At 37.9% G+C, this 108,472-nt stretch overlaps 1 protein-coding gene across 1 annotated transcript; it reads right to left on the reverse strand.

Moving 5' to 3' along the window:
* Nucleotides 1–21,784: 21,784 nt before the first annotated feature.
* On the reverse strand, nt 21,785–101,612 carry LOC138330427 (uncharacterized). Its single transcript, XM_069278036.1, has 16 exons — nt 101,539–101,612; nt 99,262–99,470; nt 95,305–95,686; nt 94,867–94,952; nt 81,396–83,041; nt 81,062–81,156; nt 66,522–66,594; nt 60,888–61,004; nt 44,019–44,282; nt 39,406–41,728; nt 38,775–38,887; nt 36,522–36,664; nt 33,905–34,043; nt 30,561–30,689; nt 29,717–29,830; nt 21,785–22,583 (listed from the first exon to the last, which is right to left on the reverse strand). Exons 2-16 carry the CDS (start codon nt 99,425–99,427, stop codon nt 22,488–22,490), a joined length of 5,886 nt encoding a protein of 1,961 aa, XP_069134137.1. The 5' UTR covers nt 99,428–99,470; nt 101,539–101,612; the 3' UTR covers nt 21,785–22,487.
* Nucleotides 101,613–108,472: the final 6,860 nt, after the last annotated feature.

The raw sequence follows: 108,472 nt of genomic DNA on the forward strand, positions 1-108,472 counted from the left end.
ATGTAGGTGTTTCATTAAGGCCTGTACCCTGTTACATACATGTAGGTTGTTTTCATTAAAGGCCTGTACCCTGTTACATACATGTAGGTGTTTCATTAAGGCCTGTACCCTGTTACATACATGTAGGTGTTTCATTAAGGCCTGTACCCTGTTACATACATGTAGGTGTTTCATTAAGGCCTGTACCCTGTTACATACATGTAGGTGTTTCATTGTTTCATTAAGGCCTGTACCCTGTTACATACATGTAGGTGTTTCATTAAGGCCTGTACCCTGTTACATACATGTAGGTGTTTCATTAAGGCCTGTACCCTGTTACATACATGTAGGTGTTTCATTAAGGCCTGTACCCTGTTACATACATGTAGGTGTTTCATTAAGGCCTGTACCCTGTTACATACATGTAGGTGTTTCATTAAGGCCTGTACCCTGTTACATACATGTAGGTGTTTCATTAAGGCCTGTACCCTGTTACATACATGTAGGTGTTTCATTAAGGCCTGTACCCTGTTACATACATGTAGGTGTTTCATTAAGGCCTGTACCCTGTTACATACATGTAGGTGTTTCATTAAGGCCTGTACCCTGTTACATACATGTAGGTGTTTCATTAAGGCCTGTACCCTGTTACATACATGTAGGTGTTTCATTAAGGCCTGTACCCTGTTACATACATGTAGGTGTTTCATTAAGGCCTGTACCCTGTTACATACATGTAGGTGTTTCATTAAGGCCTGTACCCTGTTACATACATGTAGGTGTTTCATTAAGGCCTGTACCCTGTTACATACATGTAGGTGTTTCATTAAGGCCTGTACCCTGTTACATACATGTAGGTGTTTCATTAAGGCCTGTACCCTGTTACATACATGTAGGTGTTTCATTAAGGCCTGTACCCTGTTACATACATGTAGGTGTTTCATTAAAGCCTGTACCCTGTTACATACATGTAGGTGTTTCATTAAGGCCTGTACCCTGTTACATACATGTAGGTGTTTCATTAAAGCCTGTACCCTGTTACATACATGTAGGTGTTTCATTAAGGCCTGTACCCTGTTACATACATGTAGGTGTTTCATTAAGGCCTGTACCCTGTTACATACATGTAGGTGTTTCATTAAGGCCTGTACCCTGTTACATACATGTAGGTGTTTCATTAAGGCCTGTACCCTGTTACATACATGTAGGTGTTTCATTAAGGCCTGTACCCTGTTACATACATGTAGGTGTTTCATTAAGGCCTGTACCCTGTTACATACATGTAGGTGTTTCATTAAGGCCTGTACCCTGTTACATACATGTAGGTGTTTCATTAAGGCCTGTACCCTGTTACATACATGTAGGTGTTTCATTAAGGCCTGTACCCTGTTACATACATGTAGGTGTTTCATTAAGGCCTGTACCCTGTTACATACATGTAGGTGTTTCATTAAGGCCTGTACCCTGTTACATACATGTAGGTGTTTCATTAAGGCCTGTACCCTGTTACATACATGTAGGTGTTTCATTAAGGCCTGTACCCTGTTACATACATGTAGGTGTTTCATTATGGCCTGTTTCATTAAGGCCTGTACCCTGTTACATACATGTAGGTGTTTCATTAAGGCCTGTACCCTGTTACATACATGTAGGTGTTTCATTAAGGCCTGTACCCTGTTACATACATGTAGGTGTTTCATTAAGGCCTGTACCCTGTTACATACATGTAGGTGTTTCATTAAGGCCTGTACCCTGTTACATACATGTAGGTGTTTCATTGTTTCATTAAGGCCTGTACCCTGTTACATACATGTAGGTGTTTCATTATCTAAGGCCTGTACCCTGTTACATACATGTAGGTGTTTCATTAAGGCCTGTACCCTGTTACATACATGTAGGTGTTTCATTAAGGCCTGTACCCTGTTACATACATGTAGGTGTTTCATTAAGGCCTGTACCCTGTTACATACATGTAGGTGTTTCATTAAGGCCTGTACCCTGTTACATACATGTAGGTGTTTCATTAAGGCCTGTACCCTGTTACATACATGTAGGTGTTTCATTAAGGCCTGTACCCTGTTACATACATGTAGGTGTTTCATTAAGGCCTGTACCCTGTTACATACATGTAGGTGTTTCATTAAAGCCTGTACCCTGTTACATACATGTAGGTGTTTCATTAAGGCCTGTACCCTGTTACATACATGTAGGTGTTTCATTGTTTCATTAAGGCCAGTACCCTGTTACATACATGTAGGTGTTTCATTAAGGCCTGTACCCTGTTACATACATGTAGGTGTTTCATTGTTTCATTAAGGCCTGTACCCTGTTACATACATGTAGGTGTTTCATTAAGGCCTGTACCCTGTTACATACATGTAGGTGTTTCATTAAGGCCTGTACCCTGTTACATACATGTAGGTGTTTCATTAAGGCCTGTACCCTGTTACATACATGTAGGTGTTTCATTGTTTCATTAAGGCCTGTACCCTGTTACATACATGTAGGTGTTTCATTGTTTCATTAAGGCCTGTACCCCGTTACATACATGTAGGTGTTTCATTAAAGCCTGTACCCCTGTTACATACATGTAGGTGTTTCATTAAGGCCTGTACCCTGTTACATACATGTAGGTGTTTCATTAAGGCCTGTACCCTGTTACATACATGTAGGTGTTTCATTAAGGCCTGTACCCTGTTACATACATGTAGGTGTTTCATTAAGGCCTGTACCCTGTTACATACATGTAGGTGTTTCATTAAGGCCTGTACCCTGTTACATACATGTAGGTGTTTCATTAAGGCCTGTACCCTGTTACATACATGTAGGTGTTTCATTAAGGCCTGTACCCTGTTACATACATGTAGGTGTTTCATTAAAGCCTGTACCCTGTTACATACATGTAGGTGTTTCATTAAAGCCTGTACCCTGTTACATACATGTAGGTGTTTCATTAAGGCCTGTACCCTGTTACATACATGTAGGTGTTTCATTAAAGCCTGTACCCTGTTACATACATGTAGGTGTTTCATTAAGGCCTGTACCCTGTTACATACATGTAGGTGTTTCATTAAAGCCTGTACCCTGTTACATACATGTAGGTGTTTCATTAAGGCCTGTACCCTGTTACATACATGTAGGTGTTTCATTAAGGCCTGTACCCTGTTACATACATGTAGGTGTTTCATTAAGGCCTGTACCCTGTTACATACATGTACATGTAGGTGTTTCATTAAGGCCTGTACCCTGTTACATACATGTAGGTGTTTCATTAAGGCCTGTACCCTGTTACATACATGTAGGTGTTTCATTAAAGGCCTGTACCCTGTTACATACATGTAGGTGTTTCATTAAGGCCTGTACCCTGTTACATACATGTAGGTGTTTCATTAAGGCCTGTACCCTGTTATATACATGTAGGTGTTTCATTATTTCATTAAGGCCAGTACCCTGTTACATACATGTAGGTGTTTCATTAAGGCCTGTACCCTGTTACATACATGTAGGTGTTTCATTAAGGCCTGTACCCTGTTACATACATGTAGGTGTTTCATTAAGGCCTGTACCCTGTTACATACATGTAGGTGTTTCATTAAGGCCTGTACCCTGTTACATACATGTAGGTGTTTCATTAAGGCCTGTACCCTGTTACATACATGTAGGTGTTTCATTAAGGCCTGTACCCTGTTACATACATGTAGGTGTTTCATTAAGGCCTGTACCCCGTTACATACATGTAGGTGTTTCATTAAGGCCTGTACCCTGTTACATACATGTAGGTGTTTCATTAAGGCCTGTACCCTGTTACATACATGTAGGTGTTTCATTAAGGCCTGTACCCTGTTACATACATGTAGGTGTTTCATTAAGGCCTGTACCCTGTTACATACATGTAGGTGTTTCATTAAGGCCTGTACCCTGTTACATACATGTAGGTGTTTCATTGTTTCATTAAGGCCTGTACCCTGTTACATACATGTAGGTGTTTCATTGTTTCATTAAGGCCTGTACCCTGTTACATACATGTAGGTGTTTCATTAAAGCCTGTACCCTGTTACATACATGTAGGTGTTTCATTAAGGCCTGTACCCTGTTACATACATGTAGGTGTTTCATTAAGGCCTGTACCCTGTTACATACATGTAGGTGTTTCATTAAGGCCTGTACCCTGTTACATACATGTAGGTGTTTCATTAAGGCCTGTACCCTGTTACATACATGTAGGTGTTTCATTAAGGCCTGTACCCTGTTACATACATGTAGGTGTTTCATTAAGGCCTGTACCCTGTTACATACATGTAGGTGTTTCATTAAGGCCTGTACCCTGTTACATACATGTAGGTGTTTCATTAAGGCCTGTACCCTGTTACATACATGTAGGTGTTTCATTAAGGCCTGTACCCTGTTACATACATGTAGGTGTTTCATTAAGGCCTGTACCCTGTTACATACATGTAGGTGTTTCATTAAGGCCTGTACCCTGTTACATACATGTAGGTGTTTCATTAAGGCCTGTACCCTGTTACATACATGTAGGTGTTTCATTAAAGCCTGTACCCTGTTACATACATGTAGGTGTTTCATTAAAGCCTGTACCCTGTTACATACATGTAGGTGTTTCATTAAGGCCTGTACCCTGTTACATACATGTAGGTGTTTCATTAAGGCCTGTACCCTGTTACATACATGTAGGTGTTTCATTAAGGCCTGTACCCTGTTACATACATGTAGGTGTTTCATTAAGGCCTGTACCCTGTTACATACATGTAGGTGTTTCATTAAGGCCTGTACCCTGTTACATACATGTAGGTGTTTCATTAAGGCCTGTACCCTGTTACATACATGTAGGTGTTTCATTAAGGCCTGTACCCTGTTACATACATGTAGGTGTTTCATTAAGGCCTGTACCCTGTTACATACATGTAGGTGTTTCATTAAGGCCTGTACCCTGTTACATACATGTAGGGTTGTTTCATTAAGGCCTGTACCCTGTTACATACATGTAGGTGTTTCATTAAGGCCTGTACCCTGTTACATACATGTAGGTGTTTCATTAAGGCCTGTACCCTGTTACATACATGTAGGTGTTTCATTAAAGCCTGTACCCTGTTACATACATGTAGGTGTTTCATTAAGGCCTGTACCCTGTTACATACATGTAGGTGTTTCATTAAGCCTGTACCCTGTTACATACATGTAGGTGTTTCATTAAAGGCCTGTACCCTGTTACATACATGTAGGTGTTTCATTAAAGCCTGTACCCTGTTACATACATGTAGGTGTTTCATTAAGGCCTGTACCCTGTTACATACATGTAGGTGTTTCATTAAGGCCTGTACCCTGTTACATACATGTAGGTGTTTCATTAAGGCCTGTACCCTGTTACATACATGTAGGTGTTTCATTAAGGCCTGTACCCTGTTACATACATGTAGGTGTTTCATTAAGGCCTGTACCCTGTTACATACATGTAGGTGTTTCATTAAGGCCTGTACCCTGTTACATACATGTAGGTGTTTTCATTAAGGCCTGTACCCTGTTACATACATGTAGGTGTTTCATTAAGGCCTGTACCCTGTTACATACATGTAGGTGTTTCATTAAGGCCTGTACCCTGTTACATACATGTAGGTGTTTCATTAAGGCCTGTACCCTGTTACATACATGTAGGTGTTTCATTAAGGCCTGTACCCTGTTACATACATGTAGGTGTTTCATTAAGGCCTGTACCCTGTTACATACATGTAGTGTTTCATTAAGGCCTGTACCCTGTTACATACATGTAGGTGTTTCATTAAGGCCTGTACCCTGTTACATACATGTAGGTGTTTCATTAAGGCCTGTACCCTGTTACATACATGTAGGTGTTTCATTAAGGCCTGTACCCTGTTACATACATGTAGGTGTTTCATTAAGGCCTGTACCCTGTTACATACATGTAGGTGTTTCATTAAGGCCTGTACCCTGTTACATACATGTAGGTGTTTCATTAAGGCCTGTACCCTGTTACATACATGTAGGTGTTTCATTAAGGCCTGTACCCTGTTACATACATGTAGGTGTTTCATTAAGGCCTGTACCCTGTTACATACATGTAGGGTGTTTCATTAAGGCCTGTACCCTGTTACATACATGTAGGTGTTTCATTAAGGCCTGTACCCTGTTACATACATGTAGGTGTTTCATTAAAGCCTGTACCCTGTTACATACATGTAGGTGTTTCATTAAGGCCTGTACCCTGTTACATACATGTAGGTGTTTCATTAAGGCCTGTACCCTGTTACATACATGTAGGTGTTTCATTAAGGCCTGTACCCTGTTACATACATGTAGGTGTTTCATTAAGGCCTGTACCCTGTTACATACATGTAGGTGTTTCATTAAGGCCTGTACCCTGTTACATACATGTAGGTGTTTCATTAAGGCCTGTACCCTGTTACATACATGTAGGTGTTTCATTGTTTCATTAAGGCCTGTACCCTGTTACATACATGTAGGTGTTTCATTAAGCCTGTACCCTGTTACATACATGTAGGTGTTTCATTAAGGCCTGTACCCTGTTACATACATGTAGGTGTTTCATTAAGGCCTGTACCCTGTTACATACATGTAGGTGTTTCATTAAAGCCTGTACCCTGTTACATACATGTAGGTGTTTCATTAAGGCCTGTACCCTGTTACATACATGTAGGTGTTTCATTAAAGCCTGTACCCTGTTACATACATGTAGGTGTTTCATTAAGGCCTGTACCCTGTTACATACATGTAGGTGTTTCATTAAGGCCTGTACCCTGTTACATACATGTAGGTGTTTCATTAAAGCCTGTACCCTGTTACATACATGTAGGTGTTTCATTAAAGGCCATGTACCCTGTTACATACATGTAGGTGTGTTTCATTAAGGCCTGTACCCTGTTACATACATGTAGGTGTTTCATTAAGGCCTGTACCCTGTTACATACATGTAGGTGTTTCATTAAGGCCTGTACCCTGTTACATACATGTAGGTGTTTCATTAAGGCCTGTACCCTGTTACATACATGTAGGTGTTTCATTAAGGCCTGTACCCTGTTACATACATGTAGGTGTTTCATTGTTTCATTAAGGCCTGTACCCTGTTACATACATGTAGGTGTTTCATTGTTTCATTAAGGCCTGTACCCTGTTACATACATGTAGGTGTTTCATTAAGGCCTGTACCCTGTTACATACATGTAGGTGTTTCATTAAGGCCTGTACCCTGTTACATACATGTAGGTGTTTCATTAAGGCCTGTACCCTGTTACATACATGTAGGTGTTTCATTAAGGCCTGTACCCTGTTACATACATGTAGGTGTTTCATTAAGGCCTGTACCCTGTACATACATGTAGTGTTTCATTAAGGCCTGTACCCTGTTACATACATGTAGGTGTTTCATTAAGGCCTGTACCCTGTTACATACATGTAGGTGTTTCATTAAGGCCTGTACCCTGTTACATACATGTAGGTGTTTCATTAAGGCCTGTACCCTGTTACATACATGTAGGTGTTTCATTAAGGCCTGTACCCTGTTACATACATGTAGGTGTTTTCATTAAGGCCTGTACCCTGTTACATATACATGTAGGTGTTTCATTAAGGCCTGTACCCTGTTACATACATGTAGGTGTTTCATTAAGGCCTGTACCCTGTTACATACATGTAGGTGTTTCATTAAGGCCTGTACCCTGTTACATACATGTAGGTGTTTCATTAAGGCCTGTACCCTGTTACATACATGTAGGTGTTTCATTAAGGCCTGTACCCTGTTACATACATGTAGGTGTTTCATTAAGGCCTGTACCCTGTTACATACATGTAGGTGTTTCATTGTTTCATTAAGGCCTGTACCCTGTTACATACATGTAGGTGTTTCATTAAGGCCTGTACCCTGTTACATACATGTAGGTGTTTCATTAAGGCCTGTACCCTGTTACATACATGTAGGTGTTTCATTAAGGCCTGTACCCTGTTACATACATGTAGGTGTTTCATTAAGGCCTGTACCCTGTTACATACATGTAGGTGTTTCATTAAGGCCTGTACCCTGTTACATACATGTAGGTGTTTCATTAAGGCCTGTACCCTGTTACATACATGTAGGTGTTTCATTAAGGCCTGTACCCTGTTACATACATGTAGGTGTTTCATTAAGGCCTGTACCCTGTTACATACATGTAGGTGTTTCATTAAGGCCTGTACCCTGTTACATACATGTAGGTGTTTCATTAAGGCCTGTACCCTGTTACATACATGTAGTGTGTTTCATTAAGGCCTGTACCCTGTTACATACATGTAGGTGTTTCATTAAGGCCTGTACCCTGTTACATACATGTAGGTGTTTCATTAAGGCCTGTACCCTGTTACATACATGTAGGTGTTTCATTAAGGCCTGTACCCTGTTACATACATGTAGGTGTTTCATTAAGGCCTGTACCCTGTTACATACATGTAGGTGTTTCATTAAGGCCTGTACCCTGTTACATACATGTAGGTGTTTCATTAAGGCCTGTACCCTGTTACATACATGTAGGTGTTTCATTAAGGCCTGTACCCTGTTACATACATGTAGGTGTTTCATTAAGGCCTGTACCCTGTTACATACATGTAGGTGTTTCATTAAGGCCTGTACCCTGTTACATACATGTAGGTGTTTCATTAAGGCCTGTACCCTGTTACATACATGTAGGTGTTTCATTAAGGCCTGTACCCTGTTACATACATGTAGGTGTTTCATTAAGCCTGTACCCTGTTACATACATGTAGGTGTTTCATTAAGGCCTGTACCCTGTTACATACATGTAGGTGTTTCATTAAGGCCTGTACCCTGTTACATACATGTAGGTGTTTCATTAAGGCCTGTACCCTGTTACATACATGTAGGTGTTTCATTAAGGCCTGTACCCTGTTACATACATGTAGGTGTTTCATTAAGGCCTGTACCCTGTTACATACATGTAGGTGTTTCATTAAGGCCTGTACCCTGTTACATACATGTAGGTGTTTCATTAAGGCCTGTACCCTGTTACATACATGTAGGTGTTTCATTAAGGCCTGTACCCTGTTACATACATGTAGGTGTTTCATTAAGGCCTGTACCCTGTTACATACATGTAGGTGTTTCATTAAGGCCTGTACCCTGTTACATACATGTAGGTGTTTCATTAAGGCCTGTACCCTGTTACATACATGTAGGTGTTTCATTAAGGCCTGTACCCTGTTACATACATGTAGGTGTTTCATTAAGGCCTGTACCCTGTTACATACATGTAGGTGTTTCATTAAGCCTGTACCCTGTTACATACATGTAGGTGTTTCATTAAGGCCTGTACCCTGTTACATACATGTAGGTGTTTCATTAAGGCCTGTACCCTGTTACATACATGTAGGTGTTTTCATTAAGGCCTGTACCCTGTTACATACATGTAGGTGTTTCATTAAGGCCTGTACCCTGTTACATACATGTAGGTGTTTCATTAAGGCCTGTACCCTGTTACATACATGTAGGTGTTTCATTAAGGCCTGTACCCTGTTACATACATGTAGGTGTTTCATTAAGGCCTGTACCCTGTTACATACATGTAGGTGTTTCATTAAGGCCTGTACCCTGTTACATACATGTAGGTGTTTCATTAAGGCCTGTACCCTGTTACATACATGTAGGTGTTTCATTAAGGCCTGTACCCTGTTACATACATGTAGGTGTTTCATTAAGGCCTGTACCCTGTTACATACATGTAGGTGTTTCATTAAGGCCTGTACCCTGTTACATACATGTAGGTGTTTCATTAAGGCCTGTACCCTGTTACATACATGTAGGTGTTTCATTAAGGCCTGTACCCTGTTACATACATGTAGGTGTTTCATTAAGGCCTGTACCCTGTTACATACATGTAGGTGTTTCATTAAGGCCTGTACCCTGTTACATACATGTAGGTGTTTTCATTAAGGCCTGTACCCTGTTACATACATGTAGGTGTTTCATTGTTTCATTAAGGCCTGTACCCTGTTACATACATGTAGGTGTTTCATTAAGGCCTGTACCCTGTTACATACATGTAGGTGTTTCATTAAAGCCTGTACCCTGTTACATACATGTAGGTGTTTCATTAAGGCCTGTACCCTGTTACATACATGTAGGTTGTTTCATTAAGGCCTGTACCCTGTTACATACATGTAGGTGTTTCATTAAGGCCTGTACCCTGTTACATACATGTAGGTGTTTCATTAAGGCCAGTACCCTGTTACATACATGTAGGTGTTTCATTAAGGCCTGTACCCTGTTACATACATGTAGGTGTTTCATTAAGGCCTGTACCCTGTTACATACATGTAGGTGTTTCATTAAGGCCTGTACCCTGTTACATACATGTAGGTGTTTCATTAAGGCCTGTACCCTGTTACATACATGTAGGTGTTTCATTGTTTCATTAAGGCCAGTACCCTGTTACATACATGTAGGTGTTTCATTAAGGCCTGTACCCTGTTACATACATGTAGGTGTTTCATTAAGGCCTGTACCCTGTTACATACATGTAGGTGTTTCATTAAGGCCTGTACCCTGTTACATACATGTAGGTGTTTCATTAAGGCCTGTACCCTGTTACATACATGTAGGTGTTTCATTAAGGCCTGTACCCTGTTACATACATGTAGGTGTTTCATTAAGGCCTGTACCCTGTTACATACATGTAGGTGTTTCATTAAGGCCTGTACCCTGTTACATACATGTAGGTGTTTCATTGTTTCATTAAGGCCTGTACCCTGTTTACATACATGTAGGTGTGTTTCATTAAGGCCTGTACCCTGTTACATACATGTAGGTGTTTCATTAAGGCCTGTACCCTGTTACATACATGTAGGTGTTTCATTAAGGCCTGTACCCTGTTACATACATGTAGGTGTTTCATTAAGGCCTGTACCCTGTTACATACATGTAGGTGTTTCATTAAGGCCTGTACCCTGTTACATACATGTAGGTGTTTCATTAAGGCCTGTACCCTGTTACATACATGTAGGTGTTTCATTAAGGCCTGTACCCTGTTACATACATGTAGGTGTTTCATTAAGGCCTGTACCCTGTTACATACATGTAGGTGTTTCATTAAGGCCTGTACCCTGTTACATACATGTAGGTGTTTCATTAAGGCCTGTACCCTGTTACATACATGTAGGTGTTTCATTAAGGCCTGTACCCTGTTACATACATGTAGGTGTTTCATTAAGGCCTGTACCCTGTTACATACATGTAGGTGTTTCATTAAGGCCTGTACCCTGTTACATACATGTAGGTGTTTTCATTAAGGCCTGTACCCTGTTACATACATGTAGGTGTTTCATTAAGGCCTGTACCCTGTTACATACATGTAGGTGTTTCATTAAGGCCTGTACCCTGTTACATACATGTAGGTGTTTCATTAAGGCCTGTACCCTGTTGTTACATACATGTAGGTGTTTCATTAAGGCCTGTACCCTGTTACATACATGTAGGTGTTTCATTAAGGCCTGTACCCTGTTACATTACATGTAGGTGTTTCATTAAGGCCTGTACCCTGTTACATACATGTAGGTGTTTCATTAAGGCCTGTACCCTGTTACATACATGTAGGTGTTTCATTAAAGCCTGTACCCTGTTACATACATGTAGGTGTTTCATTAAGGCCTGTACCCTGTTACATACATGTAGGTGTTTCATTAAGGCCTGTACCCTGTTACATACATGTAGGTGTTTCATTAAGGCCTGTACCCTGTTACATACATGTAGGTGTTTCATTAAGGCCTGTACCCTGTTACATACATGTAGGTGTTTCATTAAGGCCTGTACCCTGTTACATACATGTAGGTGTTTCATTAAGGCCTGTACCCTGTTACATACATGTAGGTGTTTCATTAAGGCCTGTACCCTGTTACATACATGTAGGTGTTTCATTAAAGGCCTGTACCCTGTTACATACATGTAGGTGTTTCATTAAGGCCTGTACCCTGTTACATACATGTAGGTGTTTCATTAAGGCCTGTACCCTGTTACATACATGTAGGTGTTTCATTAAGGCCTGTACCCTGTTACATACATGTAGGTGTTTCATTAAGGCCTGTACCCTGTTACATACATGTAGGTGTTTCATTAAGGCCTGTACCCTGTTACATACATGTAGGTGTTTCATTAAGGCCTGTACCCTGTTACATACATGTAGGTGTTTCATTAAGGCCTGTACCCTGTTACATACATGTAGGTGTTTCATTAAAGCCTGTACCCTGTTACATACATGTAGGTGTTTCATTAAGGCCTGTACCCTGTTACATACATGTAGGTGTTTCATTAAGGCCTGTACCCTGTTACATACATGTAGGTGTTTCATTAAGGCCTGTACCCTGTTACATACATGTAGGTGTTTCATTAAGGCCTGTACCCTGTTACATACATGTAGGTGTTTCATTAAGGCCTGTACCCTGTTACATACATGTAGGTGTTTCATTAAGGCCTGTACCCTGTTACATACATGTAGGTGTTTCATTAAGGCCTGTACCCTGTTACATACATGTAGGTGTTTCATTAAGGCCTGTACCCTGTTACATACATGTAGGTGTTTCATTAAGGCCTGTACCCTGTTACATACATGTAGGTGTTTCATTAAGGCCTGTACCCTGTTACATACATGTAGGTGTTTCATTAAGGCCTGTACCCTGTTACATACATGTAGGTGTTTCATTAAGGCCTGTACCCTGTTACATACATGTAGGTGTTTCATTGTTTCATTAAGGCCTGTACCCTGTTACATACATGTAGGTGTTTCATTAAGGCCTGTACCCTGTTACATACATGTAGGTGTTTCATTAAGGCCTGTACCCTGTTACATACATGTAGGTGTTTCATTAAGGCCTGTACCCTGTTACATACATGTAGGTGTTTCATTAAGGCCTGTACCCTGTTACATACATGTAGGTGTTTCATTAAGGCCTGTACCCTGTTACATACATGTAGGTGTTTCATTAAAGCCTGTACCCTGTTACATACATGTAGGTGTTTCATTAAAGCCTGTACCCTGTTACATACATGTAGGTGTTTCATTAAGGCCTGTACCCTGTTACATACATGTAGGTGTTTCATTAAGGCCTGTACCCTGTTACATACATGTAGGTGTTTCATTAAGGCCTGTACCCTGTTACATACATGTAGGTGTTTCATTAAGGCCTGTACCCTGTTACATACATGTAGGTGTTTCATTAAGGCCTGTACCTGTTACATACATGTAGGTGTTTCATTAAGGCCTGTACCCTGTTACATACATGTAGGTGTTTCATTAAGGCCTGTACCCTGTTACATACATGTAGGTGTTTCATTAAGGCCTGTACCCTGTTACATACATGTAGGTGTTTCATTAAGGCCTGTACCCTGTTACATACATGTAGGTGTTTCATTAAGGCCTGTACCCTGTTACATACATGTAGGGTGTTTCATTAAGGCCTGTACCCTGTTACATACATGTAGGTGTTTCATTAAGGCCTGTACCCTGTTACATACATGTAGGTGTTTCATTAAGGCCTATTATACATGTACCCTGTTATACATATATAGGCCATTTATACATATAGTGGTACCCTGTATACATATATAGGCCATTATACATATAGTGTACCCTGTATACATATATAGGCCCATTATACATATAGTGTACCCTGTAATACATATATAGGCCATTATACATATAGTGTACCCTGTACACATATATAGGCCATTATACATATAGTGTACCCTGTATACATATATAGGCCATTATACATATAGTGTACCCTCCTGTATATAATATATAGGGCCATTTATACCCTGTATACATAGGTCATACATATAGTGTACACACCCTGTATAAATATATAGGCCATTATACATATAGTGTACCTGTATACATATATAGGCCCATTATACATATAGTGTACCCTGTATACATATATAGGCCATTATACATATAGTGTACCCTGTACACATATATAGGCCATTATACATATAGTGTACCCTGTATACATATATAGGCCATTATACATATAGTGTACCCTGTATACATTATACATATATAGGCCCTTATACATATAGGGTGTACCCTGTATACATATATAGGCCATTCTACATATAGGTGTACCCTGTATACATATATAGGCCATTATACATATAGTGTACCTGTATACATATATAGGCCATTATACATATTAGTGTACCCCCTGTATACATATATAGGCCATTTCTACATATGGTGTACCCTGTATACATATATAGGCCATTATACAAATAGTGTACCCTGTATACATATATAGGCCATTATACATATAGTGTACCCTGTATACATATATAGGCCATTATACATATAGTGTACCCTGTATACATATATAGGCCATTATACATATAGTGTACCCTGTATACATATATAGGCCATTCTACATATAGTGTACCCTGTATACATATATAGGCCATTATACATATAGTGTACCCTGTATACATATATATAGGCCATTCTACATATAGTGTACCCTGTATACATATATAGGCCATTATACATATAGTGTACCCTGTATACATATATAGGCCATTATACATATAGTGAAACCCTCCTGTATACATATATATAGGCCATTATACATATAGTGTACCCTGTATACATATATAGGCCATTATACATATAGTGTACCCTGTATACATATATAGGCCATTATACATATAGTGTACCCTCCTGTATACATATATATAGGCCATTATAACATATAGTGTACCCTGTATACATATATAGGCCATTATACATATAGTGTACCCTGTATACATATATAGGCCATTATACATATAGTGTACCCTGTATACATATATAGGCCATTATACATATAGTGTACCCCTGTATACATATATAGGCCATTATACATATAGTGTACCCTGTATACATATATAGGCCATTATACATATAGTGTACCCTGTATACATAATATAGGCCATTATACATATAGTGTACCCTGTATACATATATAGGCCATTATACATATAGTGTACCCTGTATACATATATAGGCCATTATACATATAGTGTACCCTGTATACATATATAGGCCATTATACATATAGTGTACCCTGTATACATATATAGGCCATTATACATATAGTGTACCCTGTATACATATATAGGCCATTATACATATAGTGTACCCTGTATACATATATAGGCCATTATACATATAGTGTACCCTGTATACATATATAGGCCATTATACATATAGTGTACCCTGTATACATATATAGGCCATTATACATATAGTGTACCCTGTATACATATATAGGCCATTATACATATGGTGTACCCTGTATACATATATAGGCCATTATACATATAGTGTACCCCCTGTATACATATATATAGGCATTATACATATAGTGTACCCTGTATACATATATAGGGGCACCATTATACATATAGTGTACCCTGTATACATTATAGGCCATTATACTATATTAGTGAGTACCCTGTATACATATATAGGCCATTATACATAAAATGTGTACCCTGTATACATATATAGGCCATTATACATATAGTGTACCCTGTATACATATATAGGCCATTATACATATAGTGTACCCTGTATACATATATATAGGCCATTATACATATAGTGTACCCTGTATACATATATAGGCCATTATACATATAGTGTACCCTGTATACATATATAGGCCATTATACATATAGTGTACCCTGTATACATATATAGGCCATTATACATATAGTGTACCCTGTATACATATATAGGCCATTATACATATAGTGTACCCTGTATACATATATAGGCCATTATACATATAGTGTACCCTGTATACATATATAGGCCATTATACATATAGTGTACCCTGTATACATATATAGGCCATTATACATATAGTGTACCCTGTATACATATATATAGGCCATTCTACATATAGTGTACCCTGTATACATATATAGGCCATTATACATATAGTGTACCCTGTATACATATATATAGGCCATTATACATATAGTGTACCCTGTATACATATATAGGCCATTATACATATAGTGTACCCCTGTATACATATATATAGGCCATTATACATATAGTGTACCCTGTATACATATATAGGCCATTATACATATAGTGTACCCTGTATACATATATATATAGGCCATTATACATATAGTGTACCCTGTATACATATATATAGGCCATTATACATATAGTGTACCCTGTATACATATATAGGCCATTATACATATAGTGTACCCTGTATACATATATATAGGCCATTATACATATAGTGTACCCTGTATACATATATATAGGCCATTCTACATATAGTGTACCCTCCTGTACACATATATATAGGCCATTAATACATATAGTGTACCCTGTATACATATATAGGCCATTATACATATAGTGTACCCCTGTATACATATATAGGCCATTATACATATAGTGTACCCTGTATACATATATATAGGCCATTTTACATATAGTGTACCCCCTGTATACATTATAGGCCATTATACATATAGTGTACCCTGTATACATATATAGGCCATTATACATATAGTGTACCCTGTATACATATATAGGCCATTATACATATAGTGTACCCTGTATACATATATAGGCCATTATTACATATAGTGTACCCTGTATACATATATAGGCCATTATACATATAGTGTACCCTCCTGTATACATATATAGGCCATTATACATATAGTGTACCCTGTATACATATATAGGCCATATATTCTACATATAGTGTACCCTGTATACATATATAGGCCATTATACATATAGTGTACCCTGTATACATATATAGGCCATTATACATATAGTGTACCCTGTATACATATATAGGCCATTATACATATAGTGTACCCTGTATACATATATAGGCCATTATACATATAGTGTACCCTGTATACATATATAGGCCATTATACATATAGTGTACCCTGTATACATATATAGGCCATTATACATATATAGTGTACCCTGTATACATATATAGGCCATTATACATATAGTGTACCCTGTTATACATATATAGGCCATTATACATATAGTGTACCCTGTATACATATATAGGCCATTATACATATAGTGTACCCTGTATACATATATAGGCCATTCTATACATATAGTGTACCCTGTATACATATATAGGCCATTATACATATAGTGTACCCTGTATACATATATAGGCCATTATACATATAGTGTACCCTGTATACATATATAGGCCATTATACATATAGTGTACCCTGTATACATATATAGGCCATTATACATATAGTGTACCCTGTATACATATATATGGCCATTATACATATAGTGTACCCTGTATACATATAATAGGCCATTATACATTATAGTGTACCCTGTATACATATATAGGCCATTATACATATAGTGTACCCTGTATACATATATAGGCCATTATACATATAGTGTACCCTGTATACATATATAGGCCATTATACATATAGTGTACCCTGTATACATATATAGGCCATTATACATATAGTGTACCCTGTATACATATATAGGCCATTATACATATAGTGTACCCTGTATACATATATAGGCCATTATACATATAGTGTACCCTGTATACATATATATAGGCCATTATACATATAGTGTACCCTGTATACATATATAGGCCATTATACATATAGTGTACCCTGTATACATATATAGGCCATTATACATATAGTGTACCCTGTATACATATATAGGCCATTATACATATAGTGTACCCTGTATACATATATATAGGCCATTATACATATAGTGTACCCTGTATACATATATATAGGCCATTCTACATATAGTGTACCCTGTATACATATATAGGCCATTATACATATAGTGTACCCTGTACACATATATAGGCCATTATACATATAGTGTACCCTGTATACATATATAGGCCATTATACATATAGTGTACCCTGTATACATATATATAGGCCATTCTACATATAGTGTACCCCTGTATACATATATATAGGCCATTATACATATAGTGTACCCTGTATACATATATAGGCCATTATACATATAGTGTACCCCCTGTACACATATATAGGCCATTATACATATAGTGTACCCTGTATACATATATAGGCCATTATACATATAGTGTACCCTGTATACATATATATAGGCCATTATACATATAGTGTACCCTGTATACATTATATAGGCCATTATACATATAGTGTACCCTCCTGTACACATATATAGGCCATTATACATATAGTGTACCCTGTACACATATATAGGCCATTATACATATAGTGTACCCTGTATACATATATAGGCCATTATACATATAGTGTACCCTGTAATACATATATATAGGCCATTATACATATAGTGTACCCTGTATATACATATATATAGGCCATTCTACATATAGTGTACCCTGTATTACATATATAGGCCATTATACATATAGTGTACCCTGTATACATATATAGGCCATTATACATATAGTGTACCCTGTATACATATATAGGCCATTCTACATATAGTGTACCCTGTATACATATATAGGCCATTATACATATAGTGTACCCTGTATACATATATAGGCCATTATACATATAGTGTACCCTGTATACATATATAGGCCATTATACATATAGTGTACCCTGTATACATATATAGGCCATTATACATATAGTGTACCCTGTATACATATATAGGCCATTCTACATATAGTGTACCCTGTATACATATATATAGGCCATTATACATATAGTGTACCCTGTATACATATATATAGGCCATTCTACATATAGTGTACCCTGTATACATATATAGGCCATTCTACATATAGTGTACCCTGTATACATATATAGGCCATTATACATATAGCGTACCCTGTATACATATATAGGCCATTATACATATAGCGTACCCTGTACACATATATAGGCCATTATACATATCGTGTACCCTCCTGTACACATATATAGGCCATTATACATATAGTGTACCCTGTACACATATATAGGCCATTATACATATAGTGTACCCTGTATACATATATAGGCCATTTATACATATAGTGTACCCTGTACACATATATAGGCCATTATACATATAGTGTACCCTGTACACATATATAGGCCATTATACATATAGTGTACCCTGTATACATATATAGGCCATTATACATATAGTGTACCCTGTATACATATATAGGCCATTATACATATAGTGTACCCTGTATACATATATAGGCCATTATACATATAGTGTACCCTGTATACATATATATAGGCCATTATACATATAGTGTACCCTGTATACATATATATAGGCCATTATACATATAGTGTACCCTGTATACATATATATAGGCCATTATACATATAGTGTACCCTGTATACATATATAGGCCATCTTGATGCAGTGCCCTAATTAAGCAACATCTTACTTTACCATTACTCAAAATTTGGATTATAAAACAATACTGACTGGAAACAACATTTATGATATAACTCCTTTGTGGAAGTACAGTTCTGACTGAACACAACATTTGTTATAAATCTGAAGTTTGTGGAAGTACAGTTTTTGTGGAAGTACAGTTCTAACTAAACACAACATTTGGTATAAATTTTAAGTTTGTGGAAGTACAGTTCTGACTGAACACAACATTTGGTATAAATCTCAAGTTTGTGGAAGTACAGTTCTGACTGAACACAACATTTGGTATAAATCTCAAGTTTGTGGAAGTACAGTTCTGACTGAACACAACATTTGGTATTATTCTCAAATTTGTGGAATTACAGTTCTGACTGAACACAACATTCGGTATAAATCTCAAGTTTGTGGAATTACAGTTCTGACTGAACACAACATTCGGTATAAATCTCAAGTTTGTGGAATTACAGTTCTGACTGAACACAACATTTGGTATAAATCTCAAGTTTGTGGAAGTACAACTTCGCTAGCTAAGGGTATTAGACTGATTCTCTTTCTACTACACTTGGCATATCTCACTTCAGAACGGGTGGTCCCGCACCGCACCACCTGCTGGATCACCGCAGTTGCGCCTCTTCCATTTACGTAATAAGCAACCAATCAAAAAGCTTGTATCATTGTTGCATGGTTGAAAAAATTGCAGTGCCCTATGAAACACGTGTGTTGTTTGCGACAGATTCAAAATACCAAAGATGAATATGTGTTTGAGTCATTTGTTTATTAGTAAATTTGGACACCAGTTTTTGTGTTTCATGCAGAAGTTCTGCAATGTCCAATTTTGTAACGAGATCGAAGTATATCTTTTAATTGTTTAATTTGTGAAACATAAACCACACACGTACTTTCCGATCTGTTTGGAGAGCAACCTCTCAGATGTTCATTCAGCTGGTATAAAACATCTAATTGATTAAATAGATAGTAATATAACTTCGCTAGGAGTTGATGTTGACAGGCATGACATGCCTGATGCCTCATTATACAAATGTAGGTCACTATACTATCGCTTCAGTTCAGTTTTGTTGACATATCAAAGCTCTGTTTTCATTGGTCGCCTAAATCTAGCCGCATCCAATCAGTATCTGAAAGCAAAAACACCTGTTCTGAAGCGAGATATGCTAAGAGTAGTAGGAAGAGAATTGGACTTAATACCCTTGGCTAGCGAAGTTGGTGGAAGTACAGTTCTGAGACTAAACACAACATTTGGTATAAATCTCAAGTTTGTGGAAGTACAGTTCTGACACAACATTAAAAGTTCTGACACAACATTTGGTATAAATCTCAAGTTTGTGGAAGTATATGCTAGGTTTTTATATCAAAACACAATTGTAGGTAAAAACACATCTGATATTAGGAACATGTATTAAACATAGGCTTATAAATTCAGATACATGTACAAGAACATAATTAAACCATTTTTGAGACAGTGAAATTGCAACAAAATTAGAACGCCCAAGTTTTTAACGCCACGCTTTGTAACTATAATTTACAGAACACCTCGTCGATTATCAACATGATTGTAAATTGATTATCATGACATGATTTAGTCTTAAACAGATTGTGGAACTTACTGACAGAATTGACAGATATAATACAACTTGTACACATAAAACATCAGGAATAAAATATTGTTTGTTTCCCCTTTTCGACCGACCGAAGAAAACTCTCGCGACTGGAAATATTTTATTGCGTTTTTGTCCCGATATTATAATGAAAAGATTTAATATCTCTTGTTATTATTTAATGAATTTTATAGAGAGTATTTATTAATTTAGTGTTACAGTCAAACCTGTCTAAGGCGGAGCTACGGACAAAGGAACTTTATAGCCAGGTGGACTTTATACACAGGTTGAATTGTGTTAAAATTGGTCATTTGTACCCTAGAAAAACGGTCTTATTAAGCAGATGGTCTTTCTACAGAGGTGGTCACTAAGGCAGGTTTCACTGTATATCAAGTACACCATTCTGAACAATACTTAGAATTGTTAGTAGCCCCTCACACACCCCAGTTTCTGGGATTAAAGTTTGTTTTCATCTCTGAACCTAAATTAAATATTGTATTCAGCTAAATTTTAGATTAAACATCTCCTCCTTTTCTATCACAATTCTGATGATTTATAACTGACTGGATTCTCCTGAAATAAATATTTTTAAATCTTCTTTACGTAATGTGGAATACCGTTAGACTGTACGGTGTACCTCTTTGAACGGTGAAAACTAATCCACCATACTTGTGTAGAAGCATCACAAGTTGTTTCAGCATCACAAGTTGTTTCAGATAATAATCCGTTATAATGGAATGAAAACAGTTAAGTTACTGATATTGGATCAGGTATCAGATCACAATCCTATTGTATTTGGCCCCATTGTTAAAGTCTGCTGTACCAAAATATTCAAATATACAATATTTAGGTGCATCAACTTATTTATATAGTATCCCCCCATCATAACCCTGATATCAGCAGCACCACAAATAAGTATAGGAGCACAAAATACTTCCCATACATATTCTCAGAGTTCAAAATACTGAGGTTCAGGCATAAATGGAATTCTGTTGTAGCTAACAATTACTGAACTTTGTCACTTTTTCTGCACAAAGACACCTTTACACTTGTCTAAAACACAAAAATAAAATTACAAAATATCAAGCATTTCCTCATAGTATTAATGAATGTTCCATACTTTATCTTCTCAGGCCAATGCAAAATACAAAAATAAAATATCATTAAAGGAGACATAAGTTCTTCTTTTGACACAAAAACAATAGAGATTCTGTACAACAAATACCAATGTACCAAAAGAGGTGAAGTTTAAGTTAAACTTCCATCACCCACACAATATTTGTTTTAATTGCACGAAGTCTGACTGCAATTAGGATACAATCATTTTTATAGTCTTCCTCCGACTGGGAGAACCTTCAGAAAACACTTGGAGTTCCGGTGTTGTAAAATATCACCAAAGATTTGGTCACTTGCCGAGGCGCGGAAACTCCTCCGGAAATAGAGCCAGGCGTCGACAGTTTGGACAGGTCCTCTCCTGGCCAAACACCCACTGTTTGATACACTGAAGGAAAGGAAACAAAGAATTACTTCACACACAAAAGAAAGCATACTGAAACATTAGGGACATATCTGTTAAAAGGGGCGTACTGACTGAGCATACTAAAACATTAGGGACATATCTGTTAAAAGGAGCGTACTGACTGAGCATACTAAAACATTAGGAATATATCTGTTAAAAGGGGCGTACTGACTGAGCATACTGAAACATTAGGGACATATCTGTTAAAAGGGGCGCACTGACTGAGCATACTGAAACATTAGGGATATATCTGTTAAACGGGGCGTACTGACTGAGCATACTGAAGCATTAGGGACATATCTGTTAAAAGGGGCGTACTGACTGAGCATACTGAAACATTAGGGATATATCTGTTAAAAGGGGCGTACTGACTGAACATACTGAAACATTAGGGATATATCTGTTAAACGGGGCGTTCTGACTGAGCATACTGAACATTAGGGACATATCTGTTAAAAGGGGCGTACTGACTGAGCATACTGAAACATTAGGGACATATCTGTTAAACGGGACGTTCTGACTGAGCATACTGAAACATTAGGGACATATCTGTTAAAAGGAGCGTACTGACTGAGCATACTGAAACATTAGGGACATATCTGTTAAAAGGGGTGTACTGACTGAGCATACTGAAACATTAGGGATATATCTGTGAAACGGGGCGTACTGACTGAGCATACTGAAATATTAGGGACATATCTGTTAAAGGGGCGTACTGACTGAGCATACTGAAACATTAGGGATATATCTGTGAAACGGGGCGTACTGACTGAGCATACTGAAACATTAGGGATATATCTGTTAAAAGGGGCGTACTGACTGAGCATACTGAAACATTAGGGACATATCTGTTAAAAGGGGGCGTACTGATGGAGCGTACAAACTGAGCATACTGAAACATTAGGGATATATCTGTTTGAAGGGGCGTACTGACTGAGCATACTGAAACATTAGGGACATATCTGTTAAAAGGGGCGCACTGACTGAGCATACTGAAACATTAGGGATATATCTGTTAAAAGGGGCGTACTGACTGAGCATACTGAAACATTAGGGATATATCTGTTAAAAGGGGCGTACTGACTGAGCATACTGAAGCATTAGGGATATATATGTTAAAAGGGGCGTACTGACTGAGCATACTGAAGCATTAGGGATATATATGTTAAAAGGGCGTACTGACTGAGCATACTGAAACATTAGGGACATTTCTGTTAAATGGGGCGTTCTGACTGAGCATACTGAAACATTAGGGACATATCTGTTAAAAGGGGCGTACTGACTGAGCATACTGAAACATTAAGGACATATCTGTTAAAAGGGGCGTACTGACTGAGCATACTGAAACATTAGGGACATATCTGTTAAACGGGGCGTTTTGACTGAGCATACTGAAACATTAGGGACATATCTGTTTAAAGGGGCGTACTGACTGAGCATACTGAAACATTAGGGACATATCTGTTAAAAGGGGTGTACTGACTGAGCATACTGAAACCTTAGGGATATATCTGTTAAAAGGGGCGCACTGACTGAGCATACTGAAACATTAGGGACATATCTGTTAAAAGGGGCGTACTGACTGAGGATACTGAAACATTAGGGACATATCTGTTAAACGGGGCGTACTGACTGAGGATACTGAAACATTAGGAATATATCTGTGAAACGGGGCGTACTGACTGAGCATACTGAAATATTAGGGACATATCTGTTAAAGGGCGTACTGACTGAGCATACTGAAACATTAGGGACATATCTGTTAAAAGGGGCGTACTAACGGAGCGTACTGACTGAGCATACTGAAACATTAGGGATATATCTGTTGAAGGGGCGTACTGACTGAGCATACTGAAACATTAGGGACATTTCTGTTAAATGGGGCGCACTGACTGAGCATACTGAAGCATTAGGGATATATCTGTTAAAAGGGGCGTACTGACTGAGCATACTGAAACATATTAGGGATGTGGCATACTGAAACATTAGGGACATATCTGTTAAAAGGGGCGCACTGACTGAGCATACTGAAACATTAGGGATATATCTGTTAAAAGGGGCGCACTGACTGAGCATACTGAAGCATTAGGGATATATATCTTAAAAGGGGCGCACTGACTCAGCATACTGAAACATTAGGGACATATCTGTTAAAGGGGCGCACTGACTGAGCATACTGAAGCATTAGGGATATATCTGTTAAAAGGGGCGTACTGACTGAGCATACTGAAGCATTAGGGACATATCTGTTAAAAGGGGCGTACTGACTGAGCATACTGAAACATTAGGGACATATCTGTTAAAAGGGGCGTACTGACTGAGCATACTGAAGCATTAGGGATATATCTGTTAAAAGGGGCGTACTGACTGAGCATACTGAAACATTAGGGATATATCTGTTAAAAGGGGCGTACTGACTGAGCATACTGAAACATTAGGGATATATCTGTTAAAAGGGGCGCACTGACTGAGCATACTGAAGCATTAGGGATATATCTGTTAAAAGGGGCGTACTGACTGAGCATACTGAAACATTAGGGACATATCTGTTAAAAGGGGCGCACTGACTGTCATAATTGACAGATGAAACTCAGCTGTCGTCCTGGAACGTAAAAGTGGATAAAAAGTATGTATGCATCAGACCAACATTACTGTTGAGTCTTAAATTGTGTTGCTAGTAAATTTTAGCAAAACGTGCAAAACAAAATGTACATTTCTATTGAATAAGTCCACAGGGTTCAGTACATATTTCTGTCACCAAATAACCATGTCACTCAGCTCACTAGTATATATAGTAGGTACACGGAGAGCTTCTTTGATCGAATTCGACATAACAAAAACATAAACATTGAGTCCTTTTTGACGTTGTCTTGCAAATGGCGGTTGTAGATTATATCATGCAAATATGTTATGGGACGTCCTATTGATACCTATGTATTCAATATCTAATGTCATCTGAACATAGTTGGAATACTGAATAAGAAAAAATGTTACATTTAGGAGTTAAAGTGCAATTCCACAAATCTGCATGTTTTGCCCCAAGTTCAGCAGTTGAATTTCATTTCTCAAATGTTGTCTTTGTTTCAAGTTCAGTGTATCTCAAATGTTGTCTTTGTTTCAAGTTCAGTGTATCTTAAATTGTATAATAGGAGTATTTGTGATTATTGAAATTTCATCCAGCATGCTACAGGTGTAATTTTTGATTATCTTACTTTAGGCCCTTAACTTAATACAGAGGATTCCGCTTATTTGAATAAGTCATTTTCCAGAAGAAAATATTCAAATAACCGGAGTATTTGAATAGGCGGAGATGGCATTTTGCATCTCCGTTTGACCCCACACATATGTATGTGAACAGGCAAACAGATATTGTTTCGTTTACTTGATAAATACGTAAATTATTTACACTTAAAACAAACAACAAGTAATTATTTTCGAAGTTGTAAATCAATTTTAATTGTTTAATAACAACAAGAGATCCCAGAGGGATCTTGGCGCCCACCAAAGAATGATCTGATCTATGTCTGACAATGGAAAGAGGGATCTATTCCCTGCTTTTCAAACTTTTTCAAACACACTAGGTATAAAATTTGAGACAGATCGCTATAGTTCTTTCTCAGAAATAGTGGTAACAAACTTCAACAATGAAATCTAAGATGGAGACCGGTTGGCCATCTTGTTTACCGATCTGTCCCGAAAGGCATTATGGATCAGTCCTTAAAGGTACTATGCACAACTAGGATACAAGGGGAAACTATGCATGGAATTAAAAATCCCTTCAGTACTTTCTGAGAAATAGCGATAACAAACTTTAACTATCAAAATCCAAGATGGCTGTCGGTCGGTCATCTTGTAAGATAGCGGTCGGTCGGTCATCTTCTTTATCGATCGGTCCCAAAATACAATATGCACAAGTAGGGTCCTAGGGAAACCTACATATGAAATTTGAGAAAGATCCCTTCAGTACTTTTGAGAAATAGTGGTAACAAACTTTAACTATCAAAATCCAAGATGGCCGCCTGTCAGCCATCTTATTTACCGATCGGTCCCAAAATGCAACATACACAACAAGTGGCCCTAGGGGAACCTATATATAAAATTTGAGAAAGATACCTTCAGTACTTTTTTAGAAATAGCGGTAAAAACTTTAACTATTAAAATCCAAGATGGCCGCCTGTCAGCCATCTTGTTGACCGATCGGTCCCAAAATGCAACATGCACAACTAGGGCCCTAGGGGAACCTATATATGAAATTTGAGAGAGATCCCTTCAGTACTTTTTGAGAAATAGCGGTAACAAACTTAAACTATCAAAATCCAAGATGGCCGCCTGTCGGCCATCTTGTTGACCGATCGGTCCCAAAATGCAATATGCACAACTAGAGTCCTAGGGGAACCTGTATATGAAATTTGAGAAAGATTCCTTCAGCACTTTTTGAGAAATAGTGGTAACAAACTTTAACTATCAAAATCCAAGATGGCCGCATGTCGGCCATCTTGTTATCCGATCGGTCCGAAAATGCAATATGCACAACTAGGGTCCTAGGGGAACCTGTATATGAAATTTGAGAAAGATCCCTTCAGCACTTTTTGAGAATTAGCGGTAACAAGAATTGTTAACGGACGGACGGACGGACGGACGGACGGACAGACGGACAGAAACGGACGGACGGACGGACGGACGGACGACGGACGAAAGGCGATTTGAATAGCCCACCATCTGATGATGGTGGGCTAAAAATATTCCAATATTAGATTCTTGTTTATGTACGTTAGATCGACACGTGAATCTTTGAGAAACAGCTAAACGATCGATATCAAATGCAATAACTAAACAGGATTGAATTTGTGTCTGCAATTCTGAACCTGAATAATAAAATAATTTACGTACATTTGTCTGGCAAAATGAACTTACGATCGTGATTAAACTTCAAAGTGCTGATCAACTAGCAGTGTTGTTTTGACACGTGTATGAATTCGAAAATGGTGGCAGGTGATGAAGCCATGCGTTCACTGGACCTAAATGTGTTTTGAGAATTCTTCCTGTATTGTTGATCGATACGGCGAATAGCTTGATAACATTTCATAAATTAATGCATATAGCAATGAAACAACGTAGCAAGTATCTTTTGTATCCTACATACGAAACTTGCGGTAGTCATTTTATGCCGACTTTCTCCAACCGATCGCGAACTAAGGTACGTTACATTAATAAATAAACATATTTGAAAGTACAAATGCTTTAATTAGATGTTTGAGTCAGTGATTATACTAAAGTAATGATCTACAGCTGCTGATGTAAATCATAACAGCGTCGAATACCTTTGCAGATTTATGCATAAAATAACAAGCCATACGGTAACGTTAATCTGTCACTATGATGATTTCTAGTAAAAGTGAAGTATCTTGAAACATATATCGGCGAATTTCGCTGAAAATATATTGCAAAATTGAAAAATATTTGATTTTATTTTTAGAATTTCCCAAATATTTTATTCAAATAACCAGGTCATGTAAAAGTCTATTCAAATACACGGAGTTGAAAAACAAAGATAAAGAAGGAAAAAATCGGGACTGCAGAATTTTATGCAAATAACCGAAATATTCAAATAACCATTATTCGATTATGTGGAGTCCTCTGTACTGAGAATTTGTTACAAGATTTTAACCTATTGGACCCTTGTGACCTTAAATGAAGGTCAAGGTAATTCATAAGCACAAACTTTGTAGCCCTTCATCCTGATATGCTACAGATCCAATATCAGATCTCTAAGCCTCTTAGTCATTGGTAAGAAGTCATTTATTTATAAGATTTTAGCATAGTCCCTGTGACCTTGAATGAAAGTCAAAGTTATTCATTTGAACAATCTTTGTAGTCCTTCATCCCATCCCAGCGTGCTAAAAGTCTACTATCAGGTCTCCAGGACTCTTAGTTATTGGCAAGAAGTTGTTTAACGATTTAAGCCATTTTTACCCGAGACCTTGAATGAAAGTCAAATTTAAGGCCTCCATCCCAACATGAAAGAGGCCCAATATCAGAAGTTATTTGAATGATAGGTGCACAGTGCATGATGGACGGTGCACAACGCATGACGATGGACCACAGGCGTTTGGCTCTATAGACATTTTTCTCTTTATATGTGTATATGTAATACTGTGTGAAGGTCTATAACTCTGCTGGTCATATAACACTACCCAATTCTATTGTTATAGACCTTCACACAGTATTACATATATAAAGAGAAAAATGTCTATAGAGCCAAACGCATGTGGACGGACAAAGCATGATGACTAGGCCAAAAAAAATGTCTGTTTAAGGTCCTCCAACCTAAGTCCCTCAACTTTTGGGACATTGCAATCGAACCACCCGAAACATGGCGGCCATGACAGGTGAGCCGGCTGCAGGCAAACTAACCATGGTACAGACGCAAAACCTCAACAAGACATTACAATTGGATTATGAATGGCAATCACCAATTAATGAACACCTCAGGCACAATATTCTAGGTCCTGTCAGTGGGTATTTTTGGCATGTGGCCCACTTTCAGCATGGTATGACTAGCGTGTTGTGTCAGTACTGCGGTGCCGGTGAGTGACAGCGCTAAGTATTGATGTTTTGTTTTGGGTTAAATATCGCTTGTAAATTAAATATTTTGTTTCAATCCAAAGTTAGTGTCCATATTTATTAAATTTCAAACTTCTTTGACAATATGCAGAATGTATTTGACAAAATTTCTTCTGCATGTAGATTATTCTGTATATTTACAATGAAAAGGGAAGATTTTCCATTATTAAAGATAGTATTGCAAAATTGACACAAGAAAAAAAAGAAAAATTAAAAGACAATTATTTGTAAAAGAGAAAGAGACAATATATAGCATTATGTTAAAGCATGGTGAACAATATAGACTTTCTTTTTAAAGCACATTTGAAAATATCATGCAAGTACATACATAGGCAATAAATCTATGACATGAAAATTATATGAAATATTTAAAAAAAAAAAATAAAAAAAATATCCGACCTACCTACCCTATTATTTTGGGCTCATGTGATAAACAAACATTTTTTTTTTGGCCCTATAGGTGATCCTGACTCAGGTGACCCGATACTTACAGCGGAGTGGAAGACATGGCCACACTCGAGCGTCTTAGTCTCTTCCATGAGAAGGGCATCATGACAAATCACACAGATATCCTCTTCATCATCCATCGACGGAATCTCCTTGGTCTGTCAAAAACAGATTCACGTTAATCAACTTTTGATAATTGTGAAATACCGTAAAGATTCACATTTGTCAACTTTTAATAACTGTCAAATACAGTAAAGATTCATGTCAATCAACTTTTCATAACTGTCAAATACAGTAAAGATGTCAAATACAGTAAAAATTTACCTTAAAGATCTTTTAACTAGAGATCCCTGAGGAATCTTGGCACCCAACAAAGAATGATCTATGTCTGACAATGGAAAGAGAATCTTTTCTCTGCTTTTCAAACTTTTACTACATTTTACTACATATGAAATTTGAGAAAGATCCTTTCAGTACTTTCTGAGATATATAGCACTATCAAACTTCAATCATCAAATGATAGTCTCACTCTATGACAAGTCCTGTCCACCACAGAACGATCATCTCACTAGATGACCAGTCCTGTCCACTCCTGAACGATCATCTCATTAGATGACCAGTCCTGTCCACTACAGAACGATCATCTCACAAGATGACCAGTCCTGTCCACTACAGAACAATCATTTCACTAGATGACCAGTCCTGTCCACTACAGAACAATCATCTCACTCTATGACCAGTCCTGTCCACTACAGAACAATTATCTCACTAGATGACCAGTCCTGTCCACTACAGAACAATCATCTCACTCTATGACCAGTCCTGTCCACTACAGAATTATCATCTCACTAGATGACCAGTTCTGTACTGATTTACCAGCAAACCTACCTGGATGACACTCATAGACAATGGCTTGAAGTTATATGTCTTTCCTGGTCCCGGCACAGCAGTCATACCCACGATAGGGAGGGGAGACAACCTCTGGCTTTTCTGGGAGTAAGGACTGGGGGATTTCTTCTGTCAAACAAGGAAGAGAATACCTTACAGCAAGCATTCCAGTAAATAATAGACATGTTTCAATATATAGATTTCAGTGTATTGAACATAGTGATTCTTCACCGAATGAGGTTAAAATTTTGATATTTTTTACTAGTGTGTTACTAGTGTAAAATACAATATTACTAGTATTCATCAAGAAACAAAAATCTTCTATTTCTTACTATTTTCTATATACCCATGTCATTATTACGTTGTATTTTTGTGATCACAGCATCATATTTCTGTACAAAAAACATGAAGACATTTTTGCGCACAATCTACTAGGTAATAAGGTAAAACTGTCATGCTGCATTACGATTGGTCAAAAGCGAGTGATAAAATATAACAAGAGATCCCAGAGGGATCTTGGCCCCCTTTAAAAGAATGATCTATATCTGACAAAGGAAAGATGGATCTTTTCTCTACTTTTTAAACTTTTTCAAACATACTACATATAAAATTTGAGACAGATCGCTTCAGTACCTTTTGAGAAATAGCGGTAACAAACTTCAACTATCAAAATCCAAGATGACTCCTTGGCGGCCATCTTGTTGATCAATCGGTCCCAAATCACAATATGCACAACTAGGGCCCTAGGGGAACCTACATGTGAAATTTGAGAAAGATCCATTCAATAATTTCTGAGAAATAGCGATAACAAACTTTGAATATAAAAATCCAAGATGGCTGCCTGGCAGCAATTTTGTTGACCGATCGGTCCCAAATCACAATATGTACAGCTATGGCATTAGGGGAACCTACATATGAATTTTGAGACAGATCCCTTCAGTACTTTCTGAGAAATAGCGATAACAAACTTTGAATAACAAAATCCAAGATGGCTGCCTGGCGGCCATCTTGTTAACCGATCGGTCCCAAAATGCAATATGCACAACTAGGTCCCTAGGGGAACCTACATATGAAATTTGAGACAGATCCCTTCAGTACTATCAGAGAAATAGCTATAACAAACTTTAACTATCGAAATCCAAGATGGCGGCCTGGCGGCCATCTTGTTCACCGATTGGTCCAAGAATGCAATATGCACAACAAGGGCCCTAGGGGAACCTACATATTAAATTTGAGAAATATCCCTTCAGCACTTTTTGAGAAATGGGGATATCAAACCTTATCCCTTCAGCACTTTTTGAGAAATGGGGATATCAAACCTTAACTATCAAAATCCAAGATAGCCGCCTGGTGGCCATCTTGTTTTTCCTATCAGCCTCAAAATCTGTATGGCACAAATAGGGACCAAGGGTAACCTCCATGTGAAGTTTGAACAAAATTCCTTCAGTAGTTCTCAAGAAATATCGATAACAATCTTCAACTGCCAAAATCAAAGATGGCTGCCTGGCGGCCATCTTGTTTTTCCGATCAGCCGCAAAATCTGTATGGCACAACTAGGGACCAAGGGTACCCTCCATGTGAAGTTTGAACAAAATCCCTTCAGTAGTTCTCAAGAAATATCGATAACAAACTTCAACTGCCAAAATCAAAGATGGCTGCCTGGCGGCCATCTTGTTTTTCCTATCAGCCTCAAAATCTGTATGGCACAACTAGGGACCAAGGGTAACCTCCATGTGAAGTTTGAACAAAATCCCTTCAGTAGTTCTCAAGAAATATCGATAACAAACTTCAACTGCCAAAATCAAAGATGGCTGCCTGGCGGCCATCTTGTTTTTCCGATCAGCCTCAAAATATGTATGGCACAAATATGGACCAAGGGGACCCTCCATGTGAAGTTTGAACAAAATCCTTGCAGCTGTTTTTAAGAAATAGTGATAACAAGCATTGTTTACGGACGGACGACGGACGACGAACGACGGACCACGGACGCAGGGCGATTTGAATAGCCCACCATCTGATGATGGTGGGCTAAAAATTGATATTTTCACTGGAGTAAAGTACATTTAAGCATTGAACGTCTTTCAGTTGGCATTCATAGCCAATATGAATGCAAACTGGACAGAGGCAAATTCCATGAAGCGCGCTAGGCAACTGAAAGACATTCAATGCTTATATTTACATTTGGTTACAATTTCATGATGAAATCCCAATGAATTTTGCATCTATAATGAAATAATCATTCGTTATCGTCATGGATAGAACAGCCATTTGAATCACCGTCTTCTGCGATCTCTGGCACAATGATAATGACGTCATAATAAGCACTTGGAAGTTCATTGTCTATATGATTGTTTGTTTGTTTGATTAATTAACGTCCTATTAACAGCTATGGTCATGTAAGGACGGCCTCCCATGTATGCGGTGTTGTCTTCGGCGGCATGCTTCAGTGATATAGCACTATAAAAAGGGCAAAAGTTCCACTGTCTATATGACTGCTAACTGCGTTTGGTAAGGTTACATAGTGGGACTGCATTGAAAATGTAAATATATGTATATCACTGTTATGTAAAACCTTATATCATACAGTAACAAGAGGCCCATGGGCCTTAACGGTCATCTGACTCATGGCACAAAACAACAAAGTCACAGTATAAAGTATTGGTTAACGGTTAATATAAACAATACAAGGAACTCCTTAGTTGAATCATTTATATAAAATATGATTGTCCTTCCCCAATGTTGTTTCACACCAAATATGGATGAAATCCATTAATGGATGAAGGAGGAGTAGGATTTAAAAGCTTAAATTAAGAAAATTTCCCCTTTTGGGGCCCCGCCCCTCTGCCCCTAGGGGTCGGACCTATCTCATTTATATAAAATATGATTGTCCTTCCCCAAGGATGTTTCACACTAAATATGGATGTAATTCACTCAAGGGTTTAGAAGGAGTAGGCTTTTATATAAATAGTTTTACGCACGACGCATGGCGGATGGCGGACGGTGCACGACGACGGACGAAACACGATGACAATAGGTCATCCTGACCTTCGGTCAGATGACCTAAAAATGTAATGAATAAATATATCTGGGCCTTTCATCTCCTTAGGTTTAGTACTGTAAGACTCTTTCATAGTTATAGGTGTTTACGCACTGGAGTGTGTAAACATAAATGATAACAAACTGCTTTGGAATTTATCACATGGTTTTTCCTTTGTGAAACATGCTTAGTTATGAAATAAGTACATTTCTTTGTGCCATATTACATACATGTATTGAACATAAAAACTATACGGAACACGGCAGAATGTTTACCCGGTATGTTGGAGCAATGTTAGACTACATACCTGTTTGAGGTCCGACTGGTAGTAGTGACGATTTGCTATGAAGACTTGGCGTGCCAGGGTGATGATCTGTTTCATGTTCAAACCACTGAGTCCCTTGGTTGTGTTTCTAACCTCTGTGATAAGCTCTATAATACGGTCCCTGATAACGGACAAATAACATTGTCAAAGTCATTGCTTCACATAAGCAATCTAGCAAACACATCATTTCTAATACCAAATTCAGTAATACCACAGGCATCTGGCTCTATAGATATTTTTTCTCTCTATAAATAATATATACATATATGATATATATATATATGTGTGTGTATATATGATATACAAGGTTTAAGAATCAGCCGGCCATATAATACTACCCAATTTCAGAAAAAGTTTGATTATATTATAAAGTTTGATCATATTATTAAATAGTCCGCTAAACCTGCCTATATTATTAGGCTTTTTTAATTTCTTTTTTTTTTTTGCCTAATATATAGTCAGCTCGCGGTACCTCTTAAAAATGTGAAATCGTAGGCCAGATTTGGCCTACGCTACGTCAGTGGCATATTTTTAATATATCGTCCATGCAATGCCGGGGAAAAAAAAAAAAAAAAAGCCTAATGATATAGGCAGGTTTAGCGGACTAATTATTAAACTGTATAAGATGTGACATCCGGAATACTCTCAATTGATAAACAGATAATTCTATAGTAACCTACCTGCTAAGTGTTGTGAACACTTCGGACAACTTGGTGGTCAGTTTTCTTGTTTCTATAGTAACCTACCTGCTAAGTGTAGTGAACACTTTGGACAACTTGGTGGTCAGTTTTCCTGTTTCTATAGTAACCTACCTGCTATGTGTAGTGAACACTTTGGACAACTTGGTGGTCAGTTTTCCTGTTTCTATAGTAACCTACCTGCTAAGTGTAGTGAACACTTTGGACAACTTGGTGGTCAGTTTTCATGTTTCTATAGTATCCTACTTGCTATAGAAAGTGTAGTAAATACTTTGGACAACTTGGTGGTCAGTTTTCCTGTTTTTATAGTAACCTACCTGCTAAGAGTAGTGAACACTTTGGACAACTTGGTGGTCAGTTGTCATGTTTCTATAGTAACCTACCTGCTAAGTGTAGTGAACACTTTGGACAACTTGGTGGTCAGTTTTCTTGTTTCTATAGTAACCTACCTGCTAAGTGTAGTGAACACTTTGGACAACTTGGTGGTCAGTTTTTCTGTTTCTATAGTAACCTACCTGCTAAGTGTAGTGAACACTTCAGACAACTTGGTGGTCAGTTTTCTTGTTTCTATAGTAACCTACCTGCTAAGAGTAGTGAACACTTTGGACAACTTAGTGGTCAGTTTTCCTGTTTCTATAGTAACCTACCTGATAAGTGTAGTAAACACTTCAGACAACTTGGTGGTCAGTTTTCATGTTTCTATAGTAACCTACCTGATAAGTGTAGTAAACACTTCAGACAACTTGGTAGTCAGTTTTCCTGTTTCTATAGTAACCTACCTGATAAGTGTAGTAAACACTTCAGACAACTTGGTGGTCAGTTTTCCTGTTTCTATAGTAACCTACCTGTTAAGTGTAGTAAATACTTTGGACAACTTGGTGGTCAGTTTTCATGTTTCTATAATAACCTACCTGCTAAGAGTAGTGAACACTTTGGACAACTTGGTGGTCAGTTTTCATGTTTCTATAGTAACCTACCTGCTAAGTGTAGTGAACACTTCAGACAACTTGGTGGTCAGTTTTCTTGTTTCTATAGTAACCTACCTGCTAAGAGTAGTGAACACTTTGGACAACTTGGTGGTCAGTTTTCCTGTTTCTATAGTAACCTACCTGCTAAGTGTAGTGAACACTTCAGACAACTTGGTGGTCAGTTTTCATGTTTCTATAGTAACCTACCTGCTAAGAGTAGTGAACACTTCAGACAACTTGGTGGTCAGTTTTCTTGTTTCTATAGTAACCTACCTGCTAAGTGTAGTGAACACTTTGGACAACTTAGTGGTCAGTTTTCCTGTTTCTATAGTAACCTACCTGATAAGTGTAGTAAACACTTCAGACAACTTGGTGGTCAGTTTTCATGTTTCTATAATAACCTACCTGCTAAGAGTAGCAAACACTTCAGACAACTTGGTGGTCAGTTTTCTTGTTTCTATAGTAACCTACCTGCTAAGAGTAGTGAACACTTTGGACAACTTGGTGGTCAGTTTTCCTGTTTCTATAGTAACCTACCTGCTAAGTGTAGTGAACACTTCAGACAACTTGGTGGTCAGTTTTCTTGTTTCTATAGTAACCTACCTGTTAAGTGTAGTGAACACTTCAGACAACTTGGTGGTCAGTTTTCATGTTTCTATAATAACCTACCTGCTAAGAGTAGCAAACACTTCAGACAACTTGGTGGTCAGTTTTCTTGTTTCTATAGTAACCTACCTGTTAAGTGTAGTGAACACTTCAGACAACTTGGTGGTCAGTTTTCTTGTTTCAATAGTAACCTACCTGCTAAGTGTTGTGAACACTTTGGACAACTTGGTAGTCAGTTTTCCTGTTTCTATAGTAACCTACCTGCTAAGAGTAGTGAAAACTTCAGACAACTTTGTGGTCAGTTTTCTTGTTTCTATAGTAACCTACCTGCTAAGAGTAGTGAACACTTCAGACAACTTGGTGATCAGTTTTTCGAAGTTGTTACTTTTGGCTCCGGGTGCATCAGAGCCAGATTTTCGTCTTGTCCTCTCACTTTCTGTTTTCTTCTTCTCCTTCTTCTTTTTACTAACCTACAAATGGATGTTGTTCATTATTTAATGGCTGTTGTCTGTTACCTATATGTCCACATCTTCATGAGAAATATTATGCACCAATCAGAGGCCATGCTGGCCATCTGGATGTTTCAAACAGCTCATGCAAATGATATCACACCACTAGTTTGAAAGCAAAATTATCCACCTATTCCACATGATCTAGAAATTTGATCCTGTACATCTGAAGTCAATCTGTGTGTTCCTTTTGTAGATTTGTTCCAGTTTTACAGCACCGCCTAATGAACTCATTCAGATTTTTGCCAATATGGCACACCCAAATGAAAGCTAAACTTGGAATTAAGTTAACTATTTTTTATCTTAAGAGCATTACGGATATAAAAGCATTAAGATACATAATAAATCAAAGGACTTTGTATAGTTTGGGCCCTTTTTGGCCCCTAAATCTGTCAAATGTTCAAAACTGTTAATTACTATTTAAATTGTTGAATTTGACATATTTTGTACATCCCTTATTTAATTGTAATAAAAAATTTTGATTTTGCAGCTTCAGTTGCCATGGTAACTACTCAAAATATGCAAAAATTATATAAATGTGGCCATTTTTTGCAAAGTTTTTTGTCTAAGAAATCATAGAGATCATCTTATCAAACAAGAGGCCTAGAGGGCCTGTATCACTCACCTGGTTTGTAATGCCAAGTAATGTTCTGAATATAAGTTCATTGTTTCTTTTCAGAAGGAATTTGGATATTTACTTCTAATTCCCCTATTGCGCCCCACTCTGTCTGCTCCAGGGGGTCAAAGCCAAAATTTATACGAATTCTGTGAACCCCAAGGATGTTTTTGGCCAATTTTGGTTACCATCCATGCAAAACTCTAGGACAAGTAGCGATTTATAGGATTTACCTCCATTACCCCTATTGGGCCCCGCCCCTCCTGCCCCCGGGGGATCAGAGCCAAAATGTATACAAGTTCTGTTCCCCTTCCCACAAGGATGTTTCTGGCCAAATTTGGTTACAATCCATGCAGAACTCTAGGACAAGTAGCGATTTATAGGATTTACCTCTATTACCCCTATTGGGCCCCGCCCCTCCTGCCCCCGGGGAGTCCGAACCATAATTTATACAAGTTCTGTTCCCCTTCCCTCAAGAATCTTTCTGGCCAAATTTGGTTACAATCCATGCAGAACTCTAGGACAAGTAGCGATTTATAGGATTTACCTCTTTTACCCCTACTGGGCCCCGCCCCTCCTGCCCCCAGGGAGTCAGAGCCAAAATTTATACAAGTTCTGTTTCCCTTCCCCCAATGATATTTCTGGCCAAATTTGGTTACAATCCATGCAGAACTCTAGGACAAGTAGCGATTTATAGGATTTACCTCTATTACCCCTATTGGGCCCCGCCCCTCCTGCCCCCAGGGAGTCAGAGCCAAAATTTATACAAGTTCTGTTTCCCTTCCCCCAATGATATTTCTGGCCAAATTTGGTTACAATCCATGCAGAACTCTAGGACAAGTAGCGATTTATAGGATTTACCTCTATTACCCCTATTGGGCCCCGCCCCTCCTGCCCCCGGGGGGTCAGAGCCATAATTTATACAAGTTCTGTTCCCCTTCCCCAAAGGATATTTGTGGCCAAATTTGGTTACAATCCATGCAGAATTCTAGGACAAGTAGCAATTTATAGGATTATCCTCTATTACCCCTATTGGGCCCCGCCCCTCCTGCCCCCGGGGAGTCCGAGCCATAATTTATACAAGTTCTGTTCCCCTTTCCCCAAGGATGTTTCTGGCCAAATTTGGTTACAATCCAAGCAGAACTCTAGGACAAGTAGCGATTTATATGTTTTACCACTATTACCCCTATTGGGCCCCTCCCCTCCTGCCCCTGGGGGGTCAGAGCCAAAATTTATACAAGTTCTGTTCCCCTTCCCCCAAGGATGTTTCTGGCTAAATTTGGTTACAATCCATCTAGAACTCTATTTATAGTAGCGATTTAAAGGAAATGTTGACGGACGGACAACGGACGGATGGACGACGGACGCCGCGCCATGACATAAGCTCACCGGCCCTTTGGGCCAGGTGAGCTAAAAACTTTCTATGCAATGCATACAATATGTTTGTTGCTGTACCTGGTGCCAGTCTTCTCCACTAGAAACACAGTCTTCATCACCATTTTTCTTTACCACTTTGGCATTCATAGGTATAACAGCCATCCTGCCATTCGCCTCTGTACTGCCAGCACCTGAAATGTTAACTTTACCATCTCATTAACAATCTATCAAATGATTTCATGTTAAACTTGCTAGGAGCAAATCAATTTACAATGTCCTGCAATGATTTTTCAATTGAAGTATGAAAAGTATTACTCCAATTATTTTTTTTTATCAATTATAAGAGGCCATAGTGGCATTAATGGTCAGAATGTCACAAAGATATGTTAACACTGTTTGGCCCCATAGTCAGATAGCTATAGGTTATGTATGCATAAAAATCATGTAAAGACTAAATTCATGTACATATTATAGAACACATTTCCTCATAACAATAGTGTATAGATAGGTTTTCATTATGTCCACAGCAGGTACAAAATGAATGGAGAAAAATGTACAGTTGATTAGAGAAAATGTCTAACACAGCGCAATAGAATAGTTCTAATCATACACCCCAGACTTGAACACATCTATAAATGTTACTACAACAATGTGCTTGAGAAAATATTTGACAATTTCTAGTTATTATATCAATATAAATCTTCCTTACCTGCTGTAGGGACAACTGTGGACTTCTTGGCTGGTGCCCCTGGAGGTACATTGGTCCTGGACACTTCCGCCAGCCAAGATGCTTTCGTTTTCTCTGCTGGACGAACTTTTCGGAAGTCGTGTTGAAATGGTATAGGATTTGGATTAACATCATCTTCCCAGTTCTCTCCACTTGTAGGTGTTGGCATTCTTACAACTTCTCTGCTTGTTTTTTCAGGTACCAATTTCGAACACATAGTTTTGGATTTTTTTGAAACTATAGCATTGTGATTTGTATCCTTTGAAACTGGATTATCTTGCTGACAAAATGACTCTTTGTACACTGTTGACACTTTGGGCTCATGAACTACAGGTTTCTCAACACGCATCAAGTTGTCCAGGAGTGACTTTGGATGCTGGACGGTTTTATTCTCCACAGGATTCCGGTTAGTTTGTGTAATCTCCTTTTGATCATTCTGTGAATCCTGTCTGGTCGTCTTTGTTAAATCACGTATAGTTTTCACCAAGCCTTTCGCTCCTTCTTTTAAATTGATATCTGTAATATCCTTGATATCTGTAATATCCTTGATATCTGTAATATCCTCAAACTTTTCACTCAGCGACACATCTGTGCTTGCAAGACTTTCAAATCCTGGCGGTTGACGGCTGGATATCACAGCAGAATTCTCATTTATCACAGTTTGGGTCGAGTCACCATTTGACACTTCAGAGCATGACGATGTTGGCACTTTGGCAGATTCCTCTCTCTTTTGAACATCTATGTTTAAACTTTCCTGCACAGTGTTGTTACTGTCTTTGTCAGAAACTACACTTTTACTGGCGTCTATGTAGTTCTGTAAAACCATAGTCTGTTGTAGGCCCACTGTTTCTAACCACACAGGATCTGTCGCTAAGGCAGGATAGGCCTGGCGAAGTTGTGCTATCACTGCTTGATGTAGCTCCGGGTCAATGAATGGCTTGTCTCCTTTAGTAGCAGTGTTAGAAATACTTGCGGCTTCACAAGAAGTAACATTTAAGGACGACACAGGTTGGTTTCTACTTCCCTGCTCTGCTGAGGAATTCATCTGACTAGACAGATTCAATTGTCCACTTGGATTTGACATTTGTACAGGTAGCACTGAGGGTAATGTTTGACTAGGTACTGTTGTTGTCTTTGCTTGACCAATTGATGCAGACACAACTCCCAGGGGTTGGGAAGTTTGTCCAGTCACGGCTGATTGAAAAGCTGGATTACTAGAAGACACAACTCCCAGGGGTTGGGAAGTGTGTCTAGTCACGGCTGATTGAAAAGCTGGATTACTAGAAGACACAACTCCCAGGGCTTGGGAAGTGTGTTCAGTCCCGGCTGATTGAAAAGCTGGATTGCCAGAAGAAACAACTCCCAGGGGTTGGGAAGTGTGTCCAGTCACGGCTGATTGAAAAGCTGGATTGCTAGAAGAAACAACTCCAAGGGGTTGGGAAGTTTGTCCAGTCATGGTTGACTGAAAAAGTGGCTTGCCCTGATAAGCTGATGTGGATGGCCTTGTTATAGGGGGTTGAGGTAGTAGTGGTGTTTTCATGGCTACCACAGGGACTGAAGGTACTGCAGCCACAACTGGAGGGTATGGCAGCAAGCTGGGCTGGACTTGGCAGTAGGGAGGTATGTTGGGTTGAGACTGACGGAGATGAGGCTCTACTGGAGGGCCCTGGGGGTACAACATTACCCCGGGCTGTCCTTGCATCATTCTGGGTGTGGTCAATAGGGGGGCACCAGTCACCATCTGAGCTCGCTGGACTGGAACCAAGTTTTGTCTTTTTACAGGGTTTGTCATATTTTCAGAAGCTCTAACAGAACCTGGTGTATATAAAGTTGGAGCCAGTAAACTAGAGAGTGTGTCTAGTTCAGTGATCACTGTGTGGTGGTCTTCTATCACACCAGATGATGAGGATCCACACCTGGCCTCAGTCATTACACCTCTACATGGCAAATCATCAGCAATGGTAGAATCCCTTGGGAACCTCTTTCCTGAATCTACTGAACAATCATTAACAACTGGTTTGACAGTGTCATTTCTAACACTCTCTGAAACTAGATCACTAGTGTGGATACTGTCTGCAGGATCTGCCTGGTTTGGTGTTTTGGAAAGTTCTTGAAGTGACACATTGTCGTCAATTTCGTCCATATCTAACTGCATAATGCTGTCTGTCTTCACTGTATCACTGGCTCCCTCTGTAACATGTACATCACTGGCTCCCTCTGTAACATGTACATCACTGGCTCCCACTGTAACATGTACATCACTGGCTCCCTCTGTAACATGTACATCACTGGCTCCCGTTGTACACTGTAAAGGCAGAAATGGTTTTGTTAGAAAAAATAAAATGTAAGATATAACTGTTCCCTTCTCCATATAAAGACTGTACAAGACAGGATGGGACAGCTGTGGTTTCCTGGCATAAAAACCAAATTCAGCCAAACTATCCATTCTGAATATTAAAGTGCTAAGCCACTCATACATGCTGTAAATGAAAGATGCAAACAAAGGAATAAAGAAATTTGTTTATCCTTTATAGTGGATATGGCATGTTTTAAGTAAAATTTCTGATAAAGGACTATTTATATAATAATTTCAATCAGGTATATCATGCATTTTATTTGAGGTCTTTGACTGGTCTTTAAAGCCACACTATACGTAACTATCAACAAAAAGTCAAGTTAGATTCTATCCCAATATCGTTTGTATTTGTAGATGTAGTTGAAATTAAGTTATATCAAAGAATATTCAAAATTATTTCTTAATAACTTTGGTACAGCAGTTGTTTAAAGTCGATACTTGTAAACATGCCTTTATTTTAAACTGGTCGCCATAGAAGTTACGATTATTGCCAACGAAGTCAGAAAGTTCATGACCCAATCTCGGAAGAGTTCGGACAGACATTACGTAGTTACGGTAGTCACATAACGTTCTCGGCAACGACGTTACAATGTCGGCTTACTTCAGCTTGTTTGACTAAGTGGGACTCAATATTTATTTGATTTTTATCAAAAATTTTCGGATCATTATCACTCATCTTGGCTTCGATTTAGTCCTATCTCTGCATGATTTATAATAGGTTTTGTTTTTCACCATTCTTCTAAATCATGAACAACATAAGACAGATACGGATGCCGGTTAAAAAACTCTCTTCAGTATGCATACAAGTTTATTTTATCTCTATTTTGATATATTTCGTATATTAATTATATTGTTGTGTGAAGGATTACTGAATTATCAAGGCTTGCATCATTAACCTAAAATTGGATTCTTTGTCAAATTGTTCTTGTTCTTTGGAAATTCCGTCCTTTGTAGGAGCACCCTGTAGGAGCACCCTGTAGAGTATCTTGGCGATTCCAACAGGTGAATTCTCTATCTTACACACATTGTTGATTTTAACACTAATTCAGATCATGTTTTTGGGTCCCTTCGGCTGAGTGTACCATAAAAGAAAAGATGACTCAGTATCAATGTGGATATACAGGATATATACAGTTTATGGGTAAGTGATCAGCATCCCATGATGCAATTCACTGAAGCCTTATTTTTGTAAACTTCCGGATTATGACCTCTAGGTGTTTGCCGCTGCAGAGATCGATTAAATGATTTTAATATGACTATGTGATGTTTATATTCGGTATAATGTTCTATATTACATGTAATTTACGGGTATAAACTTGATTGCTGATTATTTCATTGAAATCACAGGGACAGGATTCTGGGAAATACACATGTTGACAGTGTGTAACTGTGTAACATGTGTGCAAGTTAGCAGTCGTTCAGAAGATTGTTTTCTTGGTGTCTGCTGACACATAATACCTTAATAATATAATTAACTTATTGTTTGATATTTGATGATTTTTGACGTATTAGTTATTATTTCCTTGGTAACAATACATAATTCTTTTTATCTCTATTATATTTTCATCACATATTATATCGTTAAAACATTTTTACAGTGATTTTTTTAATGTATGACTTAACTAAACCGCCATTGTGTTGTGAGTGTAAAGAAACACGTTTCAGTCGGCCAATTTTCCTTGAATTAAACAATTTTGCAATTGAACATGCATCTGATACGTAATAATTTTCATCTTTTATATATTTTCATTGCATATTTTATCTTTTCAACACTTTTACAGTGATTTTTTTGATGTATAACTTTACAAAACCGGCGAGTAAAACTTATGATTTTCACATGTGAATCACAACGTAATAATACAACAACATCCTCAAATTTTAAATTTTCGTCCACGGATAAGTCGCACTGGCGTATAGGTTGCACTCCCGATTTTCAGGGGAAAAAGTCGCCACTTATACTCATGAAAAAATAGTAACTTATATCCTGTACATTCAATAAGGGTATGAAATTAACAAAACAACATTTAATTTTCATTGCGGATCGTTATTATTGTTTTGATGTGCTCAGGCTTACCGAGCGTTCCTATGATTGCTGTTTCCCAGCATCAATAAATAATGAGCTACTTTTGTCTGTCCATCTTAGTCACAGTGACAATAACCATCAATGTGAAATATTAAATCTAATGGCTAATTTGGCTGTGATACCTTTGTACACTTTGAATTATTAAGAAATGCTCACCCTTGGAATGTTAAGGCCTTGTTTACTGCTCCTCATTCCTGTATCCAGTTCTGTGTGCATGTTAGAGGAATCGCCTTTGGTCGTTGGGAAATCAAAAGTCTGAAGAGGTTTCATCTGGAATGATACTACAGAGTGAGTGTTATCAGTAACTTTGTTACTCATCTTTTTCACTGGAGGCTTGGTTCCTAAGTCCCAAAGGGATCTTTCCTCTTCTGCAACCGAGAATGGTCGCTTTGTAGCCCCAGTTTTAGATTTCTGAATGAACTGAAATGAAGAGCAGATCCTGTTAGTAACGTTTTTAATGCATTATGTTCAATACACATGAAATTTTGATACAAACATTTAATTGAATCCTAAATCCAACTAGAACTGTTGCCAGAGTGGACGACTAATACCAACCACAGCACAAGTAATAACTCCAATAATAGGAGACATTGCTGAATCCTATATACTCAACTCCCCTTTATGTCAGGGTTCTGTGTACCAAATTCTGTAATAACTCCAAAAACATGGGACATTGCAGAATCCTATATAGTTTACTCAACTCCCCTTTATGTCAGGGTTCTGTGTACCAACAAGAGGCCCATGGGCCTTAACGGTCATCTGACTCATGGCACAAAACAACAAAGTCACAGTATAAAGTATTGGTTAACGATTAATATAAACAATACAAGGAACTCCTTAGTTGAATATGTAAGTTTCTGAAAAAGGTAAATGTCATTTGTTGAACAAACTTGGTAGCCCTTCATCCAAATATGGTCGAAACCCATTCAAGGATTAATATAAGGAGGAGTCAGATTTTAAAGCCAAATTTCAGCAAAGCTCCCATTTTAGACCTCGGTCATACTATCCCCATGGGTCTTACCTCGGTCCTTTATAAAATATGATTGTCCTTACCTAAAGTTCCCCCTTCTGAATCAATTAAAACCACCATAGACCAATTTTCATTGAGATCGGAGATACGAAAATGTTTGCATGTTGTTCGGCATCAATTAAAACCCCTATAGACAAATTTTCATCGAGATCGGAGACTGAAACCTTAAAACAGGAAGTTGGCCAGCGGCCATCTTGGAAAACCAAAATCTTTACAAAAATGTTTGTATGTTGTTCGGCATCAATTAAAACCCCTATAGACCAATTTTCATTGAGATCGGAGACTGAAACCTTAAAACAGGAAGTGGGCCAGCGGCCTTCTTGGAATACCAAAATCTTTACGAAAATGTTTGCATGTTATTCGACATCAATTAAAACCATTATAGACCAATTTTCATTGAGATTGGAGACTGAAACCTTAAAACAGGAAGTAAGCCAGCGGCCATCTTGGAATACCAAAATCTTTACGAAAATATTTGCATGTTGTTCGGCATCAATTAAAGGTAGGTTTCGCCCAACCAAATAAATATTTTTTTTGTGAAATGCGATAAGCAGAAGAAAAGATGTAAAAACATATGAAAATATCTCAATTAAATTTCTTTATGTGTTTGAGATTGAACAAATGTGTCTTGAATACAAAATTGAAGGAAATCCTTGATTTATTACGGTGTCTGTCAGACAAAATAATATGCAAATGAAGCTGCGATGGATTGCGTTGTCGAAGTTTGGCGCATGCGCATTGTCACGCACTAAAAGTAAACAAAATGGCTGAACGAAAGTGTGTGAATTGAAAAAAATATATCTGAATCGGCAACAAAGTGGAGGAAATTATAATGGATTCGGTAGCACCCTAGGATATCAATAGGGATTTAAATTCAGAGATGGCATGTAGCAATAGAAGAAACAGAAGCCACATCTCAAGCGGAACTTGCCGGAATCTGTTGGGACTCGTGTAACGGCATTGCACGTGGTGAGTTAAATTTCAACACATATGCCAGCGCACAAACAGCCGCAGACTTACTACATGTATATTTGGTGTACAAAGTTAGCGAGCGTATGTAAGTAACATGAAGTGTTTTAGATTATATATGTATAAACAGTCCCTCGCACTTCGATTTGTTGTTGTTATTTTTTAACACTTTAGATTATATGATATGTATAAACAGTCCCTCGCACTTTGATTTGTTGTTTTTGCTTTTTAATTAAACATGCCATGGCAAGACTGTCACTTCTATCTGACATTTTATTGCATGCTTCCGTTTGTTGCTGGGGCCTCGTTTTGGAAAAAATACGTCATGTTCTATGTAAAGCTTGACTTCGCTCTATTTTTAGAGGAGTATTTTCCTGGTCAAGCTAGGCAACTGACCACCCATATTGTTCGCTGTATGCATTGAAAATGATCTGAAGATTATATCTATGTATAGGATAAATTTCAATTTCGTAGTCTTTATATTTCATTGGGCGAAACCTACCTTTAAAACCCCTATAGACCAATTTTTATTGAGATCGGAGACTGAAACCTTAAGCAGGAAGTGGGCAAGCGACAATCTTAGAATATCAAAATCTTTACGAAAATGTTTGCATGTTGTTCGGCATCAATTAAAACCCCTATAGACCAATTTTCATTGAGATCGGAGACTGAAACCTTAAAACAGGAAGTGGGCCAGCGGCCTTCTTGGAATACCAAAATCTTTACGAAAATGTTTGCATGTTATTCGACATCAATTAAAACCATTATAGACCAATTTTCATTGAGATTGGAGACTGAAACCTTAAAACAGGAAGTAAGCCAGCGGCCATCTTGGAATACCAAAATCTTTACGAAAATGTTTGCATGTTATTCGACATCAATTAAAACCATTATAGACCAATTTTCATTGAGATCGGAGACTGAAACCTTAAAACAGGAAGTGGGCCAGCAGCCATCTTGGAATACCAAAATCTTTAAAAAATGTTTGCATGTTGTTCGGCATCAATTAAAACCCCTACAGACCAATTTTCATTGAAATTTTTCCTTAAAACAGGAAGTGGGCCAGCTAAAATTAAGAAAATTTGCCCTTTTGGGGCCCCACCCCTTAGTTCCTAGGGTTCAGACCAGACTCATTTATATAAAATATAATTGAGTTTCCCCAATGATGTTTCACACCAAATATGGATAAAATTCATCCAAGGATGGAGGAGGAGTAAGATTTTAAAGCTAAAATTAAGAAAATTTGCCCATTTGGGGCCCCACCTCCCAGCTCCTAGGGGTCGGACCAGGCTCATTTATATTAAATATGATTGTCCGTCCCCAATGATGTTTCACATCAAATATGGATGAAATCCATCCAAGGATGAAGGAGGAGAAGGATTTTAAAGCTAATATAAAGACAAGAGGCCCATGGGCCTTAACGGTCATCTGACTCATGGCACAAAACAACAAAGTCACAGTATAAAGTATTGGTTAACGATTAATATAAACAATACAAGGAACTCCTTAGTTGAATATGTAAGTTTCTGAAAAAGGTAAATGTCATTTGTTGAACAAACTTGGTAGCCCTTCATCCAAATATGGTCAAAACTCATTCAAGGATTAATATAAGGAGGAGTCAGATTTAAAAGCCAAATTTCAGCAAAGCTCCCATTTTGGACCTCGGCCATACTATCCCCATGGGTCTTACCTTGGTCCTTTATAAAATATGATTGTCCTTACCTAAAGTTCCCCCTTCTGAATCAACTAAAACCCCTATAGACCAATTTTCATTTTCATTGAGGTCGGAGGCTGAAACTTTAAAATAGGAAGTGGGCCAGCGGCCATCTTGGAATAACAAAATCTTTACAATTATGTTTGCATGTTGTTCGGGCATCAATTAAAACCCCTATAGACCAATTTTCATTGAGATCGGAGACTGAAACCTTAAAATAGGAAGTGGGCCAGTGGCCATCTTGGAATACCAAAATCTTTACGAAAATGTTTGCATGGTATTCGGCATCAATTAAAACCCCTATAGACTAATTTTCATTGAGTTCGGAGACTGAAACCTTAAAACAGGAAGTGGGCCAGCGGCCATCTTGGAATACCAAAATCTTTACAAAAATGTTTGCATGTTGTTCGGCATCAATTAAAACCCCTATAGACCAATTTTCATTGAGATCGGAGACTGAAACCTTAAAACAGGAAGTGGGCCAGCTAAAATTAAGAAAATTTGCCCTTTTGGGGCCCAACCCCTCAGTTCCCAGGGTTCAGACCAGACTCATTTATATAAAATATAATTGTGTTTCCCCAATGATGTTTCACACCAAATATAGATAAAATTCATCCAAGGATGGAGGAGGAGTAGGATTTTAAAGCTAAAATTAAGAAAATTTGCCCATTTGGGGCCCCACCCTCAGCCCCTAGGGGTTGGACCATGCTCATGCATTTACATCAAATATGATTATCCTTCCGCAATAATGTTTTACACTAAATATAGATGAAATCCATCCAAGGATGAAGGAGGAGTAGGATTTTAAAGCTAACTTAAGAAAATATGCCCTTTGGGGGGCCCCACCCCTCAGCCCCTAGGGGTTGGACCACGCTCATTTATATAAAATATGATTGTCCGTCCCCAATGATGTTTCACACCAAATATGGATGAAATCAATCCAAGCATGAAGGAGGAGTAGGATTTCAAAGCTAAAATTAAGAAAATTTGCCTTTTTGGGGCCCCACCCCTCAGCCCCTAGGTGTCGGACCAGGCTCATTTATATAAAATATGATTACCCTTCCCAAATAATGTTTCACACTAAATATAGATGAAATCCATCCAAGGATGCAGAAGGAGTAGGATTTTAGAGCTAAAATTAAGAAAATTTGCCCTTTTGGGGCCCCGCCCCTCAGCCCCTAAGGGTCGGACCAGGCTCATTTATATAAAATATGATTACCCTTCCCAAATAATGTTTCACACTAAATATAGATGAAATCCATCCAAGGATGCAGAAGGAGTAGGATTTTAGAGCTAAAATTAAGAAAATTTGCCCTTTTGGGGCCCCGCCCCTCAGCCCCTAAGGGTTGGACCACGCTCATTTTATATAAAATATGATTGTCCGTCCCCAATGATCTTTCACACCAAATATGGATGAAATCAATCCAAGCATGAAGGAGGAGTAGGATTTCAAAGCTAAAATTAAGAAAATTTGCCTTTTTGGGGCCCCACCCCTCAGCCCCTAGGTGTCGGACCAGGCTCATTTATATAAAATATGATTGTCCTTCCCTAATGAAGTTTCACACTAAATATAGGTGAAATCCATCCAAGGATGAAGAAGGAGTAGGATTTAAGAGCTAAAATTAAGAAAATTTGCCCTTTTGGGGCCCCGCCCCTCTGACCCTAGGGGTCGGACCAGGCTCATTTATATAAAATATGATTGTCCTTCCCTAATGAAGTTTCACACTAAATATAGGTGAAATCCATCCAAGGATGAAGAAGGAGTAGGATTTAAGAGCTAAAATTAAGAAAATTTGCCCTTTTGGGGCCCCGCCCCTCTGACCCTAGGGGTCGGACCAAGCTCATTTATATAAAATATAATTGTCCTTCCCTAATGAAGCTTCACACCAAATATTGATAAAATCAACCCAAGGATGAAGGAGGAGTAGGATTTTAAATCTTAAATTAAGAAAATTTGCCTTTTGGGGCCCCACCTCTCAGCCACTAGGGGTCGGACCAGGCTCTTTTATATAAAATATGATTGTCCTTCCCAAATGATGTTTCAAACCAAATATGGATGAAATCCATCCAAGGATGAAGGAGGAGTAGGATTTTAAAGCTAAAATTAAGAAAATTTGCCCATTTCGGGGCTCCACCCCTCAGCCCCTAGGGGTCGGACCAGGCTCATTTATATAAATATGATTGCCTTTCCCAAATAATGTTTCACACTAAATATAGATGAAATCCATCCAAGGATGAAGAAGGAGTAGGATTTTAAAGATAAAATTAAGAAAATTTGCCCTTTTTGGGCCCCGCCCCTCTGACCCTAGGGGTCAGACCAAGCTCATTTATATAAAATATAATTGTCCTTCCCTAATGAAGCTTCACACCAAATATGGATGAAATCAACCCAAGGATGAAGGAGGAGTAGGATTTTAAAGCTTAAATTAAGAAAATTTGCCCTTTTGGGGCCCCACCCCTCAGCCCCTAGGGGTCGGACCAGGCTCTTTTATATAAAATATGATTGTCCTTCCCCAATGATGTTTCAAACCAAATATGGATGAAATCCATCCAAGGATGAAGGAGGAGTAGGCTTTTGTATAAATAGTCTTACGCACGACGCACGGCGGGGACGGCGCACGGCGCACGGCGCACGGCGCACGACGACAGACAAAACACGATGACAATAGGTCATCCTGACCTTCGGTCAGATGACCTAAAAATTTCCCCATTTGGGGCCCCACCCCTCAGCCCCTAGGGGTTGGAGCATGCTCATTTTTATCAAATATGATTATCGTTCCTCAACAAGAGGCCCATGGGCCTTAACGGTCATCTGACTCATTGCACAAAACAACAAAGTCACAGTATAAAGTATTGGTTAACGATTAATATAAACAATACAAGGAACTCCTTAGTTGAATATGTAAGTTTCTGAAATAGGTAAATGTCATTCGTTGAACAAACTTGGTAGCCCTTCATCACATATGGTTGTAACCCATTTACGGATTTTAAAGCCAAATTTCAGCAAAGCTTCCATTTTGGACATCCGCCATACTATCCCCATGGGTCTTAGCTCGGTCCTTTATAAAATATGATTGTCCTCACCTAAAGTTCCCCTTCAGAATCAATTAAAACCCCTATAGACCAATTTTCCTTGAGATTGGAGACTGAAACCTGAAAACAGGAAGTGGGCCAGCGGCCATCTTGGAAAACCAAAGACTTAATGAAAATGTTTGCATGTTGTTCGGCATTAATTTAAACCCCGATAGACCAATTTTCATTGAGATTGGAGACCAAAATCTGAAAACAGGAAGTGGGCCAGCTAACATTAAGAAAATTTGCCCTTTTGGGGCCCCACACCTCAGCCCCTAGGGGTCGGACCAGACTCATATATAAAATGCGATTGTCCTTCCCCAATGATGTTTCACACCAAATATGGATGAAATCCATCCAAGGATGAAGGACTAGTAGGATTTTTAAGCTTCAATTAAGAAAATTTCCCCTTTTTAGGCCCCGTCCCTCTGTCCCTAGGGGTCGGACCAGGCTCATTTATATAAAATATGATTGTCCTTCCCCAATGATGTCCTTCCCCAATGATGTTTTACACTAAATATGGATGAAATCCATCCAAGGATGAAGGAGGAGTAGGATCTAGCTTAAATTAAGACAAGAGGCCCAGAGGGCCTGTATCGCTCACCTGGTTTGTAATGCCAAGTAATGTTCTGAATACAGGTTCATTGTTTTTTTTCTGAAGGAATTTTAATATTAACCTCTAAATCCCCTATTGGGCCCCACCCCTCCCGCCCCCAGGGGGTCAGAGCCAAAATTTATACAAGTTCTGTTCCCCTTCCCCCAAGGATGTTTATGGCCAAATTTGGTCACAATCCAAGCAAAACTCTAGGACAAGAAGTGATTTATAGGATTTACCTCTATTTCCCCTATTGGGCCCCACCCGTCCTGCCCTCAGGGGGCCAGAGTCAAAATTTATACAAGTTCTGTTCCCCTTCCCCCAAGGATGTTTGTGGCCAAATTTGGTTACAATCCATGCAGAACTCTATGACTAGTAGCGATTTTAAAGGATTGACCTCTATTTCCCCTATTGGGCCCCGCCCCTCCTGCCCCCCGGGGGGTCAGAGCCAAAATTTACACAAGTTCTGTTCCCCTTCCCCAAAGGATGCTTGTGGCCAAATTTGGTTACATTCCATTCAGAACTCTATGACTAGTAGCGATTTAAAGGATTTACCTCTATTACCCCTATTGGGCCCCCACCCCTCCTGCCCCCGGGGGACCAGAGCCAAAATTTATACAAGTTCTGTTCCCCTTCCCCAAAGGATGTTTGTGGCCAAATTTGGTTACATTCCATTCAGAACTCTATGACTAGTAGCGATTTAAAGGATTTACCTCTATTTCCCCTATTGGGCCCCGCCCCTCCTGCCCCCGGGGGGTCAGAGCCAAAATTTATACAAGTTCTGTTCCCCTTCCCCCAAGGATGTTTGTGGCCAAATTTGGTTACAATTCATGTAGAGCTCTAGGACAAGTAGAGATTTAAAGGATTTACCTCTATTTCCCCTATTGGGCCCCGCCCCTCCTGCCCCCGGGGGGTCAGAGCCAAAATTTATACAAGTTCTGTTCCCCTTCCCCAAAGGATGTTTGTGGCCAAATTTGGTTACATTCCATTCAGAACTCTATGACAAGTAGCGATTTAAAGGATTTACCTCTATTTCCCCTATTGGGCCCCGCCCCTCCTGCCCCCGGGGGACCAGAGTCAAAATTTACACAAGTTCTGTTCCCCTTCCCCCAAGGATGTTTGTGGCCGAATTTGGTTACAATTCATGTAGAACTCTATTACAAGTAGCGATATAAAGGATTTACCTCTATTTCCCCTATTGGGCCCAGCCCCTCCTGCCCCCGGGGGACCAGAGCCAAAATTTAAACAAGTTCTGTTCCCCTTCCCCCAAGGATGTTTGTGGCCAAATTTAGTTACATTTCATTCAGGAACTCTACAACAAGAAGCGATTTAAAGGATTTACCTCTATTTCCCCTATTGGAACCCGCCCCTCCTGACCCGGGGGATCAGAGCCAAAATTTTTTACAAGTTCTGTTCCCCTTACCCCAAGGATGTTTGTGGCCAAATTTGGCTACATTCCATTCAGAACTCTATGACTAGTAGCGATTTAAAGGATTTACCTCTATTTCCCCAATTGGGCCCTGCCCCTCCTGCCCCCAGGGGACCAGAGTCAAAATTTATACAAGTTCTGTTCCCCTTCCCCCAAGGATGTTTGTGGCCAAATTTGGTTACAATTCATGTAGAACTCTATGACTAGTAGCGATTTAAAGGATTACCTCTATTTCCCCTATTGGGCCCCGCCCCTCCTGCCCCCGGGGGACCAAAGCCAAAATTTATACAAGTTCTGTTCCCCTTCCCCAAAGAATGTTTGTGGCCAAATTTGGTTACATTCCATTCAGAGCTCTATGACAAGTAGCGATTTAAAGGATTTACCTCTATTACCCCTATTGGGCCCCGCCCCTCCTGCCCCTGGGGGACCAGAGCCAAAATTTATACAAGTTCTGTTTCCCCTCCCCTAAGGATGTTTGTGGTCAAATTTGGTTACAATCCATGCAGAACTCTAGGACAAGTAGCGATTTATAGGATTTACCTCTATTTCCCCTATTGGGCCCTGCCCCTCCTGCCCCGGGGGGGACAGAGCCAAAATTTATACAAGTTCTGTTCCCCCTCCCCCAAGGATGTTTGTGGCCAAATTTGGTTACAATCCATGCAGAACTCTATGACTAATAGCGATTTAAAGGAAATGTTGACGGACGGACGGACGGACGGACGGACGACGGACGGACGGACGGACGGACGGACGGACGGACGACGGACGCCGCGCCATGACATAAGCTCACCGGCCCTTCGGGCCAGGTGAGCTAAAAATTTGACCTTTTGGAGCCCCGCCCCTCTGCCCATAGTGATCGGATCTATTTCATTTATATAAAATATGATTGTCCTTCCCCAATGATGTTTCACACCAAATATGGATGAAATCCATTCAAGGATGAAGGAGGAGTAGGATTTTAAAGCTTAAATTAAGAAAATTTCACCTTTTGGAGCCCACCCCCCTCTGCCCCTAGGGGTCGGACCAGGCTCATTTATATAAAATATGATTGTCCTTCTTCCCAACGATGTTTCACACCAAATATGGATGAAAATCCATCCAAGGATGAAGGAGAAGTAGGATTTTAAAGCTAAAATTAAGAAAATTTGCCCTTTCGGGGCCCCACCCCCTCAGCCCCTAGGGTTCGGACCAGGCTCATTTATATAAAATATGATTGTCCTTCTTCCCCAACGATGTTTCACACCAAATATGGATGAAATCCATCCAAGGATGAAGGAGAAGTAGGATTTTAAAGCTAAAGTTAAGAAAATTTGTCCTTTCGGGGCCCCACCCCTCAGCCCCTAGGGATCGGACCAGGCTCATTTATATAAAATATGATTGTCCTTCCCCAATGATATTTTACACCAAATATGGATGAAATCCATCCAAGGATGAAGGAGGAGTAGGATTTTAAAGCTAAAATTAAGAAAATTTGCCCTTTTTTTGGGCCCAATCCCTCAGCCCCTAGGGGTCGGACCAGGCTCATTTATATAAAATATGAATGTCCTTCCCCAATGATGTTTCACACCAAATATGGATGAAATCCATCCAAGGATGAAGGAGAAGTAGGATTTTAAAGCTAAAATTAAGAAAATTTGCCCTTTCGGGGCCCCACCCCTCAGCCCCTAGGGTTCGGACCAGGCTCATTTATATAAAATATGATTGTCCTTCTTCCCCAACGATGTTTCACACCAAATATGGATGAAATCCATCCAAGGATGAAGGAGAAGTAGGATTTTAAAGCTAAAGTTAAGAAAATTTGTCCTTTCGGGGCCCCACCCCTCAGCCCCTAGGGATCGGACCAGGCTCATTTATATAAAATATGATTGTCCTTCCCCAATGATATTTTACACCAAATATGGATGAAATCCATCCAAGGATGAAGGAGGAGTAGGATTTTAAAGCTAAAATTAAGAAAATTTGCCTTTTTTTGGGCCCAATCCCTCAGCCCTAGGGGTCGGACCAGGCTCATTTATATAAAATATGAATGTCCTTCCCCAATGATGTTTCACACCAAATATGGATGAAATCCATCCAAGGATGAAAGAGGAGTAGGATTTTAAAGCTTAAATTAAGAAAATTTGCCCTTTTGGGGCCCCGCCCCTCTGCCCATAGTGGTCGGATCTATTTCATTTATATAAAATATGATTGTCCTTCCCAAATGCTGTTTCACACCAAATATGGATGAAATCCATCCAAGGATGAAGGAGGAGTAGGATTTTGATGCTTAAATTAAGAAAATTTCCCCTTTTGGAGCCCCGCCCCTCTGCCCCTAGGGGTCGGACCAGGCTCATTTATATAATATATGATTGTTCTTCCCCAATGATGTTTCACACCAAATATGGATGAAATCCCATTCAAGGATGAATGAGGATGTAGGATTTTAAAGCTTAAATTAAGAAAATTTCCTCTTTTGGAGCCCCGCCCCTCTGCCCCTAGGGGTCAGGACCAGGCTCATTTATATAAAAATATGATTGTCCTTCTTCCCCAACGATGTTTCACACCAAAATATGGATGAAATCCATCCAAGGATAAGGAGAAGTAGGATTTTTAAAGCTAAAAGTTAAGAAAATTTGTCCTTTCGGGGCCCCACCCCTCAGCCCCTAGGGATCGGACCAGGCTCATTTATATAAAATATGATTGTCCTTCCCCAATGATATTTTACAACCAAATATAGATGGAATCCATTCAAGGATGAAGGAGGAGTAGGATTTTAAAGCTAAAATTAAGAAAATTTGCACCTTTTTGGGCCTAATCCCTCAGCCCCTAGGGGTCGGACCAGGCTCATTTATAAAAAATATGAATGTCCTTCCTCAATGATGTTTCACACCAAATATGGATGAAATCCATCCAAGGATGAAAGACGAGTAGGATTTTAAAGCTTAAATTAAGAAAATTTGCCCTTTTGGGGCCCCATCCCTCAGCCCCTAGGGGTCGGACAAGGCTCATTTATATAAAATATGATTGTCCATCCCCAATGATGTTTCACACCAAATATGGATGAAATCCATCCAAGGATGAAGGAGGAGTAGGATTTTAAAGCTAAAACTAAGAAAATTTGCCCTTTTGGGGCCCCACCCCTCAGCCCCAAGGGGTCGGACCAGGCTCATTTATAAAAAATATGATTGTCCTTCCCCAATGATGTTTCACACCAAATATGGATGAAATCCATTCAAGGATGAAGGAGGAGTAGGATTTTAAAGCTTAAATTAAGAAAATTTCCTCTTTTGGAGCCCCGCCCCTCTGCCCCTAGGGGTCGGACCAGGCTCATTTATATAAAATATGATTGTCCTTCCCCAACGATGTTTTACACCAAATATAGATGAAATCCATCCAAGGATGAAGGAGGAGTAAGATTTTAAAGCTAAAATTAAGAAAATTTGCCCTTTTTTGGGCCCCATCCCTCAGCCCCTAGGGGTCGGACCATGCTCATTTATATAAAATATGAATGTCCTTCCCCAATAATGTTTCACACCAAATATGGATGAAATCCATCCAAGGATGAAAGAGAAGTAGGATTTTAAAGCTTAAATTAAGAAAATTTGCCCTTTTGGGGCCCCACCCCTCAGCCCCTAGGGGTCGGACAAGGCTCATTTATATAAAATATGATTGTCCATCCCCAATGATGTTTCACACCAAATATGGATGAAATCCATCCAAGATGAAGGAGGAGTAGGATTTTAAAGCTAAAATTTAGAAAATTTGCCCTTTTGGGGCCCCACCCCTCAGCCCCTAGGGTTCGGACCAGGCTCATTTATATAAAATATGATTGTCCTTCTTCCCCAACGATGTTTCACACCAAATATGGATGAAATCCATCCAAGGATGAAGGAGGAGTAGGATTTTAAAGCTAAAATTAAGAAAATTTGCCCTTTTGGGGCCCCACCCCTCAGCCCAAGGGGTCGGACCAGGCTCATTTATATAAAATATGATTGTCCTTCCCCAATGATGTTTCACACCAAATATGGATGTAATCCGCTCAAGGGTTAAGGAGGAGTAGGCTTTTGTATAAATAGTCTTACGCACGACGCACGGCGCACGGCGCACGGCGGACGGCGCACGGCGGACGGCGGACGGCGCACGACGACGGACGAAACACGATGACAATAGGTCATCCTGACCTTCGGTCAGATGACCTAAAAATGTTTTACACTAAATATAAATGAAATCCATCAAGGATGAAGGAGGAGCAGGATTTTAAATCTAAAATTAGGAAAATTTGCCCTTTGGGGGCCCCACCCCTCAGCCCCTAGGGGTTGGACCACGCTCATTTATATAAAAATATGATTGTCCGTCCCTAATGATGTTTCACACCAAAATATGGATGAAATCCATCCAAGGATGAAGGAGGAGTAGGCTTTTGTATAAATAGTCTTACGCACGACGCACGGCGGACGGCGCACGGCGCACGACGACGGACAAAACACGATGACAATAGGTCATCCTGACCTTCAGTCAGATGACCTAAAAATTTCCCCATTTGGGGCCCCACCCCTCAGCCCCTAGGGGTCGGACCAGGCTCATTTATAATATGATTGTCCTTCCCCCAATGATGTTTCACACCAAATATGGATGAAATCCATCCAAGGATGAAGGAGGAGAAGGATTTTAAAGCTAATATAAAGAAAATTTCCCCATTTGGGGCCCCACCTCCCAGCTCCTAGGGGTCGGACCAGGCTCATTTATATTAAATATGATTGTCCGTCCCCAATGATGTTTCACATCAAATATGGATGAAATCCATCCGAGGATGAAGGAGGAGAAGGATTTTAAAGCTAATATAAAGAAAATTTCCCCATTTGGGGCCCCACCCCTCAGCCCTAGGGGTCGGACCAGGCTCATTTATAATATGATTGTCCTTCCCAATGATGTTTCACACCAAATATGGATGAAATCCATCCAAGGATGAAGGAGGAGAAGGATTTTTAAAGCTAATATAAAGAAAATTTCCCATTTGGGGCCCACCTGCCGAGCTCCTAGGGTCGGACCAGGCTCATTTATATTAAATATGATTGTCCGTCCCCAATGATGTTTCACATCAAATATGGATGAAATCCATCCGAGGATGAAGGAGGAGTAGGATTTTAAATCTAAAATTAAGAAAATTTGCCCATCTGGGGCCCCATCCCTCAGCCCTAGGGGTTGGAGCATGCTCATTTTTATCAAATATGATTATCGTTCCTCAAAAATGTTTTACACTAAATATAAATGAAAATCCATCCAAGGATGAAGGAGGAGCAGGATTTTAAAGCTAAAATTAGGAAAATTTGCCCTTGGGGGCCCCACCCCTCAGCCCCTAGGGGTTGGACCACGCTCATTTATATAAAATATGATTGTCCGTCCCTAATGATGTTTCACACAAAATATGGATGAAATCCATCCAAGGATGAAGGAGGAGTAGGATTTTAAAGCTAAAATTAAGAAAATTTGCCTTTTTGGGCCCCACCCCTCAGCCCCTAGGAGTCGGACCAGGTTCATTTACATGAAATATGATTGTCCGTCCCAAATGATGTTTCACACCAAATATGGATGAAATCCATCCAAGGATGAAGGAGGAGTAGGTTTTTAAAGCTAAAATTAAGAAAATTTGCCCTTTTGGGACCCCACTCCTCAGCCCCTAGGGGTTGGACCAAGCTCATTTATATAAAATGTGATTGTCCTTCCCCAATAATGTTTCACACCACATATGGATGAAATCCATCCAAGGATGAAGGAGGAGTAGGATTTTAAAGCTTAAAATAAGAAAATTCGCCCTTTTAGGGCCCCACCCCTCAGCCCCTAGGGGTTGGACCAAGCTCATTTATATAAAATATGATTGTCCTTCCCCAATAATGTTTCACACCAAATATGGATGACATCCGCTTAGCGGTTAAGGAGGAGTAGCGTTTTAAAGGAAAAAGTTTACGCACGACGGACGGCGGACAACGACGGACAAATCACGATGACTATAGGTCATCCTGACCCTTCGGGTCAGATGACTTAAAAACTGTCAAGGAAGAGTTCGTCAGACAGGGTTGTGTCTACAGACAGACAGAAGGACGGATAGACGGACAAGCTGATTCCAGTATACCTCCCCCCTTACCCACTTTAACTTCGTTGTGGGGGGTATAATCATAATCTATCAAAGTTAAATACTGTATATCAGGCATCAGTGAAATATCCTCCCACTACATCGAGGTTCTGTCCATTTTTTTTTATAACAGAGAAGGAATATTCCAAATAGGGTGGAAATGCAACAATTGATGTATTTGATTTTAGAGAGTAAATCAAATGTGTGTGTGTGTGTGTGTAAGATAAAACGAGGTTAATCAAATGTCTGTGTGTGTGGGATCAGAAACACTGTGGAGAAGGTTATCAGAATCGGGTTGCGCATGAGGTGCATACCTCTGACTTAGCTTCAACTAATCGTGCATCTTTGGCTTCAATCAACACATCTCATTGATAGAATGGACATCATTGCACATGCAAAAATTGTTGTGTTTCTAATTTTCCTCTTAATATCTATATCTATAATTGCATTGAAAAAATGTTGACAACTACCGTCAGTCATTTTCTAGCTTCGAGCTCCCCACAATGTCGCCAAAGCACCCCTCAGTCAGAGGTACGCATCTCCTGCACACCCTGATTCCATTAAAGGTAGGTTTCGCCCAACCAAATACTCATTTTTTTTGTAAAATCCGAGAAACGCAAGAAAAGATGAACAAGAGGCCAAGAGGGCCTGTATCGCTCACCTGGTTTGTAATGCCAAGTAATGTTCTGAATACAGGTTCATTGTTTCTTTTCTGAAGGAATTTTAATATTAACCTCTAAATCCCCTATTGGGCCCCATCTGTCCTGCCCCTGGGGTGTCAGAGCCAAAATTTATACAAGTTCTGTTCCCCTTTCAAAAAGGATGTCTGTGGCCAAATTTGGTTACATTCCATGCAGAACTTTATGACTAGTAGCGATTTAAAGGATTTACCTCTATTTCCTCTATTGGGCCCCACCTCTCCTGCCCCCGGGGTGTCAGAGCCAAAATTTATACAAGTTCTGTTCCCCTTCCCCCAAGGATGTTTGTGGCCAAATTTGGTTACAATCCATGCAGAACTCTAGGACTAGTAGCGATTTAAAGGATTTACCTCTATTTCCCCTATTGGGCCCCACCCCTCCTGCCCCAGGGGGGTCAGAGCCAAAATTTATACAAGTTCTGTTCCCCTTCCCCCAAGCATGTTTGTGGCCAAATTTGGTTACAATCAATGCAGAACTCTAGGACAAGTAGCGATTTATAGGATTTACCTCTATTTCCCCTATTGGACCCCGCCCCTCCTGCCCCCGGGGGGTCAGAGCCATAATTTATAGAAGTTCTGTTTGCCTTCCCCCAAGGATGTTTGTGGCCAAATTTGGTCACAATCCAAGCAGAACTCTCTGACTAGTAGCGATTTAAATTAAATGTTGACTGACGGACGGACGGACGGACGCCGTGCAATGACATAAGCTCACCGGCCCTTCGGGCCAGGTGAGCTAAAAAAAGTATCTGAATCGGCAACAAAGTGGAGGAAATAATAATGGATTCGGTAGCAGCCTAGGATATCAATAGGGATTTAAATTCAGAGATGGCATGTAGCAATAGAAGAAACAGAAGCCACATCTCAAGCGGAACTTGCCGGAATCTGTTGGGACTCGTGACCACGTGGTGAATTAAATTCCAACACACATGCCAGCGTACATACAGCGGCAGACTAACTACATATATGTTTGATGTACTAAGCTAGCAAGCGTATGTAAGTAACATGAAGTGTTTTAGATTATATGATATGTATAAACAGTCCATCGCACTTTGATTTGTTGTTGTTTTTTTAACTAAACATGCCGTGGCAAGACTGTCACTGCTATCTGACTTTTTGTTGCACGCTTCTGTTTGTTGATGCGGCCTCGTTTAGGAAAAATAAACGTCATGTTTTATGTAAAGTTTGACTTCGCTCCATTTTTAGAGGAGTTTTTCCTGGTCAAGCTATGCAACTGACCACACATATTGTTCGCGTGTGCATTGAAAATGATCTGAAGATTATATCTATGTACAGGATAAATTTCATTGGGCGAAACCTACCTTTAACCTTCTCCACAATGAAAAAGGCAGAAGCAGCAAAGTTCTTGAGTACATGAATAATCTTTGAATTTGTATGACTTGAAATACCTACCACTTTGTTGACTGTGATCAGACTCTGGCTGCCGATTGGTATTGAAACTGTGAACTGAGGAACACGTTTGAAGACATTCCCAGCAGCAAGATGTGCATCAAATCCGACCACTTGATTCTGAAAATAATAAGTATCACAATACACAATAGATATTGTAATACCCCTATACAACAGTTTCTATATAAACTATATTGACAAACAAGAGGCCCATGGGCCTTAACGGTCATCTGATTCATGGCACAAAACAACAAAGTCACAGTATAAAGTATTGGTTAACGATTAATATAAACAATACAAGGAACTCCTTAGTTGAATATGTAAGTTTCTGAAAAAGGTAAATGTCATTTGTTGAACAAACTTGGTAGCCCTTCATCCAAATATGGTCAAAATCCAAAGCTCCAATTTTGGACCTTGGTCATACTATCCCCATGGGTCTTACCTCGGTCCTTTATAAAATATGATTGTCCTTACCTAAAGTTCCCCCTTCTGAATCAATTAAAACCACTATAGACCAATTTTCATTGAGATCGGAGACTGAAACCTTAAAACAAGAAGTGGGCCAGCGGCCATCTTGGAATACCAAAATCTTAACGAAAATGTTTGCATGTTGTTTGGCATCAATTAAAACCCCTACAGACCAATTTTCATTGAGGTCGGAGACTGAAACCTTAAAACAGGAAGTGGGCCAACGGCCATCTTGAAATACCAAAATCTTTACGAAAATGTTTGCATGTTGTTCGGCATCAATTAAAACCCCTATACACCAATTTTCATTGAGATCGGAGACTGAAACCTTAAAACAGGAAGTGGGCCAGCGGCCATCTTGGAATACCAAAATCTTTACGAAAATGTTTGCATGTTGTTCGGCATCAATTAAAAACCCTATAGACCAACTTTCATTGAGATCGGAAACTGAAACCTTAAAACAGGAAGTGGGCCAGCGGCCATCATGGAATACCAAAATCTTTACGAAAATGTTTGCATGTTGTTCGGCATTAATTAAAACCCCTATAGACCAATTTTCATTGAGATCTCAGACTGAAACCCTAAAACAAGACGTGGGCCAGCGGCCATCATGGAATACCAAAATCTTTACGAAAATGTTTGCATGTTGTTCGGCATTAATTAAAACCCCTATAGACCAATTTTCATTGAGATCGCAGACTGAAACCCTAAAACAAGACGTGGGCCAGCGGCCATCTTGGAATACCAAAATCTTTACGAAAATGTTTGCATGTTGTTCGGCCTCAATTAAATCCCCTATAGACCAATTTTCATTGAGATCGGAGACTAAAACCTGAAAACAGGAAGTGGGCCAGCTAAAATTAAGAAAATTTGCCCTTCTGGGGCCCCACCCCTCAGTTCCTAGGGTTCAGACCAGACTTATTTATATAAAATATAATTGTGTTTCCCCAATGATGTTTCATACCAAATATGGATAAAATTCATCCAAGGATGAAGGAGGAGTAGGATTTTAAAGCTAAAATTAAGAAAATTTCCCCATTTGGGGCCCCACCCCTCAGCCCCTAGGAGTCGGACCAGGCTCATTTATAAAATGATTGTCCTTCCCCAATGATGTTTCACACCAAATATGGATGAAATCCATCCAAGAATGAAGGAGGAGTAGAATTTTAACGCTAAAATTAAGAAAATTTGCCCATTTGGGGCCCCACCCCTCAGCCCCTAGGGGTTGGACCATGCTCATTTACATCAAATATGATTATCCTTCCCGAATAATGTTTTACACTAAATATAGATGAATTCCATCCAAGGATGAAGGAGGAGTAGGATTTTAAAGCTAAAATTAAGAAAATTTGCCCTTTGGGGGCCCCACCCCTCAGCTCCTAGGGGTTGGACCACATTCATTTATATAAAATATGATTGTCCGTTTCCAATGATGTTTCATACGAAATATGGATGAAATCCATCCAAGGATGAAGGAGGAGTAGGATTTTAAAGCTAAAATTAAGAAAATTTGACTTTTTGGGGCCCCACCCCTCAGCCCCTAGGGGTCGGACCAGGCTCATTTATATAATGTATGATTGTCCGTCTCCACTGATGTTTCACACCAAATATGGATGAAATCCATCCAAGGATGAAGGAGGAGTAGGTTTTTAAAGCTAAAATTAAGAAAATTTGCCCTTTTGGGGCTCCATCCCTCAGCCCCTAGGGGTCGGACCAAGCTCATTTATTTAAAATATGATTGTCCGTTCCCAATGATGTTTCACACCAAATATGGATGAAATCCATCAAAGAATGAAGGAGGGGAAGGCTTTGGTATAAATAGTCTTACGCACGACGCACGGCGAACGGCGCACGACGACGGACTAAACGCGATGACAATAGGTCATCCTGACCTTCGGTCAGATGACCTAAAAATATGATTGTCCTTCCCCAATAATGTTTCACACCAAATATGGATGACATCCGCTAAGCGGTTAAGGAGGAGTAGCGTTTTAAAGGAAAAAAGTTTACGCACGACGGACGGCGGACGACGATGGACAAATCACGATGACTATAGGTCATCCTGACCCTTCGGGTCAGATGACCTAAAAATGTTAATAAATGAACTGTTCTGTCGAGCAGTCCAAAGAACTCTTGAAATTGACTGTTAAAATGTGCTGTTGGACCGGAGTGACATCACACATACAATTTGTTGGACCCTCACACAAATTGTTTCCCGAGGCCTCAGTTTGTCTTCCGGTCCAACAAAACATCTGTTGCCCTCAACCCCAGTCAACAACTGTATAATATTCAGCCTATAGCCCAATGTATTTATATTCATGTTTCTTTTGACGTCTGCATCAGCTGCTCTCTAAGTGAGCATTAACACGGCAGAATCTGCTTAGTAACCAAGCTTGGGTTGGGTCACATCATGTCATGCAGACACTTTCAGGTCCAGCGAAGTTCTACTCAAAAGAACAAACAGTTCTACAGAGATTTCATGTCACATAGAAGTAGTTCTACAGAGATTTCACGTCACATAGAAGTAGTTCTACAAAGATTTCACGTCACATAGCAGTAGTACCTCACATACAAGTAAGATTCAAACTATCTTCAGATTGTTTCTCTTTAAATCTGGTGTTAGAAAGATCATAGCAAAATAAAATTAGTGATTTTATGCTGTATCTTACAACAAGAGGCCCATGGGCCTTAACAGTCACCTGAGTTAGAATATATAATGAAACAAATAATGAAACAAATTAAAGACATATAAACACTATATGCTGGGCCTTGAAGTTAGTAAGTGATTTAAAATTTGACTTTTTAGACTATGAAGAGTATTTGCTTCCATCAAACCTGTGAACTTAGAGGTATTTTTTAAAATTTTAATCATTTTGACCCTGTTTGGTCCTGCCCCTCTGGTCCCCCAGGGGTTCATCGAGAACGGATATGGATGTTAAAATGCTATATCTTAGGCTAATAATTCTAATCAAGTTTGACTAATTTCCTACGAAAATTGGGCAAATAATGTTCACAAATATGTTTTTCCTATATAAACTAAAGTAAACTTGACCCCTCCCCAGGGGGTAACGTGAGACCCCAAGGTCATATAACTCACAATTTTTATAAAACACCTTAAGACCTTTCCATCTATAATTATTTGATTCTACTATATCCAGAATTTTAGAAGATTTCTGAAGTTTTAGCCTATTTGACCCTTTTTTAGCCCCGCCCCTCTGCCCCCAAGGGGTCGGCCAGGACCAATGTGGATATGATATTAAAATGCTATCTCAGGCTTAACCAAGTTTGACTCATTTCCTATGAAAATTGAGCAAAAAATGCTCATTAATGTGTTTTTCCTATATAAACTATAGTAAACTTGACCCCTCCCCAGGGGGAAACAGGAGACCCCAGGGCCATATACCTAATTTACAATTTTTATCAACAAACTTTAAGACCTTTTCATCTATAAAGTGTATTTGATTATACCATTTCCAGAATTTTAAAAGAATATTTTTATAATGAAAATAGTTTTAAAACCTTTCTATTTATGAAAAGTATTTGATTCTATCATTTCCAGAATTTCAGAAGAAGATTTTTGAAGTTTTAGCCTATTTGACCCTTTTTTAGCCCCGCCCCTCTGCCCCCAGGGGGACGGCCAGGACCAATGTGAATATGATATTAAAATGCTATCTCAGGCTAATAATTCTAACCAAGTTTGACTCGTTTCCAATGAAAATTGAGCAAAACATGCTCATAAATGTGTTTTCCCTATATAAACTATAGTAAACTTGACCCCTTCCCCAGGGGGAAACGTGAGACCCCAGGGTCATATAATTCACAATTTTTGTAAAGGACCTTAAGACCTTTCTATTTATGAAAAGTATTTTAATCTACCATTTTTAGAATTTCAGAAGAAGATTTTTGAAGTTTTAGCCTATTTGACCCTTTTTTAGTCCCGCCCCTAAGGCCCCTGGAGGTCAGTCATAGAAAATTTGTTAATAGGATTAAATGGCCATCTCATACTGATAATTCTGACAACATTTGACTCATTTCCTATTACAAATGACCAAATAATGCGCAAAAATGTGTTTTCCCAATATAAACTATAGTAAACTTAACCCCCTCCCCAGGGGGAAACTAGAGACCCCAGGGTCATATAATTCACAATTTTTGTAAAGGACCGTAAGATCTTTCTATCTATGAAGAGTATTTGATTCTACCACATCTGTGAGTAGAGGAATTTTTTTTTTGAAATTTTACTCAATTTTATCCCTTTTGGGCCCCTCCAACAGCCTCCTGGGGGGTGGGGACCATATAATTAACAATTTTGATTGGCCTTATGCCTTAGAAGGTTTGTGCAAAATTTCATTGAAATTGTTTCAGCAGTTTTGGAGAAGAAGTCGAAAATGTAAATTGTTTACGGACATACGACGCACGACGGACGACGCATGACGACGGACAAAAGGCGATTAGAATAGGTCACTTGAGACTTCGTCTCAGGTGACTTAACAAGAGGCCCAGAGGGCCTGTATCGCTCACCTGGTTTGTAATGCCAAGTAATGTTCTGAATACAGGTTCATTGTTTCTTTTCTGAAGGAATTTTAATATTAACCTCTAAATCCCCTATTGGGCCCCACCTCTCCTGCACCCAGGGGGTCAGAGCCAAAATTTACACAAGTTCTATTTTCCTTCCCCAAAGGATGTTTGTGGCTAAATTTGGTAATTCCAGGCAGAACTCTATAACAAGTAGCGATTTATAGGATTTACCTCTATTTCCCCTATTGGGCCCCACCCGTCCTGCCCCCGGGGGGCCAGAGCCAAAATTTATACAAGTTCTGTTCCCCTTCTCCCAAGGATGTTTGTGGCCAAATTTGGTTACAATCCATGTAGAACTCTATGACTAGTAGCGATTTAAAGGATTTACCTCTATTTCCCCTATTGGGCCCCGAATCTCCTGCCCCTGGGGGGTCAGAGCCAAAATTTATACAAGTTGTGTTCCCCTTCCCCCAAGGATGTTTGTGGCCAAATTTGGTTACAATCCATGATCCATGCAGAACTCTATGACTAGTAGCGATTTAAAGGAAATGTTGACGGACAGACGCACGACGGACGGATGGACGACGGACGCCACGCCTTCGGGCCAGGTGAGCTAAAAATGTATCAAAAAGGAAGAATTTGGAGACATACCTGTATGATATTAAGTTCAATTTTCAGACTGGTTATCCTATCCTCCAGAACCTTATCCAGGGTCTCTCCTTGCCTGTAACAGTTAATGGTATCAAGACACATTTATATAACAAACATGAGGATATGTGATCTGAGACATCACATTTATATAACAAACACTAGGATATGTGATCTGAGACATCACATTTATATAACAAACATGTGGATATGTGATCTGAGACATTACATTTATATAACAAACATGAGGATATGTGATCTGAGGTGTCACATTTATATAACAAACATGAGGATATGTGATCTGTGGTGTCACATTTATATAACAAACATGAGGATATGTGATCTGAGACATCACATTTATATAACAAACATGAGGATATGTGATCTGAGGTGTCACATTTATATAACAAACACGAGGATATGTGATCTGAGACATCACATTTATATAACAAACACGAGGATATGTGATCTGAGGCATCACATTTATATAACAAACCTGAGGATATGTGATCTGAGACATCACATTTATATAACAAACACGAGGATATGTGATCTGAGGCATCACATTTATATAACAAACCTGAGGATATGTGATCTGAGGTGTCACATTTATATAACAAACATGAGGATATGTGATCTGAGGTGTCACATTTATATAACAAACATGAGGATATGTGATCTGAGGTGTCACATTTATATAACAAACATAAGGTTATGTGATCTGAGGTGTCACATTTATATAACAAACACGAGGATATATGATCTGAGACATCACATTTATATAACAAACATGAGGAAATGTGATCTGAGGTGTCACATTTATATAACAAACATGAGGATATGTGATCTTAGGTATCACATTTATATAACAAACACGAGGATATGTGATCTGAGGTGTCACATTTATATAACAAACACGAGGATATGTGATCTGAGGTGTCACATTTATATAACAACAAGAGATCCCAGAGGGATCTTGGCGCCCACCAAAGAATGATCTATATCTGACAAAGGAAAGATGGATCTTTTCTCTACTTTTTAAACTTTTTCAAACATACTACATATAAAATTTGAGACAGATCGCTTCAGTACCTTTTGAGAAATAGCGGTAACTAACTTCAACTATCAAAATCCAAGATGACTCCTTGGCGGCCATCTTGTTGATCAATCGGTCCCAAATCACATTATGCACAACTAGGGCCCTAGGGGAACCTACATGTGAAATTTGAGAAAGATCCATTCAATACTTCCTGAGAAATAGCGATATTACTACTTTGAATTTTAAAAATCAAAGATGGCTGCCTGGCAGCAATTTTGTTGACCGATCGGTCCCAAATCACAATATGCACAACTAGGGCCCTAGGGTAACCTACATATGAATTTTGAGACAGATCCCTTCAGTACTTTCTGAGAAATAGCGATAACAAACTTTGAATGACAAAATCAAAGATGGCTGCCTGGCGGCCATCTTGTTAACCGATTGGTCCCAAAATGCAATATGCACAACTAGGTCCCTAGGGGAACCTACATATGAAATTTGAGACAGATCCCTTCAGTACTATCTGAGAAATAGCCATAACAAACTTTAATTATCGAAATCCAAGATGGCGGCCTGGCGGCCATCTTGTTCACCGATTCGTCCAAAAATGCAATATGCACAACAAGGGCTCTAGGGGAACCTACATATTAAATTTGAGAAGGATCCCTTCAGCACTTTTTGAGAAATGGGGATATCAAACCTTAACTATCAAAATCCAAGATGGCCGCCTGGCGTCCATCTTGTTTTTCCTATCAGCCTCAAAATCTGTATGGCACAAATAGGGACCAAGGGTAACCTCCATGTGAAGTTTGAACAAAATTCCTTCGGTAGTTCTCAAGAAATATCAATAACAAACTTCAACTGCCAAAATCAAAGATGGCTGCCTGACGGCCATCTTGTTTTTTGCGATCAGCCGCAAAATCTGTATGGCACAACTAGGGACCAAGGGTACCCTCCATGTGAAGTTTGAACAAAATCCCTTCGTTAGTTCTCAAGAAATATCTATAACAAACTTCAACTGCCAAAATCAAAGATGGCTGCCTGGCGGCCATCTTGCTTTTCTGATCAGCCTTAAAATCTGTATGGCACAACTAGGGACCAAGGGTAACCTCCATGTGAAGTTTGAACAAAATCCCTTCAGTAGTTCTCAAGAAATATCGATAACAAACTTCAACTGCCAAAATCAAAGATGGCTGCCTGGCGGCCATCTTGTTTTTCCGATCAGCCTCAAATTCTATATGGCACAAATATGAACCAAGGGGAACCTCCATGTGAAGTTTGAACAAAATCCCTGCAGCAGTTTTTAAGAAATAGTGATAACAAGCATTGTTTACGGACGGACGCCAGACACCGGACGCTAGACGAGGACGACGGACCACGGACCACAGACGCAGGGCGATTTGAATAGCCCACCATCTGATGATGGTGGGCTTACAAACATGAGGATATGTGATCTGAGACATCACATTTATATAACAAACATGAGGATATGTGATATGAGACATCACATTTACATAACAAACACGAGGACATGTGATCTGAGACATCAGATTTATATAACAAACATGAGGAAATGTGATCTGAGGTGTCACATTTATATAACAAACATGAGGATATGTGATCTGAGGTGTCACATTTATATAACAAACATGAGGATATGTGATCTGAGGCATCACATTTATATAACAAACATGAGGATATGTGATCTGAGACATCACATTTATATAACAAACATGAGGATATGTGATCTGAGGTGTCACATTTATATAACAAACATGAGGATATGTGATCTGAGGTGTCACATTTATATAACAAACATGAGGATATGTGATCTGAGACATCACATTTATATAACAAACATGAGGATATGTGATCTGAGGTGTCACATTTATATAACAAACATGAGGATATGTGATCTGAGACATCACATTTATATAACAAACACGAGGATATGTGATCTGAGGCATCACATTTATATAACAAACATGAGGATATGTGATCTGAGACATCACATTTATATAACAAACATGAGGATATGTGATCTGAGACATCACATTTATATAACAAACATGAGGATATGTGATCTGAGACATCACATTTATATAACAAACATGAGGATATGTGATCTGAGGTGTCACATTTATATAACAAACATGAGGATATGTGATCTGAGGTGTCACATTTATATAACAAACATGAGGATATGTGATCTGAGGTGTCACATTTATATAACAAACACGAGGATATGTGATCTGAGACATCACATTTATATAACAAACATGAGGATATGTGATCTGAGGTGTCACATTTATATAACAAACATGAGGATATGTGATCTGAGGTGTCACATTTATATAACAAACACGAGGATATGTGATCTGAGGTGTCACATTTATATAACAAACATACGAGGATATGTGATCTGAGGTGTCACATTTATATAACAACAAGAGATCCCAGAGGGATCTTGGCGCCCCACCAAAGAATGATCTATATCTGACAAAGGAAAGGGATCTTGGCGCCCACCAAAGTCAATCACATTTAATATAACAAAAATGAGACAGATCCCTTGTGATCTTCTGAAATCACATTTATAGCATAACACAAATTGATATAACAAAATCAAAGAGGCTGCCTGGCGGCCATCTTGTTAACCGATTGGTCCATCACATTTATATAACAAACTAGGAGGATATGTGATCTGAGAGATGTCACATTTATATAACAAACCATGAGGATATGTGATCTGAGACATCACATTTTATATAACAAACACGAGGATATGTGATCTGAGGTTTCACATTTATATAACAAAATTGCAATATGCAGGACATGGGATCTGAGGTGGATACCTTACATTTATATAACAAACATGAGGATATGTGATCTGAGGTGTCACATTTATATAACAAACATGATGGGGATATGTGATCTTGAGGTTCACATATTATATAACAAACATGAGGATATGTGCACTGAGGAGTATCACATTTATATAACAAAACGAGGATATGTGATCTGTGACAAAATTCACATTTATATAACAAACAAGAGGATTATGTGATCAAACTGTCACATTTTATATAAAAAACATGAGGATATGTGATGCCTGACGGTGTCACATTTATATAACAAAACATGAGCTAATATGTGATCTGAGATGTCACATTTATATAACAAACACATGAGGATATGTGAAACAAAAATGAGGTGTCACATTTATATAACAAAACAATGAGGATATGTGATCTGAGACATCACATTTATATAACAAAACATGAGGATATGTGATCTGATGGACAATCACATTTATATAACAAACATGAGGATATGTGAACTGAGGACATCACATTATATAAAACAAACACGAGGATATGTGATCTGAGGTGTCACATTTATTATATAACAAACACGAGGATATGTGATCTGAGGTGTCACATTTATATAACAAACATGAGGATATGTGATCTGAGGAGTCACATTTATATAACAAACATGAGGATATGTGATCTGAGCACATCACATATTATAACATTAACAAACATGACGGAACGCACATGTGACGCTGATATGAGATCTGTCACATTTATATAACAAAACATGAGGATATTTGATCTAGCCCAGTCACTTTTGATGGTGGGCTTACAAACATGAGGATATGTGATCTGAGACATCACATTTATATAACAAACATGAGGATATGTGATCTGAGACATCACATTTATATAACAAACATGAGGATATGTGATCTGAGACATCACATTTATATAACAAACATGAGGATATGTGATCTGAGGTGTCACATTTATATAACAAACATGAGGATATGTGATCTGAGGTGTCACATTTATATAACAAACATGAGGATATGTGATCTGAGGCATCACATTTATATAACAAACATGAGGATATGTGATCTGAGACATCACATTTATATAACAAACATGAGGATATGTGATCTGAGACATCACATTTATATAACAAACATGAGGATATGTGATCTGAGGTGTCACATTTATATAACAAACATGAGGATATGTGATCTGAGACATCACATTTATATAACAAACATGAGGATATGTGATCTGAGACATCACATTTATATAACAAACATGAGGATATGTGATCTGAGACATCACATTTATATAACAAACATGAGGATATGTGATCTGAGACATCACATTTATATAACAAACATGAGGATATGTGATCTGAGACATCACATTTATATAACAAACACGAGGATATGTGATCTGAGACATCACATTTATATAACAAACATGAGGATATGTGATCTGAGGTGTCACATTTATATAACAAACATGAGGATATGTGATCTGAGACATCACATTTATATAACAAACATGAGGATATGTGATCTGAGACATCACATTTATATAACAAACATGAGGATATGTGATCTGAGGTGTCACATTTATATAACAAACATGAGGATATGTGATCTGAGACATCACATTTATATAACAAACATGAGGATATGTGATCTGAGGTGTCACATTTATATAACAAACATGAGGATATGTGATCTGAGACATCACATTTATATAACAAACACGAGGATATGTGATCTGAGGTGTCACATTTATATAACAAACATGAGGATATGTGATCTGAGGTGTCACATTTATATAACAAACATGAGGATATGTGATCTTATGAGGTCTTTACTATGTCACATTTATATAACAAACATGAGGATATGTGATCTGAGACATCACATTTATATAACAAACATGAGGATATGTGATCTGAGACATCACATTTTATATGAACAAACAAATGAGGATATGTGATCTGAGACATCACATTTATATAACAAACATGAGGATATGTGATCTGAGACATCACATTTATATAACAAACACCAGGATATGTGTGATCTGAGACATTCACATTTATATAACAAACATGAGGATATGTGGATCTGAGACATCACATTTATATAACAAACACCTAGAAGGATATGTGGATCTGAGACAATCACATTTATATAACAAACATGAGGATATGTGATCTGAGACCATCACATTTATATAACAAGACATGAGGATATGTGATCTGAGACATCACATTTATATAACAAAACATGAGGATTGTATGGATAACAAACACTGAGGATATTTGACTCATGAGACATCACATTTATATGATGTGATACTGTAGGTGTTGTCACATTTATATAACAAACATGAGGAAATGTGATTTCTGAGGTGGTCACATTTTATATAACAAACATGAGGATATGTGATCTGAGCGCATCACATTTATATAACAAACATGAGGATATGTGATCTGATACAAATCACATTTATATAACAACACATTAGGATATGTGATCATGATGTGACATCACATTTATATAACAAACACGAGGATATGTGATCTGACAGTGTCACATTTTATATAACCAACATGAGGGATATTGATCTGAGACACATCACATTTATATAACATACAACATGAGGATATGTGATCTGAGGACATCACAGTTATATAACAAACATGAGGATCATGTTTAACTGAGGTGTCACATCTTTATATAACAAACATGAGGAAAATTTGATCTGATACGTCACAATTTATGATTAACAAACATGAGGATATGTTGATCTGATTCTTGAGTGTCACATTTTATATAACAAACATGAGGATATATGTGATCTGAGACATTATCACATCACATTTTAAATAACCAACATGTGGAATTTGTGATCTGAGACAATCACATTTATATAACAACACCGAGGATATGTGATCTGAGGACATCACATTTATATAACAAACATGAGGATATGTGATCTGAGGCATCACATTTATATAACAAACATGAGGATATGTGATCTGAGGTGTCACATTATATATAACAAACATGAGGATATGTGATCTGAGACATCACATTTATATAACAAACATGAGGAAATGTGATCTGAGACATCACATTTATATAACAAACATGAGGATATGAGATCTGAGGTGTCACATTTATATAACAACAAACATGAAGAGACATATGGATCTGAGGAGATTGTGTCACATTTATATAACAAACACGAGGATATGTGATCTGAGGACATCACATTTTATATAACAAACACGAGGATATGTGATCTGAGACATCACATTTATATAACAAACATGAGGATATGTGATCTGAGGTGTCACATTAATATATAACAAACATGAGGATATGTGATCTGAGTGTATCACATTTATATAACAAACGATGAGGATATGTGATCTGAGATGTCACACATAACAAACATGAGGATATGTGATCTGAGACATCACATTTATATAAACAAACATGAGGATATGTGATCTGAGGTGTCACAATTATATAACAAACACGAGGTGATCTGAGCATCACATTTATATAACAAACCATGAGGATATGTGATCTGAGACACTTCACATTTATATAACAAACATGAGGATATGTGATCTTGAGGTGTCACATTATTATATAACAAACATGAGGATATGTGATCTGAGACATCACATTTATATAACAAACATGAGGATATGTGATCTGAGGTGTCACATTTATATAACAAACACGAGGATATGTGATCTGAGGTGACATCACATTTATATAACAAACACGAGGATATGTGATCTGAGGACATCACATTTATATAACAAACATGAGGATATGTGATCTGAGGCATCACATTTATATAACAAACATGAGGATATGTGATCTGAGACATCACATTTATATAACAAACATGAGGATATGTGATCTGATGGGCATCACAATTTATATAACAAAACGAGGATATTATGTGATCTGAGGTGTGTCACATTTAATATAACAAACACGCAGGGATATGTGATCTGAGGTGTCACATTTATATATAACAAACATGAAGGATATGTGATCTGAGTGTCACATTTATATAACAAACACGAGGATTATGTGATCTGATCGTGTCATATTTATATAACAAAACACGAGGATATAGTGATCTGAGACATCACATTTATATAACAAACATGAGGATATGTGATCTGAGGTGTCACATTTATATAACAAACATGAGGATATGTGATCTGAGACATCCACACTTATATAACAAACATAAGGTTATGTGATCTGAAGTGTCACATTTATAACAAACATATAACAAACACAAACGAGGATATATGATCTGAAGACATCCCATATAAATAACAAACATGTGGATATGTGATCTGAGGTGTCACATTTTATATCTGAATGTGATCTGTGTGACATCACATTTTATATAACCAACATGAGGATATGTGATTATGTCACATTTATGACATCACATTATATATAACAAACATTATGTGATCTATCACATTTATATAACAAACACGGAGGATATGTGATCCTGAGGTGTCACATTGTAAATAACCATACACGAGGATATGATTTTTAATTTATATAACAACTCTGAGGACAGCGGTGTTTTGATAACAAACGAGGATATGTGATTCTGAGGTGTCACATTTTATATAACAAACATGAGGATATGTGATCTGAGACATCACATTTTATATAACAAACTTGATGACGGATATGTGATCTGAGACGTATCACATTTATATAACAAACACGCATGAGGATATGTGAGTCACATTTATATGAGACATCACATTTATATAACAAACATGAGGATATGTGATCTGAGTACATCAACACATTTATATAACAAAACATGAGGATATGTGATCTGAGGACAATTGATAACAAATCAATTTATATAACAAACATCATGAGGATATGTGATCTGAGGTACATCACAATTTATATAACAAACATGAGGATATGTGATCTGAGACAGTCACATTTATATAACAAACATGAGGATATGTGATCTGAGGTGTCACATTTTATATAACAAACATGAGGATATCGTGATCTGAGGTATCACATTTATATAACACTCCACGAGGACTATGTGATCTGAGTTCACACATTTATAATTAACATAAGCACTCGATGGGATACTGTGAACAAACACAAGACAAATCACATTTATATAAAACAACTTGAGGATATGTGATCTGAGACATCACGATTTATATAACAAACATGAGGATATGTGACTAAGGAAGGACATTGTAATCATATGTAACCTAACAAAACAGGGAGGATATGTGATGTGATACACACACAAACATGAGATCTGATCACATTTATATAACAAACATCCTGAGACAACAAACATTAATATGAGGAGGTGTGATGTGATATGTGATCTGAGACATCACATTTAATATAACATAACATCACAATTATTTAACGAGGTTTGTCTCGAGACATCACATTTTATATAACAAACATGAGGATATGTGATCTGAGTGTCACATTTATATAACAAACATGAGGAATATGTGATCTGAGTGTCACATTTTATATAACAAACATGAGGAGTTGATCTGAAGTGTCACATGTTATATGGACAAACATGAGGATATGTGATCTGATGACATCACATTTATATTAACAAACATGAGGATATGTGATCTGAGACATCACATTTATATAACAAACATGAGGAAGATGTGATCTGAGGTGTCACATTTATATACAAACACGAGGATATGTGATCTGAGGTGTCACATTTATATACCAAACATGAGGATATGTGATCTGAGACATCACATTTATATAACAAACATGAGGATAATGTGAACTGAGGATATAGCAAACATGAGGAAATGTGATCTGACGTGTGTCACATTTATATAACAAACATGAGGATATGTGATTCTGAGGTGTCACATTTATATAACAAACATGAGGATATGTGATCTTTCACATTTATATAACAAACATGAGGATATGTGATCTGAGACATCACATTTATATAACAAACATGAGGATATGTGATCTGAGACCATCACATTTTTATATAACAAACATGAGGATATGTGATCGGAGACATCACATTTATATAACAAACATGAGGATATGTGATCTGAGACGTGTCACATTTTATATAAACAAACATGAGGATATGTGATCTGAGGTGTCACATTTATATAACAAACATGAGGATATGTGTGATCTGAGGTGTCACATTTATATAACAAACATGAGGATATGTGATCTGAGGTGTATCACATTTATATAACAAACAAATATGAGGATATTTATTGTTGATCTGAGCTGGACATCACATTTATATAACAAACATGAGGATATGTGATCTGAGACAATCACATTTATATAACAAACATGAGGATATGTGATCTGAGGTGTCACATGTATATAACAAACATGAGGATATGTGATCTGAGGTACACCCCATCACATTTATATAACAAAACATGAGGATATGTGATTCATGAGACATCACATTTATATAACAAACATGAGGATATGTGATCTGAGACATCACATTTATATAACAAACATGAGGATATGTGATCTGAGGTGTCACATTTATATAACAAACATGAGGATATGTGATCTGAGGTGTCACATTTATATAACAAACATGAGGATATGTGATCTGAGGTGTCACATTTATATAACAAACATGAGGATATGTGATCTGAGGTGTCACATTTATATAACAAACATGAGGATATGTGATCTGAGGTGTCACATTTATATAACAAACATGAGGATATGTGATCTGAGACATCACATTTATATAACAAACATGAGGATATGTGATCTGAGACATCACATTTATATAACAAACATGAGGATATGTGATCTGAGACATCACATTTATATAACAAACATGAGGATATGTGATCTGAGACATCACATTTATATAACAAACATGAGGATATGTGATCTGAGACATCACATTTATATAACAAACATGAGGATATGTGATCTGAGACATCACATTTATATAACAAACCATTTATAAACAAATGAGGATATGTGATCTGAGACCATCACATTTATATAACAAACATGGAGGATATGTGATCTGAGGTGTCACATTTATATAACAAACATGAGGATATGTGATCTGAGGTGTCACATTTATATAACAAACATGAGGATATGTGATCTGAGGTGTCACATTTATATAACAAACATGAGGATATGTGATCTGAGGTGTCACATTTATATAACAAACATGAGGATATGTGATCTGAGTGACATCACATTTATATAACAAACATGAGGATATGTGATCTGAGACATCACATTTATATAACAAACATGAGGATATGTGATCTGAGAGGTGTCACATTTATATAACAAACATGAGGATATGTGATCTGAGACATCACATTTATATAACAAACATGAGGATATGTGATCTGAGACATCACATTTATATAACAAACATGAGGATATGTGATCTGAGACATCACATTTATATAACAAACATGAGGATATGTGATCTGAGACATCACATTTATATAACAAACATGAGGATATGTGATCTGAGGAATCACATTTATATAACAAACATGAGGATATGTGATCTGAGACATCACATTTATATAACAAACATGAGGATATGTTGATCTGAGGACATCACATTTATATAACAAACATGAGGATATGTGATCTGAGGACATCACATTTATATAACAAACATGAGGATATGTGATCTGAGACATCACATTTATATAACAAACATGAGGATATGTGATCTGAGACATCACATTTATATATTACAAAACATGAGGATATGTGATCTGAGACATCACATTTATATAACAAACACGAGGATATGTGATCTGAGACATCACATTTATATAACAAACATGAGGATATGTGATCTGAGACATCACATTTATATAACAAACATGAGGATATGTGATCTGAGACATCACATTTATATAACAAACATGAGGATATGTGATCTGAGACATCACATTTATATAACAAACACGAGGATATGTGATCTGAGACATCACATTTATATAACAAACATGAGGATATGTGATCTGAGACATCACATTTATATAACAAACATGAGGATATGAGGACATCACATTATATAACCAAACATGAGGGAATGTGATCTGAGACATCACATTTATATAACAAAACACGAGGATATGTGATCTGAGACATCACATTTATATAACAAACATGAGGATATGTGATCTGAGACATCACATTTATATAACAAACACGAGGATATGTGATCTGAATCACATCACTGCCACATTTATATAACAAACATTGAGGATATGTGATCTGAGACATCACATTTATATAACAAACATGAGGATATGTGATCTGACCAGGTGTCACATTTATATAACAAACATGAGGATATGTGATCTGAGACATCACATTTATATAACAAACATGAGGATATGTGATCTGAGACATCACATTTATATAACAAACATGAGGATAAGTGATCTGATGTGTCACATTTATATAACAAACATGAGATATGTGATCTGAGACATCACATTTATATAACAAACACGAGGATATGTGATCTGAGGTGTCACATTTATATAACAAACATGAGGATATGTGATCTGAGACATCACATTTATATAACAAACATGAGGATATGTGATCTGAGACATCACATTTATATAACAAACACGAGGATATGTGATCTGAGACATCACATTTATATAACAAACACGAGGATATGTGATCTGAGACATCACATTTATATAAAACAAACATGAGGATATGTGATCTGAGACATCACATTTATATAACAAACACGAGGATATGTGATCTGAGACATCACATTTATATAACAAAACATGAGGATATGTGATCTGAGGTTGTCACATTTATATAACAAACATGAGGATATGTGATCTGGTGTCACATTTATATAACAAACATGAGGATATGTGATCTGAGACATCACACATTTATATACACAACATGAGGATATGTGATCTGAGACATCACATTTATATAACAAACATGAGGATATGTGATCTGAGGTGTCACATTTATATAACAAACATGAGGATATGTGATCTGAGACATCACATTTATATAACAAACATGAGGATATGTGATCTGAGACATCACATTTATATAACAAACATGAGGATATGTGATCTGAGGTGTCACATTTATATAACAAACATGAGGATATGTGATCTGAGACATCACATTTATATAAAAAACATGAGGATATGTGATCACTGAGGACATCACATTTATATAACAAACACATGAGGATATGTGATCTGAGGTGTCACATTTATATAACAAACATGAGGATATGTGATCTGAGGTGTCACATTTATATAACAAACATGAGGATAATGTGATCTGAGGTGTCACATTTATATAACAAACATGAGGATATGTGATCTGAGACATCACATTTATATAACAAACATGAGGATATGTGATCTGAGGTGTCACATTTATATAACAAACATGAGGATATGTGATCTGAGGTGTCACATTTATATAACAAACATGAGGATATGTGATCTGAGACATCACATTTATATAACAAACATGAGGATATGTGATCTGAGACATCACATTTATATAACAAACATGAGGATATGTGATCTGAGACAACACATTTATATAACAAACATGAGGATATGTGATCTGAGACATCACATTTATATAACAAACATGAGGTTATGTGATCTGATTTTGTTAACATAATATTTATTTCTATAAAAGGATTTTTTTTTTAAGAATTTGCACATTTCCTATATTTGGTCCCACGGAGAACCAGACAATCTGTTTATACAAAATTGAAATTTAAAATTGGTTTCCCTTCACCCAAAGAAGCTTCAGACCAAACTAGAACCAAATCCTTCATTCAAACAGAAGGAGGATTTTAAAGAATTAGCTATAATTGCCCTACTGGGGCCCCACCTCTCCAGCCCTTAGGAGACCAGGCCCCGATTTTCTCGTAAACAAAAAATCCGTTCCGTGTACACTTTAAGCCAAAACTTAAGTTTTTCTCCTTATGTAATTTATATGAAAATTTATGACTTAAGTCAGTTTTTGACTTAAGTTTGTTTCGAGAAATCGGGGCCAGACCCACCGTATACAAAATCAGTTTCCTCTTAACTCATGCAAGAAATCTACAGACCAAAATCCATTCAACCGTTCATGACTTTTGACTTTGGACCAGGTGAGTTAATCATAAAACTAAACTGTGTAACTTGGCAATATAAGAGAGGTTGGATTTCAGGAACATTTTTGCATTTAAAGTGAATAGTCGGGCAAAGAAAACCAGTCTAAATGCGTTCATTGGCCTTCCAAAAGTTCTCACATATAAATAAGACGGTCAAGTTCTGCTTAGTTTCCCAGTTCTGACCATTAAAGTAAAGAAAAGTTGAAAGCATTGAAAGCAAGGCTGTGTGGAAATGTAACCACGGACATAGTGAGCCGGGAGGACGTTTTAGAATTCCCATACTTTAAATTAATTTCTTCGTACGCAAACAGATTTTGACGAGAGATTTTTATTTTCCCATTTCATAAGAAATTATACTGGATACATTCACACCATTTTCACCGACTTTAGCAATCCTTGCCTGACTGTTCACTTTAAATCACTTTTCTTACATATTCTGAAATATCAGCTTGTTCCTTTCCAACTCATGAATCTGTCTTTGAAGTTCCATAGCACAAACATTTCCTCGTAGATGTAAAAGTTCTCGCTGAAAATGTAATTAGTTTCTGTTAAAATTTCCTTCAAGCATTGATTTAACAATTGAATTTTAGGAAGTTATTTTGGGCTAGTAAAAGCCATCCCTATATACTAGTAAAGGATAAGGATGGCATTAAGGTTTCTTCATCATTCAATTTCATAATATTAAGACAATCTCACAAAAGTTGTATAGAAAAACTGTAACTCTGCATTACAAAGATACTTGAGGAGAGTTGCTTAAATACTAACTTGAGTAGCTATCAAGCTCTCCAGATAGTCAGTTAAAGGCTCTGTCATCGACTCCTTGTCCACCATACAAACATCAAGGGCATGAGGTTTGACTAAAACACCAATTGACTTCTGATCCAGAGATTCTGTCAGTGTACCTTTCTCACTGTACGTAGTCTGTTCTTCCACAAAGTACTCATTGTCCTCTGTGAAACAAGAATCGACAGTATTCACACAGACTTCGCGAGTGTCACAGCTAACTGTCTCCAAGACACAGTCCACTTGTTTTACCCTGCGTGTGTTACTAGCTACCTCCCTGTACTCTTTCTCTTCCGTCTGACACACAACCTCTCTCATCATGATCACTGCCCGAGATTTTTTCACCGATTCTGGAAGGGTCTGGACATTAAGAGGTTGAAAAACCGGTGCATCAGGTCGCATGGTACTAGACTTGTTTTTTCTGCGTGGTTTGAATTCTGAGGAGATTGGATATAATTGGGAGCCACTGTCACTGTAGTCACTGGACAGTTCTGTACTCTCGGAATCATGACGGTAGGCCGGAACTTTCAAAACACTACTATTGCAGTAATTTGAGTTTTCATCTAAAGAATTATTGCGCTTTCCATTCCACGCCATAGTCCAGGAATTTATAGAAGAATCTAAAGAAAGCTCTAAAGTCTGCTCAACTGGTCCATTGTTTGAGTCATCAGTTTTAATATGATGTTCTTGTTTGGCATTTAATGTCTTAATCCCATGATTAACATTTTCTTCATCCCGATTCTCCTTTATTGTGCGATGTTCTTCCACACCATTAAGATTCCCATGATCAGCCTTTCTACATCCAATGATCCCTTCTTCTGCCTTTTCAGTTATGGCAATTTCTTGTTTACATTCTGGCAAATAGCACCGTTGTTTAACCACCTCATATGCTTTTTTAATGACTGATTTTACATACTCTTCCACAAAACTATCAAATGCATCCTCATTAAATAACTCCTCTGTGTGATCAACAGTCTCACAGAGTCCTGGCTGCACACTCACTTCAGAAGTATGTATTGGGCCAACAATCTCGGTCTGAGGGGATTTGGTGGTCAACAAAGCTTCTAGTACGTAATTTTTAAAGATTCCAATCTCTCCATCAGAAGCACTTGATGCTTCTTTGGCAGTGACAAAGCTGTCGCTCTCGCCTACACTCTCACAGCTGATAGCAAAACTTCCCTTGGACAAAGAATTCTCAGGAATTTCAATGGATTCAGCAAAACTTTCCTTGGACAAAGAGTTCTCAGCAATGGATTCAGTTTCAGGATTATACACAACACATTCATTGATTTCCTGCGGACTGATATAAAACTGATGTGATACATGTTCAGTTTCTGGTGCGGACTGTCGGCGAACCCTTCTATTTGTTTCAGACTGAGAAAACACAGCACAATCCTTTTTGTCACAATCGGTGCTCTCTTCAGGTTCAATATGAGTCATCTTGAATAGCATCTCTGGTGGTTTTTCTCCAGTTACTTTGACAGACTTACTGGAGTTCTGTCTGTTATTAACAACCTGCTGTTGTTTCCCTGCATGCTTCACTGCTTTGTTACAAATTTCAATACCATACATCAACGCTTTGGCCTTGAAAACATCTTCTGCTGATGAAGATGGTACCTGGCCAGCATCTGAAAGATATGAGATGGAATTTACTAATAACATCATAAATAGTCTGATATTATATACCGAGACACCTCACAATGCTTAAATCTCACAGTAAAATCTTACACTTTTATATCTTGTAGATAAATCTCATAGTAAAATCTTACACTTTTCTATAGACAAATCTCATTGTAAAATCTTACATTTTTATATAGACAAATCTCGCAGTAAAATCTTACACTTTTATATAGACAAATCTCACAGTAAAATCTTACACTTTTGTATAGACTTCTCCATCAAAGTTATTAACACTTAGCCCTGACAAATATATCAAGATATCACAACATCAGGTGGTGCTTACAGCAAGAAATGACAGATTCACAGATATATACTATTGATATAAAGTCTGACACACTACTGACACAGGACTGAACTGGAAAGTTATCACAACTATATACCATTGATATAAAGTCTGACACAGGACTGAACTGGAAAGTTATCACAACTATATACCATTGATATAAAGTCTGACACAGGACAGGACTGAACTGGAAAGTTATCACAATTATATACCATTGATATAAAGTCTGACACAGGACTGAACTGGAAAGTTATCACAACTATATACCATTGATATAAAGTCTGACACAGGACAGGACTGAACTGGAAAGTTATCACAACTATATACCATTGATATAAAGTCTGACACAGGACTGAACTGGAAAGTTATCACAACTATATACCATTGATATAAAGTCTGACACAGGACTGAACTGGAAAGTTATCACAACTATATACCATTGATATAAAGTCTGACACAGGACAGGACTGAACTGGAAAGTTATCACAACTATATACCATTGATATAAAGACTGACACAGGACTGAACTGGAAAGTTATCACAATTATATACCATTGATATAAAGTCTGACACAGGACAGGACTGAACTGGAAAGTTATCACAACTATATACCATTGATATAAAGTCTGACACAGGACTGAACTGGAAAGTTATCACAACTATATACCATTGATATAAAGTCTGACACAGGACTGAACTGGAAAGTTATCAACTATATACCATTGATATAAAGTCTGACACAGGACTGAACTGGAAAGTTATCACAACTATATACCATTGATATAAAGTCTGACACAGGACAGGACTGAACTGAAAAGTTATCACAACTATATACCATTTGATATAAAGTCTGACACACCAGGACAATGACATTGACCAGAGACACAACTGGAAAGTTATCACAACTATATACCATTGATATACATTGGTCATACCAGAGACACAACTATATACCAATGACATATACATTACCATGTTACATTGGTCAAACCAGAGACACAACTATATACCAATGACATAATACATTACCATAGATACATGTGGTTTCAGTACCAGAGACACAACTATATACCAATGACATATACATTACCATAGTTACATTGGTCATATACCAGAGACACAACTTATATACCAATGACATATATACTATACCAAGTTACATTGGTCAAACCAGAGACACAACTATATACCAATGACATATACATTACCATGTTACATTGGTCATACCAGAGACACAACTATATACCAATGACATATACACTACCATGTTACATTGGACAAACCAGAGACACAACTATATACCATGACATATACAATTACCATGTTACATTGGTCAAACCAAGAACACAACTATATATACCAATGACATATACATTACACATGTTTATTGGTTATACCAGAGACACAACTATATACCAATGACATATACACTACCATGTTACATTGTTTCATACCAGACACAACTATATACCAATGACATATACATTAACCAATGTTACCACTTGGTTATACCAGAGACACAACTATATACCAATGATATATACATTACCATGTTACATTGGTCATACCAGAGACACAACTATATACCAATGACACTTATACATTACCATGTTACATTGGTTATACCAGGAGACACAACTATATATACCATTTGACCATATACATTACCATGTTACATTGGTTGTACCAGAGACACAACTATATACCAATGACATATACAATACCATGATACATTGGTCATTACCAGAGACACAACTATATACCAATGAACATATACATTGCCATGTTCCATTGTCATGATAACCAGAGACACAACTATATACCAATGACATATACAATTACCATTTTACATTGGTCATACCAGAGACACAACTATATACCAATGACATATACATTGCCATGTTACATTGGTCATACCAGAGACACAACTTTTATACCAATGACATATACATTTACCAGAGTCACAAATATGTTGACATACCATTACCAGAAACATTGGTCATACCAGAGACATATAACCAACCATGACATATACATTACCATGTTACATTGGTCATTAACAGAGAGACACAACTATATACCAATGACATATACATTACCATGTTACATTGGGTCATACCAGAGACACAACTATATACCAATGACTAATACATTTACCATGTTACATTGGTCGTAACAGAGATACAACTATATACCAATGACATGTTACTATATTACCAATTGGTCATACCAGAGACAACAACTATACATATGTTTTACAAAATACTTTGGTCCATTACCAGAGACAACAACTATATACTATCGACATATACATTACCCATGTTACATTGGTTACATACCAGAGACACAACATATATACCAATGACATATACATTACCATGTTATACATTGTTATACCAGAGACACAACTATATACCAATGACATATACATTACCATGTTACATTGGTTATACCAGAGACACAACTATTATACAATGACATATACATTTACCATGTTACATTGGTCATTACCAGAGACACAACTATATACCAATGACATATACATTTAACCATGTTACATTGGTCATACCAGAGACACACAACTATATACCAATGACATATACATTACCATGTTACAATGGTCATTACCAGAGACACAACTATATACCAATGACATATACATTGACCATGTTACATTGGTCATACCAGAGACACAACTATATACCAATGACATATACATTACCATGTTACATTGGTCATACCAGAGACACAACTATATACCAATGACATACTACATTACCATGTTACATTGGTCATACCAGAGACACAACTATATAGCCAATGACATATACATTACCATGTTACACATTGGTCATACCAGAGACACAACTATATACCAATGACATATACATTACCATGTTACATTGGTCATACCAGAGACACAACTATATACCAATGACATATACATTACCATGTTACATTGGTCATACCAGAGACACAACTATATACCAATGACATATACATTACCATGTTACATTGGTCATACCAGCAGACACAACTAATATACCAATGACATATACATTACCATGTTACATTGGTTATACCAGAGACACAACTATATACCAATGACATATAACATACCCATGTTACATTGGTTATACCAGAGACCACAACTATATACCAATGACATATACATTACCATGTTACATTGGTTTATACCAGAGACACAACTATATTACCAATGACATATACATTACCATGTTACAATTGGTCATACCAGAGACACGAAACTATTATACCCATGAATTTACCAATTGACATATACAGAGACACAACTATATACAATGACATATATATTACCATGACACAACTAATACCAATGACAATATACATTACCATGTTACATTGGTTATACAGAGACACAACTATATACCAATGACATATACATTACCATGTTACATTGGTTCCAAACCAGATGACACAACTATATACCAATGACATATACATTACCATTGTTACATTGGTTATACCAGAGACACAACTATATACCAATGACATATACATTACCATGTTACATTGGTCATACCAGACAAACATTATACAAATGACATATACATTACCATGTTACATTGGTCAAACCAGAGACACAACTATATACCAATGACATATACATTACCATGTTACATTGGTTATACCAGAGACACAACTATATACCAATGACATATACATTACCATGTTACATTGGTCATACCAGAGACACAACTATATACCAATGACATATACATTACCATGTTACATTGGTCATACCAGACACAACTATATACAAATGACATATACATTACCATGTTACATTGGTTATACCAGAGACACAACTATATACCAATGACACATATATACATTACCATGTTAACATTGGTCAAACCAGAGACAACAACTATAATAACCGAATGACATATACATTACCATGTTACATTGGTCATACCAGAGACACAACTATATATACCAATGACATATACATTACCCATGTTACATTGGTTATACCAGAGACACAACTATATACATAAATCGACATATACATTACCATGTTACATTGGTATATACCAAGACACAACTATATACCAATGACAATATACATTACCATGTTACATTGGGTTATACCAGAGGACTTTTATACTATATACCAATCGACAGATACATTACCATGTTACATTGGTATACCAGAGACACAACAATATAACCAATGACATATACATTACCATGTTACATTGGTTATACCAGAGACACAACTATATACCAATGACATATACACTACCATGTTACATTGGTCTGAAACCAGAGACACAACTATATACCAATGACATATACATTACCATGTTACATTGGTTTAATACCAGAGACACAACTATATACCAATGACATATACATTACCATGTTACATTGGTACATTACCAAGACACAACTATAAACCAATGACATATACATTACCATGTTTACATTGGTCAAACCAGACACAACTGACTATATACCAATGACATATACAACTACCATGTTACAATGGACACAGGACATACCAGAGACACCCAACTATATATACCAATGACATATACACTACCATGTTACATTGGTCTAAACCAGAGACACAACTATATACCAATGACATATACATTACCATGTTACATTGGTTATACAGAGACACAACAAGATACCAATGAACATATACACTACCATGTTACATTGGGTCATACCAGAGACACAACTATATACCAATGACATATACATAACCATGTTTACATTGGTTATACAGAGACACAACTATATACCAATGACATATACATTACCATGTTACATTGTTAGTCCTAACACAAGATGACAGTGACACAATGTAACATTGGTCATACAACTACCATGACTTTATACATTACCATGTTTACTTGGGTAAACCAGAGACACAACTATATACCATTGACATATACATTACCATGTTACATGGTTTTACCAGAGACACAACTATATACCAATGACATATACATTACCATGTTACATTGGTTATACCAGAGAGAAAACAACTAATATTATACCAATCGGACATATACATTACAATACCATGTTACATTGGTTATACCAGAGACACAACTATATACCAATGACATATACATTACCATGTTACATTGGTTATACCAGAGACACAACTATATACCAATGACATATACATTACCATGTTACATTGGTCATACCAGAGACACAACTATATACAAATGACATATACATTACCATGTTACATTGGTTATACCAGAGACACAACTATATACCAATGACCATATACATTACCATGTTACATTGGTCATAACAGAGACACAACTATATACCAATGACATATACATTACCATGTTACATTGGTTATACCAAGACACAACTGTATATACCAATGACATATACATTACCATGTTACATTGGAGTCCCATACCAGAGACACAACTAATATACCAATGACATATACATTACCATGTTACATTGGTCATACCAGAGACACAACTATATACCAATGACATATTACATTACCATGTTACATTGGTTATACCAGTAGACACAACTATATACCAATGACATATACATTACCATGTTTACATTGGTCAAACAAGACCACAACTATATACCAATGACAGATACATTACCATGTTACATTGGTTATAACCAGAGACACAACTATATACCAATGACATATTACCCTGTTACATGGTCATACCAGAGACACAACTATATACCAAGATCATATACACATGTTACATTATATACACAGGAGACACAACTGGATATAACCATGACCATGTTACATTGGGTGGTATACCAGAGACACAACTATATACCAATGACATATACATTACCATGTACATTGGTTATACAAGAGACACAAACTATATACCAATGACATAAACACTACCATGTTACATTGTTATAACCAGAGACAACTCTGATACCAATGACATATACAATACCATGTTACATTGGTCTTCACCAAAGACACAACTATGATACCAATGACACAGTTATATACATTACCATGTTACATTGGGGGCCAGAGACACAACTATATACCATTGGACATATACTATATACCATGTGTACATTGGTTATACAGGAATGACACAAAGTTAACCAAAGACATAAACATTACCATGTTACATTGGTCATACCCAGAGACACAACTATATACCAATGACATATACATTACCAGTTACATTGGTCAGGAAACCAGAGAACACAACATTATATACCAATGACATATACATTACCATGTTTACATTGGTCATACCAGAGACACAACTATATACCAATGACATATATACATTACCATGTTACACTTGGTCACATTTATATACCAGAGACACAACTATATACCAATGACTATATACATTACCATGTTACATTGGGTTATACTGAAAGAGACACAACTATATACCAATGACATAATACATTACCATGTTACATTGGTTATACCAGAGACACAACTATATATACCATGTGACATATACATTACCATGTTATACATGGGTTATTACCAAGACATGGGATATACCAGTCTGACACTATATACCAATGACATATACATTACCATGTTACATTGGTTATACCAGAGACACAACTATATACTACCACATGACATATACCATGACCATGTTACATTGGTTATACCAGAGAGACACAACTATATACCAATGACACTATACATTACCATGTTACATTGGTTGTACCAGAGACACAACTATATACCAATGACATATACATTACCATGTTACATTGGTTGTACCAGAAAGACACAACTATATACCAATGACATATACATTACCATGTTACATTGGTTTGTACCAGTAGACACAACTATATACCAATGACATATACATTACCATGTTACATTGGTCATACCAGAGACAATAAAACCAGCCATATATATACAAAGGACACACATATATACCAATGACATATACATACCATGTTTACATTTGACACAGGTACCAGAGACACAACTATATACCAATCGACATATACATTACCATGTTACATTGGTTAACATGAATATATACCAGAGACACAACTATATACCAATGACATATACATTACCATGTTACATTGGTTATACCAGAGACACAACTATAATACCATTGACATATACACTTGAACTGGAAACCATGTTACATTGGTTATACCAGAGACACAACTATATACCAATGACATATACATTACCATGTTACATTGGTCATGACCAGAGACACAACTAATATACCAATGACATATACATTACCATGTTACATTGGTTACCAAGATACCAGAGACACAACTATATACCAATGACATATACATTACCATGTTACATTGGTTATACACAGGGACACACAACTACAAAATATACCAAGGACATATACATTACCATGTTACATTGGTCAACCAGAGACACAACTATATACCAATGACATATACATTACCATGTTACATTGGTAAAGTCTTACCAGAGAGTTACACAACTATATACCAATGACATATACATTACACATGATTTACCACAATGTTAACATTGGTCATACCAGAGACCAAAACTATATACCAATGACATATACATTACCATGTTACATTGGGTTGTACCAAGAGACACAACTATATACCAATGACATATACATTACCATGTTACATTGGTCATACCAGACACAACTTTATACAAATGACATATACATTACCATGTTACATTGGTCATACCAGAGACACAACTATATACCAATGACATATATACTACCATGTTACATTGGTTATACCAGAGACACAACTATATACCAATGACATATACATTACCATGTTACATTGGTTATATCAGAGACACAACTATGATACAATGACATATTACACTACCATGTTACATTGGTCATACCAGAGACACAACTATAGTTACCATGACATATACATTTACCATGTTTACATTGGTTTGTAACAGAGACACAACTATATATACCAATTGACATATACATTACCATGTTACATTGGTTGTACCAGAGACACAACTATATACCATCGACATATACATTACCATGTTACATTGGTCAAACCAGAGACACAACTATATACCAATGACATATACATTACCATGTTACATTGGTTATACCAGAGACACAACTATATACCACATGACATATACATTACCATGTTACATTGTAATACCAGAGACACAACTAATATACCAATGACATATACATTACCATGTTTACATTGGTTACTACCAGAGACACAACTATATTACCCAATGACATAAACACTACCATGTTACATTGGTTTTATACCAGAGAGACACAACTATATACCAATGACATATACATTACCATGTTACATTGGTTAAACCAGAGACACAACTATATACCAATGACATATTACATTACCATGTTACATTGGTCTACCAGAGACACAACTAATATACCAATGACATATACATTACCATGTTACATTGGTTTATACCAGAGACACAACTATATACCAATTGACATATACATTACCATGTTACATTGGTTATACCAGAGACACAACTATATACCAATGACATATACATTACCATGTTACATGTTAAACCCAGAGATCCACAACTATATACCAATGACATATACACACCATGTTACATTGTGTTATACCAGAGACACACAACTATATACCAATGACATATACATTAAAGTGTTCACATATACATTACCATGTATACCATTGGTTTTACCAGAACTGTAAAGACACAACTATATACCAATGACATATACATTACCATGTTACATTGGTTATACCAGAGACACAACTATATACCAATGACATATACATTACCATGTTACATTGGTTATACCAGAGACACAACTATATACCAATGACATATACATTACCATGTTACATTGGTCATACCAGACAAACATTATACAAATGACATATACATTACCATGTTACATTGGTCAAACCAGAGACACAACTATATACCAATGACATATACATTACCATGTTACATTGGTCATACCAGAGACACAACTATATACCAATGACATATACATTACCATGTTACATTGGTTATACCTAGAGACACAACTATATACCCAATGACATATATACTACCATGTTACATTTGGTCGATACCAACAACTATATACAAATGACATAACACTTGTCCATGTAACCATTGTCTAACCATGAGTTACACACCTATGGTTATACCAATGACATATACATTACTATGTTACCATTGGTTGACAGATACACAAACATATACCAATGACATATACATTACCATGTGACATTGGTTATACCAGAAGACACAACTATTTACCAATGCATATACACTACCATGTTACATTGGTTATACCAGAGACACAACTATATACCCCAATCGACATATACATTACATGTTACATTAGGTTATACCAGAGACACAACTATATACCAATGACATATACACTACCATGTTACATTGGTCATACCAGAGACACAACTGTATACCAATGACATTTACATTACCATGTTACATTGGTTATACCAGAGACACAACTATATACCAATGACATATACATTACCATGTTACATTGGTTATACCAGACACAACTAAATTACCAATGACATTTACCACTACCATGTTACATTGGGTCCATACATAGACACAACTATATACCAATGACATATACATTACCATGTACATTGGTTATACCAGAGACACACTATATACCACATGACATATACATAACCATGTTTACATTGGTCTAAACCAGAGACACTACAACTATATACCAATGACATATACATTACCATGTTACATTGGTCATACCCAGACACAACTATATACCAATGACATTTACATTACCATGTTACATTGGTCATACCAGACACAACTTTATACAAATGACATATACATTACCATGTTACATTGGTCATACCAGAGACACAACTATATAACCAAATGACATATACATTTACCATGTTACATTGGTCATATACCAGAGACACAACTATATACCAATGACATATACAGTTACCATGTTACATTGGTTTACCAGAGACACAACTATATACAATCGACATATACATTACCATGTTACATTTGGTTTGTACATAGACACACAACTATTAGATACCAATGACATATACATTACCATGTTACATTGTTATACCAGAGACAGCAACAACTATATACCAATGACATATAAACATTACCATGTTACATTGGTTGTAACCAGAGACACAACTATATACAATCGACATATACATTACCATGTTTACATTGGTTATACCAGAGACACAACTATATACCAATGACATATACATTACCATGTTACATTGGTTAATAACCAGAGAACACAACTATATACCAATAGACATATACATTACCATGTTACATTGGTCATACCAGAGACACAACTATATACCAATGACATATACATTTACCATGTTACATTGGTTTATACCATAGACACAACTATATACCAAATGACATATACATTACCATGTTACATTGGTTATACCAGAGACACAACTATATACCAATGACATATACATTACCATGTTACATTGGTCATACCAGAGACACAACTATATACCAATGACATATACATTACCATGTTACATTGGTTTTACCAGAGACACAACTATATACAAATGACATATACATTACCATGTTTACATTGGCCCAATCATACCAGAGACACAACTATATACCAATCCGACATATACACATAACCATGTTACATTGGAGTTACCAACCAGAGACACAACTATATACCAATGACATATACATTACCATGTTACATTGGTTATACCAGAGACACAACTTTATACCAATGACATATACATACCATGTTACATTGTGTCATACCAGATACACAACTATATACAAATGACATATACATTACCATGTTACATTGGTCAAACCAAGACAACAACTATATACCAATGACATATACATTACCATGTTACATTGGGGGTCATACCAGAGACACAACTATAATACCCAATGACATATACATTACCATGTTACATTGGTGTATACCAGAGACACAACTATATACCAATGACATATACATTACCAAATGTACATTGTTACCTGAAACCAGAAGACACAACTATATGGTTATACAATGACATATACGATTACCCATGTTACACACAACTATATACCATTGATATAAAGTCTGACACAGGACAGGACTGAACTGATAAGTTATCACAATTATATACCATTGATATTAAAGTCTGACACAGGACAGGACTGAACTGATAAGTTATCACAACTATATACCATTGATATAAAGTCTGACACAGGACAGGACTGAACTGGAAAGTTATCACAATTATATACCATTGATATAAAGTCTGACACAGGACAGGACTGAACTGGAAAGTTATCACAGTTATATACCATTGATATAAAGACTGACACAGGACTGAACTGGAAAGTTGTCACAACTATATACTATATTGATATAAAGTCTGACACAGGACTGACATGAACTTCACCTTTCACAAACATGGACTGATCGTCGGGGTAACTAAGAGTCATACCGTCTGAGTTCTCTGGTTTGTTTTTCTGTATGGTACATCTTCTGTAAACCAAACACAGCAGATTAGTACAAATGTATGTCACTTTTAACAGAATACACTGATCATTTCAATTCAAATGTGGAGCAAAAATCCACAATTATATTATAAATGTGGTCTGTATAAATAACTAGGATCATTAAAATTTATTTCTTCTGTGAAAAAAATGTTTACAAGATGGCCTAGTCCTCAACCAAACCAAAGGTGTATGTCAGTATTCCTTATTCACTTCATAGCAAGAGTCTTAAGGCAGTGTCAGAAAACAAGTGCCACTTTTGGGAATTCAGATCAAATTTTAATTATGGAGTGGTGACCATTATCAGCTGCCCGTCCACTAAGATACAAACTCAGCCTTACCCTTGGGTAGGAGGTGGCACAGTAAATGTCTGTGGAATAGCTTTCATTGTTAGCTGGGTGACCGACTGCTGTGGTTTTGGAGATGTGGTCCTCATCACTTTTGGACCGTTCTGGTAAGGACGAAACAGTGGTACCGGTGGGGGTGTAAACTGTTTAGATCTGTCTTGGTACATCTGTTCTGACTGATACGGTCCTTGGAATGTCAGTTCAGTGCCTTGGTAGCCCTTGCATCCTGTCTGGAATTGAGCCCCTCCTCTGTTGGGGTAAGACGTGGGACTAGTGGCCCCTGGGGGAGGACTAGAGTAGGACTGGTAGGCCACAGCATTGGGATTTAGCTCTAACCTCTGTTGGTGGCGAGATGGAGATACTTCTGCATATGTACCTAAAACAACAGTATCAATATATAGTGTAGGTATAATAATATTGTCTGGTCTTGTAAAATAGCATGTACTGTATTTGCCGTAATGAACACCCCTCCCCTTTTCCCGAGGAGTTAAAGTTGTATAAACGCCCCCATCCTATGGATTCAACAATGTTTTACATGTGATACCTCTAACATCAGCATTGTATCCCATATAACATAATGTCTCATACCTTAAAAAGCATATGCATGATATTTGTAACAGATTAATGTGTCATGAGTACAGAAAGATGTAAAATATTGCTGAATTTTTTTGTCCACAACTTACATTTTGGTCCACTAAATAGCACCCCCGGCCCTTTGTTACAATTTTTAAGTGTCTTGGGCACTAATTATGGCTAATACGGTAATTGTATTGTAAGTTTTTGATCTAGTTGCTTTTGGATATATGCAATCCCTAGTAGTATGTGCACATAGTCTCTACATACACTGCTCTCCAAAACTTCTGTTACATATATTAAACACTCTGCTGATAATTCATCATTTTATCTATATAATTTATGTATATTTGTAACAAGAGATCCCAGAGGGATCTTGGCGCCCACCAAAGAATGATCTATATCTGACAAAGGAAAGATGGATCTTTTCTTTACTTTTTAAACTTTTTCAAACATACAACATATAAAATTTGAGACAGATCGCTTCAGAACCTTTTGAGAAATAGCGGTAAAAAACTTCATTTATCAAAATCCAAGATGACTCTTTGGCGGCCATCTTGTTGATCAATCGGTCCCAAATCACAATATGCACAACTAGGGCCCTAGGGGAACCTACATGTGAAATTTGAGAAAGATCCATTCAATACTTTCTGAGAAATAGTGATAACAAACTTTGAATATAACAAGAGATCCCAGAGGGATCTTGGCCCCCTTTAAAAGAATGATCTATATCTGACAAAGGAAAGATGGATCTTTTCTCTACTTTTTAAACTTTTTCAAATATACTACATATAAAATTTGAGACAGATCGCTTCAGTACCTTTTGAGAAATAGCGGTAACAAACTTCAACTATCAAAATCCAAGATGACTCTTTGGCGGCCATCTTGTTGATCAATCAGTCCCAAATCACAATATGCACAACTAAGGCCCTAGGGGAACCTACATGTGAAATTTGAGAAAGATCCATTCAATACTTTCGGAGAAATAGCGATAACAAACTTTGAATATAAAAATCCAAGATGCAATTTTGTTGACCCATCGGTCCCAAATCACAATATGCACAACTAGGGCCCTAGGGGAACCTACATATGAATTTTGAGACTGATCCCTTCAGTACTTTCTGAGAAATAGTGATAACAAACTTTGAATAACAAAATCCAAGATGGCTGCCTGGCGGCCATCTTGTTAACCGATCGGTCCCAAAATGCAATATGCACAACTAGGTCCCTAGGGGAACCTACATATGAAATTTGAGACGGATCCCTTCAGTACTATCTGAGAAATAGCCATAACAAACTTTAACTATCAAAATCCAAGATGGCGGCCTGGCAGCAATCTTGTTCACCGATTGGTCCAAAAATGCAATTTGCACATCGAGGGCCCTAGGGGAACCTACATATTAAATTTGAGAAAGATCCCTTCAGCATTTTTTGAGAAATGGGGATATCAAACCTTAACTATCAAAATCAAAGATGGCTGCTTGGCAGCCATCTTGTTTTTCCGATCAGCCTCAAAATCTGTATGGCACAACTAGGGACCAAGGGTAACCTCCATGTGAAGTTTGAACAAAATCCCTTCAGTAGTTCTCAAGAAATATCAATAACAAACTTCAACTACCAAAATCAAGATGGCTGCCTGGCAGCCATCTTGTTTTTCCGATCAGCCTCAAAATCTGTATGGCACAACTAGGGACCAAGGGTAACCTCCTTCAAAATCCTTCAGTTGTTCTCAAGAAATATCGATAACAAACTTCAACTGCCAAAATCAAAGATGGCTGCCTGGCGGCCATCTTGTTTTTCTGATCAGCCTCAAAATCTGTATGGCACAACTAGGGACCAAGGGTAACCTCCATGTGAAGTTTGAACAAAATCCCTTCAGTAGTTCTCAAGAAATATCGATAACAAACTTCAACTGCCAAAATCAAAGATGGCTGCCTGGCGGCCATCTTGTTTTTCCGATGAGCCTCAAAATCTGTATTGCACAAATATGGACCAAGGGGACCCTCCATGTGAAGTTTGAACAAAATCCCTGCAGCAGTTTTTAAGAAATACTGGTAACAAGCATTGTTTATGGACGGACGACGGACGGCGGACGGCGGACCACGGACGCAGGGCGATTTGAATAGCCCACCATCTGATGATGGTGGGCTAAAAATCTACAATTGTATCTGTACATATCTTCAGCAAAACACTCCTGTTCAATGGACATTTTCACCAAGTTTAACAGACATTTCTTCTGAAAGCATGACATTGTTAATTCCAATATTGACACTTTCATAATGAACAACTTATGCAGAGTTTTTTGTTAAGACATTTTGATTTATCAATATGGTCCACATACTGTGGACAAACAAGTTGGTATCTGAATACTTGTTACAAATTAATTATTTCTCTTGCTATTATCTAGTTTTACAATTTGAGTGATGTTTGACTAGTGTTGGACCAATTCTCAATGATCAATCCATAATGATTTCCCTGAAGACCAAGGATTATGAAAGGTAATAATAGATTGTTTAAGCTGAAGATAATGTGCTTTTTAGTCCTTAAGACTCGCTACTACTGCGTTACCTGAATCCCCAATACTTCAGTGGTGACTACCACTGACGTTATATCTACCCCTTACAATTGTAAGAAATCTTTGTATTATTATGTAATACACATATTCTTTTTCGTCATATCATTGTTACATAATAGCCCTCCCACTGTTTGGTTTTTATTTTTGATATTGTAGAAGTTGTATCAATTTGTTTCATGTCTTGACACAAAAGGAAAGCAGATAAAAAAAAAACAATAAACAAATATTGATTTACTTCTTTCACTTTTACAAGCATTATATGCGAAGACTATTTATTTGCATGGTAAGATGTGCGAAAATTATTGATAACAAACTTATCAAGGTAATATTGGGAAAAAAAACCACTTGGATATGGAGCTAGGCCAACCTGTATGACAAAACATGTCATTATATTACTCAGACAAAATTGTAAAGCTCTTTAACTTATAAAATCATGAACACAAAGGCTTAAGGACTGCAGTACATACAGTACTTTGATTTCATACTGTTCTGAACATTTATGTAATATACATGTGCAAATCCACATTTCAAAATGCATTAGGCATGTTAGATACACTATAATTCAAATTTGAATCAAAGAAAAAAAATTGCTTCAATTTATACTGTTGATTCATCTTTCTATTTTTTCAAATAAATAAAAGGTTAATCATACAGGAGAGTTTTTTGTAAATGGTATCTGATTATAAAATGGATAATTAGTAGCTAGATTGTCCTCAACCGATCATAGATAATAATTTTACAACCAATTTGCAACACTTAGTTTGACAATTGGACCAAATCATGCAGAGCTCTGAATCTGGCACCTTGTTGTATGCTTTGCTGCGGGTAAAACGCTGGCTGCATGGGTATGTACTGTTGTCCACCAGTATTTGTGATGTATCCCTGACTGGTCATTGGTGCAAACCCTGGTCCTGGTGACCGCACAGCTCCTTGGGCCAGAGGGGTAATGAAAGACTGGTAGTAATTCATGGTGAGATGGTCACCATATCACAAACAAGGCTAAAACATCAGTCTGAAAATAAATCAGAATCATAGCAATTTTTTCTTTGCAAGTTTTTATTTCTACACTATTGTACATGAAGATTTTATTTTCAGTTTCTAAGAAGTAGGATATATAGAAGCTAACGAAATAATTTGAGAGATATGAGAGTCTGTTATTATCCTCGAGTTCAAATTAGTGTTGGCCTGACTCTCGATTTTATTCGATGATCGATTGATAATGATTTTCCTAAAGACAATCGATTGTCAAAGGTAATAATCAATTGTGGGAGATATCTTGTGTTTATATTATACTTATCTGAACCTTTATTATGTAATATATACATGTACAGTCGTGTGCCAAAAGTCTTCGTAATTTTTATTTTTCCCTATATATTCTATGTATTTTTACATTTTTTCTTAGATTTTTCCTGATCTCATCTAGGCGCGGATTTCAATCAAATTTGGCATACTTGTAGAAAATTATCTGCACTTTCAGCTCATAATATTTACATAATTTTCCTTTATGCACTTTTTGAGAAAACCGTATTTCATAACCAGGCAAAACTTTTTCGTTGCCATTTTGGTAAGAACAAAGAAGGAAATGACGTCATAAGTTTAAGTGGTGCACAAAAAGACATTTATTTTGAAAACAAAAAATCAGAAAATTATACAAATATTTATGAGCTATATAGTATAGATAATTTTCTACAAGTATGCCAAAATTGATTAAAATCCGCCAATAGATGAGATCAGGAAAAATCAAAGAAAAAATGTAAAAATACATAGAATATATAGGGAAAAATAAAAAATTACGAAGACTTTTGGCACGTTACTGTATGTGCAAAACCACATTTCAAAATGCCTTAGAAATGTTAGATAATAGATGTACTATTATTCAAATTTGAATCAATGAAAAAAGTTGCTTCAATCCATACTCTTAGAGAAATTTAAAGGTTGATTATATATAAAGATATTGGAGAGTTTTCTGTAAATGGTATCTGATTCTAGAATTGATAATTATGAAGGTTGTCTTATAATCCGATCATCAATTATGATTTTAAAACCGATTCGCAACATTAGTTCAAATAGACAGTATTGTGATTGTGTTAATTAAACATATTTCGATGTTCTCCATTGACTACATCGGGGAAATTCAGTGCAAATGTCAGAGTTGAATGAGTTTACCTGTGCTCTATTTTAGCACCATAGTTAAAGCAATAGAGGTGATTTAATTTGTGACTGTTACCAAAATTGAGATAGGCCTACTGGCAGGCAACCAGTTCTCACCCAGTACCAATTCTCGCCATCGTATCGGTATTTGCACAAATAACATGAAAATTTAGTTACTAAAGCCATCTTCTGAAAGAAGCCACTAACATGCTAATTTCCACTATAAAATGGCCTGAAAATTTGTGTGTGATCACACAAGTACAAATGCGATGGCGAGAATTGGTACACCGCGAAAACTCAACTAGTTGCTTTACCTGATTTACTTGATCTTCGGTCTATTGATAAGCCATTGGCTTTTAGACCAGTAAGCTTGCCAGTAAGTTTGTCCCATTTTGATTAATAATGTAAGCTTAGGCCTAATAAGTTATGTTAGTAATAAAATGGTGCCATATCAATATTATTATGCACTTTTTTGATAAAAAAAAATGAAAACAACTTCATGCAATTTTCTTTCACATAATCCCTCATTTGGGTAACTTATTTATTACTACAAACAGGTAACTGTTACTTAAATGGGTAACTGTTACCCATATGCAAGTAAGTAGCTATATAATATATAGCTAGACCACTGACCTGATATTATAAACTCACTACCAGCTTGCCACACCCATCATCAATGTATATATAGAAAGACTATGCCTAGAGTTAAATTATAAAGGGGACATTGGAGCCTATTGTGTGACTCAACACTGGTCATCCACTTTAGACCGTTTACAACTCATGCGTGAAAATGAAAACATAGGCCTACCGTGTACTCAAACTCAGTGAAGTTACTTTAATTATTACGAGTACATGGAAATATGTTGTTAAGCAAAGAAACCTTTTGTTTCGCATATTTTTGCAATAGATATTTAATTGAAATACTGTACCATAATAATGTCATCTTCAATCTTCGGAAATATTTCGTCGGCCTATCTCGTTTAGCATCATTCTTGAATTTAGCGCGACCTTCTCACCCACACTTTCAACCGGAAGTAAGAGACAAAAAATAGTTCTACATCTTATGTCAAATGTGTTATAATTCTCAGAATAAGTCTATAAAACAAACCTAACAATTCAGTAATAATGCACTAGGCATAGTCTCATGATTATAAGTTTATAATAGAAATGTAGTTTTATTAGAACCACCCTGTCCTAGTTCATAGTTTCCCGCCAATATGTCATCTCGTGGAACAAGTGTTTACATTTGTAATAGCAGACGTCTTTTTTACAAGAACAACTTGCATTGTCTATTTCTTTTGGAAATGTTTCAAAATTTTCATATATTATGTGGTGATATTACAACCTCTATCTTTTATCAAAAAATAATATTGCAATGAATGCTGTCACTATAGTCTAGTGTCTATATTTAAACGCAATCTTGCACAGGTAATATTCAGATATTACTAGGCTTATGTGGGATGTTTGGTCACAAGTGGGATATTTGGTGACATGTATGGGACATGTGAGATGTTTGGTGACTTGTGAGATGTTTGGTGACATGTGAGATGTTTGGTGACATGTGGGATGTTTGGTGACATGTGGGGTGTTTGGTGACATGTGGGGTGTTTGGTGTCATGTGGGATGTTTGGTGACATGTAGGGTGTTTGGTGACATGTGGGATGTTTGGTGACGTGTGAGATGTTTGGTGTCATGTGAGATGTTTGGTGACATGTGGGATGTTTGGTGTCAAGTGGAATGTTTGGTGACATGTGGGATGTTTGGTGTCATGTGGGATGTTTGGTGACATGTGGGATGTTTGGTGTCAAGTGGAATGTTTGGTGACATGTGGGATGTTTGGTGTCAAGTGGAATGTTTGGTGACATGTGGGATGTTTGGTGACATGTGGGATGTTTGGTGTCATGTGATATTTGGTGACTTGTAGGATGTTTGGTGTCGTGTGGGATGTTTGGTGACTTGTAGGATGTTTTGTGCCATGTGGGATGTTTGGTGTCATGTGTGATGTTTGGTGACTTATGAGATGTTTGGTGACGTGTGATTTGTTTGGTGACATGTGGGATGTTTGGTGACATGTGGGATGTTTGGTGACATGTGGGATGTTTGGTGTCATGTGTGATGTTTGGTGACATGTGGGATTTTTGGTGTGAAGTGGAATGTTTGGTGACATGTGGGATGTTTGGTGTCAAGTGGAATGTTTGGTGACATGTGGGATGTTTGGTGTCATGTGGGATGTTTGGTGACATGTGGGATGTTTGGTGTCATGTGGAATGTTTGGTGACATGTGGGATGTTTGGTGTCAAGTGGGATGTTTGGTGACATGTGGGATGTTTGGTGACATGTGGGATGTTTGGTGTCGTGTGATGTTTGGTGACTTGTAGGATGTTTGGTGTCGTGTGGGATGTTTGGTGACTTGTAGGATGTTTTGTGCCATGTGGGATGTTTGGTGTCATGTGTGATGTTTGGTGACTTATGAGATGTTTGGTGACGTGTGATTTGTTTGGTGACATGTGGGATGTTTGGTGACGTGTGGAATGTTTGGTGACATGGGGGGATGTTTGGTGACATGTGGGATGTTTGGTGTCATGTGGGATGTTTGGTGACATGTGGGATGTTTGGTGTCATGTGGGATGTTTGGTGACATGTGGGATGTTTGGTGACATGTGGGATGTTTGGTGTCATGTGGCATGTTTGGTGACATGTGGGATTTTTGGTGACATATTGGATGTTGGTGACATGTGGGATGTTTGGTGACATGCGGGATGTTTGGTGACATGTGGGATGTTTGATGTCATGTAGGATGTTTGGTGACATGTGGGATGTTTTATGTCATATGAGATTTTCGATAACATGAGGGATGTTTGGTGTCATGTGGGATGTTTGGTGACATGTGGGATGTTTGGTGTCATGTGGGATGTTTGGTGACATGTGGGATGTTTGGTGACATGTGGGATGTTTGATGTCATGTGAGGTGTTTGGTGTCATGTAGGATGTTTGGTGACATGTGGGATGTTTGATGTAATGTAAGATGTTTGGTGACATGTGAGATGTTTGATGTCATGAGATTTTCGATAACATGAGGGATGTTTGGTGTCATGTGGGATGTTTGGTGACATGTGGGATGTTTGGTGTCATGTGGGATGTTTGGTGACATGTGGGATGTTTGGTGTCATGTGGGATGTTTGGTGACATGTGGGATGTTTGGTGACATGTGGGATGTTTGGTGACATGTGGGGTGTTTGATGTCATGTGAGGTGTTTGGTGACATGTGGGATGTTTGGTGTCATGTGGGATGTTTGGTGACTTGTGGGATGTTTGGTGACATGTGGGATGTTTGATGTCATGTGAGGTGTTTGGTGTCATGTAGGATGTTTGGTGACATGTGGGATGTTTGATGTAATGTAAGATGTTTGGTGACATGTGAGATGTTTGATGTCATGAGATTTTCGATAACATGAGGGATGTTTGGTGTCATGTGGGATGTTTGGTGACATGTGGGATGTTTGGTGTCATGTGTGATGTTTGGTGACTTGTGGGATGTTTGGTGACGTGTGAGATGTTTGGTCACATATGGAATGTTTGGTGTCAAGTGGAATGTTTGGTGACTTGTGGGATGTTTGGTGTCATGTGTGATGTTTGGTGACATGTGGGATGTTTGGTGACATGTGGGGTGTTTGGTGTCAAGTGGGATGTTTGGTGACATGTGGAGTGCTTGGTGACATGTGGGGTGTTTGGTGACTTGTGAGATGTTTGGTGACATGTGGGATGTTTGGTGTCAAGTGGAATGTTTGGTGACTTGTGGGATGTTTGGTGACATGTGGGATGTTTGGTGACATGTGGGATGTTTGGTGACATGTGGGGTGTTTGGTGACATGTGGAATGTTTGGTGACTTGTGGGATGTTTGGTGACATGTGGAATGTTTGGTGTCATGTGGGATGTTTGGTGTCATGTGGTATGTTTGGTGACATGTGGGATGTTTGGTGACATGTGGGATGTTTGGTGTCATGTGGCATGTTTGGTGACATGTGGGATTTTTGGTGACATATTGGATGTTGGTGACATGTGGGATGTTTGGTGACATGCGGGATGTTTGGTGACATGTGGGATGTTTGGTGACATGTGGGATGTTTGGTGACATGTGGGGTGTTTGATGTCATGTGAGGTGTTTGGTGTCATGTGAGATGTTTGATGTCATATGAGATTTTCGATAACATGAGGGATGTTTGGTGACATGTGGGATGTTTGGTGACATGTGGGATGTTTGGTGTCATGTGGGATGTTTGGTGACATGTGGGATGTTTGGTGACATGTGGGATGTTTGGTGACATGTGGGGTGTTTGATGTCATGTGAGGTGTTTGGTGACATGTGGAATGTTTGGTGACCTATTGGATGTTGGTGACATGTGAGATGTTTGGTGTCATGTGGGATGTTTGGTGACATGTGGGATGTTTGGTGACATGTGGGACGTTTGGTGACATGTGGGGTGTTTGATATCATGTGAGGTGTTTGGTGACATGTGAGATGTTTGATGTTATGTAAGATGTTTGGTGACATGTGAGATGTTTGATGTCATATGAGATTTTCGATAACATGAGGGATGTTTGGTGTCATGTGGGATGTTTGGTGACATGTGGGATGTTTGGTGTCATATGGGATGTTTGGTGACATGTGAGATATTTGGTGACATGTGGGATGTTTGGTGACATGTGGGATGTTTGGTGACATATTGGATGTTGGTGACATGTGAGATGGTTGGGGTCATGTGGGATGTTTGGTGACATGTGGGATGTTTGGTGATATGTGGGATGTTTGGAGGCATATTGGATGTTGGTGACATGTGGGATGTTTGGTGACATGGGGGGGGTGGTTTGATGACTTGTTGGATGTTTGGTGACATATTGGATGTTGGTGACATGTGGGATGTTTGGTGACATGTGAAATGTTTCATGAATTGTGGGATGTTGGTGACATGTGAGATGTTTGGTGACATGTGAGATTTTAAATGAATTGTGGGATGGTTGGTGATATATGGGATGTTTGGTGACATGTGGGATGTTTGATGTCATGTGAGGTGTTTGGTGTCATGTAGGGATGTTTGGTGACATGTGGGATGTTTGATGTAATGTAAGATGTTTGGTGACATGTGAGATGTTTGATGTCATGAGATTTTCGATAACATGAGGGATGTTTGGTGTCATGTGGGATGTTTGGTGACATGTGGGATGTTTGGTGTCATGTGGGATGTTTGGTGACATGTGGGATGTTTGATGTAATGTAAGATGTTTGGTGACATGTGAGATGTTTGATGTCATATGAGATTTTCGATAACATGAGGGATGTTTGGTGTCATGTGGGATGTTTGGTGACATGTGGGATGTTTGGTGTCATGTGGGATGTTTGGTGACATGTGGGATGTTTGGTGTAATGTAAGATGTTTGGTGACATGTGAGATGTTTGATGTCATATGAGATTTTCGATAACATGAGGGATGTTTGGTGTCATGTGGGATGTTTGGTGACATGTGGGATGTTTGGTGTCATGTGGGATGTTTGGTGACATGTGGGATGTTTGGTGTCATGTGGGATGTTTGGTGACATGTGGGATGTTTGGTGACATGTGGGATGTTGGTGACATGTGAGATGTTTGGTGTCATGTGGGATGTTTGGTGACATGTGGGATGTTTGGTGACATGTGGGATGTTTGGTGACATGTGGGGTGTTTGATGTCATGTGAGGTGTTTGGTGACATGTGGGATGTTTGGTGTCATGTGGGATGTTTGGTGACTTGTGGGATGTTTGGTGACATGTGGGATGTTTGATGTCATGTGAGGTGTTTGGTGTCATGTAGGATGTTTGGTGACATGTGGGATGTTTGATGTAATGTAAGATGTTTGGTGACATGTGAGATGTTTGATGTCATGAGATTTTCGATAACATGAGGGATGTTTGGTGTCATGTGGGATGTTTGGTGACATGTGGGATGTTTGGTGTCATGTGTGATGTTTGGTGACTTGTGGGATGTTTGGTGACGTGTGAGATGTTTGGTGACATGTGGAATGTTTGGTGTCAAGTGGAATGTTTGGTGACTTGTGGGATGTTTGGTGTCATGTGTGATGTTTGGTGACATGTGGGATGTTTGGTGACATGTGGGGTGTTTGGTGTCAAGTGGGATGTTTGGTGACATGTGGAGTGCTTGGTGACATGTGGGGTGTTTGGTGACTTGTGAGATGTTTGGTGACATGTGGGATGTTTGGTGTCAAGTGGAATGTTTGGTGACTTGTGGGATGTTTGGTGACATGTGGGATGTTTGGTGACATGTGGGATGTTTGGTGACATGTGGGGTGTTTGGTGACATGTGGAATGTTTGGTGACTTGTGGGATGTTTGGTGACATGTGGAATGTTTGGTGTCATGTGGGATGTTTGGTGTCATGTGGTATGTTTGGTGACATGTGGGATGTTTGGTGACATGTGGGATGTTTGGTGTCATGTGGTATGTTTGGTGACATGTGGGATTTTTGGTGACATATTGGATGTTGGTGACATGTGGGATGTTTGGTGACATGTGGGATGTTTGGTGACATGTGGGATGTTTGGTGACATGTGGGATGTTTGGTGACATGTGGGGTGTTTGATGTCATGTGAGGTTTTTGGTGTCATGTGAGATGTTTGATGTCATATGAGATTTTCGATAACATGAGGGATGTTTGGTGACATGTGGGATGTTTGGTGACATGTGGGATGTTTGGTGTCATGTGGGATGTTTGGTGACATGTGGGATGTTTGGTGACATGTGGGATGTTTGGTGACATGTGGGGTGTTTGATGTCATGTGAGGTGTTTGGTGACATGTGGAATGTTTGGTGACCTATTGGATGTTGGTGACATGTGAGATGTTTGGTGTCATGTGGGATGTTTGGTGACATGTGGGATGTTTGGTGACATGTGGGACGTTTGGTGACATGTGGGGTGTTTGATATCATGTGAGGTGTTTGGTGACATGTGAGATGTTTGATGTTATGTAAGATGTTTGGTGACATGTGAGATGTTTGATGTCATATGAGATTTTCGATAACATGAGGGATGTTTGGTGTCATGTGGGATGTTTGGTGACATGTGGGATGTTTGGTGTCATATGGGATGTTTGGTGACATGTGAGATATTTGGTGACATGTGGGATGTTTGGTGACATGTGGGATGTTTGGTGACATATTGGATGTTGGTGACATGTGAGATGGTTGGGGTCATGTGGGATGTTTGGTGACATGTGGGATGTTTGGTGATATGTGGGATGTTTGGAGGCATATTGGATGTTGGTGACATGTGGGATGTTTGGTGACATGGGGGGGTGGTTTGATGACTTGTTGGATGTTTGGTGACATATGGATTGTTTGGTGACATATTGGATGTTGGTGACATGTGGGATGTTTGGTGACATGTGAAATGTTTCATGAATTGTGGGATGTTGGTGACATGTGAGATGTTTGGTGACATGTGAGATTTTAAATGAATTGTGGGATGTTTGGTGATATATGGGATGTTTGGTGACATGTAGGGTGTTAGGTGACATGTGAGATGTTTGGTGACATGTGAGATGTTTGGTGCCATGTGAGATGTTTGGTGATATATGAGATTTTAAATGAATTGTGGGATGTTTGGTGACATGTGGGGTGTTAGGTGACATGTGAGATGTTAGGTGACATGTGAGATGTTTGGTGACATGTGAGATGTTTGGTGATATGTGAGATGTTTGGTGATATATGAGATTTTAGATGAATTGTGGGATGTTTGGTGATATTTGGGATGTTCGGTGACATGTGGAGTATTTGGTGACATGTGGGATGTTTGATGAATTGTGGGATGTTTGG

Source organism: Argopecten irradians, chromosome 8, assembly GCF_041381155.1.
Source record: "Argopecten irradians isolate NY chromosome 8, Ai_NY, whole genome shotgun sequence".
Classification (NCBI taxonomy): Eukaryota; Metazoa; Mollusca; class Bivalvia; order Pectinida; family Pectinidae; genus Argopecten; species Argopecten irradians.

What these genes read in the sequence shown, in the direction of transcription:
- LOC138330427 (XM_069278036.1), bottom strand. Translation starts at nt 99,427, where the DNA reads ATGAATTACTACCAGTCTTTCATTACCCCTCTGGCCCAAGGAGCTGTG. An exon ending in GTGGAGAAGACTGGCACCAG is followed by an intron (nt 36,665 to 38,774) that starts GTACAGCAACAA and finishes ATCCATTTGTAG; the next exon opens with GTTAGTAAAAAGAAGAAGGA. An exon ending in GCCATGTCTTCCACTCCGCT is followed by an intron (nt 22,584 to 29,716) that starts GTAAGTATCGGG and finishes CCTTTCCTTCAG; the next exon opens with TGTATCAAACAGTGGGTGTT.